The sequence below is a fragment of the Schistocerca serialis genome, chromosome 4 (genome assembly GCF_023864345.2).
Source record: "Schistocerca serialis cubense isolate TAMUIC-IGC-003099 chromosome 4, iqSchSeri2.2, whole genome shotgun sequence".
NCBI classification, from domain to species: Eukaryota; Metazoa; Arthropoda; class Insecta; order Orthoptera; family Acrididae; genus Schistocerca; species Schistocerca serialis.
In genome coordinates this window covers 434,777,208-434,921,386 of record NC_064641.1, presented here as the reverse complement: position 1 = coordinate 434,921,386, position 144,179 = coordinate 434,777,208, and the positions used below count along the sequence as shown (strand labels likewise).

General features: G+C 41.9%; 1 protein-coding gene across 1 annotated transcript; it reads left to right on the top strand.

Annotated features, from left to right (window-relative positions):
• Window positions 1–40,127: 40,127 nt before the first annotated feature.
• On the top strand, window positions 40,128–128,501 carry LOC126474523 (cholinesterase-like). The gene is made up of 10 exons (XM_050101994.1): window positions 40,128–40,212; window positions 42,036–42,170; window positions 50,458–50,734; window positions 76,634–76,819; window positions 102,055–102,260; window positions 105,231–105,372; window positions 107,208–107,389; window positions 116,188–116,317; window positions 120,071–120,203; window positions 128,333–128,501. Exons 1-10 carry the CDS (start codon window positions 40,150–40,152, stop codon window positions 128,499–128,501), a joined length of 1,623 nt encoding a protein of 540 aa, XP_049957951.1. The 5' UTR covers window positions 40,128–40,149.
• Window positions 128,502–144,179: the final 15,678 nt, after the last annotated feature.

Below are 144,179 nucleotides of genomic sequence, written 5' to 3'. Positions count from 1 at the left end.
GGACGCAGCATGTCATTCTCAATGGAGAGAAGTCTTCCGAAGTAAGAGTGATTTCAGGTGTGCCGCAGGGGAGTGTCATAGGACCGTTGCTATTCACAATATACATAAATGACCTTGTGGATGACATCGGAAGTTCACTGAGGCTTTTTGCGGATGATGCTGTGGTGTATCGAGAGGTTGTAACAATGAAAAATTGTACTGAAATGCAGGAGGATCTGCAGCGAATTGACGCATGGTGCAGGGAATGGCAACTGAATCTCAATGTAGACAAGTGTAATGTGCTGCGAATACACAGAAAGATAGATCCTTTATCATTTAGCTACAAAATAGCAGGTCAGCAACTGGAAGCAGTTAATACCACAAATTATCTGGGAGTACGCATTAGGAGTGATTTAAAATGGAATGATAATATAATGTTGATCGTCGGTAAAGCAGATGCCAGACTGAGATTCATTGGAAGAATCCTAAGGAAATGCAATCCGAAAACAAAGGAAGTAGGTTACAGTACACTTGTTCGCCCACTGCTTGAATACTGCTCAGCAGTGTGGGATACATACCAGATAGGGTTGATAGAAGAGAGAGAAGATCCAACGGAGAGCAGCGCGCTTCGTTACAGGATCATTTAGTAATCGCGAAAGCGTTACGGAGATGATAGATAAACTCCAGTGGAGGACTCTGCAGGAGAGACGCTCAGTAGCTCGGTACGGGCTTTTGTCAAAGTTTCGAGAACATACCTTCACCGAAGAGTCAAGCAGTATATTGGTCCCTCCTACGTATATCCCGCGAAGAGACCATAAGGATAAAATCAGAGAGATTAGAGCCCACCCAGAGGCATACCGACAATCCTTCTTTCCACGAACAATACGAGACTGGAATAGAAGGGAGAACCGATAGAGGTACCCAAGGTACCCTCCGCCACACACCGTCAGGTGGCTTGCGGAGTATGGATGTAGATGTAGATGTAGATACTCATGACACCTTACGAATGACTACAGATTTTTTAAAAAAATGGAGTAATGATTAACGTGCAGTTGCCATGTCTCATTGTAAGTTGGGAAATAGTTTTCGTTGTCTGCTACGTAGTATTCCTCCATCGACTGACAGGAATTTTAGGATTTTGATAAATCAACACTGAATATTAACTGCTATAAATTTTCCGAAAGGACTTGCTTGAATAGGGGCTATTCACTTATGTCAATTGTGATTCTGTGACTGACTCTAGAGAACCATGACTGCCTCCAAAGGGTGTTCATACACGCAGGAAATTTAGTCTAGCAAACGTTAGTTCAACTGAACACTCTCATCCAAGATAGATAATTTAGTACAAAAATCGGGTAAGGTGACTTCCACGATCTAGTAAAAGTTGTGCCCTCATTATAACATTATATTGGTCTACCTCGAGTCGTCCTGATCGCTCAACTACCTATTAATGCTTCCATAATGTGAGGTTCAACGGCGGTAATGTATTTAATAAAATGCATTTTAACCACCGGCTCTTTATTTACCCCATTAGTCATCTATCTGTTTCTGTTATTAACCATCATCCAAGATGTAGGGTACAACAGATCAATGCTTTTAACTAATCTGTTGTACCCTAACTCCTGGATGATGGTTAACAGCCGAAACAGGTAGATGACTAATGGGACATATAAACAATTGATGGTTAAAATGCATTTTATTAAAAATACTGTGTATTAACTGTTGTACTTAAAGCACTGAAGCCCTTAAAGTCAACAGACTCGTGAAGTAATTATCGCCAGTTCCTAATTAAGATGGATACAGCAATGCTGAAGACAGATAAAAAGTAGTACAATGAGCAAAATACTAATAACAATTATCACATTCATCTACGGAACGTCGTAAAAAGCAAAAAGTCGGCTCAAGCTGAAAGTACCGACAGTTCCATCTGTACTGGTATCATAAATCCTTAAGTGTATTTGTCTGTTACCTTGTCACAAAAAAGCCGCTGAACAGGTTCCGATGACATTTGGTATGGAAATAGCTTGAACCCTATTAAAAAAATATAAGCTACGTAAGAAAGTGTGTAATGCAAAATATTTATTGATTTGAAGAATGTTACATGAATTATGGAAAATATTTACTCTTTCCAAAAGATATGTAGTCTTCGACAAATGAACTTCATGATATTTGAGAAATTGATTAATTGGTTGATATGTTCTGCACTATACAGTTTAACATAATGAATGCAAGAGTAGCCAATCCTCAAAGGGTTTAATCTATACATCCGCACTAATATCATTAAATGCAAAGGTAACTTTGTAATGTTTTCACGACTAAACTTCTGAACCGCCTACGAAATCTGTAATGGTGAACCATGGTCTTCAACTCTGAGGAATGGTACTTTAAAAAATGTAAGAAAAAGTCGACTATTAAGTACGTAAAGTAAGGAATGTAACATCTTTTTTACACCAGTGAACATAAACCATGTTAAAATATTATCAAATTGTTTGCATAATTACATATTGTATAACGTATAGGTACTTCAACACTATGATGCATACGTACGCAGTCCTAACGATGTCGTTCGGCATAGAGATGGTCGAAACTGTCCTTTTCAGAGATTAGATCAGAACTAATCACACACTGGAATAAACAAGTTCTTTTTCATTACTCAACACTCACTCACAAAATAATTAAAAAGAAGGCTACATTGCCCTTTTAATTCAGGTTACTAAACCTGTATATTTATGTGATTTGTTCCTCTATTGAAAGAACATATGAAGAAGAAGAAGAATATTTTCGTGTTACCTCCCTAGCAGTTTTGAGATATAAAAGTTTTAAATATCGCCTGCTATAAAAAATTTAAATATTACAACAAAATCCTAAATATTTTTTATCTATAGGAAAAATTTTAAGAATGGAGACTGACTTGTTACATTTTGATAATTTTATTGGAAAAAATATAGTGTAAGAATTATAACATAACTATAATAAAAGTATGGTCGTCATTTACAGTCGGTATTACCATACACGTACCCAAGAAGGAAAAATTAATCAATATTGCCATTTATAAATAAGATCTGACGCATTTTAGTCGATGTGCGTCCGTTTCTCTTCTTAGTGCACATTTGTCTTGCTTTTGAAGATATTCGTTCACAGGGCACTGATTTTGCTGTGATACATAACACTCTTAGAACCAATTGATATAGCGTTGGCCACAGCAATTTTCTTGTTTAAGGGATCGTTGTTTCTAGGCAAATATCCCTTCGCTAAATATTTCTCCAAGTCGACAAATGCTGAATTATCCAGGTCGTAACTTGCTTGAAGCTGACCAATAGTTTCGTCAAACTCCTCTCAGATTGAAGAAGTCTCATGAATTATGGTGGTAACTGGCTGAGAAATGAGCTGTGTTTTTCCTTGTTGAACAACCAACCTCCTTTATTTCTGCAGCAAACTTCATTTAGCAATCATGAAATATTTCGTCTGCTGAAAATCCTTGCCTTTTGAATCGGGGGTCTAGTATCATTGCCTGACCAATCCATTCACTCCTGGAGATAACCCCAAACCACTCTGATAACCCTTTAAGGAAATTACAGGTCAATGGCACTGTTTCTTGAGGACATTCTTAATTCTTGTCTTTAAAAGATTTGTGTTGCTGTTCCATTAATATTGGCAGGATTTGCATTTGTGAATGTGAGACTGCTTTCTCTGAGGACACATGTTATTTCATCGAAAACTTTCAAAACCTGTAAATTCTGTTGCACTATTTCCCAGTCTCTATCTTTTAAGTTCAAGGAGACTGATTTTCGACTTAAAATAGCGAAGCAAGAAATTTTGGGATCTTTATTTAAAGTAAATCTTCGAAACATTTCATAAGTAGAGTTCCATCTGGTTAGGATATCTTGTTTCAGTTTTAGTCGGTCATTTTTTAAGTTTTCTTACATTTCAGCTAGTTTGCTTAAAGCAAAGGGTCTCTCCTTAAAACATTATTCTTTGGACTTCGTCAACGGTTTTCTCAATGGACTTCTGAACTGCGTGTTGCACATGATGTTTAAAGAATGTGCAAAGCATGGGATATGTGGAAGTTAGAGAAGCACGGCAGTTAATTTCATATTTGACTCATTGTCAGTTATTATGGAGATGATTTTAAATCGATATTGTATTTGTCAATAACATTTCAAATGTTTTCTACATTGAGTCTGTCTTCGAATTGTGAGCTCTGTAAAAGGTATGACTTAAGTTCAACCTTTTCATCTAGAAATGTGCAGTGAGAACATAATGTTTTTTACACTCGTACACCCATCGACGTAAGGCAGACTAGCCTTGAGGTGGCCAAATCATTTTTAATTTTATCGAACAATTCATGTTACAAACTAGGAATTAGAGAGTCTGGCAACATTTTTCGGCTTGGTACATTAAAATTCGGGCAAATCATATATATTTTAAATTCTGTGTCTTCAAGTATAGACAAAGGAGGGTATTCCCTACAAATCATTTTTAAAGGCTGTCCATATAATGCCGTACCATTATTTATTGTGAGCTGCTTTATAACATTAAAACATTTACTTATTGGTTGTTGTAAATGAAAAGCTACTGGGGGAGCGCATCGCAAAAGAAAATAAATCAGAACTTGGTTCAAGACTCAATTTGCCTTTCTGAGAGGATGCATTCACCCGAGTGGAAGCAGATGTCAGTGAGGGCGGTACACGAGAAATGATTTCTCGAATGTGTGCATAGATTTATGGCGATATTGATCTGCTTCCTAACCCATCTCTTTCCTCAGGTACCGTAGGATACTTGGATTATAAATGTCCCTTCACGTTTGACGATGAGTCAGAAGCCATAGAAATTATCTGCTGACAGTGGTGGCATTTTCGTTTTTCTCCCATTTTGGTTAAATGATACCGTACATCGTTCGTAACTCTTCTAGGCTAAGGCATTGTGATTGACATATTGTTGTGCAGCACTGAAAAATACGCTGGAAAAATGCAGAAAATTCTGTGAGCAGAAGTTATAGAGCAGAATGTAGGACGTTATGATCTGCGAAATCTAGACCCACAATCGTGTAGTTCGTATCATATACGAAAAGATTTGGATCAGTCATGGTGATTAAGGGATATGCGAAAACAAGTCTGACAATACGCGAGAATTTCACTCCTGAAAGATAAAAGTTTTGAATAATGTGATATCCAAACTTAGGCTACATAGCGTATGAACAAGAGTCGGTAGGATAATGGTGAAAATAAAGGCTGAAAAAAAAGGGGTGTAAGTGAAATCTTAAGGCCTGTAATTTAGGAGCTAAGAACTTGTCTTCTCATACAACCACAGGTTCCTCCAGTGTGTCTGTATTGTTACTGTAGAAGATAGTTGGGCTTCACTTCCATTCGTTTCAAAGAATTCCTCCAAATATTTCAGTATATCGACATGCACGCCTTTCTTCTTACGAACCTGGACATCTGGCTCAAGCCAAGCATGTCCTAAGACACCACAGAAGTAACAAATGAGGGGGTGAAGTAGCTGCATACAAACACTTTTCTCTATTACCACCGGCACTACTCACGTCCAGTACTGATGAAGGCAAACAAGTCGAATATGAGTTCGAAAATATGAAATCCCTTAACAAAATTCGCCTAATCCTCGTCCACTGCAGACCTCCGAAAGTAGACGGGATTGCCTGTTTCAAAACTGACCTTTCAAAGTTCGGTTCTATTTAGGATGATACAAATAATGCTAGAAACACGTAAATATTCTGTCTCATCATTTCATCTGTGTAGTTTCTCCTTCAAATGTAACAGTACTTCGGCTTGCACCCACCCATAACGCCGCCAATAATCACATTCTCATACATACTTATATATTTGCCACGAAGTCTATAGCAAAGAAATTCGTACCTGGAATCAGCACATATCATGATATTCCTGACTTATTCTCTATAACATCCAAGGAATGAACTGTAATTGACAACACACAGAAACTTCAAGTGTATCAGTGTACCTCAACTTGCATTGGAGGTGCAAGAGATAATTTGGGAGACGATTTCCATTCCATTTCTGGATTTGAAAGAAAAGCTCCATGGTTTTACTACGGAACTAACTGGATTACACAATAAATACTCTCTCCTAAAGACCAGAACCTGAAAGGAAAACCTGCACCTTGGCTAAATGAAGAGCTAAAACAGTTCTCGAATAATCTCTGAGACACTGCTCATTGGGCTTAAGAGTCCACTCCTATAATTTAAAACAAAACTGATTACAAGCAAAAAGCAAACAGTTAATGCATCTTAGAGAAACGATAACTTAGGCATGGCAGTACATTAATCTATAACATAAAGACCAGATGCACTGTGGAAAAGCTTTTGTGATCTAGGGAAGTACTGGAAAAGTGGAAGCTGCAACTGATCCCTTTGTCCCAACCAAGGAACTTGGCCAATACTTTAACGACAACAATCATTGAACTGTAACCGAAACATAGATTACTGATTATTCCATGGAGGTAAATGAGGGTAGTCGCGAAAAATTCTGTGTTGAGGTGACAACGCCATCGAAAAATCCTTCAGATACGTATTTACTGTACAGTCCAAGTGATCAAGCTTATTGTTGACTGACTTCTGCTCCCTAGACGCTGAAGCTCTTGCCTGGACAAGACAGCAGAAACACTTGTTCCCATCAGAATACAAGCACTACAGATCCGATTGCTAAGAAAAGTATCTGGGTACATTCTTGATGATATTGTTACCCAGTGGACATAAAATATTCAGCAAGACCGAGGAAAATTAACAGTTTCAACTAAGAGGGTCCAACAACCAAATACAGAGAGAAGAAGGAGAGACATCATATTAAAAATGTTATGATTTTTTTTAGGTAACTGTGATTTTGATCAGTTTTGTAGTTATATAGAAGACTCTAGTCTGATTTAACACGGGACCTGAAGCATAAATCTGTCCAGGTTAAATAAATAGTTCAAAAAATGGTACCTAACATGCAGGTTGTCCCAGGACAAATAATCAGTATCCACTGATGACAGGAACGATCATATGAAGTGAAAAACTTCATGTGGACATATGCACTATTCTGAATAATTTCCGAGATAGAACAGACTTCATGTAAATTTTTATTTATTCTCTTTATTACTCGGTACATTTTCATTTTTTACAACGTACCACTGTCATATAGATGGAGTCGAGATGAATAATTAGATATAGAAACGTGGTTTATCAAGTCGGGAAACTACTTCAAATTGGCTTACAAAGCTTACAACATCTCAGCACATGCACGTCAGGCTAGATTTACTTTATTTTCCCGCTTTCTTTACATAAACTGTAAGTCCTAGAGAAAAAATGAATAGAACCTTTTTACAGGAAATTTAATTGGTTTAATTTTGTACTGCGAACCGTTTTCACTAAAGGTTGTGTATTTCGAGTTTTCCCCCTCAGACAACCTGTATATAAGGACTATCACATTTGTTAAAATAATTATGTGTTACACACACCATTATTTTCTATAAAAAGCTGAACTCAGGTGGAGAGAGGTGCTCAGTCAGGAAAGCGAGATGCAACCTGTATCACTGTGCTGAGAACACAGAGAACAGTGACGCCTCAAGTCACCATGTGATCTGCTCCGTGCGATCTCATCCGTGAGACTGGTGGGAAGCAGTGAGCTATCTTGGAATCTGATCCATAAGAATGGTGGGGAATAGTGAACTAGTGAGCTACCTTGTCGTCCGATCCCTGAGAACAGTGGCGAGCAGTGAGCTAGTGGACAGCGTACGGTCTGTTTGGTGTGGTGGGAGTGCTGAGCTATTTGGAAGGGAGTGATGCCTGGATCGCCTTGCTGAAGGCTACACGCAGCTTGTACGATCACTGACAACGCATTATGAGTCCGATGCTAAGTCAAAAGACAAGAAGTAACAACTCAATCAAAAGTATGTTAATGCTTACTGAACTTCAGAAATTTGAGGTTTTCTTTTCGAATGAATTGTAGAAACATGATGCTGGAAGTATTTTGTACAGTAAAATAGTTCTAAAGAGCCAATGCATCTTCAGCCTCTGTAATTGCGCTGTCAGAGTGGTGGGTTTCCAACTGCATGGATCCAGATTCGATTCTCAGCTGGGTCGAAATGCTTTTTAACATATATACAAGGGTTCAATGAAGAGTAATGTCTCCACCTTCGTTAATTGGGTTTGGATGGGAATATTTTGATAAATCAAACGCAGAAATAATCCTTAGATTGTGATCTTTAATTACCAATATTCACTTTTCCATATAATCACCAGCCAATTGGATACGTTTCTGCCAACGATGAACAAGTTTTCAGAAGCCGTCACGGAAGAAGTCGACACTCCGTTTCGGCAAGCACAGTCGCACATATCTCTCAACGTCTTCATCAGAAGCGTAATGATGTCCCCGCAGATCGTCTTTCATTATCGGGAACAGATGGAAGTCAGACGGTATTAAATCTGGACTGTATGGAGGATGCCGTACAGTGGTGAGCTTCAGATTCTGAAGTTCTGCTGTGGTGGCTAGTGAAGTGTGTGGTTTGGCATTGTCACGCTGCAGGAAAACATTTCCCTTTTCCCTTCGGACCCTTGTTAGCCGTCGTTTCAGAGTTCGCAGCGTTGTGATGTAACGCTTTGAATTTGTTGTTGTTCCACGATCAAGGAAATTAACATAGATAACACCATCTGCGTCCCAGAACACTGTGGCCATGATTTTTCCAGTTGAGAGCTGCGTCTTCAATTTCTTTTTCTGGGGCGAGTCTTCGTGTCGATTTTCCGCAGACTGAGGTTTCGTCTCCGGGTCGTAGTGGTGTACCTACGTTTCGTCTCAACTGAATGGAGAAAGGCGTCATCTTCATTCTCGTAAAGCGAGAGGCCTTCCTGGCAAATTTCAAGTCCGTGTGGTTTCATTTCAGGATTCAGCACCCGGGGTACCCAACGTGCACAGATCTTCCGATAGCTAAGCAAAGCAACGATGTGACCCACATGTCCTTGTAAAATGCCGATTGTGCGTGCAGTATCTCTGAGTGATACGACGACCGTCCGAAATCAATCTGTCAACGTTTTGCTTGTGAAACTCGGTAGCTGCTGTCAAAGCACGTCCAACTCTTTGTTTGTCATGTAGGTCAGATGTTCCCGCCTCAACATCTTTGAACTTACTCGCCTAACGACGCACAGTACTCATATCAAAACAATCTCCATAAACTGCTTTCATTTTCTGATGAATCTCCTTTGGGGTGACACCTTCGGCTGTCAAGAATTCAATGACTGCACGTTGCTTAAATAGAATTGACCGACCGTCTGCGCAGGGTTCCATACTTTACACTGTAACAACACAATCGCTTCCCGCCAATTAGAGCTGTACAGAAGAGTCTACGGAAGAAGCCAGTATCTGCCGCAGTAGCTAACGTTTTAGACCTCATAGCAACAAATAGACCGGAACTTTTCGACTCCGTGAATGTAGAAGAGGGTATCAGTGATCATAAGTCAGTGGTTGCATCAATGACTACAAGTGTAATAAGAAATGCCAAGAAAGGAAGGAAAATATATTTGCTTAACAAGAGTGATAGGGCACAAATCGCAGAATATCTGAGTGACCACCATCAAACGTTCATTTCTGAGGAAGAGGATGTGGAACAAAAATGGAAAAAATTCAGAAACATCGTCCAGTACGCCTTAGATAAGTTCGTACCGACTAAGGTCCAAAGCGAGGGGAAAGATCCACCGTGGTATAACAATCATGTACGAAAGGTACTACGGAAACAAAGAAAGCTTCATCATAGGTTTAAGAGTAGTCGAATCATAGCTGATAAGGAAAAGCTGAACGAAGTGAAAAAGAGCGTAAAGAGAGCAATGAGAGAAGCATTCAACGAATTCGAACATAAAACATTGGCAAACAATCTAAACAAGAACCCTAAAAAGTTTTGGTCATATGTAAAATCGGCAAGCGGATCTAAATCCCCTATTCAGTCACTCGTTGACCACGATGGCACCGATACAGAGGACGACCGAAGAAAGGCAGAAATACTGAATTCAGTGTTCCGAAACTGTTTCACTGCGGAAAATCGTAACACGGTCCCTGACTTCAGCCGTCGCACGGACGCCAAAATGGAAAATATTGAAATAAACGATATCGGAATTGAGAAACAACTGCTATCACTTAGTAGCGGAAAAGCATCCGGACCAGACGAGATACCCTTAAGATTCTACAGTGATTATGCTAAAGAACTTGCCCCCTTTCTATCAGCAATTTATCGTAGATCGCTGGAAGAACGTAAAGTACCTAGCGACTGGAAGAAAGCGCAGGTCGTTCCCATTTTCAAGAAGGGTCATAAATCAGATGCGAATAATTATAGGCCTATTTCGCTTACGTCAATCTGTTGTAGAATAATGGAACATGTTTTGTGTTCTCGTATTATGACGTTCTTAGATAATACAAATCTCCTTCATCATAACCAACATGGATTCCGCAAACAGAGATCATGTGAAACTCAGCTCGCCCTATTTGCCCAAGAAATTCACAGTGCCGTAGACACTGGCGAGCAGATTGATGCCGTATTCCTGGACTTCAGGAAGGCATTTGATACGGTTCCGCACTTACGTTTAGTGAAAAAAATACGAGCTTACGGAATATCGGACCAGGTTTGTGATTGGATTCAGGATTTCCTAGAAGAAAGAACACAACATGTCATTCTTAACGGTTCAAAATCTGCAGATGTAGAGGTAATTTCGGGAGTACCGCAGGGAAGCGTGATAGGACCTTTATTGTTTACAATATACATAAATGACTTAGTTGACAACATCGGTAGCTCCGTGAGGCTATTTGCAGATGACACGGTTGTCTACAAGAAAGTAGCAACATCAGAAGACTCGTACGTACTCCAGGAGGACCTGCAGAGGATTAATGCATGGTGCGACAGCTGGCAGCTTTCCCTAAACGTAGATAAATGTAATATAATGCGCATACATAGGGGCAGAAATCCATTCCAGTACGACTATGCCATAGGTGGTAAATCATTGGAAGCGGTAACGACCGTAAAATACTTAGGAGTTACTATCCGGAGCGATCTGAAGTGGAATGATCACATAAAACAAATAGTGGGAAAAGCAGGCGCCAGGTTGAGATTCATAGGAAGAATTCTAAGAAAATGTGACTCATCGACGAAAGAAGTAGCTTACAAAACGCTTGTTCGTCCGATTCTTGAGTATTGCTCATCAGTATGGGACCCTTACCAGGTTGGATTAATAGAAGAGATAGACATGATCCAGCGAAAAGCAGCGCGATTCGTCATGGGGACATTTAGTCAGCGCGAGAGCGTTACGGAGATGCTGAACAAGCTCCAGTGGCGGACACTTCAAGAAAGGCGTTACGCAATATGGAGAGGTTTATTATCGAAATTACGAGAGAGCACATTCCGGGAAGAGATGGGCAACATATTACTACCGCCCACATATATCTCGCGTAATGATCACAACGAAAAGATCCGAGAAATTAGAGCAAATACGGAGACTTACAAGCAGTCGTTCTTCCCACGCACAATTCGTGAATGGAACAGGGAAGGGGGGATCAGATAGTGGTACAATAAGTACCCTCCGCCACACACCGTAAGGTGGCTCGCGGAGTATAGATGTAGATGTAGATGTAGATATCAATTCTGCAGACTGTTGAAGCATTACGAAGGTGGAGGTACTGCTTTTCAGTCAAACCTCATAAATCCACATGTGTCCATGGACTATACCACATTTTTTGTAGCTTTGGAAACGCTTCCTTCATGATGCGACGTGGGGCGCCATTGCAACAGCCTACCGGAGAATTTTCGTTGTGCTCATTACAGCCATCAGAGATGCATTTTGAAATCAGATGAGCTACCAGCCATTTCTTCTGAATAACACATCACGCACTTCTTAGAAGGATCTGGCTCTTTGAATCAATTCAGGAGTGGACTGTCCAGTTCTAGTTCTGCAGACATCAATCGGCGGTCATGCGTGGCTCTACATCTTGAGCTGTAGCAGATAGGAGGTGGGCACACATTACGAGCTTTGCTTACCCGAGCAGGAGACATGAGGCGGCAGTTGGCACGACTACATAATTTGCTGAATTACCATCACCCATCATAACAAAAGCACTGATATGCGAGCAAAGCTGCGGATAACAGCCAGTTTGTTATATTGCCTTCCCACCCAAGACAAGATAAAAAAAAATGGCTCTGAGCACTATGGGACTTAACACCTGAGGTCATCAGTCCCCTAGTACTTAGAACTACTTAAACCTAACTAACCTAAGGGCATCACACACATCCATGCCCGAGGCAGGATTCGAACCTGCGCCCGTAGTGGTCGCGCGGTTCCAGACTGAAGCGCCTAGAACTGCTCGGCCACAACGGCCGGCGCCAAGCTCAACAACCAAAGGGTGACTCTGAGAAAAAAGCTATGGGACAAACAGAACTTTCGTGAAAGTAAGTTTGTTATACTCGTCTGCTGATAATGCCATGGTAACAAAGGGCGTGGAACCAATGACACTGGCAGCTAGCGAAATGGACAAGAGGGACACCGACAGGTCGCACCCGCACCCTGTGTGCTGGAGAGAGCAGCTGGTTTCTGGGGCGAGGCGTTAAGGCACCCGCCGACTCACGTCAGTTGGATTTTTTCTAGTTTAGAAGCCTGACCTGCGGATATTTTGCCGCAGCCGATCGCATGTTTAGGGGCTATTCCCCTCTTCGCATTCTCTCTTGCCGTATTACGTGTCCTGTTGACGCTCTAGCATGCGGTCTCTTTCGATTGGTTTAGTCTTCAGATGTTGAAATTCTCGCTGTTGATAACTTGACCCCGTATATGTGAGTGCATACCTCCTCTCTTCCTTTCTTCATAATTTTATGCAAAAAGCTTCTTCCGCATACCCACCGCGCTTCGTGGAAATCTGTTGAGTTTTGTAAGGTGTTGACTGCATATTTTCAGGGCGCCGTTAGTTAAATCAGTGACGAAAAATGCTCAACGAGTCGTACAAGGTATGTATAGCGGAGTTACGGTGCTTGTTTAGGGACTGTAAGTTTGATTGTAGTCAGTGCGGCGTATCCTATGCAGATTCTATTACGTTATTATTAGATTAGCTCTAGATAAGTCGTCTCAAGCCTTAGAATCGTGTGACCCATGTCCAGCTGCTGTGAGACAGTTGGCACGATGGTATGAGGTGTCTGCAGCGGCTCAGGAAGACTTTCTTGATGAGTGCCACGTCGCGCAAGCCACGTAGGAGGTTGTTAGACGACACAGCAGGGTTTCTTTGCCTCGAGTCCGAAAGGCCTTGTTCGCCCTTAGTTATTATAAAGCGGCAGATACCAGGAATTGGTTATCCCCTCCGCTGGGCCGGCCTTCAGCCAAAAGGCGAAGTGGTTCTCACAATTCCTGGTCCCGTATGCCGTCATCCCTAGGCATCGGGTAGTTCCTTAGATGGTAGGGCTTGTCCCGATTGCCACACGCAACATAAATGGTGAATATTTCCGCATTTAAATAATGTTTGTTTCAAGCGCAACCAATGGGGCACATATCTGCAGTCTGTGCTAGGCAGTATCCTATTCGCAACGTTGGACAATTTTCTACTAAAGCTTTCTCCGTGTAAAGCTTACATATCTGGCTATCGGCTCATAAACGAGTGTTGCAATTATCTATTTTGGTGCTCTACGTTTAGTTTCAGCCTGATACTGCGGTTACAGTCTCATTGATCAACTTGGCTACATATCAGTAGCACGGAAGCCCTCCGTTACATTCATTACCAAACAGTGGTTTCCTATAGTCACCAACGAATTCGGTTGCGGTGTCAACTGGTTGTGGCGGAAAAATATAAGAATGGGGTGCCAAGTAGCATTATGAGTGGAATTTTCTGCATTGGCATCGAATATTTTTAGGTTATACACTTTTACAGCATTTGGTTTCCAAGTTGTTGATAATGTTGATTTATGTTTCCAGTCATGCCTTCCGCGACGTTGTCTTTCTTTGGCAGTCCCAGCCGGTCGGGGTGGCCGAGCAGTTCTAGGCTCTACAGTCTGGAACCGCGCAACCGCTACGGTCGCAGGTTTGAATCCTGCCTCGAGCATGGGTGAGTGTGATGTCCTTAGGTTAGTTAGGTTTAAGTAGTTCTAAGTTCTAGGAGACTGATGACCTCAGCAGTTAAGTCCCATAGTGCTCAGAGTAATTTGAACCATTTGGCAGTCCCATAAACAGTCGTTTGATGCAGCGTTGGGTAAGTAGGGGATCTTCTGGCTCATGTTTAGCTTTAGCCGTATGCGACGCCTAAGTTTCAGCGTGCTAGCCCTTTTCCATTTGCTATGAGAGAAGTCATTAAAGCTGAATTAGATAGATGACAGGAACTGGGAGTTAATTCGCCTACAGCATCGAGTCAGTGTACAACGCTGTTGGTGGTGGTTAAAAAACCCAGTTAGAGTGTATAGCAGTTTTAAATCCCCAATTAACGCCCAGAGTGAAGAGGAAGTTAATTCAATCCCTCACACCGAGGAGTCACTGGCGACGTTGGTTGGTGGACTTTACTTTTGGAATATTGGTTCCATGAGACACTTGCCTGCAGTTGCCTCTCAATGCTCCGTCACAGCTGTTGCTCGTTATTGATACGTCGTTTGGCCTCTACAGGTTTACCAAGTTACCTTTTGGCATTCACCCAGTTCCAGCAATTTTTCAGCGTTTCATTGAGCAGAGAGTTCGCCATATCGCTAAGTGTGCGACTTAATTCGATTATTTAACTCTGACGGGGAAAAACATTTGCAAAATTTAGAGTCAATGTTTCACGTGCTGGTGGACAGTGGTCTGCTTTGTAAGTTGGAAAACTGTACGTTTTAGCACCCAGTGTCAAGTTCTTAGGATCTGTTAAGTAATTCGGGCATTTAACCACTCTAGGACCTGTTAAGTAATTCGGGCATTTAACCACTCTAGGACCTGTTAAGTAATTTAACCACTCAATATCCGCGTCGCAGAGGTTGATCAGTCACCTGACCCTCAGAACTTGAAAGAGCTGCAGCCGTTCGTTGGCCAGGTAAACTACCATAACAAATTCACTCCAAATACATCGGAGGTCTCACAACCTCTTACTTAGCTTCGTAAGTCTGGTCTGACGCTTGTCAGCAAGCCCTTTTGCAATTAAGACTTTGTTTGCTAACTACTTCTTGTCCTTCTACATTTGATCTGAAGGAATGCTTAATACTATTGAAATAGATAAGCAAATAGAAGTTATTGGAAATGTAAAAACAACAGACGTTTTCCTGTTACTGCGTGGACAGTACACTGTGATAAACAGAAACTACATGTTGTAATGCTATCCTACTTGAGATGAGCGTGCTAGCGTTCTGTAACGAAAAGGAAGACATGTCTGTGGTTAGTTTCTTCGCTATGGAGATGGTATACTGTATTATCAGGTATTTAATTTAAATAATATTTCTTTATGTCTTCTTCCAATACTTGTAGTACAAATGAAATGAACGATTGGCACAAGAAAGGCGTCCCTTAATTTCCAGTTATTTGTAAGTGCATATCAAATGGTTCAAATGGCTCCGTGCACTATGGGACTTAACTGCTGAGGCCATCAGTCCCCTAGAACTTAGAACTACTTAAAACTAACTAACCTAAGGACATCACACACATCCATGCCAGCGGCAGGATTCGAACCTGCGACCATTGTGGTCGCGTGGTTCCAGACTGAAGCGCCTAGAACCACTCAGCCACACCGGCCGGCAAGTGCATATCATTTATGTTGCTGTATGGTACGGATGGAACGTTCATTTAGTGTGAACAAAATGCAGATTTTTGCATGTTTTGGGTTAGTACTCTTACACGAAATGTTGATATTGTCCTGCGAATAGACAATGTTGTCCTGGCCTACATAAACTTTGGTACATTCAGCATGCCAAGGTATTACAAAATCAAGCCAGGTAAAAGGTAACTATTCTGACATTTTTGATTTATTCCTGTAAAATAATATCCATCTAATTCCTGCAGAACGATATATATAATTTCTTCTGTAAACATTTTACCTGTATTTAGATTTATTAAAAACATTGAGATCCTTGTGGGTGACACAAAAGCATGTAATCTAAGTAATATATACTGACAACCTGTGATTTAATGAACTCGGTTACTAGAAGGTTATTGTATTAGTAAGTATACGATGAAGATATGGAGCTCTCATGAAACCCGTATGGTCAAAAGTTAAGCCACAGACAAACTTGAACTTTGTTAGGACACGATGAAATGTATAACAAAAACTAAAACTCAGGCGGAAGGTCTATGAGTAAACCTTCACTTACCTGGGATGAACTCAGCAATCTGCTATCCACTTGCGGCATAGTGCGCGATGATGTTTTCTTCTGTGATGTGGGACGACGCTACGCTCGCTCTCGTATATGGTAAGGCCGGTATTAGGCTATCACATTTCTTTGACAAGTAAATATGGCCTGCCGGCGGCTGTGGCCGAGCGGTCATAGGCGCCTAGTCCGGAACGGTGTTGCTGCTGCGGTCGCAGGTTTTAATCCTGCCTCGGGCATGGTTGTGTGTGATGTCCTTAGGTTAGTTGGGTTTAAGTAGTTCTAAGTCTAGGGGACTGATGACCTCATGTGTAAGTCCCATAGTATTTAGAGCCATTTGAACCGTTTGAATTATGACCAAATATTCGTCAAATTTCTTTGATAAAGATCTTTGGCGTGATGCTAAAAAGGGTTGTTAAACTGTCGTCATTTTTTCGTCAGATTTCAAGGTGGCAGTCAAGATAACCTGTTAATATGCAACGCTGTTGAGTATGTTACAATTTCATTGTGAATGCATTTGGAATATAAGCGGCGCAAAAAAAGGAAGCCATGGGTATTACGTCGAGATAATAAAAGCATTTAGCGAAATTTTGTTGCGAGAGCTACAAGTGGAGGATGTCGAGTCTTATATAAATTACCTCTGAAAGGATGACAGTGCATTTCAGTATTTTCTGAGTAAAGTGGCCTCTCGTATTACAAAACGGAATACTCACTTGAGAAACGTTATATGTAGACTCACTGTGACCCTACGATTTCTTGATAATGAAGTAGCTACTCCAGTTTACTATACAGCACTCCAACACCACAGTGCACATTAACCCAAATAATTCTAGAAACGCGTGAAAAGCTTTATAAAGCACTGAAGGTGGAATATCTGAAGGCAAATGACTATTTCCACTTTTGCATAATTTAATTAATAGAATTAGTGCTCTAACAACTACAAAAATGATGAAAAGTACTAGACAGATGAAGTGCTTTTTAACTTGTAGCATCCAGAGTTCAAATATAGACAAAGTAGAATGGAAAATTAAGAAAATAAATTATTTTAGAGTGTGGCCACCTCCTCTATTCCGGCTTGCTGAAAAGTTGCCTGTATGATTCTAGATATTGAGGTGGATGGCTGTAGCTGTGATTGTGGATATAAAGTCGTCTGCAGCATATTCCACCTGCCCATCAGCACACGATTATCAGCATGCATTGAGCTCCTTGCTCACTCCCCAACCAGTCGAAGCAAAGACATTAAACAAAGAAAGGGTTGAAGAAACACACCAACTATGAAGCAATGTTTGCAAACACACTACAAAGACGTCAAATAGCTGTAGCGATGCCAGTGTTCCAAGCGGTTACATTTCACATTGCAGTGAACAGAAGAGGAACTATTTTTATGATCAAATCTACGGCGAGGCCCTAGATCTAATAATATTTCTTTGAGGAAAGACGAGATTTGACGAAGTTCCTTATTAGACTGTCAAATTTCTTTGACGATCCTGTGGAGACCTGGGGTGCAAATTTCTCGACCTCTGCTATCGGGTGGAGAAATGTAGGGTCCCCCTGAATAGGTCAGGCGTGCATTACATGCAGGAAGCGGCTACAAGGGTAGCGGAGTACGTGTGGAGTGCACATGTGGGTTTTTGAGGTTAGAGAATTCCTTTCCTAGGCCCGAAAAGACGCCTCCTGAGACGCGACAAGGAAGCAGTAGGCAAAACGCAACATGGAACGACAATGTTATTGTGGTAATAGTAAACAGCAGGAGCGTCTATAGAAAGGTTCCAGAACTCCTCTCATTAATAAACGGTCACAATGCCCACATAGCACTAGGGACGGAAAGTTGGCTGAAACCAGATGTAAACAGTAATGAAATTCTAAACTCAGATAGGAATGTATACCGCAGAGACAGGCTGGATAGTGAAGGGGGAGGCGTGTTTATAGCGATAAAAAGTGCAATAGTATCGAAGGAAATTGACGGAGATCCGAAATGTGAAATAATTTGGGTGAAGGTCACGGTCAAAGCAGGCTCAAACATGGTAATTGGATGTCTCTATAGGTCCCCTGGCTCAGCAGCTGTTGTGGCAGGGCACCTGAGGGAAAATTTTGGAAAATATTTCGAGTAGATTTCCCGACCATGTTATGGTTCTGGGTGGGGATTTTAATTTACCAGATATAGACTGGGAGCCTCAAACGTTTATAACGGATGGCAGGGACAAAGAATCCAGTGAAAGTTTTTAATTGCATTATCTGAAAACTACCTTGAGCAGTTAAACAGAGAACCGACTCGTGGTGATAACATTAGACCTTCTGGTGACACACCCGAACTATTTGAAACAGTTAACGCAGAACAGGGAATCAGCGATCATAAAGCGGTTGCTTCATCGATGATTTCAGACGTAAATAGAAATATTATAAAAAGGTAGGATGTGACAAAAAGCAGATTTCAGAGTACATGACAGCCAAACACAAAAGTTTTATCTCAAGTACAGATAGTGTTGAGGACAAAGTTCAAAACCATCGTACAATATGCATTAGATGAGTATGTGCCAAGCAAGGTAGTAAGAGATGGAAAAGAGCCACCGTGGTAAAAAAACCGAGTTAGAAAATTGCTACGGAAGCAAAGGGAAATTCACAGCAAACATTAACACAGCCAAAACCTTGCAGACAAACAAAAATTACTTGAAGCGAAATGTAGTGTGAGGAGGACTATGCGAGAGGCATTCAATGAATTCGAAAGTAAAGTTCTATGTACTGACTTGGCAGAAAATCCTAAGAAATTTTGGACTTATATCAAAGCGGTAGGTGGATCAAAACAAAATGTCCAGACACTCTGTGACCAAAATGGTACTGAAACAGAGGATGACAGACTAAAGGCCGAATTACTAAATGTCTTTTTTCGCAGCTGTTTCACAGAGGACGACTGCACCGTAGCTCCTTTTCTAGATTGTTGCACAGATGACAAAATCGTAGATATCGAAATAGATGACAGAGGGATAGAAAAACAATTAAAATCGCTCAAAAGAGGAAAGGCCGCTGGACCTGATGGGATACCAGTTAGATTTTACACAGAGTACGCGAAGGAACTTGCTCCCCTTCTTGCAGCGGTGTATCGTAGGTCTCTAGAAGAGCGTAGCGTTCCAAAAGATTGGAAAAGGGCACAGGTCATCCCCGTTTTCAAGAAGGGACGTCGAACAGATGTGCAGAACTATAGATCTATATCTCTAACGTTGATCAGTTGTAGACTTTTGGAGCACGTATTATGTACGGTATAATGACTTTTCTGGAGACTAGTAATCTACTCTGTAGGAATCAGCATGGATTTCGAAAAAGACGAGCGTGTGAAACCCAGCTCGCGCTATTCGTCCACGAGACTCAGAGAGCCATAGACACGGGTTCCCAGGTAGATGCCGTGTTTCTTGACATCCGCAAGGCGTTTGATACAGTTCCCCACAGTCGTTTAACGAACAAAGTAACAGCATGTGGACTATCATACCAACTGAGTGATTGGATTGAAGAGTTCCTAGATAACAGAACGCAGCATTTCATTCTCAATGGAGAGAAGTCTTCCGAAGTAAGAGTGATTTCAGGGATGCCGCAAGGGAGTGTCGTAGGACCGTTGCTATTCACTTTATATATAAATCACCTTGTGGATAACATTGAATGACCAGTGAGGTTTTTTGCGGATGATGAAATAGTATATCGAGAGGTTGTAACAATGGAAAATTATACTGAAATGCAGGAGGATGTGCAACGAATTGACGCATGGTGCAGGGAATGGCAATTGAATCTCAATGTAGACAAGTGTAATGGGCTACGTGTACACAGAAATAAAGATCCTTTATCATTTAGCTACAATATAGCAGGTCAGCAACCAGAAGCAGTTAATTTCATAAATTATCTGGGAGTAGGCATTAGGAGTGATTTAAAATGGATTGACCATGTAAAATTAATCGTCAGTAAAGCAGTGGCCAGACTGAGATTCATTGGAAGAATCCTAAGGAAATGCAGTCCGAAAACAAAGGAAGTAGATTACAGTACACTTGTTCGCCCACTTGTTGAATACTGCTCACTGGTGTGGGATTCATAACAGATAGGGTTGATAGAAGAGAGAGAAGATCCAACGGAGAGCAGCGCGCTTCGTTACAGGATCATTTAGTAATCGCGAAAGCGTTACGGAGATGACAGATAAACTCCAGTGGAAGACTCTGCAAGAGAGACGCTCAGTAGCTCGGTACGGGCTTTTGTTGAAGATTCGAGAACATACCTTCACCGAGGAGTCAAGTACTATATTACTCCCTGCTACGTATATCTCGCGAAGAGACCATGAGGATAAAATCAGAGAGATTAGAGCGCACACAGAGGCATACCGGCAATCTTTCTTTCCACGAACAATATGAGACTGGAATAGAAGGGAGAACCGATAGAGGTACTGAAGGTACACTCCGCCACATACCGTCAGGGAGCTTGCGGAGTATGGATGTAGTTGTAGATGTAGATATGACTCAAGCAATGTCTTGTTTGTCAATCAGTAATTTTCGTGGAGGAACGTATTGATAGTAGAATGTAGCTGAAAAGAATTGCATGGTTAGTGATTACCTGTTTCGTTAATGTGGAAACGTCAAGTACCTATGGTGTGAATGTGGAAGAAAGCATTACTGTTAACACTGCACTGGATGAGTTTAGTAATTGTAAGGGGAATGTATTAAGGGAAGTTAGACCGGAAAATTTTTATCGCATTTTCGGATTTTTATCTCGTTATAAAATTAGCAATTTTCTGAATAAACCACTTGGAAGTATTTTATTTAATTTTTTAAATATAATCTACCCCCATATGAAGATGGCATCTGTTCTTTTGGGTACCATTGGTGATCTTGCAGCTCTCGAAGAATGAAATTACAATGAAATCAAGACCTTTAACTGCTTCCGGGGACAGTTGAAAATGTGTATACCTACCGGGACTAGAACCAGGGATCTCCTGTTTACACTGCAGACACGGTATCCGTCTGAGCTACCAACGATACAGAGAATAGTGCGACTGCAGGGACATCTCTGGGACGCTCCCCTTGAGAACCACACTTCCAACTTACTGTCCACACACTACATTTGTAGTACCCCTGCCCACTATTTCCATTACTCTTCGCAGTAAACCTACCGATTCCCGTAAGAGTTCGGGCAATGTGAGAGCATCCGCAATGAAGATCATTGGCCGGTAAGCCTTGTCTGTATGAAGATTGTATCTGTTCTTTCGGACATGTCCAGGAACAGTAAGTTGGAAGTGTGGGTCTCACGAGCAGAGTGCCAAAGATAAGTCCCTACAGTCGCACCATCCCATGTGTCCTCGATGGCTCAGACGGATAGAGCGTTTGCCATGAAAGCAGAAGATCCCGGTGTCGAGCCCCCAGTCAGGGCACACATTTTCAACTGTCCTCTATAAGGAGTTAAAGGTCTGGACTTCATTATAATTCCATAATCTACACCTGTTGAGAATGTTAAAATTTTTACATGCATTACTTCAATATCTAATACAATCGGTAATTTTTTTTATATAGATGGCTGTGGATTGCTGTATTATACAGGTATGTGTTAATCATGCTCAGAAGAGGATGGGCACCAGGTTAGGAAGTTGAAACAAAGTTTGAGAGACAAGAAACTATTATGGTGAAACCATAAGAGGCAGGCTGAGAGACAAAACGATTGATGAACTACAGCAGTATTATTGGATAACCATTAGAAATAATACTGAGGATTTCTTGAAATGAAGCAGGAAGTATGGACTACCTTTTTCCTCAGACTGTCAACTGATGAAAAACAAGTACACCACTTTTGCCCTCCTGGACCTTATTCATGGTGCAGTTACCGCAGTGGTCTGTATTCAAACAGTTCATACAGCCATAAACATTCCATCCCAGCAGCAATCATGGATATCATGAAACCTATTTACACATATTTGGCAAATCCTGAAGTGTCTGCATGGCCAGTCTCAGAATCCTAATGAGTCCTTCAATAATCTCATATGGACTCGCTTACAAAAAAATGTTTTTGTTGGAATGAAGACGCTAAAGTGGGAGGTCAGTGATCTGTTATTGCATTTAATTATGGCAACATTGTAGAGTGAAAGTGCTACAGCGTATGGGAATTAATCCTGGAGCAACTTGCATCAGAGAGCTTGAACGTATGGACAAGGTCCGCATTGAGAAATCAGTGTATGCACCACAGTTGCCAACTAAGGAGTCCAGAAACAAGAAAATAAGAAAAAACTTGAAAAAAGATCAAGAGTATGATATACAGTATCGTCCAAGGTGCTTCCGAGTGACTAAAAATAAACAATTAAACATATATTAAGTGATGTACAGTCTTTTGAAACTTTAGAAGCCGTATCTGAAAATTTACATTTTCTGTAGCCTTTTTCCCTAAATCTCAGAAACCATTTCGAGTAGAGTAGTCAATTTCTCAGGGAGTAATAACATACATATCCTGAATATACTGAGCTAAAAGAAAATAATGTTATGTATAATTAAATTATTTAAGATAACAAGAAGAACAGTACACAAAATATTAACCGTGTAGTTAAGAAATTGTACTTCCGAAAGCAATGGCTGAAATGCAATTATTGTAGTTCAGTAGACTCAGAACATACAGTTTAAAGTCCTGTAAAAGTTTCATGTCAATGGTTACAGTGATTCCTGAAATACAGGGAAGCCAAGTCACTTAATTTAACATTGTCGGGATAGGGCGTTCCAACTCTTCTTAACGTGCCAGTGAGACAATGAAACAGAGTAATTCTGCTTGTGCTATTATTGTTTCTAAGCACTATTTTCCATTTTTTAACTGAATAATATTTTGAAAAGTATCAGAGGCTATATGTAAAGCTCCCATACTCCGAGTCCGATCGAGTGATAGCCGCAAAAATTATTCTAAATTAAATTGAAACAAGCATTTTGGAGCCTTACAGCTACCTCAAGTTTCCCCTGCTCCCTTAATGTCCGGCTGATTGCATCTTTCTCTATATCTCCCTTAACTGCTCTCATAACTCACAGACCATCCGAATTTTCCGTCGATCAGATATTGCACTTCCATCCAATGACTGATCAACGTCTCGTGGCCACGACAACGTGCAGGTGGACAGTTTCAGATTTTGGTGTAGATGGTATGAGACTCGGGAACTCCCACTTGTTCTCAAATGTTCTATGCCCTGGGGTTATCAGCACTCGCTACCATCTCCCCAGCATTTTGTTTCGAGTGTTCGGCTGCAATACTGAGAGAGCTCCCACTTAACAAATAAATTAATCGTTTTCAATGGGAAAGCCTGGTCTTCGTGAAAGCGTCGGAAGGTGCCCGTAGCTTATCGGTATTTTTCTGGTGTCCGTTGGACTTTACGCAGGGCAGCTCTTCGCGAGTGAAGCAAGCACTTCACAATCGCGATCCGTCCAAGGGTCTGCAGCCGTCCGTTACTTACCCGCATGTTGCTTGCCGTCAGCCAGGCTTTCAGAGGGGCAACAGTTTTCAAACGAGTCAAAAGGCCCTGTGCGCTCTTCCAAACGCACATGCCCCAGCCGCGGCGTCTTGTCTGCAGCGCATGGCAGCAAACTGTTGTTGTACAAAATTCCATTATGAAAATTGCTCTAGATTCGTCGTGGCAATAAACCACCTGCGCACCTGGCGCTGGTTTTTTACTATTACGGTTCCAAAAGTGTGTTTTCAATTTTTCACAGACTATATTAATAAAATAAGTTATTTGCAGTTCTAATCCAAATCCCTGATTGTAACCAATGCACGACAGCCATTTTCACATAATTTACGTAGTTCTTTATTCTAATCCAGTTGTCTTGACTCATTTTCCTGGTTTCTGGGTCATAATGTATTTCGGTGGTTGGGTCTGCGTTCATTTGTGTGCATAGAAGTGTGAACTATTTCAGATGGTTAAATTACCGCGACGAATGCGTTTATGGTGAGCTAGTATGTCCCTATTGTTAGTTACATAATTTTAGTCAAATCATTTGAAAGACGTGTAACGAGTCAGATTAAAGGATATGTATAAATGATCAGTGTTAACATTAATGAACACATTCTCAATTCTCATTCTAGTTCGTCGTGCAACTATACTTAAAAGCAAGGCTTTTCTTTACTACCAGTTTTTAAGTATAAATTCATCAATGCAATAGAAAGAGTTCAACAGGGGAAATGATTTTAAGTTACCTTAAACGCTTGCTTTGTTACCTGTCGGACATTATGTTTTAGAGCAAATGTTCGAAGATTTTTGCTGCTGCGTACTGAACTCCTTCTGTGCCACTGACAGCTTTAATAGTGGGTAATGTTGGTCATTTTCCCTCTAGTATTCTAGGTGCGCACATCACTGTTCTCAAAAAGTGATGTATTAAAAATATATATATTGTGACAGAGCAGTTAAATTGCCTAGCTCCTTGAAAACTTACCTACATGATGTCCATCGGTGAATACCACATCTTTCTGCAAGCAATACATTCTTTCGAAGTGATGAGTTACTCCAGAAAATGACCCCATGGGACATTACTGGGTGGAAACATGCAAAGTATATCAGGCGGCTGATTCGTTTGTTTCCAAGATTAGCAATTTATAGCGAGAAAAAGTAACTGAACGTAATTGTCTGAAACTCTCAGTAGTATGCTTCCGGCAGTTTAAGTTTTATAAATATGTACACCTACAAACATGAAGCATCCTACTCTATTTATTGACTACTTCTTATGCTCTAGATCCATAATACTTGACTTTTCTAAGAGAGTAGCGTGATCTACACAGTCAAAAGCCTTGGAAAGATCACAAAACTAGCAACTGGCGGTATTTTATTATTTAAGGCCTGTACTATTTGATGAGTGAATGTATAAGTGCCATGACTAAGAACTGTGAGCGATACAAAATCTGTTTTTAAGAAACTCATCACCATGCTGGTGTACTTAACTCTGCATCTGAAGAATGGAACACTCTCAACCATGTCATATGCTCACATGAAATTGATGGGAAAGTAGTCATCCATACAGCTTAGTGATCAGCAGTTATACATTGCTACTTCCAAGCCATCATATACCAGTAGCAAAACTTTAATTTCCTACATACAGGTTGAGTATTAAGTCACAAATGCGTTAGTGATATCAGATACAATCCGACAGAAATGACAATACTGAAGTCAGTACTTACTTTCTCAAATACAATATAATACAATACAACTGTACTTTATATTCCAAATATGATTTCCAGAGCTGTCTTCTTTTCAGTACAGAACGATGTGATACAGTGGTAACACTATGAACAAGCATTCTGGAGTATGGCAGTGCGGCCTACAGGACATAGATAGGGAGTTGCAGACAACCTTTGTATCAGATCAGACTTGAACGCAAGGGTTCCTGGTTGTATAGCATCCGAGCACCACGATGCAATATTTGTTTCAGAAACGTTTCATTTACACTGTGCACTGGGGTGGGTTAAAAAATTGTTCTCCGTTTGTCGTACTGTTCGAAGAAAAAGTTCCACCTACCTCAGTACAGCGTCAGTTCACCATCCCGTTTCTCTGCAAACGTAGGTACTATTTAGTACTTCGAAAAAGCAACGCTGATAAAACGACGCCTATATTTAATTTGCAAAGTCCACGTAATTCTAGTAGCCAGCTATCCTGCAAATATTTTATAGTAATTTTCGGGCGAAAGGTGGTTGTTTCATTCCTTTAGTAAAATATCAACATTCTAATACAAGTCATTTCATTTCCTTTAGCTTAAATGAAAAAAAAACATGCCATCAAGTCCAAATGTACTTAACTAACAAGTCCACTGTTCTCAGTTAACAGTTCATGCAATCCAGATCACACGCAAAGCAGCCAGAAATAAACATAAGTCCGACCCGAGTAATTACACGAGTTTACAGTTATAGTTCCGCTACTAATAGTGAGTTTCACTCTCGATCCTTTTCAGTGGATTTCTTTAACAGAAACTGCTCGCCAAATATTCCATATATGAAAGCGAAACATGCCGTGCGGAATTTACACACAGGCCGAAAGTTCACACGCAGCTAACATTCCAACAAAACAATTCCAAAACTTCCAACTTTCAAAAAACTGCCCGTAAATGCAACTGCTTTCACAGCAACACAATCTGGACGTGAGAAAACAATTACTTCTTCATTTTACACATAATGAAGACTGAAACGTTCACCATGACTTGCACGTCCAACAGCTGACTAGGGACTCCTTAGGTGTAGCTTCTGTCACAGCATATCTATCTAGCAGTGCGCGGGAACTGCTTATTTCCGAGTGGCCGATCATTTTGGCTGGCCAATCAGAAGAATTGTTCGAGATCATTCTCGCGCCAAAACCGGCCTGCGCCAATCATTATTCACAGATGCATTTACATCATTCCAACATGCAAATACTAATAGATTTAATAAAACCAACGAAACAAAAATCAGTCTTGAAATAAATTTAGAAATCGATTTTACTTTTTGCCGATATTTTGGCTGCCTCCTTACAAAAGCAAGTACACTTAGACATACGTCATCAGTAAAGTGGGCACAATCATCTTCCACGCACAAAGACGGCGTAATGCATTATATAAAATTAATCTTGAAATTTAACGTATGCTTCTCATACACTCTCACATTCACTCTCATTCATTCCCACAACAACATAAGACACAAATAATAATTTTATCTGATTTTTGTATTACAAAATATAAAAATAGTTAAAGTTTTTGAATTAAAATATTAATTAAATAATTCTGCCCATTGAGAGTTGTTATGTTTTCAAATGATACCAAAAGATAAACTGTTGTGGTTCCTAACTGAATTTAATTCCCTAAGTGTCGGTTTTGGACTTTTTAAGTAAGTTTTTCTATATCCGAAACTGATAGTTAAAAGGATGAGATTTTTATAGAATCCTCTCCTGAATAACAAGAAGTAGTGCACGGAATTGAAAATGATTGAATAATATTTAATATAGTTTATTTAGGTTTACAGGTGGCATGAATATACAGGCGTTCGAAGCAACACGAATGCCGTATCTCACGGCTGGCATTAGCGACAGGTGCTAGTGACTCATTGCTAGGACACGACTTGTTGTCTACTTCACAGCCAACGGCTCCAATACTGCAGGCTGTACTGCAATGTAGTTTACTGAATTAACTGTTATCGCATAATAACTCGCGACTCACAACAGGTACGTCTTGGTACAAATGCGGACAAATGTAATACGAGATTCAGTTAGCCGCTTTAGGGAACATTATTAAATCTTGAATTATTCTACGGAAGTTTGCATTAGGCGACATTATAATTCTAATTTTAGTCTTGACATAGACATCAGCCACTGCCCCTTCTTAAGAAAACACCTTGTACAATCAAATACACAATAGGTGCACGAGAGAAAAGTAGGATTTACATTTCACCTACTTTAGCATTTAAGAAATATTACTTGAGGTTGGATTACTCCACTTATTGACCCAGTATGGTTCCAAATTCAATCTTGACGCAGACCTCAAACACTGCCCCTTCTTAAGAAAATCATATGTACAGTTAAAATACACGAGAGGGACACAAGACGATGATAAGATTTGCACTGAATAAGGGCCGACGACCTTTTAGCATCATGCTATTAAATTTCAAGTATTCCACAAAACGACTCTCCCTCTTTCTGTGTCTCTCTCTCGCAGTGAGATTCCTGACATACTAGCATTACAAAAATGTCTGTCACAAAATTTTGTGCTGTGCTTATTTCCGGCAGTAAATGGATGTTAAATGTCGGCCGTATGACAACACTGTAAGCAAATGTATAGTAAGTATCTCTGTCAGCAAACAAGTGTAGTGATGTGCAGGAGTTGCAGTGGATAGCGTTTTGGGTTACTGTGCAGGAGGTCAACGGTTCGATTCTGGATTGAGGATTATTTTTCTTTATTTGCTAAATGTAGTCTGCGTGATATGGTGTCTGGATCTTATTGGTCATACGGCGATTACAGTGGATCTTCTACAAAGCATTTGCACCTACATACTACGAACACAGAAATGGAAGTGTAATTTTTTTCACTGCTTATCTTTTAAAGAAGTCTTTTGCATATCGTGGAAGCGAATTATTTCACACTACTGCATCTACTAGATTGCGAACCTGGTGTTTGTGTAGCCTCCCACAGTGGTCTCACTAATAGTACCAACTACTATTCTGGTCACGTTCACGTCCATTACATTGCATTATGGTCCTACATCCCTAGTAGGGCTACCTACTGCACCAACTGCACAGCAGTACTGCTGTTTGCTAACAGAGGTATTTACAGTTAATGTTATTACAGTGTTGCCAGATTGCCAATTTTAGAAATTCACTTACAAGAGAGTGCACTGAGTTAATGGGTCTTATTTTTTTATCGTGAAACAATCTAACGATCAAAACTTCCAACATTAAATCACTGTATAATTATCAACTCAGGGGGGTCGCCCTTTCAGGAACACACAGTAAGTACTAAGCTAGACAGTGGCACTTCTTAGGAAAATAATTGGAGCAATCAGAACACAGAAGATATGATAAGCTACCATCAGTTAAATTGAGGAAATAGTTCACAGGCGAAAAACCAGTTGGAGAAATTTTACGGTCATAGCCCTGCAGGAAACTTACTTACGTCTAGACAAGAATTCAGCAAACAGTTTAGTACTATATAAATCAAGCAATGAAAGCTTACTGTGGTAGACACGCAAGATTATTAGAGAATGTTAAAGTCGCTTTGCCACACGTACAGGTTTCAGGACTATTTTTTGCAGGAACATTCTTATGTCGAAACACGCTCTGCTTCAGAAGGTTTACTATTACTCTTTGTGCAGTTGTAAGAATTATTTATTGTGGAACTGAGACGAACAACTGCACTTCCCTGCGGTACGTATACTTCATTGTGAGCTGTACTGAAGCTGGCCAACGACTTCAAGCAGCTTTAGTAAATTTCCGTGGCACGCAGCCGGCTACCAGGGACTCACAGGGTACGTAAGACCACAGGACTTCAGAATAGCTCGTAGCTTCATAATCTTGCACCAGGTTTACCCTTAGTACCAACCAAATTTGCACAGCTTTCTACAACAGAGGAAACGCAAACACCATACAACTTTAATGTTGCCCTAGAGCCCCACAACACAGTCACATTCAGCCACACAAACCACTGCTCATAATCACTCCGCACTATACAAAAGGCCATAAGGCGATCGTGCCTTTTTAAAACAACACAAGCTAGGACAAGCTCTATCAGTATCACAAGAAAGGAGAGAAATTCGTCGGTTTCACAATAAATTCTTAAAACTGCCCACGGAGCAATCTTAAACAATTTGAAGCAGAGGTTACATCAACGAAGGAATCTCCCTGAAAAAAAAAAGAAAGAAAAAGAAATAGTCCGACAGCCTCAGCCTTCCTTTTTTTTGGGGTCATCAGTCATCTGACTGGTTTCATGTGGCCATCCACGAGTTCCACTCCTGTGCCAACCTCTCTATCTCGAACTGTTATTTTCTGATTTCTTTCTCCATATCACTCAAAATGCTGATGAATTCTTCTCGGGTTATCAGCCGAGTGGTGGTGGCGTCGTCTTGTCACAACCTTACAATGAGTTTGGTACCCATCATCTTCAGGCGAAGTAGACACCTCGCCAGAAGATGATGGGTACGAAACTCATTGCAACGTTGCGACAAGACGACGCCACCACTCGGCTGATAACCCGAGAAGAATTCATCAGTGAAATACGTCGAGAAAGACAAATCAGTCTAAGTGCTACTCGTGCTTATTGCGTACCCAGCGTAACAAGCCTAGTCTTGAATTACGTCGAGACAAGGTGGTGGTAGTACTGTCACTGACTTCCCTCATTTGAAGCTCCTCAGAGCTAGAATTACAAAATCTAATTAAGAGAACAGTTATAAACATAAGATTTATGAGTGTGGATTTTTATTTAAGAGAAAATGGTGTCAAATACATCGTGACTGTGTCTGGTTGTTCATATTACATTGCTGGTTAGGGATTTTGCTATTATCTTTTTTCTCTGCTTAAACCAAAGAAGGCATTGATCACGAACAATTCCAATGAAAACCACTGCAGGCGAAACCTTTCTCACCCTTGGAATAAAAGCAAAACATATTCCAGTGCGTAGCTGAACAAACTATTCCAATTAGCATCAAATTTTAAATGAATTAAGTTTAATCACTGGAAGTATTTTAACGTGTTTCAACATGTGTCTCCTACGAAATGAAAAACGACATTTTTTAGCATTTCTCATCCGTCTGCGATTCAGTGGGAGATTGGAACAAGGAAACTTGATTGGGCCACCGAAAGCTTATAGCAAATGGAGTTTCGCTGTAGAAAGGAGTTGGATTAGCACATCCACCTCCAGGTAATATACCTTATGCGCAATCGGAAACAAAGTCTCCAGATTATCCATTTCTACGATAAAGTGATACCAAAATCTGACTGCTAACTAATGTAGTGCGGCCCTACTGTTAGGAACAAGCATTATGCTAACGTTTGTGAAAACGACAAATTTGAGAGTCTTGCTATAGTTGAGGTACATCACAATACACAAAAATAACATGTTTCGATACACACATGTGACAAAAGCGCTCAACGAAGTTGCTCTCCGCGGTCAGCTGAGCTCTAAAATGTTTCTTACTTCTCTTCACAGAGTGAGAAAGGTATCGGTTGCAATGGTTTTCATTGGACATTGTGTTGTCCATCAGCCGGATCCCTTCCACTCGTCTAGTTACAGCGCCTGCACGATAACATCCAGCAAGCTTAGATGTTCCTATGTTCTAACGTTTGTCATAAATTTCACAGGCTGAAATAGTGGCCAGATATTAACTTTACAATGTAATCTTTCCGTGACAATTGTTCATAGTGCTTTTGACTATTAAAATACTGGCAATGAAAGTTAAGAATAACGTGTCTTCTCTTGGCCTCTTCTGGTTGTCATCTTTAAAGTGTTAGTTTCTACATCTACATCTACATTTACATTTATACTCCGCAAGCCACCCAACGGTGTGTGGCGGAGGGCACTTTACGTGCCACTGTCATTACCTCCCTTTCCTGTTCCAGTCGCGTATGGTTCGCGGGAAGAACGACTGTCTGAAAGCCTCCGTGCGCGCTCTAATCTCTCTAATTTTACATTCGTGATCTCCTCGGGAGGTATAAGTAGGGGGAAGCAATATATTCGATACCTCATCGAGAAACGCACCCTCTCGAAACCTGGCGAGCAAGCTACACCGCGATGCAGAGCGCCTCTCTTGCAGAGTCTGCCACTTGAGTTTATTAAACATCTCCGTAACGCTATCACGGTTACCAAATAACCCTGTGACGAAACGTGCCGCTCTTCTTTGGATCTTCTCTATCTCCTCCGTCAGACCGATCTGGTACGGATCCCACACTGATGAGCAGTACTCAAGTATAGGTCGAACGAGTGTTTTGTAAGCCACCTCCTTTGTTGATGGACTACATTTTCTAAGCACTCTCCCAATGAATCTCAACCTGGTACCCGCCTTACCAACAATTAATTTTATATGATCATTCCACTTCAAATCGTTCCGCACGCATACTCCCAGATATTTTACAGAAGTAACTGCTACCAGTGTTTGTTCCGCTATCATATAATCATACAATAAAGGATCCTTCTTTCTATGTATTCGCAATACATTACATTTGTCTATGTTAAGGGTCAGTTGCCACTCCCTGCACCAAGTGCCTATCCGCTGCAGATCTTCCTGCATTTCGCTACAATTTTCTAATGCTGCAACTTCTCTGTATACTACAGCATCATCCGCGAAAAGCCGCATGGAACTTCCGACACTATCTACTAGGTCATTTATATATATTGTGAAAAGCAATGGTCCCATAACACTCCCCTGTGGCACGCCAGAGGTTACTTTAACGTCTGTAGACGTCTCTCCATTGATAACAAGATGCTGTGTTCTGTTTGCTAAAAACTCTTCAATCCAGCCACACAGCTGGTCTGATATTCCGTAGGCTCTTACTTTGTTTATCAGGCGACAGTGCGGAACTGTATCGAACGCCTTCCGGAAGTCAAGAAAAATAGCATCTACCTGGGAGCCTGTATCTAATATTTTCTGAGTCTCATGAACAAATAAAGCGAGTTGGGTCTCACACGATCGCTGTTTCCGAAATCCATGTTGATTCCTACATAGTAGATTCTGGGTTTCCAGACACTCGAGCAAAAAACATGTTCTAAAATTCTACAACAGATCGACGTCAGAGATATAGGTCTATAGTTTTGCGCATCTGCTCGACGACCCTTCTTGAAGACTGGGACTATCTGTGCTCTTTTCCAATCATTTGGAACCCTCCGTTCCTCTACAGACTTGCGGTACACGGCTGTTAGAAGGGGGGCAAGTTCTTTCGCGTACTCTGTGTACAATCGAATTGGTATCCCGTCAGGTCCAGTGGACTTTCCTCTATTGAGTGATTCCAGTTGCTTTTCTATTCCTTGGACACTTATTTCGATGTCAGCCATTTTTTCGTTTGTGCGAGGATTTAGAGAAGGAACTGCAGTGCGGTCTTCCTCTGTGAAACAGCTTTGGAAAAAGGTGTTTAGTATTTCAGCTTTACGCGTGTCATCCTCTGTTTCAATGCCATCATTATCCCGTAGTGTCTGGATATGCTGTTTCGAGCCACTTACTGATTTAACGTAAGACCAGAACTTCCTAGGATTTTCTGTCAAGTCGGTACATAGAATTTTACTTTCGAATTCACTGAACGCTTCAAGCATAGCCCTCCTTACGCTAACTTTGACATCTTCTAGCTTCTGTTTGTCTGAGAGGTTTTGGCTGCGTTTAAACTTGGAGTGGTGCTCTCTTTGCTTTCGCAGTAGTTTCCTAACTTTGTTGTTGTACCACGGTGGGTTTTTCCCGTCCCTCACAGTTTTACTCGGCACGTACCTGTCTAAAACGCATTTTACGATTGCCTTGAACTTTTTCCATAAACACTCAACATTGTCAGTGTCGGAACAGAAATTTTCGTTTTGATCTGTTAGGTAGTCTGAAATCTGCCTTCTATTACTGTTGCTAAACAGATAAACCTTCCTCCCTTTTTTTATATTCCTATTAACTTCCATATTCAGGTATGCTGCAACGGCCTTATGATCACTGATTCCCTGTTCTGTACATACAGAGTCGAAAAGTTCGGGTCTGTTTGTTATCAGTAGGTCCAAGATGTTATCTCCACGAGTCGGTTCTCTGTTTAATTGCTCGAGGTAATTTTCGGATAGTGCATTCAGTATAATGTCACTCGATGCTCTGTCCCTACCACCCGTCCTAAACATCTGAGTGTCCTAGTCTATATCTGGTAAATTGAAATCTCCACCTAAGACTATAACATGCTGAGAAAATTTATGTGAAATGTATTCCAAATTTTCTCTCATTTGTTCTGCCACTAATGCTGCTGAGTCGGGAGGTCGGTAAAAGGAGCCAATTATTAACCTAGTTCGGTTGTTGAGTGTAGCCTCCACCCATAATAATTCACAGGAACTATCGACTTCTACTTCACTACAGGATAAACTACTACTAACAGCGACGAACACTCCACCACCGGTTGCATGCACTCTATCCTTTCTAAACACCGTCTGTACCTTTGTAAAAATTTCGGCAGAATTTATCTCTGGCTTAAGCCAGCTATCTGTACCTATAACGATTTCAGCTTCGGTGCTTTCTATCAGCGCTTGAAGTTCTGGTACTTTACCAACGCAGCTTCGACAGTTGACAATTACAATACCGATTGCTGCTTGGTCCCCGCCTGTCCTGACTTTACCCCGCACCCGTTGAGGCTGTTGCCCTTCTGTACTTGCCCAAGGCCATCTAACCTAAAAAACCGCCCAGCCCACGCCACACAACCCCTGCTACCCGTGTAGCCGCTTGTTGCGTGTAGTGGACTCCTGACCTATCCAGCGGAACCCGAAACCCCACCACCCCATGGCGCAAGTCGAGGAATCTGCAGCCCACACGGTCGCAGAACCGTCTCAGCCTCTGATTCAGACCCTCCACGCGGCTCTGTACCAAAGGTCCGCAGTCAGTCCTGTCGACGATGCTGCAGATTGTGAGCTCTGCTTTCATCCCGCTAGCGAGACTGGCAGTCTTCACCAAACCAGATAGCCGCCGGAAGCCAGATAGGATTTCCTCCGATCCATAGCGACACACATCACTGGTGCCGACATGAGCGACCACCTGCAGATGGGTGCACCCTGTACCCTTCATGGCATCCGGAAGGACCCTTTCCACATCTGGAATGACTCCCCCCGGTATGCACACGGAGTGCACATTGGTTTTCTTCCCCTCTCTTGCTGCCATTTCCCTAAGGGACCCCATTACGCGCCTGACGTTGGAGCTCCCAACTACCAGTAAGCCCACCCTCTGCGGCTGCCCGGATCTTGCAGACTGAGGGGCAACCTCTGGAACACGACAAGCAGCCATGTCAGGCCGAAGATCAGTATCAGCCTGAGACAGAGCCTGAAACCGGTTCGTCAGACAAACTGGAGAGGCTTTCCGTTCAGCCCTCCGGAATGTCTTTCGCCCCCTGCCACACCTTGAGACGACCTCCCACTCTACCACAGGTGAGGGATCAGCCTCAATGCGGGCAGTATCCCGGGCAACCACAGTCGTAGTCCGATCAGGGGATGCGTGGGACGAGCTGGCCGTCCCCGACAAACCCCCATCCGGACCCCCACAGTGATGCCCATTGGCAACAGCCTCAAGCTGTGTTACTGAAGCCAACACTGCCTGAAGCTGGGAGCGAAGGGATGCCAACTCAGCCTGCATCCGAACACAGCAGTTGCAGTCCCTATCCATGCTAAAAACTGTTTTGCAAAGAATGTCTGAACTAATCTACAGAGAGCGCAAACAAATCGACAAAATTTAAACGGTTATTAAAATACAAGATTGCCTAGTAAATGCAGTAATGCTGCTACTTGCGCACTGCTGACACTGCTCGGCGGCGGAAGGAGACTACGCGAATGTACACTATTCAGGTACTAAAACGCGATGCTACACTCTCAAATACTATAATACGCCCGAAATTTATGAATTAAACAATGCAAGTACCAAAAACACGCAAAGAAATTAAGAATTAAACTATGTAACAAATGAGTGAGCTAGGAGTATACGACTTGCTGCTCAGCTGCTTACCCAACGGCGGCAGGGAGCAGTCTAAGTGTGTATTATCGCAATAGATTCTTGTATCTGTTCATCTGATGTTATCTGACTGCTGTAAAGTGTTAGTGAGAATCAGCGACATGGAAACTCTAATCACCATCAATGAAAATCCCGAGTCTTTATCTTGAAACCATCTTCCGATGTATCTTCTACATTGGGGAAGTTTTTTGTTACTCACTCGTGTTATCTCTTCTGCGTTATCTTCAAGGTAACAGTTAGCTCCAATTGAGACCAGAGCTTACTTTGAATTGATTCATAGGGAGATGATTAGGTCTATATGAAGTAACGAAATTCCTTTTGATTTAAAACTTATTATTAGCATTTTCTCTCATGGCGCCAACTGTTATTATACACTATTACCAATGATGGCGCCACCTTATTCCATTGAACACAACACTTCGCTAAAATAAAACGTGTTCGATAAAGTTGTTATCCTGTGGTAATGTCCATCTTGTGTTCCTAGTAACCTGTCTCACATACACTGTCAGAAGAAAAGATCGCAATACCGAACAGTAATTAATGTAAAGTAATTTAAGGAATACACTTTTCTAGGTAACATATTTAGACGATTTACGTTGCAAGATAACAGGATAATGTAAGCGAGTGAGAAGCCGTTGCAAATACGAAATGCTGGTACATTAATAATCGGTGTACCCGCCAGAATGTTGAATGAAAGCACGCAAACGTGCATGCATTGAGTTGTACAGGTATCGGATGTCAATTTGTGGGATGGAGTTCCACGCCTGTTGCACTTGGTCGGTCAATATAAGGACGATTAATGCTGTTCGTGGATGACGCTGGAGTTGTCGACCAGTGATGTCCCATATATGTTCGAGTGGAGACAGGTCTGGTGATCGAGTAGATCAAGGTAACATGTCGACACTCTGTAGACCATGTTGGGTTACAACAGCAGTAAGTGGGCGAGAGTTAGCCTGGTGTAAGACACCCCCTGGAATGCTGTTCATGAATGACAGTATAGCAGATCGAATCACCAGATTGACGAACAGATTGAAAGTCAGCATGCGTGGGATAACGATGAGTGTTCTCCTGCTGTCATTCGATATCTCACCCCAGACCATAATTCCAGGTCTACGTCTAGCATGTCTAGCACGCAGAAGGTTGGTTGCAGGGCCTCAGTTGGTCCTTCTAATCAACACACGGGTATCACTCGCACCGGGGCAGGACCAGCTTTCATCATAAAACACAACAGACCTCCACTCTGCCCTCCAATGAGCTCTCCCTGGACGCCACCGAAACCGCAAATGGTGGTAGTTTTGGGATAGAGAAATGCACGCTAGAGAGCGTTTGGCTCGGAGGTGGCCTTGAAGTAACCGATTTGTAACAGCTCGTTACTGTCATGCCAACTCTTCGTTGTGCCACTGCTGCCCAAATTGTTGAAGCAGGTGCAGTACGATCCAGCAGAGCCATACGCCGAACACAATGGGCTTTCCTGTCGGTGGTACCACGTGGCTGCCCAGAGCCCAGTCTTCTTGCGACAGTCTGTTCCATTGACCACTGCTGCCAGCGATCATATGCTGTGGCTACATTCCTGTTATCTTTCTGCAGTATCGCGGTCACAACATCCAGCTTCTCGTAACCTGTTACCCAAACTCGTTCGAAGTCAGTGAGGTGTTGATAGTGGCACCTTTGTCGCCTTAAAGGCTTTTTTCAGCAACAACTCACGACGTCCAGTCACAAAGGAAACTAAAGCTCACTACCGTTATAGTGTGTATTTAAAGCAAACCTCATTTGTATTCTCACAGTGGCCCTACTAGCGCCACTCATACGACTGGCGTCAATTTGAACAGATATCACCTTTTAAATGTAGAAGCACGCCTATCAACTGAAGTTTATGTCCCGTGGTTTCCTGCTTTCTTTTTCTTTCTTTTTTTCCGTCAGTGTATTTGTTCAAAATATTTCCAAAGCACTTCCACACCACTCACGTTCTTCGCTCTTCCACTCATTACCCTGGACGTCCATGGCCGTTATGCTCCTTTGCTGTTACGCTGTTACGTGCTCTAACACTACTTGGGGGGTACGTGCCTCCAATTTTGCGCCACTGCGTCGCATGCCTGGTCCCCCACCAATTACATCGCATAGCCTCACGTAATTTGCCGATGAGTACAGTATTCTGCCAAATATTTTCCTTGTTACTGGTCTTTTCTTGTTAGCGAGCTTCTACATACAATTGGGGCTCAGTTCAGGACGAATCGACACATTCATTTGCCAATACAAAAATTTTTATGTTTTTTCAATTAATAAAAGTGTTAGGTGGCATCGAAGATTTCCGAAGATGCGGTAGCCTAAGAACTTGCACGGTTTATGTTATTGATGAGAGATTGATGGTGCAGAGAGGCGCCACATCCATAGGAATAGTAGGGGATCCTTTATAAGTCAGCCGAAACCACAGTGTAAACGTCAGAAAAGAGCACTCAAAAGACGCTGATTTCTGAATGTGATTTTGATTGATTGAGGCAGAATATTCCAAATCCAAGAAAGGATATGGCAATATTTCAGGTCGCAAGGGCATGGAGCCCGAACAGTATGCCTATGGACTTAATAAATAAACGATGTTCGTATGTAACAGTGGCAGTTTATTATACCACGTTTTGGAATGGCTGACGTATCGTCCTTATAGCTTTAGCTTACTATTTTCTTGATGTTACTTCACGCATTGTGAACCTTTCTGTGTCGACGATTCGACTCATTCTGCAGTCAGCTACATTGGCAGCATGCACGCTGTTTTGCCAAGTTTCTGTTACTAGAAAAATATGTAAATAATGCAACAGACATGTGAACGTCGTCTCTGGTACGGTGGGTTGCACTTTGCAGAGTTTCCAGTGGATTTTAGTGTCAACTTGAGTCTACAGCTATAATCATATTTGTCTTCCACGCCGACACAATGACTACAGTCTGTCAGCTTATTACGAGCGTAATGGTTCAAGGAACCAATGTGTCGAAGAAAATCAGAGCAGCAACAGCTAAATCAAAACATAATACAGCCACATACCCTGCAGCCCTGGGCGGTGTACAGTCATTTATGGTGAAAATTGTGTAAGAAATCTGTATAAGACTGAAGAGTACCGCTGTTCTCATGATCTGCATATTCGCTTGACTTGTCGCTGATCGACATGTGTAGAGCATAGTCCACCGGCAGACCTTTTTCTGAACCCAAATTAGAGCCACTCTTTCATTTCAATCCACGACGCCTAGAGGGTCTGGTTAGAGCATGAATCAGTCACAATTGTCTGCATAAATACACTGAACGGTCACATTAATGGGACCACCTGCAAAAACCTTAAATGATCGTCAAGGATAGATGCGTTCATGTGTTGATACACGGTTGCAGCTCATTTCGGCCTTAGACATCTCCGCAGCAGTCGATCACAATGGTCATATATGGGCGTTGTGCTTCACAGTTGCTTCGCGCTGGTTCTGGATAGCACAATTTTGCCATGCACAGTATACTTAAACCACGGCGGCACGCGAACTGTTTACAAAGCCTTAGGACATGCATGAAATGATCGTATTTATTCGCCGAAACCGGGCAAGCTACAGCCAATTAAAAATGTCTCCCCCCTACGAAAATATACATAATAGTAGATAAATTGTTGATGAAATATGAGAGTTTTAGTGTGGTGTGAGTCGCACTCGGATAGCCTAATGGTAAGGCATCCGCTCTCGATAAGCAGGAAATCCGGGTTTCGAGTACAGGTCCGGCACAAATTTTCATTATCTTCATTCCTTTATATAGCTGAAGGTTGTTGTCCATATCCATTTCATGTTTCCAGAATTTGCCGCTTAGGAAATCCTTCCACCCTTGTCCCAAAAACCAATGATCATGTTCTTTTGGACGTCAGATAAACCGCTGTTTTTGCAGAAAAGCGATAAGCTTTACATACCCTGCACTTTTAGAATTGCCACCCGCTAACTTGTGACGGCAAAAACAGAAACATCGTCAGCTAGCTGAGACACGTACACTGGCAACACATGCAACATATATTGTTTTTGCAGTATAACGGTATGGGAAACATTCATTTTATTCTTCTTTTTCTATGTATGAAGGATATGATTACTATTGTCTTGTACCAAATATGCAGAATGGTCGCTGCATCACAATTTGCAATCGTGTCTGTACTCTTTTAGGGAGGAATAAATTCAGTTACTATTTTTAAAACACTATGTCATAAGTATTTCGCTCATCAGACCAAACTGAATAAAGCCTCTTGTCTACAATGAAACCTTTGAATGAATTATATAATGTTTCTGATATTCTGCACGATGATATTAATGTTAATGCCATGACCCCACCCCAAAAGAATGGATAGAACTCCTCGTGATTTAAACGATGTTACAGGACAACTGTATTTAAAGCGAAATAGGAAGCAAACTAATTCCAAATTCCTTCGGTGAACAGTTCTTCAGTCAGTCGAACCAAGTGTGAATCGAAAAAACAGTTAAGTTTGCGAATTCTTATTCGTCAAAATACGTGCCTATATCGTGCTTATTTTGAGACTTCAATCAAGAAATAAAGTTTTTTAAAAACACTGTTATCGTACCCGAACTGTCGTCCCTCTGTTCAGAAGTGTCTCCCTTATCAGTTGAGTAACATTTTATCTAATCTGGTTATAGTCGCTACAGACTGACCTCCATATAAGAGCCTCCGCTCCGGAGTCGACTTCAGTGTTCGCCCATTAACGCCGTGATCCGTCGGCATCACTAACAGATATGGAGTTGAGACTTTCATTGTGTGGATTGTTAATACTCCTCACCATAGCATGTTTCGCCAAGGTGAATACCACATATATTGTTTCAGTTAAAATACCTGTCAGTTTACAGAAAAGTCAAATGGCTCTGAGCACTATGGGACTTAACATCTGAGGTTATCAGTCCCCTAGAACTTATAACTACTTAAACCTAATTAACATAAGGACAGCACTCACATCCATGCCCAAGGCAGGATTCGAACCTGCGACCGTAGCAGTCGCGCGGCTCCGGACTGAAGCGCTTAGAACAGCTCGGCCACCGCGGCCGGCGTCAGTTTACAAAGTGATCATAAGAGTGCATTAGTGTCGTATGGACTAACAAGATATTTAATTGCAGGATATTTACTCGTACGTCACCCGGAGTCGATTTATGTTACAGAGGAAATGCGTATATCCTTACACAGTATTACGTAGCTTTTCTAAAGCACTTTTCCGTACTGGTTTAGACTTTCCAAGCAAGAAGGATACTGAAAATTAGTTTCATTTTGCAAAGAACGTGTACACCAACAGTTCTGAGAAAAATTCCATGTATTTCGACAATTTCGTGACTTGTCATATTAGCTTTAAGCAGTTTCTACGGGTTATGCGTTACGCTGTACAAAGACCTATTTCAGGTATCGTTAATTGTACCCTATGGACGCTGAGACCTGGCCATACATGCGTATACTGTTTTGACCTCAGAATCTTTCTCCAGGTTATACAATGACCTGTTTGTAATGTCATGAATGTCAACAGTATGGAAAACTGTAACCATTCATTATTTCTACGTCTTCCGTTTCCAAGCCATTTTCGTGCGTGACGTGATATTCAGTCGGTGAGCGGACAGAATATCTCCATTGAAATTAATGGATTTATGGGATAGAAGAAGTGCGACCAACAGAAGCTGGACCGTTGAAGATACACAATGTAGGTTATTACGGAGGCTCAAATGCGGCAAGAACCGTAGGGTCCGCGCCGTAGTGTGTACAGGAATTCTCCCCTAATAGTCATCAGGCGCATTCTCTCAGGTATTTCAGCAGATACTTGCAATTTCGTTTCTGCATCGTGCAGCTGGAGTCAGCCCAAACAAATGCTAGCCGTCACGTATTTCACGCTACACCCAGTGTCGTCGGAAAGCGTCAATTTGTTTCCCATTACAAACAAAATGGTTTTTAAGTGGAAGTTTACGTGGCCATTCGATAGAGCGGTCCCAGATTAGTCTAGTGTGATATTTGTTTCATCGAAGTGCGTTAACAGGAACAGTGAAACTGAGAACGTCCAGTATTCCAGCAGTGACAGCACAACCCTGGCCCTCGTTGACTGCTAGCGGTAGACGCTATAGCGTCTCTGCTGGATTGCTGGTTATTTTTCTAGTTTTACTGCCCCTGTTACTATATGTCCACGAAACGATTATCACACAAGACTCATTTTGGAATGTGAACTTCAATTGCGGAAACAAACCCTCTTGAGGACTTGGGGAAAATGTTAGGTTTCAGTTATTTATTTATGTATTTCTTTTGTCGAATTCCTTTGGCGGTTCCGAGTTTTGTCCGGTCAGTTTACAAGGAGAAAAAATTTCATCTACTAACATCTAACACATCGCTCCTGTCGATCTTCACCTCTTTCCCAGCCGCCGAACCAGGTAGCGCAGTGGTAGCAGATTGGACTCCCATTCTGGAACACGACGGTTCATATCTGCACCCGACTATGCTCATTTAAGTGTTCCGTGTTCTTAAACCGATGAAGGAAATCCTGAGATGGTTACTTTCAAAAGCCACGGTCGAATCTTAATCCGGGTTTGTACTAATCTACCATGGCGTCATAGGCGACGAGGCGTTAAACATTGCTCTTTCTTGTTTTTTCTTCCAGGGAGATGATGTGCTCGTGACTGTCAAGCAAGGAGTGTTAAGGGGAACCACAGCCACGAGCGTCTACAACGTGTCTTACACGTCCTTTGTGGGCATCCCGTATGCTACGCCGCCATTAGGGAAACTTCGGTTCCAGGTAAGTGTTCACCTGACGGAGAGTTAATCTGCACACTTGTGTCGTAGCACAGTCTTTAAGCTACGTTTGTCCCAGTGGAACGAGAACCGTTAAAAAAACTACGAAAATAATTAATTTTGAAACTTGTAAAGTATCTGAAATTGACAAATCTGATGTGCCAGTTTACGATAGTGCAACTAACTTCCATACGAAGTGTGATTATGCTGCAAAGCAGTTTGCTCCTTATACGAGACACGATACTGATACAGGCTGTGTGCAGGGCCTATAAAAATTAAATTCTGAGCCCAAATAAAATATGGGTATCATCGATAACACTGATTATTTAAAGTGGCTGCAGCCAATCCAGGAAATTGCGCCCAGAGTTTAAGTGTGCTAAATGTGTTGTGTGCATATGTCAAGTAATAAGTCAAAACATGTATTCAAAGTACGTGGTTTACTAGTGAACATAGTTCTCTGACTTCCCAGTTCACAACAACGACCATCGACCATGTTTCTTTCCTTGTTTCTAACTTAATGTTAGCAGGTCTTCTCAAAAAACTGGGTATTGGACATCTTAACGCCCATCTCATCATCAGCTCGGAACTGAATGTGTCATCGCTTAAAAACCTATATGTACACATACCTCTCTGCTCCACATTAAGGATTGTGAGGTCACAAGAGAAAAGTATCAATATATACTTCATAGAAGAATTAACCTGTCGGAAAGAAAGCACTAAGTTAATTTGCAATACTTTGAACATTAAAGAGATTAAATGTTAAATTAATTAGGCTGTTTAAAACAATGTCACAGCAAAAATGTTTGAGTCTGTCATTCCCTCCAAGAATCTTCTGCCATCTCAGAAAATTAAAATAGATGTAATATTTACGAAGTTTACAGTGACTGAAATGATGTTCAAAATGTTTCCTCTTAACGGATTTGTTGTACTGATTCCAAATCGGGTCTTAGATTTTGCAAGTCAGTAATATTTTCTAAACTTGTGAAGAATTTGAGATTGTGAATAACATTTTATCAATATTAATTCTCCTGATGGAGGAGGGGACGAGGGAAAACCCATGACGTCATCAGTGCGACATTGCAACATCTACACTGGGAGCCATAGGAGATGGGCTGAGGGAGGGACATAATCGAATAAATTAAAGGAGCGTCATCCTCTCTGTATTCCCCTACTAGCGTGATGCGAAATGTGTCTCCCGTAGTAAATGCCACTAAAGTTGGATGAACATCTCCGCGACCATTTCGCGCGCACTAAATGAACCTGTAACGAAATGTACCACTCTTCTTTGAATCTTATTATTTCCTCTATCAATCCCATCTGGTATGGATCACAAACTGACGATCAGTATTCAAGTATTGTACAAAAGAATGTTTTGTGAGGTACGTTTTCTGTTTCCTGAGGGTTCTTCCAATGAATCTCAATTTGATATGTGGCATGTGTGGTGAATTTTATGTGGTAGTTTCGCTTCAGATCGTTCTCCATGCGTACTCCTGTATATTTTAGGGAAGTAACTGCTTCCTGTAATTGTTCTGAAATCTAGTAGCCAAACAATAACGGTTACGTATGTCTATATATACACAATACATTTGTTCACCTTGTGGCTCAACTGCCACTCCATGCTCCAAGCGTCAATCTTTTTTTGGTCTTTTTGTATTTCGCCACAGTCCTCTGGCACTGCGACTCCTATTTAAACAAAAGCATCACCCTTGAAAAGTTTCTTATATGTACTGTGATCTTATAACTCTCCGTTGATGGAACGCCCGTAGTTACTTATACGTCTGAAGGCTTCTCTTCATTGAGAATGACATGCTGTGTTCTGTTTGTTAGAAAGTTTGCGCTTCAATCACACAATTGGTCCTACGTCCCAAACGTTTGAATTTTGTTCATTAAGAGACGGGGCAGAACTGTACCGAGCAACTTGCGGAAGGCAAGGAACAACACAATAGAAACAACATTCTGAGGTACTAGTCTGAAAGTAAAGTGTCCAGAGCAATAAAAAAATCCAACCGGAGCGCATATCGCAGATAAACCAAATCCGTTGTGAAGTCTGTTGTAAGGACGACTCGTAGTTGTGAGCTGGATATGTCATGCATATAAGGAATCGAGTTGTCTCGTAGTTTCTGCTTCGTTTATATTTCTCTACGGGAGAGTCAACTCGTGATATGATCTGACAGCTGGAGGTGTCTCCTTCGCTTGGAGCATCACCCTTGTGCAACATTCCACTTTTGATGCGCCACCCATATGGTACCTGGTACATGGACAGATCGTGTCCTCCTCAAGGGCTACCATTTCGCTGTCTGTTACTGCAAGAATGGTAATAGGTTCTGGCTAGTCAGCTTGCCGAGACAAGCTAGGTGTCACACTAGAAGTTACACAGTGACCAATCCTAATGAGGGAAGTCTTTCATTGACCCTCAGTGTGGTTTCATTGTTGGCTTGCCCATACATGGATCACATCCGGTGCAGAGTGATAAACAGTAGTCAGTGACTATTGGTCTAGCACACATATTGCGGTGGTAAAGCCTTTTGAGTTACGAGAATGTTATTACAGCTGCAAGAAAAAGACAATGAAGCAATCTATTGAGTTAAGGTAAAGAAATTACTGTAATTATTTCATGTGCTAATGAAACTTTTATACTGATTCCGGTCAATGTGCTCGTTTCTGATGCGAATCCATGCGAAGTTAAACTAGTAAATGGTAAGGATACAAGAAGCTGACACCCAAAACTCGAGTGGGAGTTACAGAGTGCTGTATCAGAATGTAAAGGACAATGAGCTTGTATGTTTTGCATATTTTGCTAAGATCCTGTATCGTATACATCCAACAGAACTAAAAATATTAACGACAATAATGGCGATAACAATAAACATCTCTCTCTCTCTCTCCCCCTCTCTGCATCAGGCATATCGTTTCTCTTAGTAGCGTTCGGTTATCGTATTAAAAATAGCAAAGCACGTACAATAGGGAATGTCATTTTGGTAAACCCTGGGTGTTCTGAATTTTTATTGCACATATCAGCTGAATTTTAGATGATGTTTTGGCTTCAGAATCAGTTACTCAGGACTAGAATATGTGAAAAAGATGAAAACACGTAATGTAATACGCTAAGTATGATTATATTTGGAGGGGGGGGGGGGGAAGACGTACTGAGATTAATTATATTAAGTACACGTGAGATGAAAACTATGAATACAGCCTACAGTTAATTAGTCATACATACTTTCTGTAAGGCTTTTGTTCTTTTGCTTACATATGAACTTAAACAGAAATAAAGTATACGAAGATTTACGTTCCTTCGATATTTAACTTATTGTTGCTGCTGTAAAACTGTTTCTTACTTTCAGTGATAAGATCTGACTACTTAAACATTCACATAAAATAGCTTGTCTATGATATTAGTTGTATACTGCTGCTTGTACTGAAAAATTACCGCCTCTTTCTCCATTTAAAGATCGTGAGTGCTTGCTTACTGACAAATGTGCATCTTGTCTTACTGCGCAGTATATACCGTGATTTAGAACTGAACTTCAGTTATTTCAGTGAATAGTCCTGAGAATCTATTTAGTGTATGGGTCAATGTAAACCCTTCTCTAAATTATTATGGTGATTAACGCAACGGATAAAAGTAGAATAGCGATTTACTGTGGGACAGTACGTAAAGCACAGGAGCTTGTTACACTTTGTTATTGCCATAGATTGCTTTTCTATAGGATAACAACTTCGATTCCCTAATCAGCAAACTCTGCCATTACCAATGGCGAGAATAGTGATTATGGGACTGAATAATTTTGTTTGAGTTTATATGAGGGGGAGTAGCAATGAAAAAGGTTTACCTTTGCTGAGATTCACGTGTAATTTATAATATCGCACGAAAACACGAAAGTGACACTTTGCCTCGATATTCAAGCTCACATAGTGCTGTAATGCCTTCAACGACCTTTAATTTTGAATTTTGATCTCTGTAGGACTATGGCTAACAGTCACACGTGCTCTGTCGATGGGCGAGGTGTGGAATGTGAAAATGGCACTCACCAACACATAAGCCTGCCACTTCACATCCACGCGTGTGCTATTAGTGCAATACGGAGCGTGTACCAAAAGCTACGTAATGTAATGAGCAACATCAGCAAAGCTACGATGTCCACTCGGCTACATAAGACCGATAAACACTTGTTACCTAACTCTTTAGCTGATCACAGTCTTTCATGAAACAACTACTGGAGCAACATCTATCTCTCTCTTTCTATCGGAACAGGCCTCGGAAGGTCGAACGGAACAGACCGACCGCCATGTCATCCTCAGCCGATGGGCATCACTGCATGCGGATATGGAGTTGCCTGTGGTTAGCACCTGCTTTTCCGGCCATTGTCAATTTTCGTGGCCATAGCCGCCACTTCTGAATCAAGCAGCTCCACAACTGGCTTCACAAGGGATGAGTGCACCCTATTTGCCAACAGCGCTCGTGAGACCTAGACGCCACCCATTCAAGTGCTAGTCAAGCCCATCAGCACTTAACTTCGGTGATATGACGGGAACAGATGTTATCAATACGACAAGAGTGTTAGAATTGGAACAACGTGCCACTGGTGAAGTTTCTTCTGTATAATCCGCTTAATATCAAATCCGTTTAATATCAAAATGAAAATACACAGTGAAATCTATGAACGTCGCCCCAAACTTGATACAGGCACACAAACACAAGGAGGAGGCCAGATCGTAAAAAAAAAAAAAAAAAAAAAAAAAAAAAAAAAAAAAAAAAAAAAAAAAAAAAAAACTTAAGCTTGGAAATAACTTGAGTTTCGAGTGCATACAAGAGGATTAACGATGGTTGCGTGGTCAACATTAAATACGGGGTGGACGCTAAAGGCGGGAACGTTTGGTCAAAACTTCCTGTACGATACGTGTCAGTGACAGTAAATAACACTCAAATAGGCTCGGGCGAATACTAAATTTTTAAATTCGGTCACTAGGAGACCTTGATCTGGCACATAATACGTAACATATAGACATGGGTGGACACCAATCACAAGGAAAACACCCTAAGTGCGAAAAAATGTCCCCCGAAATTGGTGTCGGTGTACCACATTTCACTTCTTAAGCTTGCAAAGCAAGTAGATTGTGACAAAATGGAATCTACGTTAACGTACCAATGATATCATGACAACGTGGTCGGATATCATTCACAAAGGAACACGATAAAAATTAATATAATTCTCACACAGACTGTATTAATTAACTTTACAGTGGGCAAACATCTCGTGGAAACAGAAACTACACAGGTCTAACATGTGGCCACTGGCGTACCAATGTGGTCGGATACAACTCACAAAGAAAACGGCACAAATTAAATAAAATTTATGCACAAATGATTGTTGCCTCAAAGGTACTGAACTGGATTAACTTCTACTGGAATCAATTATTTGCAAACGCAATCTAAGCCAAGTTACGTTAGGACGAGACAAATAGCTGGAACATGTTGTCGAACACAAGTCACAAAAGAACCATCCAAAATTCGATAAATTTCCCTACTAACATGGTGTATTTGCAATCATATTTACTCAGTTAATTTTAGAGCAGAATCGGAAACACACTACACTGAGATTTCAGCACAGTTAGCAAGTTCGCGGCAAATAACGCCAATACGTGGCCAAGAAATGTATACGATAAAAAACCTGGTACTGTTAAAGTAATGAACCAAAAGTGCACCGATCCAGCAGCAAAATGAAATTTTACAGCCAAGGAAACACTGAGAAAACACCCAGCAAATGAAGTAAGAGAGTGAACTGACGGTTCACACTACACACTAACTTGCAGCTAAATGCCCGTATTTTGCCATCTAATCCACAAAAATAATAATTAAAACATCATTTACAGTTTCTCTGACTAAACTGATCCTGAAAGGAACATTTCTTGCTTTCTGCACGAACAAACAATACGTTCTAATACTTCCTTTTTACCACAATGTGCGGAGCCGCATACAGCTACGTCTGCACAGTTCGCCAGGCAGCCCGTCTGCCCGCCAGCCAGCCGATGTCTGCCCAAGAGGGCGGAAGTAGAGGGCAATGGCTCTCTATTCGAATTCAATAGAGGGTGTTAGTCCTCCTCGGCAGAGACCAATCGGACACCCCCTCTTCTCTGCTAACACCATTTATCTTTGATGATAGCTGTTGAATTGTTGAATTTGCTCAGAAGGTTAAGTTGGTACAAACTGTACTCTACCGCCATTCTCTCTGGCCAGACCTGATCCGCTATATTTACCCTAAACTCACTCTCATCCACTCACACGCATCAGGATGGAAATGAGGGGAGGAAAAAAGGAGTGCTACACATAAGTCAAATTCCATTCCAGCCACCAGGCGTAGTACGACTATAAAAAGGAGAATGGTTTTGATACCCCTACCAACGACAGCAAATTACCATTTAATGAAAATAACAAATGTAGCGAAACAACAGTGACGATTAAGTACAAGCTGACATTTAAAACTAAGTAACACGTTTTTATGGTGTGCCAAGTAACTGTTGACGAATACTGCACTAATCTTCAAAGTGACACGTATTCATGACACTATTTTTCAGCATAGTCACCAAGCCCCTTTAAAATCGTCGAAACATTCTACCTGTCGTTTACTTCCTGGATTATAGATATCCGCCCATTTCTAAAGGAGCCATTCGAGAACCTCTGCTTGTACATGCTTATCGTTGGGAAATCTCTTTCCTGTGTCGTTGTTGAGAATCAGTTCCTCGATAGCCTGGACACAGTCGTCTATGGGCGTTTTTGATGGCCTTCCTCCCCGGTCAGCGTCATCGACTTGTGTGCGAGCTTGTTCAAGTTGTTGGCATTATTTCTGAATCTGGATGAAATTTAGATGTTTTGCACACTAGAATCCTTCTGAGCAACTAACTCCAACTTTGGAGTACGTTTACAGTTGCCGCGTCACGCAACTCGCACACTGTGCTGCACACGTTATCCGTACCGCAGCAGAACCGCGTCTGCTAGAAACTAAGAGGCTGATATCCACGTCTGGAAACGCGTCACTCTTGTTGCTCAGTAACTTTAAGCGTGGGATGACATTGTAACTTACTTCTAAGGTCCCTGCGTAACTATTATAGTTCCACTTCCCTGACACGTTTCGTTAACGCCTTTATGATGCTCTGTTGTTGTTGCTGTTGTGGTTGTCGTCGTCGTCTTCAGTCCAAAAACTGGTTTGTCACAACTCTCCATCCTATTATAGCCTGTGCAAGCCTGTTCATCTCGTAATAACTACTACAATCTACATTCCTCTGAATCTGCTCACTGTATTCATCTCTTGGTCTCCCTCTACAATTTTTACAGTCCACACTTCCCTGCAATACTAAATTGGTGATCCCTTGATGTCTCAGAATGTGTCCTATCAACTGATCCCTTATTTTAGTCAAGTTTTACCACAAATTTCTTGTCTCCCCAATTCTATCCAGTACCTCCACATTAATTACGTGATTCGACTATATAACCTCCAGCGTTCCTCTGTAGCATCGCATTTCAAAAGCTTCTATCCTCTTCTTGTTCAAACAGTTTTCTGTCCATGTTTCACTTCCACAAGTGGCTACACTCGAGACAAATACCTTCAGAAAAGACATCTAACACTTGACTCTGTATTCTATGTTAAGGAACTTCTTCAGAAACGATTTTCTTGCCATTGGAAGTCTTTATATCCTATCTACTTCGCCCATCATCAGTTATTTTGTGGCTCAAATAGCAAATAGCAATATCTACTGCTTTGTCTCGTTTCCTAATCTAATGCTCTCAGCATCACATACGCCTACATTCTATCATCATTGTTTTACTCTATTAATGTTCATCTGATATTTCCCCATCAAGGTACTCTCCATTCCTTTCAACTGCTCTTCCAAGTGTTTTGTTGTCTCTCAAAGAATCACAATGTCTTCGTCAAACATCAAAATTTTCATTTTTTCTCCTTGCACTTTAATACCTATTCCAAATATTTCTTTCGTTTCCTTTACTGCTTGCTCAATACAATGGGTCGTAGGATCAATACTGCCTCGCATGTTACTATATTTCTTCGAAATCCAAACTAATCTTCCCCAAGGTTGGCTTCCAACGGTCTTCCCAATCTTCTGTAAAGAATTCGTGTTAATATTTTGCAACCATCACTTACTAAACTGATAGTTCGATAACTTTCAAAGCCGTCACTTATTGCTTTCTTTGTAACTGGAATTATTACATTTTTTCTAGAAGTCTGAGGGTATTTCACTCTATGGAATTTGAAATTACTCCGACAAATTCATTACAGGCTCCGCAACCGGCAGCAAACTGGGAAGGAATACTCAACGCCACCGAGTACGGCAGTGACTGCATCCAAGAACGCGGCGGGGGCTCCGAGGACTGCCTCTACCTGAACGTGTACGTGCCGGGTGTGCCGGAGGAGGGCGCCCAACTGCCCGTCATGTTCTGGATTTACGGCGGAGGGTACAGAGTCGGCAGTGGCTCTGGAGACCAGTTCAGCCCAGACTTTCTCGTCTCCTATGGCGTTATATTCGTCGCTTTTAACTACCGCCTGGGACCCCTTGGTAAGTATTGCTTTCGATAGTCCTATCTACGTGTAGAGGCTTTGATTAACGGTCAAATAGTCCTGAGTCCCGAGTTAGATATCAGCAGTACCGATCAAAGACTTTCAGTTTCAGTAACCACAGCCATTCTGTCAACGATCTGCTCAAGGAGGTTGTAGAAGCATACAGATTTTCAGATTTATTACCCCTACAGCGAGAAACTGCCCTAAATTCTGCAGAATAGGCAGATACCAATAGCGTTAGGAAGGTAATGGAAATCATGGCAATGAACCACAAAATAAGGATCCACAAGAAATGTCCCCTCCAGCTGAAAAAGTGTCACGATGATCTCGACTTTGCCGCGCGGGGTAGCCGAGCAGTCTACGGCGCCTTGTCACGGTCCGTGCGGCTCCCCCCGTTGGAGGTTCGAATCCTTCCTCGGGCATGGATGTGTGTGTTGTCCATAGCGTAAGTTAGTTTAAGTTACATTAAGTAGGGTTTAGGCTTAGGGAAAGATGACCTCAGCAGTTTGGTCCCATATGACCTTACCACAAATTTCCAATTTTATTGATCTCGCCCTTGACAAAAGATTAAGGATTAAATCACCACTTGGATATCTGGATGGGACTGCCAAAGGAAACAAGATTAAGAGACCAACGAACAAATACACTCCACGATTCGAAGCACGGAGTGTAAGGAGTCTGAACTTCGTAGGTAAAACTTCGAAAATCTGTAAAGGGAAATAAAAAATTCAAACTAGTTGCACTGGGGACCATTGAAATGAGTTGCTAGAAAGATAGAGGTTTCCAGTGACAAGAATATAGGATAATATCAACAGCAGCAGAAATAGGAAGGTAGATCAAGCTCAGAGAGGGAACTTTCATAATGTAGAGAAGAGTTTCGGAAAGCAGTTAACAAGGATGGTTATTTAGCTGCTGCTTTTAGATAATTAGCTGTTCTAGTAGTACTCTAGCTGAAAACCGTTTCGGCCTTCGTGGCCACTTGTTGACAAACTGCCTCTTGGCTTGTGTTTCGGGTACTTCGGCCGACGTTTGTATGATGATTTTCCTGATATTTTGCCAGCAAGAGTGGCTGGCATTGTCAAAGCTTCACCCTGAATCGCTAATGATGGACTGGAGTCGAGCTAGCGGCCGCAGATTATACATACCTAGCGCGCCAACGTCTAAGAGTATTTCCGTGGTCATTTTCGGTACCGTTCTCCTCTTACCGCCTGCAGCGGTCGTTCGCTACACCACGGGAACACTAGATCCGTTCGCCTAGAGGTTTTATTCTTTCTCGTTGAAGCTGTTGCCATGTTTGCGTATTTCTATAGCTTCACGATAGTTCAGGTATATATGCCGAAGTCTCAAGCAGAAGATGAAGAGATAGAGAAAGTATGAGGATATTTAAAGGGTAACACAATACATAATGGAAGATGAAGATCTTGTAGTCGCTGGGGACTGGAATGCAATTGTAGGGGAAGGAGTAGAACAAAAGTTTTCAGGAGAATGTGGGCTTAGAACAATGAATGAGAGAGGAGAAACACTACTTGAGTTCTGTAATACATGTTAGATAGTAATAGCGAGTACTCTATTCAAGACTCATAAGAAGAGGAGGTATACTTGGAAAACGTCAGGTAATACAGGAAGATTTCTGTTAGATAACTTCATGGTCAGACAGAGATACCGAAATCAAATATTAGATTTTAAGGCGTACCAAGGAGCAGATATAGACTGAGATCACAAGATACTAGTGATGAACAGTAGGCTGAAGTTTAAGACATTAGTCAGGATCAACATGCTCCCATATTGAGATACGCTTGAAGCTCTCTAAGGCTGTAGATAGAACAAAAGGGAATAGCTCAGTATGCAGAACAGTTGAAGAGGAATGGACATCTCTAAAAATTGCAATCACAGAATTTGGGAAGAAAAACATACGTTCAAAGAAAGTAATTTTGAAGAAACAATGGGTAACAGAAGAAATACATCAGTTGATCGATGAAAGGAGGAAGTACAAAAATGTTCCCGGAAACTCACAATAAAGAAATACTACTTGCTGAGGAATGAAATAAATAAGAAGCGCAGGGAAGCTAAGACGAAATGGCTGCATGAAAAATGAGAAGAAATCGAAAAGAAAATGATTGTCGGAAGGGTAGACTCAGTATACAGTAAAATCGAAACAGCCTTCGGTGACATTAAAGACAAGGGTGCTAACATTAAGATTGTAACGGTAATTCCACTGTCAAAGGCAGAGGAGAGAGCGGATAGGTGGAAAGAATTCATTGAAAGCCTCTATGAGGGGGAACATTTATCTGATGTGATAGAAGAAGAAACAGGAGTCGATTTAGAGGACATAGGGGATCCAGTATTAGTATCGGAATTTAAAAGAGCTTTGGAGAGCTTAAGATCAAATAAGGCAGAAAGGATAGATAACATTCCATTAGAGCTTCTAAAATTATTGGGGAAAGTGTGAACAAAACGACAATTCACGCTGGTGTGTAGAATGTATGAGTCTGGAGATATACCATCTGACTTTCGGAAAAATATCATTCACACCATTCGGAGGACTGAGAGAGCCGACGAGTCCGAGAATTATCGTACAATCAGCTTAACAGTTCATGCATCCAGGTTGCTGACAAGAATAGTATACAGAGGAAATGGAAATGAAAATTGAGGACTTGCCAGATGACGATAAGTTTGGCTTTCGGAAAGGTATAGGCACCAAAGAGGCAATTCTAACGTTGTGGTTGATAATGGAAGCAAGAATAAAGAAAAATCAAGACACGTTCATATGATTTGTCGACCTGGAAAAAGCGTTCGACAACGTAAAATAGTGCAAGATGTTCGAAATTCTGAGAAAGCGGTAAGCTATAGGGAGAGACGGGTAATATACAATATGCACAAGAACCAAAAGGGAATAATAAGAATGGATAACCAAGAACGAAAAGATCGAATTAAAAAGGTTGTAAGACAGGGACGTAGTCTTTCGCCCCTACTGTTAAATCCGTACATCGAAGAAGCAATGTCTTCTGAATTAAAGAAGAATTCAGTAATTCCGATTCCAAAAAAAGGAGGAGCTTACAGGAGTGAGTATTACAAAACTATCAGTATAATAAGTCATGATTGCAAACTAGTAACACGAATTCTTTACAGAAGAAAGGAAAATTTGATAGAAGCCAACTTCGAGGCGGATCAGTTTGGATTCCGGAGGAATGTATGAAATCGCGAAGCTATGCTGACCTTGGAACATACCTTAGAAGATAGGTTAAGAAAAAGCAAAGCTATTTTTATAGACTTTTGTAGAATTAGAGAAAGCTTTCGACGCTGTTGACCTGACTTACTCTCATTGAAATTCTGAAGGTAGCAAGTGTAAAATGTAGGGAGCGAAACGCTGTTGGCAAGATGTTCAGAGATAAGACGGCAGTCACAAGAGTCAAGGAACATGACAGGGAAGCCGTAGTTGAGAAGGAGTGAGATATGGTTGCAGCCTATTACCGATACTATTGAATCAGTACATTGAGGAAGCAGTAAAGGAAACCAAAGAAAAATTTAGAGTAGGAATTCGAGTTCAGGGCGAAGAAATAAAAATTTAGATGTTTACCAATGACATTATAATTGTCAGAGACAGAATCTTATAACCTCCTTTCAAATTACTGTCCATTGAAAGGACGATATAAGATGAATATCAACAAAAGCAAAACAAGGATAATGAAAATGTAGACGAGTTAAATCAGGTGATGCTGAGAGAATTAGATTAATAAACGGGTCATTTAGGGTAGTACACAAATTTTGCTGTTTGAACATCATGATAAATGATGATGCCCAAAGCAATGTTTAGAGCCTATGGGCGCTCAACTTCTTGATTATAAACGCCTTTACGCACGTTAAAAGAAACGACTGTGGATAAAACTACGAAAACATCATCATACGGTGAGAAGAAAAGTTATAAAATTCATGCACTCCCTCCTCACTGGCGTTGAATGTAGACTGACAATGCGAAGAAAAGCGTTTCTGAAGAAGAGACATTTGTTAACATGGAGTATGGACTTGAACGTCCGGAAGTCTTTTCTGAAATTATTCGTCTAGTGTATAGCCATGTATGGAAGTGAAAAATGGCCGACAAACAGTTTCAACAAGAACAGAATAGAGGCATTCGAAGTGTAATGCCACAGAAAAATGCTGAAGTTTAGACGCGCAGGTCATGTAACTAATTAGGAGGTACTGAAAAGAATTGGAGAGAAAAGAAATTTGTGGCACAACCTGATTAAAAGAATGGATCGATTCGCAGGACACTTGCTGATACATCAACGGATCACCAATTTAGTATTGGAGAGAAGTGTTTGGGCTAAAAATTGTAAAGGGAGACCAACAGATGCGGTTAAAGGCGCTGCAGTCTGGAACCGCAAGACCGCTACGGTCGCAGGTTCGAATTCTGCCTCGGGCATGGATGTTTGTGATGTCCTTAGGTTAGTTAGGTTTAAGTAGTTCTAAGTTCTAGGGGACTAATGACCTCAGCAGTTGAGTCCCATAGTGCTCAGAGCCATTTGAACCATTTTTTTGAGACCAACAGATGAATACCGTAAGCAGATTCAGAAGGATGTAGACTGCAGTATTTATTCGGAGATGAAGAGGCTTATACAGATTAGAGTGGATAGCTGCATCAAACCTGTCCTCGGACTGAAGATCACAAGAGAAGCTGCAGAATCTCCTAAATAGGCAACACAACTGCTGGAGGACTCATATGGACAGACTTCACCAGAAATAACTGCTAGTTCATTCATAATCACACCACTAACTTCTTGAGTCACAAAAATAGCACTGTTAACTCAATTATTATCGTCTAACTAACTGACATGTTGACTGAATCCCAAGAAGGTACAAATTTATCATGTAGGGGAACAGTGGACAGAACAACATTAAAATCAGACTACATTTCTACCGCAGAGTTCTCAATTTTACCCAATCTGCTGCTTCACTCTTTGACTTACTGTAGCCTCGTGCGTTATAAAATTAATAACAAAAGTTCCAATGAATGAACAACTACCTCAGAGCAGCTCACCAAATCGGTAAACTTACAACTAGTTGATGAGCAAAAAATTCCTCGAATGAATATCCCAAAATTCTCTAAAAAGCCCCATGCTAATATTAAATATGACAACACTCGAAATCTCTCCCCAGTAATTTACGGAATCTCAGAAATAAAAACTGAAGCAAAAGCAACGCTGCACAGGAAATATGCAGGTTTAGCTACAGAATTGTATTCAGCGTTTAGTAGTGGATCCACAAACATTAAATATTCGCGGGAAAGATTATCTGAATGAATAGAGAACCACAAAAAATCTCTACTACATGCCTGGTGTCCTCACTTCTACCTCAGCCCAGCTCCGAACACAAAATATTCCAACTCTGGAAACACATTAATGTCGGTTAAAAATTAGTCATATCACACTATGTACTCAGCATCTTCTAACAATGTGAAGACGGCTCCATACAAAACGTATGTCACTGTCTCACTCTGTTCAAACGTCTGTGTTGAAGGAGGAGGGGGAGGGGGTGGTTAAAGACCCTCCAAGGTTCACACAATGAATTATTACACGAAATCATTCCACTTTTCTCACTACAATGTAATCATTTGTTGAAGAATACGATATAAAACGTAGGTATGTTTCCATTTAAATAGAGGGGGGTTATAATTAAACATTTGCACGTGAGCCATTGTAGACGAAAACTATCTACGGTATGTTTCTCTGCTTAGGCTCTCATTCAGATTTGGTCTAATGGTTTGAAGCGCCCCTGGTGTTTCGCCCTGCACACCAGAGCAACAATTGCGGTCTCACCACACTCCAGAAGGGTGCAGTCACGTGCAGTAGGCTTTCAGGGTCGAATCGTCCAGGGGCTGTCAGCAGTGTCGAAGGCTGTCGAGAAAGTCGTCGTGTTGCTCAAAGCACTCTAAACTGTCGTTTGTGACCGCGAAATGTGTGGGAATCAACGACCCAAAGGAAAGGTTGGTTTCGTTGACGCTCTTTTTTGCCACCGAGGCATTTTAGTATAAATACTAAGCGGTGGCATGTCTGAAATCTTTTCCTCGGCCACCCGTAGAAAATAGAGTGCTTTCAACGCTTGGCTTAGCGGTTCTGACCTCCATCGTAGAGGCTTTACGAGAGGAGTGTAATTATGTGTATGAAAGGTATGACGACCTTCCCAACGTTTGAAACGTCCATGGTGGCATTGGGCAGAATTGTGGTGAAATTTGGTGTTACTGTGACATTACTAATCAGCCTTAAACCTCACATGAACTTCTAAGCTCCGACCTTGTTTCTCTCATGTATCGACGACTTTGGAGTGTATCCGTGTAGCCGTGCTCGAGAGTGACGTCGTATGGTGCCGCGTTGTTGTACTACTACAGAGGAAGGTTTTAGGCACATTGGAGTCAAGTTTCAAACTTCTGTGTTGCTGTCGGAGTCAGTTACGGGGTTTCGAAAAGTGACCCTTTAATTATGTGGCATAGTGTATTTTCTGGTGCTTTAGATACTCTACATTCATCTGATCAACCATTTTTATCTTCCTTACACTTCACTGACCACTTTTCTATCTAGTTTGAGCCATTATATTTACATTTTCCTATTTTGTTTCTACCTACCTCATTCATACTTTTGACATTCCTCACTCTGACTAGTAGAAAGTTATTCTTATTTAGTTTTTCCCATTTTCATCTTATGCTCACCTCTCCCATGGTAGTCTCCTCCCAGACGTCCAAATCGGGTTTAATGTGAGAGAACTTCAAGATACTTCTTTCAGTTACAGAACATATTTTCTTTGTACTGACATTATGTGTCTTTAGTGCAGTGTTTCTCATTGCCTTCTGCACACTCGTCCCGTTGTTTATTGCTGATTCTTCTCCATACAGGAGCAGTTTTCTATGTGAAGGGAGAGTGCGTCCTCCGAACTTCTGAACTTCTCGACATATTTTGACAATGCGTGAGCAAATAGTAAGTGACTATTTTAATCGATAGTCTAGGGCCGCCTATACTGATGAAATGTATTGAAGGCATCTGCCCCTTGACTGAGGTAAACATACTAAAATTTTAGAGAAAACAAGGAATGGACAACATTTTTAACTTACTCCTTAGACAACACTGCCAGATGGCAAAATATGTAACTGTAATATATTTTCTTTTTTTCGATAATGCGCATGAGGTATTTTTGATATCTAGTCTTTTATGCTTGTAGAGGTCCGTTTATTTCACTATAGTCACACCCCGCTGGTTGTAAGGCTGAGGGGTTCCCAGTTGAAAATACTTGAGATGCGATTATCGATTTTTCTATTCGACTTTGTTCCAAATTTCAAAATTCTTGCATTCTTCAAACCGTAGATACAAATATTACCCAAAAAAATGGCATTTTCCATCAAACACATGAAACTTCTGTAGCCAGTGTTACACTGTTTCATTGTCGTTACAGGACAGCATCACGAAATCACCAAAAGATGTTTTAATGTGTATTTGTCGAAAACTGCCAACGATCTTCAAGTCACAGATACCATTACAGCGGGATAAAGGGAGGATCCGTTTGCGTCAGTTCTATAGTTATTGTCAGCACTTGTGACAGATAACGAAACTGATAATAAGTACGTATTTGATGTAGTGGTGTCCTTGACTAGGAGATGGTTTCTGGATGTCGGTAAATGCAGACAGATGAGGGCAGGTTTTGTTAGCCTCGCGAAGCCGATCATTAAATAAGTGAAGCTTAATTGTAAGTCCAAACATCAGTTGAAGTCACAACCAGTACAAGAGCTATACAGAGTTATTCATAAGACCTCCAGCACTTGGGAAGATGACAGGGCGAAAACTACTAGACATACTGAAAAAGACACATGTTAGTGGATAAATCATTTCTTCAAGTTTCGATTCGTAATACGCGCTGCGGCTTGCCGGTAGTTGTAGAACACAGTCGTCAGCACTGTGGACTTAGATTTGTGTGGGCGGCCGTCCAAATATGCGTCAAGCCATCAACACTGAGTGCTTCCATTATTTTTCTAAACCGCCTCAAACAAATGTCGAGAAGGTTCCTATGAAAGAACGCAGCTGACTTCCATCCCTATATTTACTCAACCCGAGCTTCTGCTCCCTCCTAACAGCCTCGTCAAAGGTGAGATACTCGCTGTTACGTGAAGATCCGTTTACACCTACCGAAAATTGATGCGTGACGAGAACTAAAAAATAATGACGAAGATATCGCAGCTACTAAAGCGGCTTTCGCTGCAAACAGGTATTGTGAAGAATTCCCTCTCACAGGTGTCCATTTCACAAAAAGGAGACACTCCTACGTTATATGGTTAGCACCACTGGATCTCTGACATACGTAAATAGGCAACAGATCTTTCACGTTTACGAACTTCGAAAGTGAGCTAGTGCGCTTATAACAAGAAGCATTCGGCCAGTTTTGATGCATGAAGTATCTCCGTCTTCGTATTCGAGATGGTGTGCTTATTCTTAGCTGCAAAGATGCTCATCCACTTCTTTGATAGAGGAATATCTATTTAGACACACTCTGATGTTTTATGTTTTAAGTGGTAAAGAGTATTTTGTACGAGGTGGACCGTGTTGCGATGAGATGCAGCAAGCTGCAACCATAGTTAACCCGTTCATGAAGAACCTTTAGATATTGTCTAGGGAGCTACTTCAGCAAAGACAAGTCGTTTTCATAGCTTCATCAACGACAGATTTGATGTCTTACCTCGGTAGCATTAATAACCGGAAGTTGACAGTAGGGGCGGAAACAGACGGTTCTTTTGCCTTCCATGACCTCATCGTCCGCGAAAACGAGTTACAGTGGGTATAGGAAACCCACTCACTGTATTCGCACGCATTTATTCACCGCCACCAGGCCAATAAGGATACGTTTATAAGAACCTTTATTCTTCCAGCGGACGCCGTAAGCTTCCCACCGCCAGCTGCAAAGATATTTCAGTGAAAATGACTGTAATGACCAACAACATCGCGAGCTGTGTTTGGATGTATCCGGAAGCGGAGTACTGCTCACGAGGCGACTAAAATGCTTCCGGTTTTGTCATTATATGGAACAATAACTGTCTCCTTAAGAGACATAGTACCAAGTACTCTAGCCCTCACCTAAGGCATTCCAGAGAAATCCTCTAACGCATAACATATGCCTCAGATCTGACGGCATGGTGAAACATTTGTGCCCAGCGACTGTTTTTATTTCAAGTACTAAAGAGTATAGAGGTAAATCGCATGTATTGTTTATTGCATATCCAGATTTTGGACACTGTGTGGCCATCTTCAGGGCAATAAATATACGTTAAAAAAGTGAGACCACTTACATATAAGTACCGACTCATCTACTCGTGTCAAAAGTTTTAACTTACATTTGCTGCTCTGAAGATGATCTCATAGCAAACCGATAGACAGTAAAAAATATTTGTGATTGATTGCTGTTGCCTTTACTACTTGATATGCCTCAGCGACGCTGCCATTTACAAAACACTGTGTGAGTGAGGGTGAACACTTGTACTGCGGGTATAGTGTGTGCACGACAGAACGACGCCATATTGAATAAGAAAGGTAAGTGCCACTACTTTTTTCAGAGGAAAGGCGGGAGCTGAACGTCGTTTGCAAAATGGACATGAGCTTATGTCCAACGACTCCTGTATCACCATGAGGGATGATTTCTGGTATACAAAATAGTATAGATTATAAGACATAAAAATCTCTAATGAGACTCTCCCTAAAAATGGAGTCTGCTACTTAGTACAGCGTGGACCCTGTCCTTCAGAAGGATAATGCGGGGAGAGTGGAGATGGGACGAACATAGCATAATGCGGGGATAGTGGAGATGGAACGAACATACTGCGATATATCGCGATTGACTAAGCAACAGTGACGTTACATCCAGTACCATGGTTATACATATTCATAAACGACTCCGGAATTTCAGAAGATTACAAGACATACTAAAAAATGGGACATCTAGTTTAGAAGTGTAATAGGCGCTGTGTAGTATAGCACACCACTAAAGGGTAGACATGTCAGAACACTTAGACAAATCATCTGCTTCGTGTTGTTCGTGATTGCATTTAGGCGACCCAATGAAGATTTTTCATACGAGCCACTGTCATTATAGCTTCATGGCCTACAGCAACAGAGTCTTCAGTACATTACTGTAACAGCAATTAGAACAAAACACCGAAATGATAGAACTCTGACTCACATGTGAGATGTACATTGCATCCACATATTAATGGTTACCATGACACAAGTATGTCCATCTTGAGACTCTGTAATCTGAATTAAAGGCTTGGAGATATGCGCTGTCCGCTAATATGTGGCCATTCTTAGTAAGTCTTGTACTTTTCACTCAATCATTTTATGAAACCCCAGAGAGCTTACGAACAATCCTGTGTGAGGCCAGCAACTACATGGCAGTCATTTACCACATTACAAAGTCTTAAAACATTTATAATTTACACTTGGACAGACTTCGTCTCTAAATAACACAAATACACTGCTCTATCGACTGAATACTGCTCTTTCATTAACACAGATATGAAGGAATGACTGATGAACAACACTAGAAATACTACCTCTACACTCGCTACCATTTGGTAAAATACATTAAATCTGAGCAAACTGTCTTGCTGTTCTTGTATGTGGCTTTCCCTCATTTCTGCCCCTACAAATTAAGTTCACACACATACACACAAGACACATGTAAGTATAGATACAAATATAGTGTTACAATAATATTTGTGCAACTAATCCTGTAGTTAAAATATGTCACGTTTCGGTTTGGCGGATTTGTGCGTTTTATTGATGATGGTGTTAATCTTTGTATGTAAAATAACGAGTCCTTGAACTGTTATGAATTCACTGAGCCTCCTGAGCGATCTGTGCGTGAACAGTGAGGGCTGAATAGAGGCTGTAATATCAACTGGCTAACGCAAAACTGCTGCTGTTGCGTTGTCGTTCTATAGCCAGGGGCTGTTTGCGTATGTCGGCAGGGCGTTGCAATTGGATTAATCGCCAAAGCAAAATTAAAGTGCGAAGATGCAGTAGGTAGCCACCAGCGCGAAGGAGTCACTAGCTAATGCAAAATTGCTGCTGTTGTATTGTCGCTCTACAGTCAGTTGCTGTTTGTATATATCGGTTGAGCATTGCTATTGCATGAATCGCCAAACAAAATTAAAATACGAAGTTACAGTAAGTAGCTATCGGCGCAAAAGGATTCAGTTTGTCTCTTTGAAGGCCAGGCCACCGGCGATGACAACACTGCCTGGAACTTACGTCGCCGTGGCACGCGAACGGCCGACTGCTTCCTCAGCCCCTGAATTATGTGCAAATGCAAATTCTCCAGACACTGAAATTCCGATGGATGTCAGTGCCGTCATAGCTGACGACCTACAAGAGTCCCACCAACCTACGAAAACAGTTGAAGTTCCACCGAAAGAGGCACCTGCAACTGTTAAGGCAGCAGATCCGCCGGAAGTTGAAGACCGACACACCTTGCAGGAAAGCGAAACTAACTTGGATACTGAGAAAAGTCCGTCGAGAGGCAATTCTCCCAAAAAAAAAAAAAAAAAGAAACGCCAGCTGGCGCGCAAAGGGGCAGAGGAGACAGCTCCTACACTCCGACAAAAAGCAAAGGAAATAGGTAGTAGCTTAAGCCAACAGATGGCTGGCAACACGAAAGCGACACCAGTTTCTGAGGAGCGTTCCCCTTCTGCGCTGGAAAAACGGGACGTCCAAGGAAAGCTAACAAAGAAAGCATCCACCCACCCCCCAGAAACGAGTCACTCTCCTGAAGATTCACTCGTCCAACCCACGACGACAACGTCATCCAACTGGGCAGACGAAAGCGATCGTAACAATGCGGATGAAGAAATGACAGAAGTTTCAGAAACTAAAACAGATTGTACTCCATCCCCAAAGGTGGCTGATTTCTTCAAAGAAGACGTCTCCGTGAACGAACTTTCTAAAGACCAAGGACACACCACTGAAACATTTGCTACCGGTGAATATTATTAAAATGAGTTTTAAAGCTGACGATTGCGAGACAAAACGGAAGAACGTTGTTTAAAGTTTGATCAAGTAGAACGAACAATGTCTGACATACAAGAGTACAAGATCGGTACAGTAAACCTTAATAAGATTCATAGTTCCTTTAAATTACAGAACTTAAAAGATTTTATATATGCTTCTGACAGTGACATTATCCTTTTAGAAGAAGTAACAGACATTGAGCTCGGTAACGTACCTGGCTTCAACGCCATTATAAACCCAGGGCATGGAATGGAAATGGGCACAGCTCTGCTCGCAAAGTAGGGCATAGTACTCCAAGATGTGTTAAAACTACCAAACAGTAAAGGAATAGCGGCCACAATAAACAAAATACGAGTCATTAACGTATATGCCCCTTCAGGATCCAGCAACAGGCACCGCAGAGCGGAGTTCTTTAAAGAAGAAATTGTCTCACTACTTGGAACTCTATATGAACACCTTATCCTGGGAGGAGATTTTAACTGAGTTTTGAATGCCAAAGACCAAACTCCCAATTTCAACAAGTGTAGTGAACTAGAACGTATAGTTAATGACCTAAGACTAATAGACTCATGGGAGCATATGCACGGTGCCACCCCTGGCTTCATCCACACCACAAGTCACTCGGCGAGCCGTCTAGACAGGATATATGTAACTCATAATTTGAAACATCACATTTTGCAGTCAGAAATATGGCCTACCGTTTTCTCGGATCATGCTGCGTACATATGCAAATCAATCTGACGAAACAAGGGACCTACCGAGGTAGAGTCACATGGAAGCTCAACGTGTCACATCTGGAAGACCAAGCTTGTCAGGAGGCATTTTACAAGTTATGGAGAGAGTGTGAAAGCAAATTTAGCTCGTACAACTCTGGCACTGACTGGTCGCTGAAACATGCCAACCCTAAAATACGGAGGTTTTTCATAAATTACTCAAAAGACAAAAACTTTTGGTACAAATCAACTATAGAATTCTACTTTCAGTGTCTAAGGGATTTGTACAAGTCCGATGCAACAGTTGTGGACAACTACGAAAGAATTAACAAAATTAAAGCAAAAATTTTGGCTCTTCGGCGTAAACAGCTGGAAGGCTACCAAATACTCTCGCATTCCCAGAACATAGCACAGCACGAGGCCACTTCCATTTATCAGGTCATTCGTGAAAGCAAAAGGCCGTCTCGCAAGATATTCTCTGAAATAACAACTGATGATGGAAGGAAACTGACGAAGCAAAGAGAGATTAAAGAGGCAATCGTACAGTATTTTGAATCCTTAATGTCTAGTCAACCAGTTGACGAACAGCTTCAAGACGAGTTAATGATCAACCTCCAGGGCAAAGTATGCCACGCGGAAGCACAAACTCTCATCTCGGAAGTGACTGAAGATGATGTCGAAGAAGCTATATATGGAAGCATGAAAAATAAGGCTCCAGGGGCAGACGGAATTCCGGCAGAATTTTATCGCAAATTTAGTGACCTCGTAAAAGCCAAGTTAACTCTCATCTACAACGAACTACTAAACCCTGAAAATGACATCCCGAAAGAATTTCGTGAGGGACTCGTAGTGTTAGTGCCAAAAACCACCAACACGAAAACTGTAAGCGCTCTGAGGCCAATTACGCTTTTAAACAGCACATAGTATTAGGAAACTCGATGAAGTTCAGAAAGTAATAGTGGCAAATGTATATATCACATCCAAAGTTAATTACGTAGCACAAGTTCTGCCACCACCTGCGCCTTTGTCGAAAAGTATCGCATCTGCACTAGGACATTTTGTCAGCCGCGGTCATATTTTCAAAGTCAAATATGACATTCTGATGCTCCCTACGAAATGCGGTGGGTTAAATCTCACCGATATCAGCAAAAAAGCGCAAGCCTTATACCTTTCAACCACACACAAACAATGGAAGGAACCACGTGGCACCCTTGCTGCACATTTGTTAAATGAAATAGCTCCTGCTGATATCAGTGTACCTATAAATGTCCAACACATACCCAACGGACTATACCCCTTGAAATACTTTTTAGCGCAATACAGCTACATACAGGCAAGGATCCCTGAAAAAGACATCATGAAAGTGAAAGAACTTTACAATAACTTGATGAAAGACAAACCCAGAATCGACGTAGAACAAAAGTATCCGTTTTATAACTAGGGAACAATATGGCAAAATATTCACTGCCGGAACCTGCCAACGTATGTTATGTCGACCTGGTACTATGCTGTAAACAGGAAAATTACGACGAACTCTAAACTGCACTCTATTCGATTGGCCGAGTCACCGCTATGTACATTATGTAATATACCAGATACCGAATAGCATAGATTGTTGTGTGACAAGGTAAAAGGCAAATGGCTCTACATAAGACAAAAGACAGCGAGCGTCAGCAGAGCTACACCCAACGCCGAAGCATTTCGTATATTAGACGAATGCTTTATGGTACAAGGTTGTACTTCACGTAGCAAGAGGAGGATATCCAACAGCAAGTAATCAGAGAAGATCATAAATATAAACCAGTTAAGCCAATATGTACATATTACTTTGTTTTGAGGGAAGCATACGACACAGTGATGAAACTGGTATCTACCCTTTATTTAGTTTCTTTCTTTCACTCCTTCTTTTCACAGGAAGACATATTTAAGTTATTTATGTGTAAAACCAAGCAGCAGAAGCCTACTTTAATTCATTACCTTTCTGAAAAAGAGAATTTTACGTTTCCATAACAATTACGTGAATGCCTTAACAATGGAATTTACATTTATTTTTATTCAAGCCATGTTGCAAACAAAGGCAGCAGAAGCGGCATACTTAGTTTGTCGGTCAGAAGAAGCGCGTTTCTACATCATCAAGTTACATTCTCTCTCAAAGGCGGAGAAGCCGGGCCGAGAAGGCAAAAACTGGCGAGCGTAAAGGACGGGTTGAAGGGGAGGAAGAAGACCCAAAAAAAGAGTTGGTAGAGCACTTGCCCGCGAAAGACAAAGGTCCCGAGTTCGAGTCTCGGCCCGGCACACAGTTTTAATCTGCCAGGAAGTTTCGTATCAGCGCACACTCCACTGCAGATTGGAAATCTCATTCTGGAAACATCCCCAAGGCTGTGGCTAATCCATGTCTCCACAATATCCTTTCTTTCAGGAGCGCTAAATCGGCAAGGTTCGCAGGAGAACTTCTGTAAAGTTTGGAAGGTACGAGACGAGGTACTGGCAGAAGTAGAGCTGTGAGGACGGGGTGTGAGTCGTGTTTGGGTTGCTCACTTGGTAGAGCACTTGCCCTCGAAAGGCAAAAGTCCCGAGTTCGAGTCTCAGCCCGGCACACAGTTTTAATCTGCCAGGAAGTTTCATACTTATGTGTGATCCGCACCCCTCTCCCCTTGTCTCCCACGTGTGTACCAATCAAAATTTGCTAAAATGGAATGGTGACATAGTTCTACCTGCCCATTGGGGATAAACTTAGGAATAATTGTAGGGTGTGCCATTATTTCCATATATAAAATTTTTATATTTTTGGAAACATTGGTACTGGAATGTGCTGCATCACGTAGGTGTGTACTGAGCGCGATTTTCGAGTTCTTGCTACCAGAGTCTTCTTTAAATCTAAAATTAAAACATTTCCCCGTCTGACCAACATATCTTACTGGACAACAGTAGCAAGAAATTCCATACGCACCTGTACCATTCAAGAAGTCAATCCCTGACCTCCTTTTGTGCCTCGAGCAGCCAACAAGTATCTTAAGTATCAAACCAGCGTGGGTAACCTTCTCTGCATGCTATCCTTTGTGAACTCCTTCAAAAATTCTACCAAGACCTAGTTAGCGTTAATCAGAGTTGGTGTTATTCATTATTTTTCAGATTTGTTTTAACAATTCCTCTAATAATGTTGTTAAAAACTCAGCATTATATCCGTTGAAATGGTATTAGTATTGGTATGTATTTTCAGTTCCATTTCAAAGGCTTCATGGCTAAGTGGAACACTATGCAACCTGTGAAATAACGAACTGAAGTCAGTAATCTTATAAGAAAACGGATGGTTCGAATCAAGTCAATAGTGATCTCTTTGCCACTAGGGGCTTTCAATAAGTAATCCAACACATTTTCTTCTGAAGGCCGTTGGTTTCATTCAGCGTTACAATACACAACATTATTCCTCACTGTTCTGGATACAAAACTTATTTTTCAACATAGTCCCCGTTCAATGGGAAGGGCAACTTACTGGGAGGACCTGCATGCTCTCATGGTACCACTCTATTGATGTCGGTGCCAAAGCCTTGCTGCATCAGCAACTTCCCAATCATCCAAATACTACTTCCGGTGGATTCCATCCTTAATTGAGCCAAACGGATGGAATTTGCATGGTACGAGATCTGAAAGGTAGTGTGCATGGGGAAGGGCATTCCAGTGTAGCTTTGTCAGCCCCTGTAGGCTGCGAGTCTTCTGTCAGGCTTTGCGCTGCCATGTAGAAGGAGAAGCTGGTTTGTATTTTTGTGGCGACGAGCACGTTGAAGCCCCTTCTTCAATTTTCTGGGAGTAGCACAATACACTTTTCAGTTGATCATTGCATCATGATGGGGGACATCACACAGCAATCCCTTCAGTCACAGAAGACCGTCTCTATGATATTCCCGGCTGAGAGTGCGGGTTTGAACTTATTCTTCGGAAGAAAGATGGTGAGGCGCCACTCCATGAATTGTCGTTTTGTTTCCCGTTCGAATTGGTGAACCAATGCTTCATCGCCTGTGACGGTGAGCCTCGTAACGAGCAAGCAATTGCGCACAGATGGTCCTTCGTTGCTCGTTATGATATTCTGTTACGTGGTGAGGAACTTAGCGGGTACACACCTTTGAGTACTCCAACTCGTGGACGAGTTTGGCAGCATATCAGAGATGTCAAGTTGTGCAGCGAGGTGTTTACTTGTAGCCGACGATTACGTCGAATGAGAGCGTCCGCACATTCCAATATTGTAGTGGTCACAATTGTGGACGGCTGGCCGGCACGCGGGAGAAAGACAGATCTGCGCGACTTTGTTGCGATGGTGACAGACGCCTCGCCCAACGACTCACCGAGCTTTTGTTCGCCGTCAAGTCTCCGTAGGTATGCAGGCGGGAGAACAGTTTTGCTCGATCTTGTTGTGACAGACACCTGGCCAAATACTACCTGTGCTTTTGTTCAGTGCCAGACCTTCGTAGACACTCTGCAAGCGCCTATGAATATCTGTGATGCTCTGGTTTCCCGCCAAAATAATCTCCTTGACAGCTCTCTGCTTGAGACGCTCGTCCATTACAAGACGCTATTTTGAAGGCGACGTGTAGTGCCACCACAAATCAGAACTTCATGAAACTATATGGGCTAAAGAGGGAATGTTCCACAAGAAATTCCCCATTTTCTTCAAACAAATTAGGCTTGCAGCTAGTATAGAAACCACATTCAAATTATATGACTGAAAGGCCAGTAGTTGAGAAAGAAGTTGGCGTGGAGAGTAACACATCTACTCTGTCATTCGGTCTCTACATTGAGCTAAACTTGCCTTGTAGTCCATGGGTACGTCTGCAAGTAGTGATCAAAACATTGTGGGTGTCGAGTTGTATCCCAGTCATTGTTGAAAGTTTAACAAAAATCATCAGCAATGCTGGTCGAAGACATCTGTTATAAGGAATCGTCTTCGGTCTTCCATCACCCTTGTCAAAGAGGACCGAAGAGCTGACAGAGTTTAAGGGCCACTTCTTGGTACTGGAAACTGATGTTACCAAGAGGAGATATGATAAGATTCAAGCTGGATTACATTGTGGTCAGACGTAGACTCCGAAATCAGACAGTGCATTGTAAGACGTATCCAGGAGCAGAAGTAGACTCTAACCGCAATTTGTAACGTAGAAGACTAAATTCAAGTTCAAGAGAATCGTTTAGAAGAAGTAAAGCGAAAATAATAGGGATACTAAAATATTGAAAAATCACGAGAAGCGTCTGAAGTACTCTATAGCCGTAGATACTGCGGTAATAAATACCGAAATAGGCAGTTCACTTGAAGACGAATGGACATTAGAAAAAGAGATATCACGGAAGTTGGACGTATAAGTGATAGGAAGGTAACTGAGAGGAAAGCTCGGGTAACAGAAGAAATACACCAACTCATCGACGGAAGTAGGATATACTGAAATATAGGCAGGAATGCAGCAGTATAACTCAGTTAAGACTGCAACAAATAGTAAGTAAAGGAAACCAATGGTGAAATGGCTACAGGTAAAACGAAAAGTTCGAAAAAGGAATGATCGCCGGAAGAACACATTCGAAATATAGAAAATAAGGAACCAGTCATCAATGAAATTAAAAGCAAGTGCGTCAACATTAAGAGTGCAATGAGAACTCTATTTTTTAATGCAAAGAAGAGAGCAGATAGTGGAAACTAGAATGGAAAAGATGTCAGTTTGACATTAGGAAAGGTAAAGATAGGAGAGCGGCAATTCCTACGTTGCGTTTGTTAACAGAAGCAGTGGTTAAACAAATCGTGACACAGTCATAAAATTTGTTGACTTAGAATACGAGGTGAAAGGATATCAATGCTAATATTCGCTGATGAGAATGCAGTTCTCAGTGAAAGGGAGGAAGTTTTAAAGGATGTCTTGAATAAACAGTGTAATGAGCATACACTATAGATAGATAGTAAATCCATGAAGACAAAAGTAAAATAAGGAGCACTAGAAAGGAGATTAGCGACAAACTCTACATCAAATTTGATGGCAACGAAGTAGAAAAAGTGAAAGACTTTCGGTATTTTGGATGCAAAATAACAAGTGATGCGCGAAGCAAGGAGGACAGCCTAGCAAAGGCATTCCTGGTCAGGGGATGTCTACTAGTAATCAAAGATAGTCCTCAATTTAAGGAAGAAATTTTTAGGATGTACTTATCGAGCTGCCGGCCGCGGTGGCCGAGCGGTTCTAGGCGCTACAGTCTGAAACCGCGTGACCGCTACGGTCGCAGATTCGAATCCCGCCTCGGGCATGGATGTGTGTGATGTCCTTAGGTTAGTTAGGTTGAAGTAGTTCTAGGTTCTAGGGGACTGATGACCTCAGAAGTTAAGTCCCATAGTGCTCAGAGTCATTTGAACCATTTTTGAACTTATCGAGCACAGCATTGTATGAAAGTGAAACATGAATTGTGGGAGAACAAAAACAAAATAGAATTGAAGGTTTTCAAATGTGGTGCTACGGAGGGATTTTAAGAATTAGGTGGATTAATAAGATCAGGAACGAGCAGATTTTCCACGTAACTGGCGAAGAAAGGTACACATGGAAAAGACTGGAAGAAGGGACCAGATGAACGAACTTGTATCAATACACTAAAGAACAACTGTCGCGGTACTAGAGGGAGTGGTAGAGGAAGAAAACTCCATGTAAAGACAGAAACTGGGATCCATCAGGCACACTATTGAGAATGAAAAGTGGAGATGTTACTGTGACATGCAGAAGTTGACAAAATAGAGGTATCGTGGCAGACCACATCAAGCTCGTAAAAATACTTATGACTAATAAAAAGAAAAAGGGTTCAGCAAGCAGTGAGACAAATTAGGGAGAAATTTGGAAAGAAGAATTAAAGCTCAGGATGGAGAGATAATAACTTTAAATTTTTTCCATGCTATTACATGGCAAAGGACTGATAATATCAGTGATGGAACGAATATTTTATTGAAAAATGTTACAAGATGCATAAAACAAAAACGAATGAATGATAACGCAATATAGGAAACACAAATCTTGCGATGCTGAGGAGATTACACACTAATAGTAGTACATGGGTTCACTCGGGACACAAAACTAACTAACGAAAGCGAAGCAACCAAGATATAATATACAGACTAGCAACAGCATGAGAAAGATTTTTCTTAAAAGAAAATATTGTAATATCACATATAAATTTACCTATTGGAATGTTCACTGTCTGCCAATCCGCCAAAAAAAAAAAAAAAAAAAAAAAAAAATTGAAGCAACTAGAAGGCATGGTATGATGATAAACTAACTTCCTACTCATGCACAGATGGGCAAAAGATAAATGATCAGAGTTGCAATTTGTCGTAACAACTTGAACAGCCACCAAGTGTGTTAGTTTTGTTCGTATTTATTATTGTTTCCAGGTTCCGTGTATGCACAAGCGTGAACAGCGTAGCATGTTGAGTCATTACTGTGAAAGACACGTAGAGGCTGCATACGCTTGTAAGACAGTTTAGTCAGCGGGTAACAGAGTTTGAAAATAGGTGCCATTGGTGGGCTCCATTTAGTCGGCTGGTCCAATCGTAGAATACCTTGATTTGAGGGAGATTTGGATGTAATCGTGTGCTGACGTAGGACTGTATCACAACGTGAGGTCACTGTCTGCCAATCCGCCAAAAAAAAAAAAAAAAAAAAAAAAAAATTGAAGCAACTAGAAGGCATGGTATGATGATAAACTAACTTCCTACTCATGCACAGATGGGCAAAAGATAAATGATCAGAGTTGCAATTTGTCGTAACAACTTGAACAGCCACCAAGTGTGTTAGTTTTGTTCGTATTTATTATTGTTTCCAGGTTCCGTGTATGCACAAGCGTGAACAGCGTAGCATGTTGAGTCATTACTGTGAAAGACACGTAGAGGCTGCATACGCTTGTAAGACAGTTTAGTCAGCGGGTAACAGAGTTTGAAAATAGGTGCCATTGGTGGGCTCCATTTAGTCGGCTGGTCCAATCGTAGAATACCTTGATTTGAGGGAGATTTGGATGTAATCGTGTGCTGACGTAGGACTGTATCACAACGTGAGGTCAGACTGACTCATCATCAACATTTCATTCCACCACATGTGACCACCACATGAGTGGGAGCGGGATCGCTTCATAGTGGACCAAGCACACTGAAACAGAAGTGGTGTCAGTAGATTTGTTTTCTGGTTTCATATTCCTTTATTGTGGCTGAGGCATCGACTTGTCTTCCTCATGGGTAGGCGTGGCATCCCACAATGCTGACAAAGCGTAGCATGCCCGAGCATTGGCGTAACACCACTGCTTCCGTCAGCGAATTCGTCCGAGCTCAGGAGTGGCGTATGTCTCCAGTGCTGTGACTCTAAGAGCACTGTGGCCAGTGCGTTATGACCTAGGACTCGGCAGGCCCCGTGGCGGCGGTAGCTCTGTGCCTTATGTTCAGGGCTCTAATATGACGTCGAATTGAAGATTCTTTACAGCATTCCAGACGGCATCTCAAGTGTCACAGCCATGTGACGATAGTGCTGCAATATTACTCAAGAACATTTCAATACAAAAGTAACTAGGTATTTACAATTCACGGGCCTCACTATTTTTGGCTTTGCTATGCCTTGCAGCATGTATATTGAACACTTCTGCAGTTGCTGGTATCTAAAGGCTTCTGCCTTGTTCCGCTTAGATGTTGCTGTGTCAACTATTTTCATATCTCGCCTGGATGGCCCCCTCGCAACATTCAGTGGCTGTGTTGTATTTTATAAGGCGTAACATCTGCGCTCTCATGTGGCTATCTCAGCTGTGATATACTTCGTACTTTGCACGTTTCTAACGGAATACAGTCGGGGTAACGCCTTCACATCTGTGTGTGGCATCCAAGATCAAGTAATGGACGCGCTGCCTCATTCAGTGTCATCCTACACCAATGGTTGGCAGCCGGATTAGAGAATTATCATGCCATGCCGGCCTTGTGGCCGAGCGGTTCTAGGCGCTTCAGTACGGAACCGCGCTGCTGCTACGGTCGCAGGTTCGAATCCTGCCTTGGGCATGAATGTGTGTTAGTTAGGTTTAAGTAGTTCTATGTTCTAGGGGACTGATGACCTCAGAAGTTAAGTCCCATAGGGCTCAGAGCCATTTGAACCAATTATCATGCCATGCATAGACTACCATTAACACCACAACACAAATGGCTGAGATTGGAGTGGTGTTATGGACTACTGATAACTGCTATCACATCGTGTTCAGTGATGAATTGAGGTTGTGCACTACCTAGAATGATCGTCTTCTTGTGTAGCGAGAGAGAGGTCCCATTCTTCCAGAGACACAGTACTCTTGGTATAATGGTGTGGGGAGCTATCGAGTATGATTTTAGGTCGCAGCTGGTACTGACGGCATAGCGGTACATCATGGACACCTTGAATTATCTTGTTTTACCTCTCCTATGTCACTATCGTGGTGTCATTTTACAATTAATAATGCTCGTCCGTATGTAACACATGTCTCTATGAACTGTCTTCGTGATGCTGAGGTACACCTGTGGCCAGCAAGATCCATTGATTTTGTCTCCAGTAGAACACACCTGGGAACAGCTTGGACGTCAACTCCATATCAGTCCCAGGATATCAACGACCACTTAGAACAGTTTTGGGCCAGCTTACCTCAGATGACTACACAACAGCTCTGTAATGCCCATCCCTACTGAATCAGTGTATCAGTGCAGGTCAGTGACAGTGCAACGTGATAGTGATTTGTGTGCTCAAACTGCCCAAGATCTTCATAAATTTCATTATGTTTTATAATCACAATAACATCATGTACCCCTTCAACGGGTGAATTTTCATTTCCTTTCATCCTCCTTTCTGGCTACTTAACTTTTTTTGTCAGGAAATGTGTTTTATGTATGTGTATGGAGCATTCGTTGTATGGAAGTCAAACGTGGGCGGAAATATTGCTATACAAGAACTGAATACCAGGTTTTGAAATGTGGTGTTAGAGAAGATTATTGAAGATTAGAGAGGTAGATCGAGTAACTAATGAAGAGATACTGAACCGAACTGGGAAGAAAAGACCTTTATTAAACAACTTAGGCTAAATATGATACCATTCATACAGATGCATCAAGGAACAGTAAATTTGCTAACGGACGGAAGTTTGTTCTGGGGTTAAAGATCTTTGTTGGTGACCAAGAACTGAATAAGGTGAACACGTTTACACCTCCAAAACTAACTGTAGATGATGATGATATTTGGTTTGTGAGGTGCTTAACTGAGCGGTCATCAGCACCCGTAAAAAGACCCAATTTTTACACAGTCCAATCTTTTTACATAATTCAATCTAGCCACTGTCACGAATGATGACGACAATGAAATGATGGGGACAACACAAACACCCAATACCTGGGCAGAAAAAATCCCCAACCTGGCCGGTAATCGAACCCGGGACCCTGTGGTCCTGAGACAGCAACACTAGTTACTAGAACACGAGCTGTGGACTTAGTAGATATGGGGTAATATGGAGAATGGCATCACATTTGTATTCATACTAAAGAATACAAGAAAATAGGAAGATTTTGACGATGCTTTGTACAGAATGACTTGCTGAAAGATCAATCGTGTCTGCTTATAAGTAAAGCCACCACATCTAGTCTTGTCTCTATGTGCTTTGGGGCGAGCTACTTTGTTTTCATAACCTCAACTAATGCCTTAGATTTACGTTTATTATCGTTGTAGGGATTGATATTTGGTATTAGTAGCATGGGAAGGTATTTTTCCAACCTGTAGATAGGACACACAATTGATTCGCCGCACTTTTGAAAGCAGTTTGGAGATTGGCAAAGTAAATTAGTAACGACGTGCATACGGGGAAGAATGCTGAGTGACAAGATAAGCGGAAGCTCATCGTACCCTTGGGATACTATAAGGTCTGAGCAAAAACTCTTCAGTGTTGGTCACCAAGAGCCTGCACTGTGACAATAATGGTAAAGCAAAATTATTTGAAATTACACTTATACTAGTGTCACGAGAGTAAGCAAATATTAAAATTGCAAGCAACTACCATTGTTTGGAACTAAGAATTGCGTAGGAATATCTTGCTAGCAACCTTTTTATATTCACATTGATGATGCTTTCCGGAAACTTGGATCCGCGGTGTCATTATATGTAGACACCAACTGTATGTACAAGTTGTATGTTAAAACGTTCATGATAACTTCTCCTACATCTAGAGGATGTTCAGTTTTCCTTAGACACCGCACGGCACTGCTGGTCAGTTAGCCTTTCATATCGTGTAAATTTCTTGAGTTTCTTATCATCATATAAGGGCTAGGACACGTCCATGAATTTTACGTTGGAAAATTTGGTACTGTGTTGTTCTTGTTGTGGTCTTTAGTCCGAAGACAGGATTGATGCCTCTTCATCTCTCAATAACTGCAATCTACTTCCTTCTGAATTTGTTTATTGTATTCATCTCTTGATCTCCCTCTATGATTTTTGCCTCCCACACTTTCCTCCAGTACTAAACTGATGATCCACTGATGTCTCAGAATGTGTCCTATCAACCGATCCTCTCTTTTAGTCAAGTTGTGCCATAAATTTGTCTCGCTAATTCTATTCAGTTTCTCCTCATTACTCATCTTAATGTACAGGGTGACAGAATAACGGGAATGTTTGAAATGAGTAGTGGCAGACATGGGCAGGTGGCAGCACTGCGGGTTCGATTACAGCGAGTAAACAGTCCGCCATTTCAGTAATGATGGATCAGTGTAACGGACAACAGCTTGTGGTAGCCACAAAAATGTTTTATAAAAACAATGATAGTTTGGTAGCGGTGAAGAGAGGGTTTTGACGATTTTATAATTTAGGACGTCATGATGCCGTTATGTTGAAACACGCGATAAAATGATGGATTAATAAGTTGTAGAGATTGGATCTGCCTTCAAGAAGAAACCAACAGGACGATCAAGAAGTGTGCGTTCTCCAGCAAACATTGATGTTGTACGCGAGTCTGTCTTACGGAGCCCACGCCATTCAATTCGTAAGCAAGCAGCAGTGGATGGAATGTCCCGGGAGTGTGTTCGTAGAATTATTCATCTTGATTTGAAATTTCATCCACACAAACTACAGATGGTGCAACTATTGAAGGACAACGATTTCCTATTACGATTAGGATTCTGTGAACAAATGATAACAAAAATAAACAATGACAAAATTTCTAAACAAATTGTGGGTGTCAAATGAGGCACATTTTCATCTCACAGGTTATATGAATAAATAGAACTACCGTTACTGGGCAAACACAAACCCCAATGACGTTCATGAGCGCTCTTCACACGCTCATAAAGTGACAGTATGGTGTGGGATTATCAGACCGTATTTTTTGGTTAATGAACAGGGAAAAACAATAACTGTCAATGCCGATCGTACGTGGAGATATTACGAACTTAAGTTACAATTTCATTGAACAACTTTCCAAACGTTCAAGAAGATTCGTTTCATCAGGACGGAGCGACATCACACAGTGCACGGCAATCAATGGCACATGGGCGAGAATTATTTGGCAACCTTGTGGTTTCACGATTCGGTAACGTTCCATGGCCCCCTAAATCGCCAGATTTATTCGTTTTAGATTTTTTCTTGTGGGACTACCTCAAGAAAAAAGTCTACATGACACATCCAAGAACCTTGTGTGAGTTAAAACAGAGAATTCAGGATACTGTTCACAGTATCCCAGCTGAGATTTGCAGCGGTCAATGAGGAATCTCATCAGCAGATTTCACGCTATCTAAGGGACGTAATTTTTGAAAAATGATAAATGCCATCAATGTTTTGTAAATGACAAAGTTGTACTGTTTTAATTACTATGAATGCAATTTCTTTCCTTCACCACTTCTAGTTTTATTGGATTGTGGAAATGTTTTTCTGTGTCACCCTCTATATGTAAACGTTTCTCGCTTTTGTTTTGTGCTCGTGCACTACAAATTCAGGTACTTTTGAACCAAAAATTAAAGATATTTTTTAAATGGATCATGAATACTGCATTCACACAACTGCGATCAGCACATTTCGCCTTAACATTCGGTGTCTACCTCTACAGTAGTCGTTTGGCTCTGTTGAGAATAACTTCCTTTGTCATGGATGTCGTGTTCAATTCCAGGTTTTCTGGGAACGGGAGACGCCGTCGCACCTGGCAACGCGGGACTCAAGGACCAACAGCTGGCGCTGACCTGGGTGCAGAACAACATCGCCAGCTTCGGCGGCGATCCGCAGCGAGTCACGTTATTCGGACAAAGCGCCGGTTCGATGTCTACTTCGGTGCATTTCGTCTCACCGCTCTCCTCAGGTGAGAAGTTGTGGCATTGTTTAGCTCCACATTTACTTTACAGGGTGATCCAGAGAGAACGCCCCTTTTTCAACAGTTCACAAAAACTTTATGAACACAGGTCATCATAATTTACAAATGCAGACGCGTGAGGCTTTTGAGTTCCATGCGGTATATAGGACTCACTTCTTAAAGATCACACCACTCAGATGGGCACCACGGTTAGCGGAGCACTCATATACAGGGTGAAAAGTATTTAAAGCGATAAACTCTGGGAGGTTGTAGGGGACATCAAAATAAATATTTTTCCCTAATGTCATTTTTTCCTATGAGGAGTTTTTAAACAGGTAGAGGAAGATTTCTCTGGTCGCAAATTAATTAAACCAACAAACACTTTTAAATTTCTTATGCCCAAGAGACAACACATTTCAGTTACATTAGATTTTCGAAAATGCCTCCATTGACACGTAAACAAATGTTACACCGTTGGATCGTGTTCTGTCTGACACGGGCAAAAACCCCAGGAGTATCCTGAATTGTTCCTGCTGCTGCTACTATCCGGGCAACCAGATCCTCTTCTGATGCAACAGGAGTTGCGTAAACAGGGTTGCGCATCTAGCCCCATACGAAAAAGTCCAGAGGGGACATATCTGGGGATCGAGCAGGCCATAGTACAGGACCACCTCTGCCAATCCACGTTTCTGGGAACCGTCGGTCCAGGAAACGACGCATACGATGACCGAAATGTGCCGGGTGGAACCACATGCGTTGTCTTGTAGGGAGCGGGACGTCTTCCAGCAATTCTGGCAATGCTCTGCTGAGAAAATTATAATAGTGCCTGCCATTTAATGGCCTAGGTAGCAGATACGGCCCAATTAAACAGTCCCCATCAACACCGACCCACACATTAACGAAGAACCGCACTGATTGAAGGATCCCGCTCCACATGCTGCAAGACAAATTCCTCAAATTGCAGTGATCTTACCGTGCGACGCCGTCCCTGTCCAGGTAATCTGCTAAATGACCCGGTCTTACGCAGACGTTGGTACACAGCAGCAAAGGTCGTATGATGCGGGATCGGCGATTAGGATATTGTTGTTGATAAACCCGCTGTGCAGCTCGTCCGTACTACGTAGCGCACCAACCATATCAGTGTACTCACTCCAGGTGTATCGCTCCATTAGTAAACAGAGACAATGCACTACTACACTGGTGGACAGCAGTTGCCTACAACTGAAGAGCGTAATACGGCGTCTAACATCTGATGAGCGTAATACGGCCTCCACCGGTTTAAATAATCCTCATAGGAAAAAATGACATTAGGGGAAAATATTTGTCTTGATGTCCCCGACAACCTCCCAGACTTTGTCGGTTTAAATACTTTTCATCCTGTAGAGGAACTATCAAGCTACTAAGCGAAGTGTTCTCCAGTACAGTAATAGGAATACCGACGACTTCTTTACGGGTATTTCCCTCCAGCGCCTAGAGGTTTGAACGCCGATTTTAGAACACTCTGGACTTAAAGAACTCCCAGAGGAAGAAATATGGAGTATGGATGGTGTTTATCGTTTTTTTCAATGCCAGTTTAACTTGGACTCTGAAACCGTGACAAAGCCGGTTTCGGAAATAACCGATTTTCAGTTTTTTATTCATATTATCTGCTATAATAAGCGTAGACGTGGGACAAAGATTGAAAAACTATGACTTCCTTCGTTTCGATATACATGTAATCCAAATATTAAATGAAAGAGGGAAATAAAAGAAGAAAAAATAATCTGTCCACCGCTCATTGCTTTCCTTGAAGAGTGTTAAAAGGTGAAATACTACAGAAAATCATTAGTATTCTTCTACTGATTCTAATTGTTTCAAACTACGGTGAAGAATCTTTTTGTAATTGAGAATCATACCACTATCTGCGTATTACGAATAGGCACTGATAAAGGATGAAAACTGAGGTTGAAAAACTCTATCTTTCGCTTTAGTATTCCAGTTTTTAAGGGCTACAAGCTGATAGATGCGTGTTATGTACACACAGGTAGCCGATGAGATACTTTGTATTTTTATTGTAAACTGTGAATTTATTGTTAAGTTTTAAGTTTTCTTCTTATTTGGTGTAGCAAGTTGGTTGTGGCTCCTTCCGTTTTCAGTATTTTAAAGCAAATGAAACATTATACTTCGCTGATACAGCACTTCTTAAAATACTATAAGTCTCGGCCTCGAGCTACTCTGTAGTACAACTCACCGACGACGAGAAACTACCATTTTCTCGTCCATCAGACGGGGCTAGTTTCGCACACTGTACGTACACACATAGCATCAAACAGGCCACACCACATGGTAACAGGTACATTATCGAAAAATGTAAACTTTCACGACCGGAAATGTCACAGTTAATAAAATGTTCTGGGCTATCCGATGGTCGAATAAATTTCACATTACAACGCAATGTTTCGTCCCCATCAGCTGAGGCCATCTTCAAGGGGATCATAGCTTTGTTGACTGTCCGATTCACATCCTGGCTACAGTAAAATTCCGTTTCCGAGAGCTTCCGTACAGTGGCGTGAAGTCACTTGTTTTGAACACGCGAGCACAATTGGCCGTTGACGACTACCGTCGTCCGCTGTTGCTATCATCCCACGGTGGAATACACATCTTCCTCACCACCGGAATCCAAATTTAATTCCGTTTCACGCCCTCCTTCTTCTGCTCAAATTTCTAGGGTGTTTCGCAATTACTATGGCCTCTCTGACTAGCCTTTCATGGTAGCCGCTTGTGGCTATCAAAACGAACGTGGTGGTCTCCTGCTGCAGTTCATGTTCAGCAACAGCTAATCTGTCAGTCTCCCCTCTTTTATTATTTTCCTTGTCCTCTTTGAGTCGTTTTTTGACAGTTCTTTTTGTAGTGCTCACGTATACCTCCAACTGTAAGGAATCCATAAATTCCAGCTTTCTCCATCGGTTTGCGAGCATCCTTGGCCGATTTTAGGTGATCTAGTATCTCCTGTGTAGGTGTTTAGATTACTGCGGTATTCTGCTTTTTTTTAGGATTTTTCCTACGCAGTCAGTCATGTCCTTAATGAATGGCAGGAAAACTTTCAATTTCACCTGCGCTAGAGCACCGCTATAATCTCTACGCAGTGTTCCTAACGCTCATTTCGCATTAGTGAACGAATAATCACTCTTGCAATGCATTGGTGAGATGTTTTAATTCTGCGTCAAGCAGATTTTCCTTGCTCTGTCCGCCAATTTTTTATGATACATCGCTTTTGCTGTGGGTGGTGGTTAGAATCTCGGCGTATGTAACCATCTGTGCGCGTGGGTTTTCGGAAACCGTGTGGCACAAGCTATCATCTTCTTTCTTCAAAACTAATACATCAAGGAAATGTAATATTCCGCCTGCCTCCTCCTCCCAGGTAAACAGAATCTTCGGATTGATCCTATCAAAACGCTCCAGTTCCTCCCTGACATACGACCACAGAACAAAAGCAAAATGCGATCCATGCAGATTACAATCCATGAACTAATTGCAACAACTACAGCCATGTTTTTTTAGACATAAACATCGAATGATGAGGAGGTGTTTGGTCAACTAACTTTCAGCGATGTAAGAAAAAGTGATAGAAACCAATAAAGTGTACAGTCTATTACACTTGTAATATATTTTTCAAACACTGACAAGCTTTACACAGATCTATAATTATTCCTGAACCGTGAATTTACTTTCACCCATTTAATCACACTATGTGAGCGTGGAAGTAGTTGCCAGTGGGTAAATGATGAAAACAAATCAAATGTCTTTCAAGAAATAGAAATTTTATTCCTAAAAGCCTTTTTTTCCTTTTTTTTAGAAACAGATTTAAAATTATAATCAGAAAGCACCCTCTAAATATCAAGTTACAATTTATTCCGAGGCAGAAAGAACAATTTTTGACTGTATGTGCTTTCGGGCTGAGAACCTTGCCGCTCCCTTTTGACGCGGCCATAGTCACGACCGCTCACAACAGCCTCTGAAAGACTACACTGGTGCAAATCTACAACACACCAGATTACTTTGAACTAAAAATTTCAACAACTCACACAAGCACATAAACTATGCACCCCGTAGGAGGGATGGAAATGGTAAAAAACACTAACATTAAAAGATTAACTTGCCACCGAAGGTGCAACTCGATTTTACAAAAAACTCTTACGCTGGAAGGATGGCAACTTTATATACTAAAATGACCATTTAAATAAAACCCCATGAAACGCAGTCTTACATAAAATATACAAGGTTGTCAAACATGCTCTACATTACACACATACCGCCTCTCAAGATCATAGGCAAGATCAAAACATATTTCAGGATTTCGGCGGTTACACTTCAAGCAATAAATTCTTTAACACAGAATCCGACAAACATGACAGAGGCAGCTATTAACGTATGGCAAATTGACAGGAAGATTACCGAACAACCCGAACCGCAGTTTGCTCTAACCCGCCCCTACTCCACAAGGGAAAAACGGACCACCCAATTCATAAATAACCACCTTCCCGTGGGTGGGCAAACGGAGAAGAATAGTGGGACGACCCCATAGCAAAGCGGCTGGTGACCTCGCCAAGAAAACAAGTACAATTTAACAAGTAAATGAAACAGCATATCTCCAATCACTTAACTTCTAATAAACTGCGATTTCTGGCGAAGACCTGGCGTAGCACCCCGAAAACGCTCTCCCGAACCGTCCGCTGCCCGCCGCTTCAACGGACGCAGGAAGCCGCGCCGATCTCCCGTCTCACGGCGTCGCAGCTCGCACCAGCCAGACCGATGTCGTGGGTTGACTCCTGTTGCTCTCGTGTCGGCCGCGAAGCTACTACCCCTCGCTATACGGCGCGGCCCACTGGACTCACGTGGCGACTTCACATGCGCCGACGCTCAAGGCGGACAAGTCATCTTGTGTCTCAGTGCGCGACCCACCAACCGATCGATCCAACCACCAATGACCGTTGCCCGAGCAACTCGAGCAGACTGGCGCCCCAATGCGCAGACTCAGATGCAGGAACTCAGCCCTGACCGGGTGACCACTAGCGGAGTTCTGCTACTGGCGGAGTGGCAAGAGTCTCATTTTGCCAACGTTAAAGTTTGATCCGATCGACAGACATGATGATGATGATGTCCTCCTCGCCGTGTCCAGCGACAGCGACTCCGTCAGTCTTCTCTGTCCTTGTTGTGGTAGGCTCGGATGTGGCTCGCGAATCCGAATTTCGCTTTGAATATCCTGTTGCATGAAGCACAGTGAAGGTGACCAGCAGAGTTGTAAGTATACGTGTAGACAGGCTTCAGCTGAGATTTTCGGAGCTCTCTTTTAGCATCCAGGTTCATTAGATGCTTTTGCTCGAATTGTTCGATGCTCTTATGTACAACTGATCGCCACTCCGATCGGCGCAATGCTAGCTCCTGCCAACGGTTGCTCGGAATGCCACAGGCTGCAAGGTGGCGTTTAATGGTGTCTTTATATCGCAGGTGTTGACCATCTTTCCTCCTCTTCCCGCACGAGAGCTGCGAGTAGAACACCGCTTTAGGTAGCCTACTGTCATCCATGCGTACTATGTGACCACTCCATCTCAGTTGATGTTTCATTATTAAAGCTTCAATACCAGCCAGTTTCACGCGGCGCAAAATCTCCGTGTTTGGGACACGGTCTTCCCATTTGATGCGCAGAATTGATATCAGACATCGAAGATGAAATTTATCTAGCTTCTTAATGTCAGCTTTGTAACAGCACCAGGTTTCCGAGGCATAGAGTAAGGTGAATAATGCTACTGCTTTGTAGACTGCAGTTTTTGTTTGTAGTTTGAGATCATGTGATTTCCATACTCGGTCATTAAGCTTACCGAAGGCTGAGGCTGCGCTGGCTATACGCGCTGCGATTTCCGTTGTCAGGCTGTTATCACTTCTAATTTGGCTTCCCAGGTATTTGAAATTTGACACATTTTGCAAGGATTTGTTATTTATCTCAATACTGGAGTCATCTGCATTAAGACCTCTAAGTGGCTGTTTGAGAACTTGCGTCTTAGTGATGCTAATGGCTAAGCCAAATCTTCTGCAGGAGGCATTTGGCAGATTTATGTAAGTCTGAAGAGTTTCGCAAGAATTAGTCATCATGCATACATCATCCGTGTAGAGAATCTCTAAGATGGATAGTTTGGTTACGCGACTTTTTGTTCTGAGGCGAGAGATGTTGAAGACAGTTTTGTCTGTCCTTGTGTCGAGACTAATTTGATTACTACAGGCTTTAGTCGCGTCTCTCATAACAACTGCGAAGTAAAGTGAGAAGAGTGTGGGAGCCAGAACACAGCCTTGTTTTGCACCACATGTCACGGGAAACTGTTCTGAGAGCTTGTCCTCATGGCGGATTTTTGCCGTCATGTTTTCATGAAACTGCCGAATCAAACTGACAATTTTGTCAGGGCACCCAGTTTTCTTTAGTATGATCCAGAGAGCTTCCCGTGGGACACGATCAAAAGCTTTCTCCAGGTCTACAAAGCACATGAACAAAGGCCGATGTTGCTCTAAGCTTTTCTCTTGCATTTATTTGACAACAAATATGGCATCCACTGTGCCTCTGTTTGGGCGAAAGCCACACTGGGTCTCTGGTAGCAGTTTTTCTGCAAAGTGTGTTAACCGGGTGTTAATTATGTGGGCAAGGACTTTTCCCGCTGCTGAGAGAAGAGAAATGCCCCTGTGGGAGCTGCAGTCTGATATGTCACCTTTGCCTTTATAGATCTTGGAAATACAAGCATCTTTCCAGTCTTGTGGAATCATTTCATACTCCCAAATCCTTAAGATCAGAGCAAACAATGGTTTCTTGATGTTTGGCCCCCCATATTTATATAGCTCTGATGGCAAGTTATCTAATCCTGCTGTTTTGTCATTTTTCAGCTTAGCCAGTGCTGAAATGAATTCATTGTAGGAAGGGGCATCCGCAAGTTGTTCCTCAACTGGCAGGTCTTCAAGTGCTTCTATGTATGGAATATCGGTTGTCTGATGGTCGGGATTAAGAACGTCATTAAAATGTTCCGCCCACTGAGACAGGATGTCACTCTGTTGCGTCAGCCGATAACTTTTATCTTTGTTATAGACTGGTGCTACCTTCCCAACTCTTGGACCAAAGATAGTTTTCAGGGACTCAAAGATTCTGCCCGTTTGGTGTGCGTCGGCATATAACTGTATTTCATTTGCTTTATTTGCCCACCAACTGTCTTTGAGAGCACGTACCTTCACTTTCAGATTGTAATGCGCTGCTCTACGCTTGTTATCGAACGACAGACAGACACTAACTGCCGCACAAATGCGAACGAGAGACAGTCCACGAACTGGTGACGAGTGACTGATCCAGACTCGCTCCGACTGACCAACTGACCGACTGGCGAGCGTATAGCGCCCCTTAAATGCACGTGAACAGGCAACCTTTACCCTTTTCCACCGGAGGCGCCACCGCCATAAACGGAGGGCGACTGCTTCACACAACGCCCTGCGGCGCGCTCTTAGCAATTTTTTCCACGGCTCAATTCCACAATGTCTAAACACGTTTCTGGGTACAAAAAAGACACGAATATTACTCTGATTGTATGTTAACAGAAATCTGACAAAATCCCTCTACTGCGCACTCTCCGGCACTACTACACTGAAGAGCCAAAGATATTGGTACACCTGCCTAATATCGCGTAGGGCCCCCGCGAGCACGCAGAAGTGCCGCAACACGAAGTGGCATGGACTCGACTAATGTCTGAAGTAGTGTTGGAGGGAACTGACACCATGAATCCTGAAGGGCTGTCCACAAATCCGTAAGAGTACAAGGGGGTGGAGTTCTCTTCTGAACAGCACGTTGCAAGGCATCGCAGATATGCTCAATAATGTTCATGTCTGGAGATTTTGTGGCCAGCGGAAGTGTTTTAAATCAGAAGAATGTTCCTGGAACCACTCTGTAGCATTTCTGGACGTGCGGGGTGTCGCGTTGTCGTGCTGGAATTGCCTCAGCCCGTCGAAAATGCATGATGAATGCATGCAGGTGATCAGACAGGATGCGTGCGTACGCGTCACCTTTCAGAGTCGTATCTAGACGTATCAGGGGTCCCACATCACTCCAACTGCACACACCCCACATCATTACAGAGCGTCCACCAGCTAGAACAGTCCCTTGTTGACATGCAGAGTCCATAGATTCACGAGGTCGTGTCCATACCAGTACACGTCCATCCGCTCGATACAGTTAGAAACGAAACTCGTCCGATCAGGCTACATGATTCCAGTCATCAACAGTCTATTGTCGGTGTTCACGGTCCCAGGCGAGGCGTAAGGCTTTGTGTCGTGCAATCATCAAGGGTGCACAAGGAGGTGTTCGGCTCCGAAAGCCAATATCGATGATGTTCCGTTGAATGGTTCACACGCTAACACTTGTTGGTTGCGCAGCATTGAAATCTGCAGCAATTTATTGAAGAGTTATATTTCTGTCACACTGAACGATCTCTTCAGTCTTGACTGGTTCCGTTCTTGAAGGATCTTTTTCCGGTCGCAGCGAGGTCGGAGATTTAATGTTTTACCGGATTCCTGATATTCACAGAACGCTCATGAAATGGTCGTACGGGAAAATTCCCACTTCATCGCTACCTTGGACAAGGTGTATCTCATCGCTCGTGCGCCGACTATACCACCACATTCAAAGGCACTTAAATCTTGTTAACCTGCCATTGCAGCAGCAGTAACCGATCTGACAACTCCGTCAGACACTTGTTGTCTTACATAGGCGTTGACAAGAGCAGCGCCGTATTATGCATGTTTAAAGCTTTCTGTATTTGAATAAGCATACTTATACCAGTTTCTTTGGCGCTTCTGTGTTGTACGATCACGGCAGGCTGCGATCTCTCAAGTTGCGCAGCTTCTCTGTAAGCACTGATCTCCGGCTAACATTGATAGTACTTAATTTGACAGAATACCAAAATGTTATTTATAGTTCACCAAGATTGTAAAAAAAAGTTGGGTTTCAGTTGTATAGATACAAATACTATATAGAACTGCAAACCTACATCTACATCTACATCCATACTCCGCAAGCCACCTGACGGTGTGTGGCGGAGGGTACCCTGAGTACACAAATAGTGCAAAGAGATGGTTCAAATGGCTCTGAGCACTATGGGACAACTACTGAGGTCAACAGTCCCCTAGAACTTAGAACTACTTAAACCTAACTAACCTAAGGACATCACACACATCCATGCCCGAGGCAGGATTCGAACCTGCGACCGTAGCGGTCACGCGGTTCCAAACTGACGCGCTTAGAACCGCACGACCACACCGGCCGGCAGTGCAAAGAGAAGTAAAATATATGTACAAGTACGGGTTGGTGAGCACTCAAATCTGCGTGACATGGCAAGAAGTCAAAATGTTATTTATAGTTGTTTAACACAGTAAAAATCATCTACCAATAGAAGAAACACATGTTTTAGGTGCAGCAGACTCAGAGACAACTCACACTTTGTCCACTGACAACCACACCAAAATGTTTTAATGTGGCACTCCTTTTGATATTCAGATAAAGATACGGTACAGAATCTGTAATAATAGTATAAGGCACAAGTATAACTTGTCGAGTGCCTCATAATTCATGAAAATCATAAAAGCATTGTCATTGCATCCCTTTGAGAAAACAGGATGTCGTAACTGACATAGGAGATCAAAAGTCTCATATATGATAGAGTAACAGAAACAAACCGTAGTGAATAAATGAATAATAAGTTATATCCACTTGAACTTAAAAGTCAGCATTATGTGAATAGACACATAGGCTCAGTGCTCAATAAATGACAAAAATACATATGACCACAGGTAATTACATAAGTGTGGAAAGTTCCTTGAAATACAGATGTAAATTTGAAGTTTAGCGCATTCGCATAGTGTCAAACTCGTTCTACAGCTTGGTTCATCTGAAGTTTCGGATGAAAAATGGTTCAAATGGCTCTGAGCACTATGGGACTTAACATATGAGGTCATCAGTCCCCTAGAACTTAGAACTACTTAAACCTAACTAACCTAAGGACAACACACACATCCAGGATTCGAACCTGCCACCGTAGCAGTCGCGCGGTTCCAGACTGAAGCGCCTAGAACCGCTCGGCCCCACCGGCCGGCGTTTCGGATGAGATTATCTCGAAAACTATACATCGGATAAAAATAGTGGGTAAGACAAGTTCGTAAGCTCAAAGGGGGACATCAAATGATACTACACCTGAACCCCCGTCCCCGACCCCTTGGATGGGGCGGGGGGCAACTCTTAAATCTTAAATGGAAACGCCCATTTTTTTATTGCAAATTGCGATTCTCCATAAAAAAGTTATCAAGTTTTGTCTTTTTTTTTTTTAAACCTTTGAGAGATGGCGCTGAAATCGAGATAAATTAAAATTGGGGAAGAACTCCGATTTATTTAGAATGGCCCGAAAAGGACGCATCAAATTGATAAATCGAAAATTAACAAGCCAGGCTTCAAATCAGCTTTAAATATCCACCTACAGGAAACTGTGTAGTCATTTACGAATCTCCCCTCTAACTGTCAGATATTGGTTCGAGAATGCAAGGAAAATAAACTTAATGGGAAATTTAGCACTCACGAAAAGAATTTCACTATGAAACATGTAAACATAGGCAGATTTACGCCATAATAACATTTTGGCTAACTTTTATTTTATAAATTATTGGTTTATTGTTTCTTAGAAGCATATTCTTGAAGCATTGTCTTTAGATGTCAGTATATTCACACCATTGAAGCTCTTGCTCTTGAATAAATTCTCCAATTTTTCTGAAACTGTAATCATTTTTTTGTCTGTGCATGTACATCATATCTACTGACGTCAGTCCTATGCCAATAATTCTTTCGTGGTGCGTCCTTTTATTTGTGTATCTACAATTACATGACAACTCGACGCACCTAGTCATTTGAAAAGAAGCAAAATCGTTACCCTTTGGACCTCACTCCATTTCTCCAGTTACTGTCCAGTTTGCAAGTTATTTGGTCAACTTAAGATGTAAACTTTATGTTCTGCTGTGAACAATGGCCTTTTGTGGGATGGCCAACTTCAAATACGGATGCAATTCTCTTCGCTGTGTTCGCTCGGAATAGCAGCAGACGTGAACTGCAATAGCAGCAGTTCACGTCTGGTTTGAATGATGAACGTCTTGCCGCAGTGGTAACACTGGTTCCCATTAGGTAACCGAAGTTAAGCGCTGTGGGGCTGGGCTAGCACTTGGATAAGTGACTATCCAGCCAGCCGAGCGCTGTTGGCAAGGGGAGTCTACTCAGCCCGTGTGAGCCAAACTGAGGAGCTACTTGATTGAGAAGTAGTGGCTCCGGTCTCGTAAACTGACATACGGCTGGGAGAGAGGTGTGCCTACTACATGCCCGTCCATAACCACATCCAGTGATCATTCCATGTAGGCTTTCACGGCCGGCGTCTTTAACAGTAAACTCTTCCGGGCTAAGTTGCCGTGGTCGATCTGTAGAATTTCTTCTCCCTGACGTTTCGTTCTCAACTACGGAGAACATCTTCCGAGGTGAGTCGACGACTCACCTCGGAAGATGTTCTCCGTAGTTGAGAACGAAACGTCAGGGAGAAGAAATTCTACAGATCGACCACGGCAACTTAGCCCGGAAGAGTTTACTGATAAACATCCAGTGATGTCTGAAGGCTAAGAATGACACGGCGGCTGGTCGGTACCGTTGGGCCTTCGAAGGCTTGTTTGGACGGAGTTTTAGTCTGGTGTGAAAGTTACTGTCGGTGACGTGACGCTACACCTCAGGACCGCTTCGGGCAGGACATTTTAGCGGCTAATGATCTTATGCTGCATTAATTGACTGCGATTGGTGCACCTTTCCCTGTAGACATGTTGGACAGTCTGCGCTGATATTCCAAGAGATGAAGCAACTTCAGTCACGGTGTGGTCATGGACTAATCACGGTAGCTCCTTTATCCAATTCTGTGACGTCTTCACGTCAGGTCATCTTGCAGTGCTGACTGCATACAACCAACAGGTAAATACACACTCCACTTGAGTGCCAAGGCTCACATCAGCAATTTAAGGTCACATGACCGCCTGGTATCCGTTCTACACTATCTGCAGCAACCCAACACGAAAATTGGAAATTTGTGATAAGGTCTTATAGGACCAAACCGCTGAGGTCATAGGTCCCTAAGTTTACGCACTACTTAATCTAACTTAAATTAACTTACACTAAGGACAACACACGCATTCATGCCCGAGGGAGGACTCGAACCTACGACGGGGGAAGCGACCCAACACGACCAGTCCGCTCTTTTATGGAGTAAGTAATAATCTGTAGTGTCCTGGACTGAGATCCCAACTGTTATTGGGATGACAGCGCCGAGTGCAGTTGAGAAAATTGGTTAGCATACTTGGCAGCACATCGAGAAGTTTAAAGTTTAAATCATGTGTTCTTCTCTTTGGCGGCTCTCAGACCAGTTTAAATCGTGTATTCTTCTCTTTGGTGACTCTCAGGCCAGTGGAATTACGGCGCATTCCTTCTTAATGTGCTGACGCTGTGTCAGCAGTCTTCGGAGTATATCACCGCCCATTCACATAAAGACGATTTGTAGCAGGTGGCAGGTCTCGCTATCAGCAGGCGTAGCCACTTCTGCACCACTTGTTAGCAGCAGACACAATGGCTGCACCTAAGATTGAGATGGTGTGGAGTTTTACCATTATTTATTGAACTTTCTTTGCAATTTCTCCCTCGTCGTTGCTGCCCAACCCTGCGGATCCCTCCGCGTGGCTGCTGCAGTGTAAATTCTCCGACAGAGCGCGCAATGCACGCCGCTGATTGCACTCGGGAGCCTCAGGCCACCAGTGCTCCGCTGAAGCCAGGATGCCCTGTGGTTGAGATGAACTCGTCGCTGTGAGGTCAGCTGCCGATGCCTGCTGCACCGGCAGCTGGGAAGCCGTCAGTCGCGATGTCCACGAGGTCCTCTCATGGGCGGACCGCGCGCCGTGTGGCCGGGTTGCCGTGAAGTCCAGGCGTCAGTCCCCGGCGGCGCCTGTGACCAAGACCGCGCTGCGGCCAGTCCTACTCGAAGTTCTCGCTGTAGTTAGTCAGCCATGGTGCCGACTAAACTCGGGCCGACCTCCAGAGCTGAAGTTGACATCTGGCAGCGAACAGATGACTCCTGCAAGCTGGAACAGACTCCCAGAATCGTCACCTACAAAGATTGAGCATTCGGACATGGACCACATCGGTCCTCAGATCCGAACTGCTTCCTAATGGCTTCTGTCTGCTGCTCTCTGTGCTCCACTATTTATATCTGGCAGATGGACGTTTTTACCCATGGTGGTAACTTTTTGTTGTTACTCCCACAGTATATTGCAGCGTAACTTAGCGTGCTGGCCTCACTTCCCCTTACTCAGCACTCTCCAGGCTTCTCTCGGAGCTGTCTGTGTGCGTCCTTGCGTGAGTCTGTTGGTAGACTGCTGCTGTTAGCGAGGCTATCTGTGCTCGCTTACTTCGCAACGCCTCGGACGCTGGTGTGCTTCTGTTTTGCTATTCCCCACTGTGTGAAGCAACGTTTACTACAAGTGGCCGCAACACTGCCTCCTCTTAAATTTAAATTCGTCCCCGAATTTACCCTATATGTTAACTCTACTTCTATATTCTACTTCTTCCCTATATACATCCAGGGTGCTCTGACTCATGCCCTAGTGGTAATCCATTCTACAGGAATCTCATGGAGTGGTCTTGCATTAACATCCTGTATCCTCCATTTTAATAAGACATATACCACACCGATAAATACAATCAACACGGTAATAGTTCTGGTTGAAATACCAATGGTCACTATGCTACGTTTTCAGCTGGTATCGTACTCCTCCACATGCCTTAATAATTACTGCATTGAAATTTGACCTTTCTCCGAACCTACTAGTTTATCTATCGTTTGCAATACTTTAGCATCGAAGGTGTTGTTAATATATGTCAAATTTTCTCCTGGAGCGATGGTGAATGACGCATGTAGTCAGTACAACGTCATATGAGTACCTGTAACCTTGGTGACCACCGTGACTGTGGCTGGTAAGCTGAAACGATCCCCTAATATTTCACAATTTGTCCCGTTGGTTAGCAAACCACTGTCCTGTAATTCCATCTCCGTGGTTGCTGTCCAATTCCCATTGTCATAACACTTGGCTGATATCCTCTCCGTAGCGAATACTGAATACAACCAATGCCTCCCAACTTGCTGAAAATGTGGCATAGGCTTCACTATTATTCTTCGACACTCCGAAGCTTCTGCTTCTGCCCTAAATAACTGGATCTCACACGACACCTTGCCCGTGAAAACATCCCGTGATGGACAAATGGAAAGTGACTCCGTTAGACATCTACTCCCCTCTAAACTCGACATAGTAGTATGAGTATCCCCCTCCTTAGAAATTAATAAAATCTCCTGAACTGTACGCCCTTGCCCATGCGCTCCCATCTGAGCGGATAAGGATGTACTGTGTAACAGTGATACTTTCTCCCTGCACTAGTTACTGGAAATCTAATCTCTATATACATCATTACTAGATCAGTTGTTACCTTAATGCCAAACATATGATAAAAAAGTGACATACTCGCTTCAATTATCGGCACTACATGCTCTACCCCCTCTGAAACTCTCCCTCTGCCTGCTTCAGACTCCGCCCGAATTTTTCTGGTGACATCAACGTCACACTCACCTGCCCTTCTAATGCGTGATGTACTGCCTCCTACAATTCATCCATCCTCACTCGTGCATCACCAATACTGTTAACCAGTTCCCGCAGCAATTTAGCCATTTACAGCTTCCTTTCCACTATATCCAATCGCATTTGTACCTGTTCCAGATCCGTATTCACTAATTTCCGTGTTTGTTCTATATATGCTCGTAACCCTGTAGCCGTCCCACGCACCACGTGTGTCACATTCAACAACTCTGTACCTAATCCCAGTACCTCTGTTGTGCGTATATCCACAAACTTCCCTATGCTTTCCTCCCTGTCGCGAATAACTGTTAAAGAATTGCTCAAACCCTCAATATCGTCTCTATCCGCTATTCCAAAAATTGTTTTCAGCAACTTCCCACCTGCATTCAACCAACCCCTCTTTACTCTCTGTCTCCTCCCTGGAATCATGCTCACGACTTGGTGCAGTTGTCCCCTTATTTTCTTACATGACCTATCCAAAGCCTCGTACTCTTCTTGCAAGTCCCGTAATATTTCGTTCTTACATGCAACCGTTTCCACATTTGATGCCACCTCCTGTAGCTGCCGCAGGTCGTTCCTTACCTGCAGGATATTGAGTGCCAGCCGAAGCGTCCACTCGTGACTCGTGAGGAACACATCCGGTTGTTTCCCGAACAACACCCCACTTCGCAACGGCATATCCTGTACCTGGCCAGCTAGCGTCAGCTGCCAGAGAACTACGCCCCATACTATCCACTTAAACCCCATCCTGCGTCACATACAGAATGGAGAGAGAAGGAAAAAACTCCCATCATTACCCACTGGAACGGCTTAACTCTACTAACGTGAACCACCGTTGTCTTGGTAGGAAATTGTAATTATACATTGACAGGTGATGTCTTTCAACTACCTGGTAGGGTCCCTGGAACTTGTTTGTGAACTTCTTGGTTTTCCCTATTGGAACATACGGATTAGCTAGTAGAACCCATTGGCCTACTCTATACTGTGGCAACTTCCTCATTGTACCTCCCATCCGTTCTTGTCGTTCCAACGCTTTCGTGTTAGCTCGTCTAACTCTCTGCCATACTTCCTTAATGGTTTTCGCAGCTTGCCTTACATGTCCGCTCTCCGCTCCCAGCCTTGAACGAAGCATGTCAAAAGGTGATGGCATCTTTCGCCCACATACCACTTCGTACAGCGACAATCCTGTCGACGTATGTGCCTTACTATTATATGCACTCGTTACGAATTGCAAGTACACATCCCATTCGGTGTGTTGACTATTTACATAGTTACTCAACATCTTAACGATCGTGCGATGCACTCTCTCCGTTCGTCCGTTTGCTTGTTGATGGAATGGACTAGTCCGTAGTTTCTTTACCTTGAGTAACTTACACAGTTGCTTCATTAGTACCTTGATCCGAGATTAAAGACTGAGGTATCCCATACTTGAGTAACCAAGCTTGTGCCACCGTACTTGCCTTCTGATCTGGTAATGCGACCATGACTAAATACCTAGAAAAGTGGTCAATCACTGTTAACACATACTTATTCCCTGCTGCACTCCTATTACATGGGCCTAATACATCAATTCCGATTTGTTGGAAAGGTCTGTCTGCCTTTGGTTATCTTTGAAGCTGAATCATTTGATGTCTCAAGTCCGCATGCTGTGCGCATGGCACACAATTCCTGACGTACTCGTCTACGTCTTGACGTCGTGTCCTCCACCAAAACTTCTCCGCTATCCGCCTATCCGAAGCTCTTCTCCCGCCATGTCCTGAAAGAAAATGGACATGCGCCTGTTGAAAAACTTTAGATCTTAACGCTGCTGGTACGACGACGCGCAGGCCGCATTTCGTCGATCTGCAATATAACCCGTCCTGTGCTAGGACTGCGGTTGCTTTCTGAACAATTGGCAGTCACTAGCAACGGCTCGTGCCGTTTTCTACTCATCTTAAGTCACCCCTGTTACTTGCAGTACTGCCACTTTCCTGCTCAATGCGTCAGCATTGGCATGTTTCACACCTGGCTTGTGTATTACTTCATAATCGAACTCACTGAGTTTCAGCGCCCGTCTCACTAGCCTACTCTCTGGGCCTTTCAGACCTAATAACCATTTCAGAGCTGAATGATCCGTGACAACCTAAAACCTTCTACCGTACAGATAACATCGAAAGAACGAAATCCCGTATATTACCGCTAACAATTCCTTCTCCGTCGTGGAGTAATTTTGTTCCGTCTTGTTAAGTTGACGAGACGCGAATGCAATTGGATGTTCTTTGCCATCAATTTCTTGCCAAAGTACAACCCCAAGAGCGTGATTAGATGCGTCACATTGTAGTATAAACTCCTTCAGAAAGTCTGGAAACTTCAAAACTGGATCTGATGTCAGTATCCGTTTCAACTCTTGAAATGCTTTCTTGCACTGGAAGGTAACACCTTTTCATAGCAACTTAGTAAGTGGCCTCGCTTTTCTGCGAACCCCTGTACGAATTTTCGATAATAGCTCGCAAGACCAAAATACGATTGCAGCTGTTGAACCGTTTGCAAAACCGGAAAATCTCGTACTGCAGAAGTGAGACGAGGATCTGTCCGTACCCCGTCTTGACTGACAACATGCCCGAGATAATATACTTGTGCTTGCGCAAAATGGCATTTGTGGAAACTTAAAGTTAGCCGTGCTGCCCCTAATCTTTTAAACTCCTCCTCTAACCGTTCCACATGCTGCTCTATATCTCTTGAAAAAACTATAATGTCATCCAGATACACCATGCACTTTTTCGGTTTCAACCCGCGAAGGACTCCATCCAACCACCTCTGAAATGTTGCTCGAGCGTTTTTTAGTCCAAACGGCATTCTTTTATACTCGAAGTGACCATAATACGTCGTAAATGCTGTTTTTGGCCTGCCCTCCGGACATAGTTCAATCTGGTAATAACCGCTTTGCAAATCCATAGTGGAGAAAAATTTACACTGCCCTAGGTTGTGTAACGTTTCTGTGCTATTCGGAATCGGATATACGTCCGCCACTGTCCGTTCATTCAAATGTCTGTAATCACAACAAAAGCGAAATTTTTTCTACCCGTCCGGTGTCTTCTTCGGAACAAGGACCACGTTACTAGACCAAGGACTATTATTGTGCTGGATTATTCCATCTTCCTGTTGTTGCTCTATTAATTGCTCTACTACTGGTTGTAATTGTTTCGGTAGTCTGTATGGCTTACGATACATCGGAGCGTGATTCCCTGCCGGAATACGATGCTGTGTTATCGGTGTAGCAGGTAACGTACCCTGTGCTTCAAACAATGCTTTATACTTTAGTAATAATGCTTCCATACCCGAACGATCATTTCCTCTCAAATGATTTACCTTGTCACGAAGTGCAGACGTGCTGACGTTTTACATTACATGATAGTCTAGCCTCGAACTGTCAATGTCCTCTTTATCCATTAACTCTACTGTGGCTATTACTAATCCCTTCGGCAGATCGACATCATCCGCCCGAAATTATCTGAACTCACCGGAACCACAAACTGCCCGTTTATGTCCGTTACCCGTGAGACACTCCTACGAATAAAGCAATGCTTCTCGTCTAAAACCTCATTGATCAGTAGTGGCTCTACCAAGTATAACCCCTGCTGTGGCACGTCAACATCCACCGGTACCCATATCAACTTCCCTGTACCTGTTCTTACTTCGTCTCATGAAATCGCCTTTAATATACATGTACACAGTTTAATTGGTATCACCTTAGCTACCGGTGCACCTTGCAACTCTGAAACATTTGTAACGGCTGTATCCATTGAGAAAAAGTTCCCATCGAGTTCCAGCGTATGTTGCGAAATGTCAATTTTGGCGAGATGTTTAATCAGAAAGTCCAACCCAAGTATCGCTGAAAATCCCTGTCCCACAGTTGACAACACCTCCATTTGCTCCCGGAACCATACGTTCCCTATCTTAAACTTGAGCTGTGCTGTCCCTAGTGCATCTAATTTTTTATCACCTACTACGCGCAATCTGTATCTCGGAGCTTCCAATCCTTTTTTGCCCTCGAGATGCACACTGACAACTGATATACGCGCTCCAGTATCCACTAAAGCTCTTCGCCACTTATCTTTTATCCAAACCATCAAACTACAATCCGCCTCTTCATGCACTCACTCTCTGATTACCTCTTTTTACTGGGAATGCCTCCCTACGGCAGGAACACTTCCTTTTTCGTTTAACGGTTTTTTACTTGCTGTATCATTAACCTGTTGCTTGGCTTTACACTGCTGTGCCTTATGCCCTATTTTCTGACAATTGAAATACTGCGGTTCCCGACGTTGTCCCTTAAAATGACCTTGCTTCCCCGCAGTAACACTCTTTGGAAGACGAAAAAATTTTCTTGTCATTGCCAATTCTAGTGGCGCTATCCACTTCCTGCAAATGTGTAGCTACACGCAATGCTGCTGCTAAGTCACTTGGACTTTCCATCCGTATCCGGCGTGAAAAATCCAGTGAGACTCCTCACAAAAATGCGTCTAAAGCTCTATTTCCTGCTTCTTTCAACAGAACTTCATTTGCACTCGCATCTTGCGTTAACTCATATGTGTGCGCATTCGTTGTCCTAAATCTGTCTGAAAATTCTTCTATCGTATCACCCGTTTTTTGCATCAGCCTCCCAATTTTTCTCTAAAAATTCTTACACTGTTTTGTTTCCTAAACCTTTGCAATAATCCCTCAGCCAACTCTGTGAACGTAGTAGCATCCTTTAACCCTTCGTGGTATGCCACATAAGTCTTTGCATCACCTACTAACCTTAACTTCGCCACTTGCAAACACATTTCATCCGACAAGCCACACAGTCTATCCGTACTACGTACGTCACCAATGAAAACATTCACATCCTCTAATGTTTTACCCGAGAAGGAAAGTATCAAATTAGCCGCTGAACAATCTGCCACACCGGAAAAGACAGTACCCTTGCATTCTACGCTATCGCTTTCTGAGCTTGATTGAGTATTTTGCAACAGTTGTTGCTCCATCCTCTGCATGTGCTGCTTTTGCAACTTATTTTCTTCAATCAGTTTCTTAACTTGCTCTGTCAATGCGACTACGGCGTCACTTGTCCTGGTTGCACGTGTCTCTGGCATTTTCCGTGTGTTACACCTCACCCACAAAAATAAATTTGTATTACCCAGAAGCAAGTTAATTCCTAGCACGTCTAATGGCAGGACATCTAGACTTACCACATTTCCCCATTACATTAACATAGAAGCCACACACATCACAAGTGCTTGGTACAAATTCATCGCAAGGAGAGACGTGACTTGATAATCCACACACTACACATTTAGATGGAATTAAGTAAACGAGACTATCATTCCCACGAAACTGCGATACGTCTACAGGGCTGCTAGGCCTTTCAAATGACACTCTCACATGCCTTAACGTTACCCTCGACATGTCTAGCTACACAGGAAACATAGAGAGAAGGCAGTTGCTGGACTCACCCTATTCGGTGTTTCTCGGTTGCTCCGCACAGTGCTAGTCAAAGATGTGGCGTGGGCGCGCCTGACACCACTTGTTATGACTTCTGCACCACTTGTTAGCAGCAGACACAGTGGCTGTGCCAAAGACAGAGACATCGTGAAGTTTTACAATTATTTATTGAACTTTCTTTACAATTTCTCCCTCGTCGTTGCTGCCCAACCCTGCGGATCCCTCCGCCTGGCTGCTGCAGTGTAAATTCTCCGACAGAGCGAGCAACGCACGCCGCTGATTGCACTCGGGAGCCTCAGGCCACCAGTGCTCCGCTGAAGCCATGATGCCCTGTGGTTGAGATGAACTCATCGCCGTGAGGTCAGCTGCAAACGCCAGCTGCACCGGCGGCTGGGAAGCCGCCAGTCGCGATGTCCATGAGGTCCCGTCATGGGCGGACCACGCGCTGTGGGGCCGGGTTGCCGTGAAGTCCAGGCGTCAGTCCCCGGCGGCGCCTGTGACCAGGACCGCGCTTCGGCCAGTCCTGCTCGAAGTTCTCGCTGTAGTTAGTCAGCCATGGTGCCGACCGAACTTGGGCCGACCTCCAGAGCTGAAGTTGACATCTGGCAGCGAACAGATGACTCCTGTGAGCTGGAACAGACTTCCAGAATCGTGATCTACGAAGATTGAACATTTGGACATAGACCACGTCCGTCCCCAGATCCGAACCGCTTCCTAAAAGCTTCTGTCTGTTGCTGTCTGTGCTCCACTATTTATATCTGGCAGGAGGACGTTTTTTACCCTCGGTGGTAGCTTTTTGTTATTACTTCCACAGTATATTGCAGCGTAACTTAGCGTGCTGACCTCGCTTCGTCTTATTCAGCACTCTCCAGGCTACTCTCGGCGCTCAGCCTGTGTGCGTCCTTGTGTCAGTCTGTTGGTAGACTGCTGTTGTCAGCAAAGCTATCTGTGCATGCTTATTTTGCAACGCCTCGGTCTCAGGCTTGCCTCTGTTTCGCCATTCTCCACTGTGTGAAGCAACGCTTACTACATGTGGCCGCAACACTTTGGTGACTCTCAGGCCAGCGGCATTGCAGTGCATTGCTTCTTACCGTGCTGACGCTGTCTCAGCTGTCTTCGGAGTATATCGCCGCCCATTCACGTAAAGACGATTTGTGGCGGGTGGCAGGTCTCGCTATCGGGAGACGTAGCCCCTACAGGAGGTGCTGCTGTCCAGGATAGCGACTGTGTATTTCCACAGCACTCTCGTAGACATCAAAAGGTTGTGCCCTGGTAATCTCTCAGCGATTCTGCACAGTGTGGAGATGGACAATGGGCAGCCCTATCACCAAGGAAGGTAGGGGTTGTTGATGACATTACCACAGGTTACAGGTAGTAGGCGGGGGCATCGGCTGTTAGCGCGCTTCCTGAACCCTTCGACAAGTGGACGGTGCGACAAACTTCATCAGTTCTGTTCGGCAAACAGCTGTTAGAAATTTGTTTTCTCATCAATAGGTGCGAAGTCGGCAGCTGACTTTCGTCGGCGGAAGGAAGCTTGGCGAAGCGTAGCAGTCCACCACACATTGTGTCTCGTAGCTCGTGTACTGCAACGTAATTCATTGTGAAGCTCTGGAGCCTGAGTATTTATTACTGTTCGTCTGATGCAATGGCGCTATGCCTCCCCGACGATGACTGTATGTGGCCTACTATGGGCTTCAGGCGTTCTTGTGACTCTATTAATCTCTCTTGTTTTGCAGTTAACTCTTTTAATCTCTCTTGGCGTGCTGCTAGAGTAAGGTTACGTCTTCTTCTCGCCGAAGTCATGTTGCTGGATTACGTCACTCATCATGCTGGGTGAGACAGTATGTACATGGCTCTGAGCACTATGGGACTTAACATCTGAGGTCATCAGTCCCCTAGAACTTAGAACTACTTAAACCTATCTAACCTAAGGACATCACACACATCCATGCCCGAGGCAGGATTCGAATCTGCGACCGTAGCGGTCCCGCGGTTCCGGACTGAGGCGCCTAGAACAGCTTGGCCACCGCAGCCGGCTCGGCTTTCTATCTGTCTGACTGCGACACTGGGCGTTGAACGCACTTGACTTGGCTTACTGCTGGCTGGAGAGGGCTTTGAGAAAATTATTATATCATTTATTTATGTTTGTTGTTTTGATCCATAATTTATGATCATAAGATTAAGTTACCTTAGGGATAACAGCCTAATTGTTTTTGAGAGCTCATATCGACAAAGTTGCCCGTTTTACATTTCTGCTACGAAATAAATTTGTCCAATGAAATTACTTGCAGGAACAGTTCAGTATCTTACGGCTCACCTTTATTTGATACGTGAAAGATAGATCTTCAGAAAAAGGCAGTAGTAAAACTGACTGGTAACCTTTGTTGAGATATTGAATCTTCATGTTTTTCAAAGGCTTTCTCGTCGTTATAAATGCAACCATAGAGGTACTCTCTTGGAGAAAGTTCCTGTACAGTAATATTAGTTAGCGCAAGTTACGAAAGGTGCAATGATATATCCAGCGCATCCTCTTAGAGAGAGTGTAGATCAGCCCCACCTGTAATGTCTGCTTCGTGCTACTTTTTACCATTAGCTCGAAGTTTTTCTTACACAGATCAGAGCAACGCACTATAATTCGTGGAAGTAATATCATTTAGTTTGAGAGCGATGTCATTAAGGCGCCTCCACGAACTGGAATATTATGTACGATGCATCCTTGGCTGACTATCATTTTACTAGAGTACCTTTCATATGTCATGTTATACATTACCTGAGCGACAGCTGTATTGTAGATCTGTCTTGAGTTACGGAAAAAGACAACTAGAATTGATTTTGAATGTGGTTACATATTTCTTGATGGCTAGAACTGCTTTTTCTTTTTTTCTTTTTGTGGTTAGATTAAAATCTGTGAAGGGTTTTCGTTGTCCAGAATCTCTATGATTGCTACTACTGCTGGTACAAATTTCACGAACTGTCCCGATATATTTGAACATTAACTGAGTCGCGAAGAGTATGGCACAATCTAATTCTACGATCTCTGATTACTCAAAGCAGTAAAGCTTCTTCAGCGCCGAAACTGTGAAATGAAGAAAATGGTTCAAATGGCTCTGAGCACTATGGGACTTAACATCTATGGTCAGCAGTCCCCTAGAACTTAGAACTACTTAAACCTAACTAACCTAAGGACATCACACAACACCCAGTCATCACGAAGCAGAGAAAATCCATGACCCCGCCGGGAATCGAACCCGGGAACCCGGGCGCGGGAACGCTACCGCACGACCACGAGCTGCGGACGAAATTGTGAAATGACTTTCTTTCATGCCTCCTGCAATAGGCGTGCAAGAAAAAGTAATGGTTTATGGCATATGGAAACGAAAATTAAACCATACAAGTGTGAGGAGCCTCATAGGGCGGACAAACAGTAAAAGTACTAATTTTTCTTTAACATAATAAGTAATTTAATGAGGCATAAAAGTTGTTGAGATGGAAGGGGCGATTGGATAGAGAATTTGCCGTTGCATTTTCTTTTCTTTCTTTTTCCACCTTCACATTCTTTTGGCAATAGAAAATATAATTCAGCCTCTTTCAAGACATAATTATTGTGAAGCCCCTGTAAAGAAACGGGACGAAGATTGTAAGAATTGGTCTTGTAGAAAACAGAGGGCTTCACTTAGATTTATTTATGTATAATGAGATACAGATAGTAACACAAACTCAGACAGTTATCAGCTTTAAAAGTGCTGCTTTTTAGCTGTTGCTACAATACCGAGAGGTTCGAATTTTGCTTTACGTCATATTCTCCGTTGTCTTCCATGAAACTCACTGCATTTTAAAATAAAGATGTTCGTAATTCCTTAACGTAATGTACTTCATTCTGAAAGAATGTTTAGTGCAGTTATTTGATCATAGTATAGATTGGTTCAAATGGCTCTGAGCACTATGGGACTTAACATCTGAGGTCACCAGTCCCCTAGAACTTAGAACTAGTTAAACCTAAGAACATCACACACATCTATACCCGAGGCAGGATTCGAACCTGCGACCGTAGCAGTCACGAGGTTCCAGACTGTAGCGCCTAGAACCGCTCGGCTACTCCGGCCGGCCACAGTATAGAGAATGTCTTTGCAAAGCATATTCGATTCAGGCACCATTGTAGTTCTTTATTTTATATGATCTCTTCTTCTTCTACAGTATTTCGTCCTCTATAGGTTGTAAGAACGTAATTTTGACACGGACAACTCTACAGATCCCTTCATGGGAAGATCATTTCGATGTGAATTTGAAATATCTCTCAGTACGTCTATTAGATTCTTTACAAGGGGCCGTGTTATAGACACTGAAAGAGTATCCGAATCATTTTATGTAACAGATTGAAGCCTACCTTAAATTTCCAGTTAAATGCTTTATTTTTTTCAAAATCTTCTTACTCACTTATCTTTGTTTTCCCTTCAGTCCCACCGTTCTTAGATACCGTACACATTTTAGACTAACTAAAGGAACCTAGGTTTCAGTTTCTTCTGTTATTATTCTACTAAACACGAGGTCTCGGTTTCTTTCTGTCCTAAAAGCTGATCTTCCCTTTATTAATTTTCTATTTTTTTTCTTCCTTGCGTATATTTTCCTCGTAAAGTAATTGAGTTACGAATCAGGTTGTGTGATACTACTCACAAAAATGTCTGTTATTGATAGTGCAATACTTGCTATACAATTTATGGTCTACACAGTTTCAGAATCCTGATGGTTCACCTTTTCTCTAATCAATTTTTGGTATCAGATTGGCTAATTCTAGATAACACTTAGAAGTTATTGAACATTAAGTGAAAAGAGAGATTCTTACATTTCTTCCTTATTTGCTTAATTTAGCCGGAACTGCTTTCTCATTATTTAATAATGTTCTACAGACAGCGCCACTAGATGTTTACCTTGGGTTATTCAGAAACAAGGTGAATAAGTCGCGCCTGAGTACAATACCTATCATACGTTTCTCAGCGCCAGCAGTAAATTAAACTATATAACACTTCGTTTTGCAGGTCTTTTCTCACAAGTCCTCCTTCAGAGTGGGACCGTTATCACCGAACATCCTCTCACAATCGCAGAAGCCCGGAACCATTCGTTTGGACTGGGTGCCGCACTGGGCTACGAAACGGACGATTCGCAGCAGCTGATCGACTTCCTACAGTCTGTGAGCGCTGAAGACCTCTTGCAGGTAGACGACTCACTCATCATGCCACAGAAGGTACGTAGGAGCGCAGCCTCCTTGTCCTGTACCGCGGCTTCACTGCATGGCTCCCTGGTCAAGAGCACGCCCGTGGTCCCACGATCTTAGCTTATAATTTGGTGTGCAGATCACAATGTCATATGAGTTAAGAAGCATAGCTGATTATTGATTTGGTACAGTTTACGATTGTAATCTATGTTTAGAAACCGAATGTACATTTCTGTAGCTTTCATGTTTTGATACATATAGAGGTCTTTGGGGAACTATTACAAAAAATAAATTGCGAATATGAATTGCAACTCCTCGACTGAATATTTATGTAGGGTATGCAACTTAGTTCACGAGCAAAAACTTTAAACTTCACCAAAAACTAATCTGTGGCCTTTTTCTTTAAAACGAATACAAACTAAGTCATAGAAAAAGAAACACATTGTTTTCTGTTTTCAGTGTACATTTTCTGACGTCTTCATAATTCATTGTTGCATCTGAAAACTGACTACTATTTGTTACATATCAGGCAACAATATCTAGTGTGGAATAATTTTCTTAGGTAACAGCACCTATTATTCGACACCCTACAATGAAAGTGTTTCTTTGACTTCATTAACATGATCAGTCGACTAATGCATTCTTTTAATATTTTCTGCTCTATGAAACGACTATGCGAATGTGTTCCCAAGCAGCTGAGAAAGCAAAACCAAAGTGAAAATTCGTTTCTTTTTTCATTTTATTTATTTTCTCGATTTAACATGTTCTGATTAGGGGCCTTCAGGCCTCCTATGCGTCGGACCACGGTTTCACAGATACAGTACTTCTTTTTATATCACAGTTACCTAAAAATAGCTATAATTCGAATATAAACTAATAAAATGACTTGAATGTGTAGAGACGAAGTAAGCTAGTTCTGGGGAACGGAGATTTAAGAAGACTGCACCATCTAAGTATACTGGGAAATAAGGCACATCTGGCTGGAAGGAAGAATTTAAAAGTGTAACGTGTTCCGACAGAGACAATGGTAGTCATTATTCCTGTTTCAGTATATATGTCGTTAACTGTCTTTTGAAACTGGAGATGTTATTGAATTCTCTAACACATTGAGGGAGGTCATTCCAGAGTTAATTTCCTGCTGTTGACTGACAAAGTGTTTGGGTGACAGAGTGGGACAGAAAGGATTTTTGTTCTGATGTGAATGGGTGTTCCTTCCATGTTTTTCAGATAAAAATATTAAGCTCGAGGAAAGATATGACGGATACTGTACGTTGATAATAAATTAGACGAGACAGAGCGTATGACAATCTCTGCATTTCCCTGCTCGCAGCCAATGCAGCTGTGCATATGATGAAGTATGATCAAAGGGTCATACATTACAGATGTATCGAACATAGGCGTTCACGACGTGTTCCAGGTGCAGTGAGCTTTCCTGAGAAAGACCTCACACAATAACATCGCTGTTATCAATAAATGAAGGTACAAGAAGGAAGAGCATTTTATATTTTTCTAGGGCATCGAGAGATGCTGTCGCCTGTTTACGCATTGTCGTTACATGCTCAGACTAATTTAAATTTACATTTGTTATTACTCTTAGACTCTATGGTGAGAGATATTGGTACTTGTACCATTTAGGATTACAGCTTTAACCACATACCTTGAGTGCATTATCGTAGTGCACACGTGCCAGTGTTGAAATTTTCACAAGCAGTCTTCAAATTTGTTGGTTTCGCACTTAGATGCCACTAGAGATTAACAGCATACATTGGTATTTGCAGTAGGACATAACTGACGACACATCATTGACACATCAGTGAAGCAATAGCGAGCCCTCGGGGAGTCCTGATACAGCCTGTCTCCACTGTAACTTTATGGTACTGCGTTTGGCGAGAAATTTAGGCTTGGCTACTAAAGTATAGAAGTCGACAGAGTGAAAAGGCTTTGCTGAAATCTGAGAAGCATATGCAGTCACCTGTTGTCCGTCATGACGAACTTCAGATCATCTATTACATTTATTAATGCAGGTGTACTGTGATGTGTATGGAAACCTGTTTGGAATTCGTCTGGTTAGTTTTTTGTAGTTGAGAAGTTTATTAGAAGGTGTGCACTATATATTCTCACACCCTGCACAGTTGCGGAAGAATACAAACGTGTCGGTAACCAGAAGGTGCTGTGTCAGCTTTCTTTTTTTAGAGTAGTGGCTTACCTAGTCCCACTTTCCAGCCCTCATGGAGAACAGCTATGATTAAGTGGAATTCAAAATACCTGTTATAGTAGGCAGAAGTGGGTCAATAATAAGCTTCATCATTTGGAATGCGATGCCGTTGTGTCCGCTAGATGCTGATCTGAAAAGCATGATGACTTTATTTATGATGATACTGCAAATAGTATGCTTTATATATAATTTTTTGTGGCTACAGTGGTTTACCTCAATTAAGCAATAAATCATTCTCTGTTCCGTTTTCGCTTCAATTCCGATAGCAGGTAAGGTGAAACACCGGTTCAGTTCACCAGCTGGCGCAATGGAATCAACTAAATCAGCTACGGATTTAATTTTGCGTATACCAAGACCACGCAGACAATGCTTGAGTTGAGCGTTTGTCATAGCTTGACTGACTGTTCCGTTTCTGCTTGTAACACGATTTTCAGATGTAGGGCGTAGTTTTTACGCCAGACGTGCAGCGTCTCTGAGATTCATGAGCTATTTTAGTTCGTCGTTAGCCAACGCGCTGACTTCTTGCTTCATTTTCCATTCTTTGAGGAAAGGAGAAAACTCATCGATCGTAAGATTTCTCAAAATTCTGATATGTAGCTGGATTCATGAAACATTTCTCTCATTAAATTTGTGTTTACTAGAGATTTTTTCTAAAAGATAAAAATGACGGAGTAATATTGTGAACAAATATAATTAATACTTGAGGCTAAGCGAGGATTTGATACCTCACATATATCTTTTGCCACATTACATGTGTGAACTACAAATTGCGTTCCCCATTTCAGCCAATAATAGGACTCTTATGGGGACCAAACATCGAGCCAGACGTGGAGGGTGCTATCCTGTCTGAATCCTATATTCAGAGACTTATCGACGGCCGTTTCAACAAGGTACCTGTCATGGCGGGCACTGTTTCTGAAGAATCCGGTACGTATTCCGGGTCTGCTTTATCGGATAGATTCAGCTGACAACACTTCTGCTTGAATTTATAATAATTAGAAACTTAGTAGCATAAAAGTGTCAGAATAAAGTGCATTTACTACCATTCTTTGAGTTACACATAACAATCGGCACCAATCCATCTACTTCACCGAGCGAGGTGGTGCAGTGGTTATCATACTGGACTCGCATTCGAGAGGACGACGGTTTAAAGCAGCTTCCGGCCTTCCTGATTTTGGCTCTCTCGTGATTTCCCTAAATCTCTTAGGCAAATGCCGGGATGGTTCTTTTTAAAGGGCTGGTCGGTTTCCTTCCCCATCCCATCCTTCCCTAACCCGATGGGACCGATGACCTCGCTGTTCTGTTTGGTCGTCCGCCCTCCCGCCCCCCTCCCCCCCCCTCCGAAATCAAACAACCATATACTTCCCTCAGTTGTATAGAGTCAGTCTTCTCCTCTTCATCTAAAATTTCCTTTCCCGGGATTTTTTCTAACGTATCCACGAAGGAATTTTAGTATTTTTCATTACATTCCAGTTGTGATTAATGTCTGCAAAAAGCTTCATAAAACCCATCATATGTACATAGTACTCAGCCTAATGTTATTCATATCTGAAACGCAAATACACAGCTGGGACACACCTCACCGAGTATATAACGAGGCCGGTAGCTCGGCCTAATTTGCTTCTATAGAAGGAACGTAAGCAGTGATCTGTGTTTGATTCTTAGTGTCAGAACGTTGACCTGAATTTAAGTTCATTATATATTACACAAAACAATCAATTTGGTAAAAAGAACCTTCTGGGGAGGACAAGACAGATAAAACACTTATAAATAACAATAGCAACACTGAACACCTGTAACCATTCAAGTTATCATAAAAACTACAACAATTAAAAAGTCAATAATAATGAGGTGTTTTTTTCCAAAAGCTGCATAGCTGTATGAAGGTGCTTTATTCGCAACTACCGGTTTCACGTCCGTTTAGACGCATCTTCATGTTTATAATGATGAAAATTCCATACATGAGTCCCACCTTTAGGGAAATTGTCTACGTTAAGAGCGAAACCACACTAGTGGGTTGTCATAATGAAATTGTGTACAGGCAAAAGATATTTTTCAAAATGTAAAAGTATGACTGTTGAATGAGTAAGGCCGGATAACTCCTGAAGGATATATGCGGCTTTTGGAAACACATCGTCACTATTGACTTTTTGTTATAATATTTATTACATTTTAAAGAGTTATTGATTGTTGAGTGTTGTTATTGTTATTCGCGACAGTCAATTTGTCCATAATATCAAAATTTTCTGAGTAAATAACAGATTTCCACCCAATGAATCACAAATGTTCTCTACATAGATACATTTAAGATACTAAACACGTTCAGCTGGAATAGACAAACTGAAGGATAAAACGTTATATTACCGAATATCTCTATTCCAAAAGAATATTATCTTACCTGTTTTTCCGCATCACGCAACTATGTAAGGTCTATTCACAGTCATTGCGGTCAAATTACTAATAAGAACTGACAATTAATTGAGAAAGGGAGTAATTAATTTCCCGCAATATTTTTCTTGTCTTTTTCTCAGTACAATCAGGCAGAGGTAAAAAACGTTGTTAACTGGCTGTATTACAAATTTTTTACGTAATTGTTTACTTGTTTTTAGTAAATCAATGGTGTGTAATAACATACATTTGTATTTGGTAATGGATGTCGAAATTTATTTACCTTTTCATCAGTTTCATACACTGATGCCCTGTGTTGCGGTACACAATATTTCGTTATTTCGTTCTAAGTGATTGCTTGTATTTTCTCACAGGAGACGAAATTATTCGGAATACGGCAGCGATCGCCAGTATGAACGAAGACTTTCTGGCGGCAATAGGTCCCTTACTACATCTGCCTACCGTGGAACAGCAAACCGAGGCCGCCTACAAATTGAGAGACTTCTACTTCGGCAACGACACCATTTCATTAGACAATCCAGACCCTCTGGTTTACGTGAGTGACTGCTTATTGCTGAACTAGTTCTTAGTGATCTTCGTAATATTTTCAGCGCAGATAAAAGTATCCGGACACCCAACCTGAGGGAGCCATTTCGAAGCCGCTCATTTATGAACACTTGTTCTCTGTCAGACTGAATCAGATGAGAAGCCTGTGTAAGCAAAGGGAATTTCATCATTAATGTATAGAAATTCAAAGCACTGTATACAAATAAGAGCGCAAAGCAATCAACTGACCTTAAGGAGTTCAACGCTAAATCGTCCACCGAACTAAAATGTAAAACGTAAGGAACAACGTGGCAAATAATCTTAGAACGTTTTCATCTTACGTAAAACCAGAAAACAAATCAAAATCCTTTATAGATCACTGAGTGGTAGTACTAGCGTAGAAATGAAATGCATTGCTAACGTTGAAATAAATTCAGGTATCATGTTTCATTGTGGAAAAACCTAACATTGTGCCTGTCGTCAGTTGTCGCATGAACGACCACATCTACAGTGTCAGTACGGAAACGGGAATTAGTGATGATGATGTCATTATGTCGAAAATGATTACTAAGGTTGCAAATCCATGAAGAAGCCCAGGCAAGGGTTTATGCTAAAAAAAGTAGATAAGCAGTTGCTAGCATTCCTTACAAAATGAATGGACATTATTAAGCTCCAGTGTGATGGGCGTAAAGAGATTAAGAGCAAAGTTTAAAATGACCCTAAATTTTGCTCTGGAGAAGTATGTGCCAAGGAAGTGGATTAAGAACGGAACTGACCATCCGTAGTTTAATAATCAGATTCGGAAAATACTGAGGAAACATAGATTATTCCACTTTCGCTTCAAAAAAGAGTACGTAAACGTTGTCAGACTATAGCTAGCAGAAATTCGTGCGTCAGTAAGAAGAGCAATGCTCCAAGCATACAACTCCCACCGTCATAGCCCAGCGAAATATCTTGGTGACAATCCGAGAAAGTTCCGTTAATATCTAAAATCAGTATGCGGGTCGAAGGCTTCTGTCCAGTCACTCATCGGCCACTCTGGGCTGGCAATAAAACATGGTGAAAAGAAAGCTGAAGTTTGAAATTTCACGTTTAAGAAATCATTCACGCAAGAGGATCGTACAAACATACTGTCGGGGCTAACTGTCGTACAGACTCCCGTAAGGTGGACATAGAAACTGGCGTCCGTGGCGTCAAGAAACAGATGAAAGATTCGAAAACAAATAAGTCACAAGGTCCAGATGGAATCCCAATTCGGTTTTACAGAGAGTATTCCGAGGCGTTGCTCCTTACTTGACCTGTATTTATCGCGAATCCCTTGCCTAACGAAAAGTTCCAAGCGAATGGAAGAAAGTGGGAGTGACTCCTATGTAAAAGAAAGGTAAAAGAACTGACCCGCACAGTTACAGACCAGTATCCTTTACATCGGTTTGCTCCCGGTTTCTTGCATACATTCTGAGTTCGAATATGAAAATTTCCTTGAGACAGAAAAGTTTATGTCCATAAATAATCACGGATTTATAAAGCACCGCTTGTGTGAAACTAAGCAAGCCCTTTTCTCACATGACATCCTGCAAACCGTGGAGGAAGGGCAATAGACAGATTCCATGTTCCTAGATTTTCGAAAGGCGTTTGACACGGTGCCACATTGTAGATTACTGGTGGACGTCCGACAATACCGTTTAAAGTTCCCAGATATAGGACCCAGTATGTAGTCCCCGATGCCTACTATACATCAGGGGATCGTCGGTGGTGCCCCAGAGAACTATCATACTGTGCATCCTCTACATACATAAATGACCTGACGGATAGGGTGAGCAGCATTTTACGGCTGTTCACTGTTGACGCCCTGGTGTACGGGAAGGTTTCCTCGTTGAGTGACTGTAGGTGTATACAAGTCGACTTACACGAAATTTCTAGTTGGTTTGATGAGCGGCGCTTGCTCTAACTGTAGAAGAACGTCAGTTACTGCGGATGAGAAGGGAAAACAGTCCTATAAAGTGCGAATACAGACTACTGCCATTAGATATCCATGTGTAGCGTTGCAAGGTGATATGAAATGGAAGTAGCATTTCAGGTTAGCAGAAAGGAAGGCGAATGTTCGTCTTCGATTATTGTGAGTTTTGTGCGAAAGCGTAGCTCATTCAAAAAACACGGTCTCTTCTTGAGTTCTGTTAGACTGTTTGGAATCCCAATGACGTCGGACTAAAGGAAAACATCGAAGGAATTCCTAGGCATGCCGCTACATTTTTTATCAGTAGGCCCGATAAGCATTAAATATCACGAAGATGCTTCGTGGACTCAACTGGGTATCCCTGGAGGGAAGGCGATGCTCTTTCCCCATGGCACTATTGCTCATATTTAGAGAAACGACATTTGAGGCTGACTGCAGAACGATTCTAATCACTCCAACATATATTTGGGGCAAGGATCATGAAGGTAAGATGCGAGAAATTACGGCTCGTACGAAGGGCTTTAGACAGTCGTTTCTCCCCCGCTCTATTTGCGAGTGGAACAGGAGAGGAAAGAACAAGTAGTGGTACAGGGAACCTTCCGCCGCGCACCGTACGGCGGTTTCCGAAGTATATATGCAGATGTCGACAATATAATAGACATTAAAGTAAGTGATGGCGGAAAATAAAATCAAACAGAGTAACTTAACTGACGGAAGGGAAGCTTCTACGTCTTCACATTGGTGCTGTTATTTTATACGTAACATGCCAGTTTGAGTGTTTTACTTCTGATGAAGGCACTCATAGTAGTGAGAAAACCAGGTCAAAAGACTTACGTCTTGCGACCGAGGTCTGTTATTGGTTTAATTTTACTTTTTAAACAGTCGCTGACCACGCAGCCATGTTTAAAACTTTAAAATACGAAACTAACTTTCGCTTGACGTGTCACTGTCAATGTTATTGTTACCCTACACTCCGCCCCCTTGTGCATCTTTTCACAACTTCATTCAGCCTCGCTCATTTTTGGATGACAATTTGATACCACATAGAACAGCGCAGGAGGACGATCTCTTGGAACGAGAGGACATTCGGCGAATGGACAGATTTGCCAGTTCCTCTGACTTAAATCCCATCGAGCTCTCGTCGTATGCGTTGGGGAGACGTATTGAATAAACGTACACATCACCAAGGGTCCTCTATGTTGTCAGCTACGCTGGTGGAGGAATCGAATGCCCCGTCACAAAAATTCCCTACCAACCTTGGGTGCACACTGAAGAGCATACAATGCTTGACGTTTCTGCTTTTTAGGCCACCTACTGAACCGCCACTTGCTAAAGGCAAAATTAAAATAACCCAACAAGTATTACAAAGGCGACAATGAACTCTGAAGTTGCATTGTCTCCTGCTTTTAACACATAAAAGGTTCTTGTCAAATAAAATAGATTGTTTTTGTCAGAAATTATTTTTACGAAGTTTCTTTTTTAGACCCATCATATTTTTGAGCTGCAACAACTCAGGACGAGGGTGGTTTCTGCCACATCTAATTAGAACTAAATGTGAGTCTTGGATATGACTAAAAGATTGTGCTGAAGTAGTGAAAACGAAAAAAGACGTCAAAGATTGTTCTTATTAAGAAGTCTTTAATTAAGGGACGACAGACAGAATCTACTTAAATTACAGCATCCTTCACTGTATTGCTAGACGGGCAGGTGTAGCGGTGTTCCGCGGAACGCCACTTCTGCCACCTCAAGCGCTGTTCACTCGTGAAGTACGAGACCCACCAGTTGATTACCTTCCCGGCGCGTGCAATTTTGTCAATGGTATCTACACAAAATTGTAGACATCCATGACTTCCAACTGTATGGTTTGTTCACTGATGCGGCTGCCGTCACAATGGAAGGAGTATTTAACAACCATAATAGCTATGTGTGGGGGTTGTTATTACTGCACTGGTGTGTTCTACCATCAACAAAGATTTACTGTAAGTGAGTAGGCTGGCGTCGTTCATGACTGACCGGACTCTACCTTCTGGCTACCACACTTGGTGGACGAAATTACCGAACTTCCTCTATAAAAATAGTGCAGGAAATGTTGGAGAACGTTCCGGTCGGAAAACGATTTTTGATTCAGCATGATGGGAGAGCCCACCGCACGTTGCCATTGATATTAGAGAACATTTAGATAATGTTTCACCCCAATTATTGGACTTGGAGTGACAAGCCAGTGACGAGACCACCGCGTTTTCGTGACCTCATTCTGGCAGATTTCTTTTTGTTGAAGGAGATGAAGAGATGAAGCTTTTGCCGAACACGACTCCAACAGACATACCAGGACAGCCAGTGGACCATATAGTCGAAGCCTTACCTATTATTCGTGAAAGTCCTTGTTGCTTCGACTGTATTAGATAACCATTAGCACGCAGATGCCAGCTGTGTATTAATGTAAACAGCGGCATTTTCAGCAACTTCTTTAACACAAAGTACATCACAGGCTGTCTGAACAACGTCTCTCTGAACATCACTACCGTTAAAAATTTCATGGACCCCAAGAGGGTAAACGGAGCAACTGTTTTGTCTCATAAAAGGTGTTTATTTTTATGTCCTGTAAACCCTATAAAACTTCTTGTAGGTAGATTTTTATACGATATACGTAAGTGACAGTGGCTGTGGTGGTCTACCGTGCAGAGCACCCGACTCCGGTCCTATTGGTCTCAGATCGAGCCCCAGAGAGGTGCGGCGAATTTTCCTCGTTCCAGTACCTCCAGCACGGGGCAGGTCGACTCATCCTGCTGTCAGATGTGTACCAGAGATCTTCCTCGGAGGTTAAAGTCGGCCGGAGTGCTGCTCTCGCCACCCTCCCCCTCCTAGAGCCGCAGTGAAGAAAGACTGTACTATGCGTGTACAATCAGGCAAATAGATCACGTGTTTGTGCCATTCGTTAAACATTATCTCACCCTATACATATATTATGTATTCAATATTTCATCTATAGACATGTCATAAGGAAATGATTTCAATTCGTTTTTCAAAATTCATTGTTCAAGAACAATCGGAGAAATCGGAGATAGTTACCAGACTTCAGTGTCAGCCGCTACAAGAAAGACGCTGTGCGTCATGGTGAGGTTTACTGGTAAATTACGAGGCAGTACTGTCCAATAGAAGTCCGGTAACTTTCAAATGTTCCCACATACATCACTTGAAATGATCCAGGTGGAAAAATTTGAGACTGTCAACCTAGTCCAGAAACTGACCTCGCGAAAGGAAGAATTTATAGCACCACCTGAAATAGCCTCAGCCATACACGTAAATGCGACTTCAGAAGTATGACTATAGGTAAGAGTTAATTACGACGGGATAAGTCTTTAGTACTTCACAACTTTGTGAAAGCACCGCACCTCGTAGGAGTAGGGAGTTAACTGAGAAGTATCGCCGAAATGGAAAGTTCACCATGTGAGTGAACTATCACACGTAAGTGGGAACTCATTTGTCATAGTTGTGCTGCATCTTAAGTCCTCGATAAATGACAGAATAATGTGTCAACATGTGGTAGCTGTCAATTTCTTTGATTGTGAATCTGTTGATAAGCTATTGACCAAATTACATAGAGAGATGTAAGAAATGCTATCTTTAGTATGTAGAGCTACTGAATAACGTGTTCGTGTGTGGACCTATTGACTACCTTGGAAAGTATACTTACCTGAACGTGTTGTGGCGATAGTTATTCAGTCAAGGTGGCATTAGGGCCTACAGCAAACACCTTGGTTTGTTCGTGGATGTTCCTTTTAAACAATGATAAAGTAATGAAGACACTTTTCTCTCATTTCTATGTCAAAATAAGAAAGATTAACTGACTTTCATCGCAGACTCTGTTACGTCCCTGGAGAGTCAGATAAGTCCACTATAAAATTGTTGTGCAATGATTCACGGAAGTTCGGTAAGATAATAACAAACTCTGTATTCAATGTATTGAAAGGCAGCATAAAACTTTCTTGCCAAACTAATTACTGCAACAGTACGAAAGGAGGTCATACACCTGTTGTATATTAGTCATTTCTCTGGGTTGTCTGAGAGGGAACAGTAACAGGTGTCTGGAGACATCAGTTTACGTAGTGTACTTGCTGCAGACGACGTTCTGGGTTTAGGAAGTAGTCTCCTAAGAGGCTGATAAACAGTATCTTATAAATATATAATAATCTTCTGCAAAATCCATCACAAAATGTTTGCGAAATCTAACTCCACGGAAAGAAAAATTATCTACAACCCCATTTCGTATATATGAAACATTGTCGTTAGAGGTAAGCGTGTAATTACTAAGATTATTGTAATATAAACATTTTCACACTATTCTTAAATCAGAATGTCTGGAAACGTTATCCAATCCCCTGAAGAGTGGAAGACTAGCTCTAGAATTAATGTACGTCATATTTTAGCTTGTTCCTGAATTTAGTGTCGTTCAAACTGTCCGAAACTAGTCAAAGGCTGGCTATTAGCTCGAAGAAAGTCGACCACCACCAGCAAATCTTCCTTCGAAAAATGGTAGAAGCTTCGTACGTAAATAAATCTGTACACTTCTGACGACGCACTGATAGGACGTTACGGTTCAGTTGCTAATTTCCTCTGTGCTGATACTTCAAGAATGTATTTATTTAACTACGTCGACAGAATCCTTGCTAAATAGGCGATGTTGGAAGCGATCCAGACCTGGAACACCATCAAAGGAATTCTCTCCAGACATCATGTTTTCTTTGTGCATATTTCACTGTCTACTAACAAGAAGTTATATAACAACAAATAACTACCTCATGAAATATGACTTCCCACATCAAGAGCCTTAAGAGCATGACTGTGAATTACGTGTGACACATTCCAGTCTCGATCCTGTCGAAACATGCAACACCGCATATGGTTGCTGACTTCGTCATTACGTTCAGGTGTGAAATAAAACTACGCACAAGGTCTGTGACATGAGGTAAACTTGACGAGATCTATGCCACTGGTGAATAGGTCGCTAAAACAACTGGTCGCTTTACTGTTAAAAAATTTTTTGTTATTGACGCGTTTCGACATAGCCCATCATCAAAGCACCAAAAATAAAAGTCTTCATATAAAGTATGGAGTCACACGTGTCAGCAGTCAACGTCAGTAGTCAACTTACTACGGTACATTGTATGAACACTTCTTGTTTTGAAGTTCTGATGACGGGTTCTGCCCGAAACGCGTCGATTAGTGGGAAACTTTGAGAAGCAAGTGGCCAGTTATTTTAGCGAATTATTCAGTAGTGACATAAATCTTCTCATGTTCACTGTTACGAGTGTGTACGACTTATACTTTCATTTTTGAAATAGCATCATCAACGACAAACGTCGGCTGTCCAGGATGGTTATAATTAAACTTTTACTACTTTTGCTGTCCCCTACTAAAAAATACAGTGACCACAGGACAACTAAACTCTGTAGAAACATTTGTAAGGACCTGCAGAAGAGAAATAACGAATAAACGATTGAATGAAGCACATACTGATTTCCATAAGAGACGGTAACATTTATTAATTGCGTGCCGTGTTTACGTTCCAGGTTGCAGACGTTGCTCAAAGTTACGACCATCTGCATCCACGACAGCCTGCACCCGCACTGGAGATACCGCTTCACAATCGCTCGCAACGCTTTTCGAACAATGGACCATGGAATGTTCAGCAGTCATGACACAGCTCGCGCATTGCTTGAAGATCGCACATTGCGTCCACCATTCACAGCTACGGCAGCAGTAACTTCTTCAGCAGTTTGTGGCACAATTGACTGTCAGTCTGTCCCAGGACCAACTCCCAAATCGCCACCTAATTCCAAATTCGGAATCATTTTCTTCAACTGCCGTGCGGGAGGAGGACCTTTCCGTATTCCTTTAATGCTTCGATACTCGCGAAGAGCGGTGGCACTATTGCTGTTGTTTTGACAAAATAGCTTTACCAGTAAAGCCTTGCTCATCTTGCTCAGACCCCTGTCGACTGTCTGTAACTGTTCTGTACACTGATGTTTGTGTTTCAACGTGCGTTGCCGTAACATTACCGGCACCTAACGGCAAGTCATGACACTAACACTACGAATAACGCAAAGCACGCAGCGCACAATCTGAACATCATTCCTATAAAGTTGGGTACCCATACGGTAAATAGTTTTCCCTTTCCACTGACTCAAGTAGCGAAAGTAGTATTAAACAACCCTGTACTACATATTGTAATTCATCAGTCACATTTCTCAGATGAAGCATTGTTAACAGAATTCCCACGACCGTTGCTGAAGAACTGATACGCACGGATATGGTATCTTTAATGAATATTATGACGTTTCCTATTAATATTCGATCATTCATTATTGTCTTTATATGGGTTTTTTCTTGTTAATCAACGTTTCCTCATCTCCTCATAATCAATGTTTCCTCATCTCCTATTAATTTTCGATCATTCATTATTGTCTTTATATAGCTTTTTTGAGGTTAATTAATGGTTCATATCCACGCTAATCTCCTTTACCCAGTCAAACCTTTGCTTGTAATAGCAAAGGTTTCTATTAAGTATCTTCGTTGTTTCCGATAGCTTATAATAACTTACACAAATTGTCAAGCTATGTTTTGACTTCTTCTTTAAACACCACATACCACTAAATTTCAATTTCTTACTCTGTTACTCTGTTTCGTGCCTACAGAACATTACAATAAGAATACAAAGTTACAAGAAAGGCAATATTTGATTTTAATAAACATATTTCATTGCTTGTTGCATCAGTTTAATCTTGTTTTGTAAGATTTTGTGAATCGGTGTTTCTGTTTTGATGTTAATATAAAGTAGTCTCTTACTTTCACAGTTCTTCGACGACCTCAAATGGTTCGACCCTAATGACGGCTTCATTAGAACCGTTGCCGAGCTCTCCAACCAAACCGTCTATTTCTATGTATTCGACTACAGAGGAGATATCATTCACACAAATCAGTGGGGTAAGTACAATAATCACAATATTACCTATAACTGTCACTGATGTTGATAACGTCAGTGTTGCTCCTCTTCTTGCTTTACAGATCTTACCAAATAACTAAAGACAATTTTACCCAGTCCTCTGATATTCCACTCCCGGAAGTCTACTATTAGCGTTGCTGTTCATGTATCGATTGCAATAATCTTGTTCACCTCTTTTAATGCTATGTGCTTCCTAGCGTACACTAAAAACAGGACAGTTTCCCTGTTCATTCAATCGTTTCAAACATTTCCTTTCCTCACTAGTTATTTTATTAGATTACACAAGCTGACGAGCCACTTTCTTAATCGCCCATTTCACAACAGTTCTTTTGCCACACTGGACTCGCATTTGAAAGGATGGCAGTTCAGATCCCCATCCGGTCATACAGATTTATGTTTCCCACAGTTCCTCTAAATCACTTCCAGCATAGTTCCTATGAAAAGAGCATGACCCCCCTCCCTCCCTCCCCTCCCCCCGTAATTTTCTCAAATTACAACTTCGTTAAATAGAAGTATAATAAATACACTTAAGACAGAAAAATGACCGCATCATGAAGGAATTAACCGAATGGATGAAAGTCGGTAAGTACGGCGGACATGTATAGACAAACGAGACCAGCAGAGAACGAGTACTTCATTTGTCGGTCACTCCGGCTGCTTCTGCCGTACTGCTTCTGTCGAATGTGTGGATGCTGCCGATGCTACCTCTGATGAACGAAGTCGCCACCAGTGGTCCGCGCAGCCGGTGCCGCCGTCTGTCTGCGCTGCAGACTCGAAATCAGCGCTCCTCTGGGTAGCCTTCTTCTTCCTAGTAGAAGTTCCGCGCCTAACTTCCCACACCTACCTTTTGCTACTGGTTCTCAAGCACATGGCTGACGAAGAAACATATGCTTGGAGCCCCCATGAAAACTGCCTATCATGTAATAAATCTGAGACCGACTATGGTAACAGTTTGGAATTACAGTTGTAACTCGAACAGGATTAGATTCATATGCTCGACGAGAAAACCCCAACTGCCGCGGTTGCTAACAGTTGCTGCTAATGTAATTGCTCTTCCAAACAGCATCGAATTTGAGCAAAACCAGTTGCATCCTAACCTGTGGTTACTCGTGCTTTAGGTACGTGGGCTATGCACGACTCCTTTAATAAAATACATAGGAATACAAAATAAAAGTTAAACGAATTATTTAATAACAAGGGTTCCATTGTAACTGATACAGACGACATAGAATTAGGCTCAATAATGTTTATTCAAGAAACGACATCTCATATAAACGGGAAGTGGTCCTACGATATTCAATTAAAATACAGATAGAAAATATCCTTAGCAAATGCAGTAAAATTACATTAAGAGCGTTACTAGAATGATAGCAGAAGCCGAAAAATTAATATTCATCAAAGACTCATGAAAAATAAATCCATTTCATGATCACAATACACTAAACATTCATTAGCACAAAACTGTTCAGAGTTTAACATGATGATTCAAAAACTGAAACACTCGATACCATGAACAGTAACTCATACTCCGCCTATCTTAGTTTCATAGCACAAACGGGAAAGTTACAGTCCTACATAGGAGCATGTTCAAACCTCTCTTCAGAACTTAAAGTATGTTAGTGGCTGTTCATCACTCGTAATCAATTGCCAAACGAAAGAATACCACTTGTTATCAAAGGCAGGTCTGTCCCCACGAATCACATTTGTAAAAAGTGTCCAGTATCTCTCCCTTGAGGTCCTCATTCGAAAAGCCCCAGGTTTCACTTGACTCCCATAGTTTTCCCTACTGTCTGTATTTCCATTGGGTGAAACTGTTTCCCGCCAAAAATACATGTTCCTATGTTCTGCAGACATGATTTAATTCAAGTTGAACATTGGACTAAACCAGTATATTACAACAATATTTAAATAAAGAAATGTTATAAACATTTCGGTATACTCATATCATTTACAACGAATATAAATAAAGGTTTATCCATATTGGTTCAAATGGCTCTGAGCACTATGGGACTTAACTTCTGAGGTCATCAGTCCCCTAGAATTTAGAACTACTTAAATCTAACTAACCTAAGGACATCACACACATCCATGCCCGAGGCAGTTATCCATATTGAAGAAGTCAGTATTCTTGCACAAGTGTACTCATGACAATGATGAAAAATTATCTTTAAATATTGCTTAAACAACTGTATATACAGGCTTGTCAGAAACATCTTTTAAGACTCTTTTACAACGATGATGTCATGTGAGACACGCAGCTGACCACTTGTTAAATTACCATGGTTTTATATTATCAACTGCAATAGACATTTAAATGAAGCTACGGATAAAACAGTAAACTGTTCATTAAATGAATACACAAGTAAAACAAAATTTGAGGTATTTATGCTCTATTCATTTACTGTATGATTATGGAGACTGTGATGTTCTGCGGAAAATTTGCGTAATGAAAAGATATAAAAACATAATAAGTCAGGAAATAAAGTATATACAAATACATAGCTCTCATAGATGATAGCTAAGTGCAGTGCTATCATCTGAGATATCATATATCGAAATTGCATGAAATATTTAAAAGTTGATAATTCAAAGGTTCATTGTGAAAATATTTATTCACCGTGAAATATTAAATCTGTAGTTTTAGACACGTTGAAAATATTGTCGTGTCACTAGATACACCTCATTTTTCTGAGATCGCAGATGTATTCAGGTTTGCTTTAGTACTTGACCGTGAAATATTATATGCTCTCAGAGAGCTGTAAGAAACCATAATTCAGCTTGTCTGACACTCCACCATTTCTAGGCGCATAATCTCTCCTCTTAAGCAATCGTCCCTCGTCAAAATCCCCCATGCAGCCATGCCCCATTTCAACAGGACAACTCTCGTCCTCCTACTGCTGCCACTTCCCGAACATGCCTTGCAGCTGTTGGTACTCTGATGTAACCAGCCTCATTTTCCAATCTCTCCCCTATCGCATATGTGTGGGACGCTATAGAGAATGTCATCAGGACTCCAACTCCACCCAGAAATTTGTAGGATCCATGCCCTCAGGTGTAAGCAGAATGCGATTGAGTATCCCAGTACTGTATCCGAGATTTGTACAACTACATGCTGCACGTCTTGATTCTTGTATTCGCAACCTTATGGGCTCAACACTTTACCAGCACATACGTTTGTGTCCATGTAACACGATACGTACTGGTCCTTCCAAGTTTAAAGTGTAATCATTTCTTAAATGTGCCAGCAATGATCGCAATCCGCCTTGTCCTTCTGCGAGCAGCTCTATTTACGATGATGAGTGCATTTACGTTTCGTAATATATGGTCACAACCGTCACACCACCATCCTAGTAGGGATGGAACCAAAGTGTCAATCTATTTAAGACATCTTTCAATGGGAAAGCATGTGCCTTGATATAATTAGATGATAATAATCTAAAAATGGGTCAAAATGATGTGGGAAGAGAGCACATATTCTGCCAGGACATACTGCTAGAGTTTTTACGTTTTTCTAGCAGAGAAGACGAAAATGTGGAAGCCTAGTGTGTGTGTGTGTGTGTGTGTGTGTGTGTGTGCGTGTGTGTGTGTGTGTGTGTGTGTGTATGTGTGTGTGTACATTTCACTGGACGTCTGGGCAAAAGAACAAAGTCATGACTTTCTTGATATGTGCAGTATATTAGTTTGGATGTGAACAAAACCAAATACTTTCTATCTGTCATTTTTATTTTTTCCAGGAGTTTCACATGCGGGAGAGTTACCATTGCTTTTCTACGGAAAAAATCAAGAGTATAACTTCGATCCTGAATCAGAAGAAGACAAAGTGCGCAGAAATATGCTGCGGCTCTGGACGAATTTCGCAAAATATGGGTACGTTTTTTTTCTGCTTGAAGCTTGGATCACTGAAGATGCTCGTTTTCGGGAAGAGATTGCACATTTACTGAATTTCAGTCACTGCATACTGCCAGAGTACGAGAAGGCGGCTGCAGCTGAAACTAAGAGCATTAACAAATTTTTTAGAAACCAGGTGATTCGAGAGTATCCGAGAATTCTAATGTTAAATAACAGCTTCAGACTTTACTGGGAATAGAGAACATTTTATCCTACATAATACATTGCACTGCTGCAGACTCGACTACACTCCGACTACATTCTGTCACTACGTTAAAATACCTCAAGGCAAAATGATAGATACTCATTTTATACAAGAATAGAGGACCCAGACAAACATATCAGTAGGAATATCAATCAACATAAAGTAATATGGGCGGAATGTACTGCTGTACCGGTATGACGGGAGTTAGATCCACTGACTGAACATGGCAGCCAGTGTCACATACCAAAAAGCAAAGAAGACATAGAATACATAGCGATTTGATTCATAATCTCTATACCCCAGTACATAACTGTTACATTTATCTCTCTTTCTGTTGCCTGAATATACTATCTCCTCTTTAGTTTACACTCAAGTTACGTGAAAGATAATGAATGTGAGTCTTGTGATGTGCATAGTAACATCGATTTAACTACAGATTTGATTCGATAGTGTAAAATACGTACTAGGCAGTGTGAACGCATTTATTTTTTATTCATTGAGTGTCAGTGGTAGACCGTGACTCGTACCAAAACGATGCATTTACTTGGACTGGTACGTCGCTACCCGACTTACTCTGCCAGTTGCTTTTGTGCTGGCTGGTAATGAATCTAAATTGCCCCTCAGTCATGCCAAAACTGTTGCCTGATTTCAACGTATTAATGGTGCGACGACTCTGGTACACCTAAAACTGGCGTAGTTCCACTACCAGCGAATTATGGTGCACTTTGATCTTGAGCTCGGTCATTGATCTTCAAAGTCATTATGTAATCGTCCTTACAAAGGTCTTGCATGATATCAGGGATGATATTGAACTTTAACACCATCATCCTGACAGTGACACACCTCTTAAACCTATCCCCTTTTATCCCCAGCCAGTCATTGCACAGTCTTAAAATGAAACAACCAACTAAAAACTGAAGATGGTTGAAACTGTTAAATTATGTTAATGGGCAATTAGAAACCCTCTCCATCTTCCCTTCTGCCCCCCTAAGTTCAGCCACTCATAGTGCTGTATTAAAATGAAGAAAAAAAAACAAGTTTGGGCAAGGAGCCCAATTTTGCTAGCGGTAAATTTAATATCCCTCCTCTTTCCAACCAATCATAGCATAGTATTAAAATGATGTTTAAAATGGAGTCAAATTACATTATTTCTGGCCTACACATGAAATCACATACATAACTTAACCTCTCTCCCACCTGTTATTTCCGGTCAATCGTGGCAAAGTGTTTATACCCCAAAATGTATTATAGCCCCTTCCTCTCCTCTTTCCAACTAATCAGAGCGTAGTATTAGAAAATATGAAAATTGTGGTAGTGGGAAACTGCAAACCGTCTCTCTCTTACGTGCATTACACCCCCGTCTCCTCCTGCCTTTCTTCTACCTGTCAGAGTGTACTGTTTAAATGATAACGTAAAAACGGCGTCAGATTACGATATTTACAACGTATACTTCACCTCCCCGTCTCTCATCTCCAACCAACCAGAGCACAGAATTAAAATTATGTGCCATAAAAGCTCTGAAAGAATTACGTACCCTCAGCAAAAAAGTCGAGGATAAGCATTATTTCAGTGAAATATAATATTTCCGAAACGTATATACATGCGTCTGGTATAATATTATTGTTATGATGCATAAAAATGTTTAGTTACAACATTTTCTTTGAAAGTCAAAGACGATTCTGGACATAATCATACATCGCCGTGATATTAAGAGAATTAAGTTCAAAAATATGCACGCACACACACACACACACACACACACACACACACACACACATACACACACACACACTCACACACACACCTCTCTATTATACACGTCAAATTCTGTAATCGTTACATACATGTGATCTCTCTCTCTGTTTCATACCCCAAATTCTATACTGCTTACAAATAAGAGATTTCTCTCATGCAAAGTGATCGTTCTCTCTCTCTGTCCTTATACCCCGCCCCCCCCCTCTCTTTCACACATACACACACACACACACACACACACACACACATACACATAAACACAGTGGTAAAAAGTGAATGGTAAATATTGAATAATAACACTAACTTTTGTCGATAAATGCTAATTGTAAACACTATTTACTAAATGGTAAATGATTAACAGAAAATGCTTAACGCTAAAAAGTGTTAAACACACAATGGTATATGGTATTTCCTAAATAGCATACCCTAAACTGTGAATGGTACACGCTTTCGTAACATGCCAAAATAATTACAGACCTCAATGAATATTTAACTTGCATAAAAGTGATTTAAAATGACTTCTGTGAAAGTCGGATATGATTGTTATAACAAATACAAAACCACTATCTAAATCACAACTTTTTATTGGCAACTACCAGTTTCAGTATGCTTTGCATATCATCTTCACATCTGATGCTGGAAAGTGCAGTTTGTCAACAGTTGTGTAAAACACAACAATTCACTGTGTTTTACACAAATGTTGAGGAAACTGTACTTTGTGGTACCACACCCAGAGATGATCTGCAATGTAAATTGAACCAGGTAGACAGTAATAAAAAGTTGAGATCCACACGGTGATAGTTCATTTATTATAACAAAGGTACCTTGATTCCTAAGACATGGTGTAAGTTATAAAAGTGATTACGTACATAAACATGGTGTTGTTGTTGTGGTCTTCAGTCCTGAGACTGGTTTGATGCAGCTCTCCATGCTACTCTATCCTGTGCAAGCTTTTTCATCTCCCAGTACCTACTGCAACCTACATCCTTCTGAATCTGCTTAGTGTATTCATCTCTTGGTCTCCCTCTACGATTTTTACCCTCCACGCTGCCCTCCAATACTAAATTGGTGATCCCTTGATGCCTCAGAACATGTCCTACCAACCGATCCCTTCTTCTGGTCAAGTTGTGCCACAAACTTCTCTTCTCCCCAATCCTATTCAATACTTCCTCATTAGTTATGTGATCTACCCATCTAATCTTCAACATTCTTCTGTAGCACCACATTTCGAAAGCTTCTATTCTCTTCTTGTCCAAACTATTTATCGTCCATGTTTCACTTCCATACATGGCTACACTCCATACGAATACTTTCAGAAATGACTTCCTGACACTTAAATCAATACTGGATGTTAACACATTTCTCTTCTTCAGAAACGCTTTCCTTGCCATTGCCAGCCTACATTTTATATCCTCTCTACTTCGACCATCATCAGTTATTTTGCTCCCCAAATAGCAAAACTCCTTTACTACTTTAAGTGCCTCATTTCCTAATCTAATTCCCTCAGCATCACCCGACTTAATTAGACTACATTCCATTATCCTTGTTTTGCTTTTGTTGATGTTCATCTTATATCCTCCTTTCAAGACACTGTCCATTCCATTCAACTGCTCTTCCAAGTCCTTTGCTGTCTCTGACAGAATTACAATGTCATCGGCTAACCTCAAAGTTTTTATTTCTTCGCCATGAATTTTAATACCTACTCCGAATTTTTCTTTTGTTTCCTTTACTGCTTGCTCAATATACAGATTGAACAACATCGGGGAGAGGCTACAACCCTGTCTTACTCCCTTCCCAACCACTGCTTCCCTTTCATGTCCCTCGACTCTTATAACTGCCATCTGGTTTCTGTACAAATTGTAAATAGCCTTTCGCTCCCTGTATTTTACCCCTGCCACCTTTAGAATTTGAAAGAGAGTATTCCAGTCAACATTGTCAAAAGCTTTCTCTAAGTCTACAAATGCTAGAAACGTAGGTTTGCCTTTCCTTAATCTTTCTTCTAAGATAAGTCGTAAGGTCAGTATTGCCTCACGTGTTCCAGTGTTTCTACGGAATCCAAACTGATCTTCCCCGAGGTTGGCTTCTACTAGTTTTTCCATTCGTCTGTAAAGAATTCGTGTTAGTATTTTGCAGCTGTGACTTATTAAGCTGATAGTTCGGTAATTTTCACATCTGTCAACACCTGCTTTCTTTGGGATTGGAATTATTATATTCTTCTTGAAGTCTGAGGGTATTTCGCCTCTTTCATACATCTTGCTCACCAGATGGTAGAGTTTTGTCAGGACTGGCTCTCCCAAGGCCGTCAGTAGTTCCAATGGAATATTGTCTACTCCGGGGGCCTTGTTTCGACTCAGGTCTTTCAGTGCTCTGTCAAACTCTTCACGCAGTATCATATCTCCCATTTCATCTTCATCTACATCCTCTTCCATTTCCATAATATTGTCCTCAAGTACATCGCCCTTGTATAGACCCTCTATATACTCCTTCCACCTTTCTGCTTTCCCTTCTTTGCTTAGAACTGGGTTTCAATCTGAGCTCTTGATATTCATACAAGTGGTTCTCTTATCTCCAAAGGTCTCTTTAATTTTCCTGTAGGCGGTATCTATCTTACCCCCAGTGAGATAGGCCTCTACATCCTTACATTTGTCCTCTAGCCATCCCTGCTTAGCCATTTTGCACTTCCTGTCGATCTCATTTTTGAGACGTTTGTATTCCTTTTTGCCTGTTTCACTTACTGCATTTTTATATTTTCTCCTTTCATCAATTAAATTCAATTGGCATACCCCTCACATAATATTAAAAGATTTCAAATTCAGTCATGAACATACCAAATATCTCCGTATTTTATTCTTTCGTTCCCGTCTTCCTGCTTTTATACCTCAATCTTCGTGCTTTCCAGCAGGAAAATCTGTTTAGAAGTCAGCAGGCAGAATGGTTTTTCTTATGTGTACAATGCCCATTTTACGGAAGAAGGATCTCTCCACGAGATGTTCCCGGAAACACGCTGTCTCTTTACACATGTGCATATTGGAGAAGAAGCGATTAAGCAGACTCGTCCTCCATCTTCACTTCCATACTTTGCGTTAACATTTAATTTCTAATAAAAAAATTTTTTAATGTGCGTGAACAGTATTTAAAGCGATGGTGCACTTGCGTTAGGCGCAACGTTAACATAAAGCCTCTCAGTAGCGTCCGTGACCTTGTGACGGATATGTAGCAAGCAGCACCATCTCTTGCACATCGTCACATGCGCTAGCTCACCTGACTCGCAGAGTTCACTGTACAGCTGAAACTGACTTTGTTATTTGACAAATATTTTCGATTGTTTTGCGGGAGCCGATAATCCAATGCACACTGCTCAGTCCATATAAAAAATTGCGTGCACTACTTCCGAATGATCGTTTTTTACTGATTTTCCTCAACAGATGGAATGTCACCTGTCACTCAATTAATTTCGTGAGACATCCTAAACATTTCGGCAATAATCGAATCTCCTCCCGTCAATGTATACTGCTGTCTGTCGCGTTAGATTTGTTCTTCTTACAGCAAACATTCCTAGCAAATATCGTAACACTTTAAAAATTAGTGCGAGAGATGTGCCTACCCTTTGCCTCTAGGGTGGTTTGAATTCTGCTGGGAGGACTTTCAAAGGGAGATCTGAATCTCTGTGGAAAATGACAGCCCATTCGTCCACGACAGCCGAAACCAGAGGTCCAGTCTGGAGCGAATTCCACGTTCTAACCAATCCTAACGGTGGTCCGTTAGGTTGAGAGCAAAGCGCTGAATAGGCCAGTCTATTTCAGGAATGTTGTGGTCCATAAACCATTCTCTCACCATTTGTGGTAGGGTACATTATCATTTTTCTACTCACGTAGTTCGAGCGAAATTGGTGAGACGCGTTGCACACCCTTCTATTGTTCTGTTTACATTTGGAGGAGATCTACATAACTCTTTAAATATCATTTTCTTCTCCAAAAGTCTACAGAAGAAGAGAATCTTTAGCAGATCATCTGCATAAAACATTTTTATACATTATATCTTTCTATACTTTTTTTACCATCAGTAGCCTTTCGTCTTAAACAGATAGCAATTGTAACTGAATGTATTAATATTACATAGAGAAAATGAACTGTTTAAAGACATTTAAATTTCATAATTGATTGTTTAAGATTATAAGGATTTAAAGTCAGTCACTGTACATGACCATTTGGCTACGGCGCCATACCATCAACTGCTCTTCAAGAATCTCAAATATTGTGTGCTTCAACAAGACGTTACACACACTTTCAAAGAAAAATCAGACAGCGACGTCCATTCTCATAATTCTTCGTGGTGCAGCTGCCCAACATTTCAGCATTCGACACTGGTTTCTAGTTATCGTGGAGAGAGAGCTACAAAACATGATTTCGTCCGTTTTATTTGAATTCCAAAATGCATTCGAAGAAAAATGGCGCAAATTCAGTGTCATTTCCGGCTAACATTCAAAGAGATATGGCACAATTTAAGTGCAGTTTTTATATTCGACATTTGCAGTGCACTGTAGCCCATTAGCACGTGATAAGCTGCTGATACTCGAAAACTCCAAACGAGCAGGCCTGTGAAGGCCCACCGGTACCGACTGACCGCCACGCCATCCTCAGGAGCAGCAGGCGGTGTACACGTGCTTGTGAGACTCTTTTGTGAGGAAACTTGAACCAACAGTTTAATACAAAGCCATAGGTAAATTTTTATAAGTATCTCCCAAAATTATTGGTAACAAGGCAAATTAGGGAAAATACTAGAACTTCATTCAAATAAAATGTATAATAGTTACTAATGGAAAAGATTATGAAAATCACAGACGGGCTCTGAACCCCAATGGCAGTTGAGGGGTTAGTCTCATACAAAATGTCTCAGATTATTTGGAACATCTGGTGAAACGTAGCAGTCTCTACACGATCTGATCATCAGTGGGTGGTCCCTACCAGATCATCACTAAATTGACACCTTTGTCAGGAAAACAGGCATCGCTACACGATATTAGTGTAACACGCTCTGAATGTTATCAATTTCCTATGCAGTGTTCTTGTAATACTGAATGTTAGTGAAATGCACGTGCTTGACTACTTCCTTTACTTGTACAAAGGGCGTTCAAAAAGTTTTGCACAGTCGTCTCTAATTTTTTTTATTTTTTGTAGGGGGAGAAAGAAATTTTTTATGAACATACTTGGGAAGATTTAGCTATACATTGAGCCTACTCAATGTAGCCTCCATCAGCTGTGACGCATCTGGCCCAACATTCTTTCCCTGATGTAAATGCACTTTGCTAAAAATCTGAGGATTGACTTTTACACCATCACTTGACACAGGAAATAAGGTCTTTCTCACTATCAAATCTTTTACCGCGCAGGTGGGCCTTCAGATGACCAAAGAGGCAAAAATCAGAGCCAAGTCCGGACCGTAGGGAGGATGAGGAACAATTTTCCAACTCATTGTGCTGATTTACTCCTGCGTCGTATGGGCTGTATGGGGTTTGGCATTGTTATGGTGTAGTCTGATAAACTGACCCTGAAGCTGTGATCTGTAGGTCTTGATGGGACGTCGCGGCTTGTCCAGTGACTAACAGTAACGGTCCCAGTTAATTGTGGAGCCAGGTCTCCTTTTTCACATCACTCACTGACCGCATTGCGGACTGTTAAGTAGAGAGAAATCACCTTCTTAAAACCTCTGCAACCACCGCTGGATACTGCTGTGATCCACTGTATCCTCCCCATGAACAGGGAGTAATATCCTGTGAATCGATGTGGCAGAGTCTTCGTCGATCTTGAAGAGGAACTCCATCACCGACCGTTATCGCAAACTGACACCTACTTCACGGTCTATTATGGCTCACTTGCAAATAAAAGAAAATACTTTTATATACCAACTTACAGCTAAATGTTCCAAGTACGTCCACAAAAAATTTCAATCTCCTCCTGGAAAAAATAAAAAAAATTAGAGACGACTGTGCAAAACTTTTTGAATGCTCTTTGTGCATGGTTCAATTTGTTATTAGTAAATATCTTGTGATGAAAACTTTTAGCAAGAAATTTAGTGCTGCTCTTTACATTTATTTCCTAATATCTCTAGAAAATATAAAGGATTACGCGTGTATTATGTGTCTCAACAGGAACCCAACCCCTGAGGCTGATCCTGTGATTTGGGAACCATACGACCAGAGCAGCCGCAGCTACCTGCTGATGCAGGCCAACTTTACACTCGCACACGACAGGCTTGGGGAGCGCATGGCATTCTGGAGAGAGAACGTGCCACTGCTGCCATTTCCCGACGCCCAGTGATACACCATAAGAGGTACAAGCACAGCATGGGCAAAAAACATTTTTGTGAAACTTCTGATAATTATATTGGAATATTCTTGGTAGAGTATTTGAACACTGGTAGACTACCGTCTCCAGAAGAATTATAACAAAATTTCGAAAATATCGAAAGAATGAAAGAAGTTCAATATTGACGATGTATTATCACTTATGTCTACATTAATCCTAGATACACTTGCCTTTCAAGAGGTAAGTAAATACGATTTCTGTTTCCTGTTACAGATATGCACAGCAAAGGAGGAAAGGAAAAACATCAGACTACAGCTGAGTACTGAGTGTCAGCAAGGAAATCAACTAAGAATCTACTGAACCACTGTGAAACCCATCACGTAAAATTGATCGCCAATGCGGTTTCAGGCGTCAATTCATATAATTCAGACACATTCACCACATAAATATCAAGAAATTTATGTGGGCATTGGAAGTGCAGCGGATAGTTACAAACTGCAGTAATGCGTGGCATACATTAATTATATTGTACAAAGGATTTTTTTCAGTAATCCTTTCCTTCAGTACAGAGAACTTTGAATACAAATATTATGCACTAATTCACTGTGTCACTTATTATCTACTCATACACGATAATCCTGAGAAAAAGTGATTTCTTGACAGATGTGAAAGCCGATGACGTAAGTTAATTGAGAAGTAATTTAAAATACTACCTGCGTAGTAATTTTGGAAGTGACACGCACTGTCTCTGTACCTGCAGGCGATGGACCACCCCTCAGCAATCCTCACTGGAATTCTTAGGAAGCGGCTTGAAGCTGCTCAGCAGAGTCACTTTTCAAAACCGTAGTGTGTAATGCAAATTATAGTGTAAAATGTATTACAAAAATCATTTAATTTCCACTTAGCGTTCAGTAGCTACTAATCTCAATTAACAGTGGCACTTGTAGATCGTGAACGTCCGATATGGTGAATATAAATATATAATTGGTGGAGAAAAAGTGTGTTAAATTTAGTTTATAATTCTGAAACATCCATTGTGGAGTACAAGGCAGATTAAAATAATCATACGTGCCAGTCACTTATATAGCCTCCCGCGACGTGTTTCCAGGACGACTTAAACCCTCGTCAGTGGCTTGCAACCGCATTTCTTTTCCTCTGTGTGGCATCTAGTCTATCTCATTTTTCAGTTTCGGCGTGTTACAGATAAAGGCACACTGTAGGTCGTTATAGTGGTTTTGTTTGTTAAATCGGTACCAATTGTAGCAAATTATCTCTGAGAGCCTAAGGAGCAAGAAAGGTCATACGTATTTAAAGCCGGAAATGCATCTCCAGTTAAAGATGGAGAGGTGGACGTTAAACGTCTTGACAGTTTAGGTTTCAGTGACTGAAAATACCCTTCACAAAACGACTGGTAAATGAGGATGTTAAGTCTTTACTAGTATTTTAGCTCCACAGTCAAGGGGACAGTAATGTTTTCGACAACTTCCACTACCAGTATCACTTACAACACATGTAGGACTTATTACCTGTGTACCTGACTCTGCAGCAAACGGTAGCATACACGTCATGCATGTCCTCTTCATTGTGGTGCTAAAACTCTAGTTCATTGAGAACATTGCTGTTTGACTGAAGTGAGTAGACAGCTATGTTCTTTCTGCACACTTTAATTAATGGGACATTTACACAAATTGGCTGCAAGGTTTCCCTCTAAGGTCAAGGTGAAGATATTATTTCCAAGGTGAAGATGAATGTTGCCAACAAGTTTACACAGTATGAATTACAAGATGGTGGTGGAAAAGATGGTGGAGTATGGCAGCGTGCAACAGAACGTGACAGGCTATGACCTCACAACATGGCAGACTGTGACAGCCTGTGGCATCACAAGACTACTAACAAGATGACATACTATGATGTCAGATAGTTCCTGGTGCTGTAGCCGCTTGCCAACTAAGTCACTTTTGTTCTATTTGCTCTAAAGGAAGAACCATGAAATGTAAACAGAGATCAGCTACCACCACTGGCAGAATGATAAGAAGAATACTCTCATATTCGATTGCAATTATTGTTATTACCAACCAATTCCTCTCACTGTTCATTGTGTACAAGTACTTATGGATTTTCTTCTTTTCAACAGCAGAACAGCGTTCTGATACAGCACTAGCTACCATGCTGGAGCAGGGCACACATCTATTCCAGCATCTACTGGCTGCCCCACCCATCGAGCCACAGCAGTTATTATAAAGGTTACGAGATATATCTGATCAAGACACATGAACTGCAGTTAATTGGTGTTACTCTGTGCCACAACATATAATTTGACTGTCTGCAGCCGTCCGAAGTGGCCGTGCGGTTAAAGGCGCTGCAGTCTGGAACCGCAAGACCGCTACGGTCGCAGTTTCGAATCCTGCCTCGGGCATGGATGTTTGTGATGTCCTTAGGTTAGTTAGGTTTAACTAGTTCTAAGTTCTAGGGGACTAATGACCTCAGACGTTGGCTCCCATAATGCTCAGAGCCATTTGAACCATTTTTTTTGACTGTCTGCAGATCAAAGCATGTAAATATAGGCATAAGGACAGAGAGTGATTGCCAGGTAATAATGGAAATTGAGAATCGCAAACACAGTGTTAAAGTGCAGTTTAATCAAAGAGTTGGAGTAAGCTACGTTGTGTAATGTCCAACATCAGTGCTCCAATTACTACAGAGTATATCTCATCTCTTCTAGACATAAAGCGCTTGGGTTTGAAGCTATCATAGAGATGTATAGTTATGAAACACTCGAGGTAGCAGCTGGAGACTTTTCTATGTATCCGAGTCATTCAAGCATTATGAACTTATATGACGGATGGTGTGCACTATGGGCTGCCTACAACACACTGAGAGAGTGACAGCCATATGTTAAAGCCGTATTCAGTGATTTTCTGTGTAATCTGCATGAGCACAGTGGACATGTGAATAACTAAGAGTAGTGAATTATTTCATGTGTCTACACAGTAACAAAGTTAGATACTGCCCACTACAACAGATATCTTCAACCACTCCTTAACCACAAGCGTTTTCCCTGAGGCCAGAAAAACGGGATTAGTAAAGCCACTTCCTAAAAACGACGTCCCTGCAGCACCATCCGATTCCTGACCTATTTGCATTCTTCCCGCACGGTTTGGGGCCTTAGAATATATTTATAGTCCGTGACTGGCTAACAAATTACCTAACTACAAAGAACCTACTAGGTTCTACAGCACAACATGGGCCTTGATGAAGGCAACAGATGATCTTAAACTTGCACAAGAGGCAACTATCATTTACTCCTTAGACTTCAGTTAGGAATTTAACCATGTTGACTTTGGCATTTTACTCACCAGTGTTAACAGTCAATATCTCACCAAGTGCATTGAATGGTTTCGCTAATACCTGACGTCTCGTCAGCAGCGCGTCATATCTGGAACCACAAAGTCATAATGGAGGAAAGTAATATCAGATGCCCAAGGATTCAATATTAGGTCCAGTACCCTTTTCATTGTGTGCAAATTCTGTGTCATCAGTTTTGTTCTTCTGCAAATACGGCAAGTACTCTGATTTCCGTCAGTTGTATCCAAGTGAAAACCCAATAAACGTGAAGATAGCAGTAGAGAATCTCAGTACCGATCTGAGTGCACTGTCAAAATGAATACAGAATATAGGATTAAATCCCAGCTCATCCATAATCACTACTCTACATGGTATTGGGATAGAATGTATAGGATTAAGTCCCAGCTCATCCATAATCACTACTCTACATGGTATTGGGATAGAATGTGCTGCAAATACTGTTTCTTAGTGTGGTTAATACCTAGCAGTGGCAAGAGGAAGTGGCAAATATAGGCGTAAACAACGTTTCTTAGCCGAGTCACTTTCTAAATTAAGTGGTGATGGTGCTTTTATTAAGAGTTTACACTACTACCGGAGTGAACTCATACTTTCAGTCTCTTGATACACACCCCGTGATCACTGTTCACATTCAATGTTGCAGTATTTGTGTGGAAGACCACTTCACTTGGAAGCAATACCAAACTTTGATTTATATACAATGTATAGCTTTTAACAGGTATATCATTAGCGATTCTTGTGAGTGTGTGTGTGTGTGTGTGTGTGTGTGTGTGTGTGTGTGTGTGAGAGAGAGAGAGAGAGAGAGAGAGAGAGAGAGAGAGGAGAGAGTGGAACCATGACCATATTTGATGAGGAATGACAATAATGAGGTCGTTGAGATGGTGTTTTTAACATCTGGTCTCTTATACGATGATTACATCTCTCTTTATAAGGCACACTGGTACCACTTACAAGAAAAACAATTGAAGCATGTCCATCCAACGTGTTGGGGTGTATGGTTTGTGTGGTCTACCTTCCAACATGTGCAAAAAAATTAACTACGTCTGGTCATGAGGGAGGTATGGTTTTGTCGTGGGAGATTGAGTGCACCGATAGCTGTAAAGGAATGAAGGATTTTGCGTGTAAAATTATATCTATTCATAAGAGGGATACAGATATTGATATTTCCAGAGGCACAGCCACCAGGGAAAAGTATTTCTGATACTTTGCTCGTTGTCGAATGTCATCAGACTGCAACTGCAATCGTAATATTTAATTGTAATTACAGTGATAAATATGTTGTTGCTTTCCTTGCACGGAACCATTTTCCGTGTGGGGAGCGAGGCGGAAGTAGCCTATGTTTGGAACGAGTGGACATTTCCAGCTTAAGGCTCTTGCGAATGGCAGGTACAAAAAAAGTTCCAGCCATATGGATAGTCGATTCCTTCACCGCAGATGCAGGGGCAAGTCCCAGGGGTGCCCTCTGGATACCTAAATAGCAAACTAATACTCAGTATGCATTGGGCTGTCTGCGCATCACCTCTGTTGCATGTATTCTCCATGGATAATTGAGAATTTCACTATCGATCACTGCCAAGGGTTGGCGCTGGACTTATGGGGTGATAACACTCGAATTTCCGCCACTTCGGTCATCCCTGGATGTCCTCCATCACAGGGGATGATGGTGCACTATGGTATACACACTCGCCCACGAAAGAGTCTGTGGTTGTAACGTGTGTTTTCTTTGACCTCTGAGCGTTGGAGATGGTAGTGTATGAGTGGATTGGCGTACTGGGTGTGAACATTGGGCAGGGGCGTGCGGGATATGAGAGTGTCTCAGCAATCTCCAACATCTAGCCATGATCACCACTGCTACAGATTGGATCGTTTAAGTGTGTTATGTTTAGTGCTTCTCCATACAATGAATTGAACTCTCCCTGCAGAGGTATTTGTAGTGGTCTCTAGCCTATCATGTAGTAGGCCCTTCCTCCTCCTTGTGAAAGTCGTGATGAGAAGAAATTTAGAAATATTGTCCTTTAAATAGTGTATCGGAACGTCAAATTAGCGATTGATCAATATCTTGTTTCTGATGGTAGCTGTTGCGAGCGCGCATCTGTCCCATCCCTTCCACAAATTTTTTGAGGACATATCACCGAAGTGAGTTGAAATCTGAAATTTTCAGCTATCTCAAACGTATAGACTTCCTACCAGATGACCTAACTGTGCTAGTGTCCACCAACACAAAGCAACAGGGAAAAAATCCAGTAGGATTTGGAAACAGGGCAGTTGCAGGATCGAATAATGCCAAATATACCAGTCCTAGTATCCACCAATAGGATGCAAGGAAAAACTGGGTTCACACAAAGGGTGTCGATGTAGGTAATTAGTCAATGAATCCGGTAGAGTGAGGGAATATTTCTGAAACAGCCACAGCTGGGGTTTTACCAGGTATCCACCAACTTACTTTTAGTGCGAAACACTAGTTAAGCGAAACAATTTATCCCACATGAATTAATCTAAAGTAAGATAAGCGTTCCACACAGAAAAAGTACTAATAGTTTTATCTTATGCATCACATTCTTTAAAAAAATGATACATAGAGTATTATGTACTTTGATATTCACAATACATAACTCTTTTTTACTAGCAAGCTATCTATAGCCATTGGCTGCTGCTAACGCTTCTACACTTGGCGAAAATGCGACACAACATTATCATTAAATAAATATAGTAAATATCATTAAATAAATATAATATAATGTAGCCACTGCTTTATTGGGATGATAATTTTCGATGTACAATGCAACCGATTCCAATGTTTTCATCATTTCTCTTATTATGCCAGAAGGTTGCTGTACTGCTGTTACCGCCGTGTCCTCAGCTGAAGAACTCCTGTCGACAACTTCCTGCTATGAAACACACTGCAACTCCATCAGCTCTTTGGTGTTCATTTTCTGGCTATGATCTTTCACAAGCTCATCGATATCATTGTTGTCCACTCCCGGTCCCATGCTCTTGGCCAAGGACACAATTTCGTTGACTACGTGTTCTACAGGTACTGGCTCAAATGCCTCAGAGTCACATTCGACAAGGCATTCTGGCGAAAGCTTTTTCCAGGCGGAAATGAGAAATCTCTCGGTAACACCTTCCCACGTCTTTTCGGCCATCCTGATGTAGGCTATGATGTTGAAGTGATATTCCCAAAACTCTCTGAGAGTGACACTCAAAGCAATTCTCGAAGAGTGCTTTGGTGTAGAGCTTCTTAATGTCAGAAATAATCTGCTGTTCCATAGCCTGGAGTAACGCAATGTTGCTGGGAAGCAGAAACTGGATCTTGATAAATTAAAATTCCTCGAGGAATTGGTCTTGTTGGAATGGAGAAGGGGCAGGAGCATTGTCCATAACGAACAAGACAGGGAGTGGCAGATTCATCTCAAGCAAATATTTTTTCACAGAAAGACCAAACATTTCATTGATCCAATCACAAAAATTTCAGGTGTCACCCATGCCTGGTTGTTACACCACTACATCACATTTAACCTGTTGTTCTGGACTCGTGGAATTGCTGAATGGTAAACAAGCAACGGTTTAACTTTCAAACTGCCGCTTGCATTGGCACAGAATAGCAATGGGAGGTAGTGTTTCATTGGCTTGTGACCGGGCAATGCATTCTCCTTTGCTGTTATATGGGTAGGCTTCGGCGTTTTCTTTTTTTTTTCAGAATAGACCTGTCTCGTCACAATTAAAACCCTGTTGCGGCAGATAACCCTAAGAATCGACAAGCATTTTAAAGTTCTCTGCTGCCTTTGGTTGGGAACTGGCTGCTTTTCTGTGCCTTATAACGCTGTGGTTGCCAGCCCTTCTCTTACACTTCTCGAACCACCCACTGCTTCCCTTAAACACTTCCCCAGTTGCTGATGATCCTGGCGTCTTCTTAACGAGTTCGGCGCAAATCTTTCTCGCGTTCTCACAAATGATGTTCTCGTCAATAGCGTTACCTTGCAATTGCTTTTCATTTATCCATGCAAGGAGTAACCTTTTGACATCGTTCAGAATACGAAATCGTTGTTTAGATTCTCTTGCCACTCCCTTTGATGCGTCTATCTTCTTAATCATGTCGTTGTTCTTGAGGATAGTGCAAACAGTTGATGTAGACCGATTTTATGTGCGTACTAAATCAGCAACGCTCACAACACATTCGAGTTTTCAAATATTTTATGTTGCATATCGAAGCTTATTATCTTACTCTTACAGTTGCCTTCATGTGGCTTTATCTTTGGTGACATTTAGACGAAGTTTATTAAAATCTGCACACAAAAAACACTATGTTAAAACAAGTTTAGAAAAATGTGTCACCGCATGCTGCATTAAGATGGTAGTAGAAGGAGCGCTAAACCCAGACTGCAGTACGTACTAAAGATATTGCTCATGTGCGCTGCCGACAGTGAAAGATGCTCGTTAAGCGAGGTCCCACCGTACTTTGTTGAGGACCAGGTTGGGGTTAGTGCGGCACATGAACATTTTCCCCCGTCACTGGCGAACAGCTGATGACATCACACTAAATCGTCATCACTCGTTACGCGCCGGTCGGTGTGGCCGAGCTGTTCTAGGCGCTTCAGTCTGGAACCGCGTGACCGCTACGGTCGCAGGTTCCAATCCTGCCTCTGGCATGGCTGTGTGTGATGTCCTTAGGTTACTTAGTTTTAAGTAGTTCTAAGTTATAGGGGACGGATGACCTCAGCAGTTAAGTCCCATAGTGCTCAGAGCCATTTGAATCATTTTTGAACTCGTTAAGCGAAACATCGCTCGTTAAGCGAGTCATTTTTTACAATTTGTTTTGCTCGTTATGCGACTTTCTCGTCGTGGGAGGTGCTCGTTAAGCAAGGTCCCACGGTACTTTGTTGAAGACAAGGGTGGGGTTAGTGCGGCACATGACAGAAAATAACTACTCCTTCTTGAATATCTTTGTCGCATCAGCTACAGGTTTCCATTGCAGTGGAAGTGTTAGAAAATATGTATGTAACGGGTATCAGGAACAAGTCTGCATGAGTGGCTTATGAGGGGGTGGGTGGGAGAGGGATGGAAAGGAGGAGGTGTCCGGGGACAGGGACGTCTTGGTGTGTGTGTGTGTTTGCATACGTTGATTCACACAAACATAAAGCATCCCCTTTAGAGTGTTTGAGAGAGAGAGAGATAGAGAGAGAGAGAGAGAGAGAGAGAGAGAGAGAGGGAAAGCACGTATTTTGGGAAGAATTCCTTAGCTATCAATATCAAAGGGCTGCCACAACCTGAAGATTTTCTTCTTGGTATTAGCGTAGCTTCTGGTCTGTGTGCCACATTATGTGGCTGCTGCACGATGCTGCTGACAGTAGTCACAGGTTGCAAGCAGGCGAAGTGTGGACTAAGCATGAGGGAGTACGTGAACTGGGCCAGGGAACCTGTTGGGACGTGGGCATACAATGCCGTGTCTGTCAATGCGAAAGCTTTTTAACATATGGTTATGTGTGGCCCGCCCGGTTGGCTGTGCGGTCTAACGCACGGCTTTCCGGACACGAAGGAGCCCCTGGTCCCCGGCACGAATCCGCCCGGCGGACTTGTGTCGAGGTCCGGTGAACCGGCCAGTCTGTGGAATATTTTTTAGGCGGTTTTCCATCTGCCTCGGCGAATGCGGTCTGGTTCCCCTTATTCCAGCTCAGTTACACTATGTCGGCGATTGCTGCGCGAACAAGTTCTCCACGTACGTGTACACCACCATTACTCTATCACGCAAACATAGGGGCTACACTCGTCTGGTGTGAGACGTTACCCTGGGGGGTCCACTGGGGGCCGAACCGTGCAATAACCCTGGGTTCGGGGTGGGGCTGCGGAAGGGTGAAGTGGACTGCGGTAGTCGACGTGGGTTTGTGGACCACTGCGGCTGCGGCGGTGACGGAACTCCTCCGTCGTTTCTAGGTCCCCGGATACCATACAATACAATACCATACAATAATTACGTGTGGCGAGTTATGTTTATGGTATTCCTTGCGTGAAACAAGCGGACGATTTAATTTCTTCTTCTCGACGTATTTTAGAAGACCTGCACCTACCAGTACACCAGAGAATGATGAGCAAGAGAGCTCCAACCCATGCAAACTGAATTTTATAAATAAACTATATATCCTTCCCTATGTAGTTGACATTTTTGTCGTGAGATCCTACCTCTCCAGCAGAGACCCTCAAATTTCCAGGTGATGGAGGAAAGGGAAGGGCTGGGGATGTACCAGGGAGGGAACGGTTAATTAATTGTTCAGTTTAATTAATTAGTCCAACTGCAGGATGGGGCTATTTGAATAACGTAGGCCTGAAGGAGTGCTTCTGTCGGCGTTGGGGGGGGGGGAGGGGGGTGGTTTGCTGAACCGTGGGGGAGAGTGGAGAGGGAGTGGGAGGGGTGGGGGGTTTCTCAGACGGCCGTATGATCCCCAAGGGCCAAATAAACTCCAGGGGCTCATGAACTACTTAGCAGAACAACATGTCAAGGGGAGGGGCTGGGGGAGTGTTTAATGAAAAACAACTTATTGGAACAATGGTTTAATGCCATAAATGAATCAAATGTCAGAATTTAAGTAACTTACATATCAATTTGATATAAAAATTGCACAAGCAGCCCCCTTGCCCTACTAGTATCAATACCTCTGCAGTTTACTTACTCAGGAGTCAGTCATTTGGTGAGGACTATTCCTAATGACATCTGTGCAGCAGCAACAGGAAACGTTATCTCAGGAATTGAGGAATCACCACCGGAGTGTTACTATTGTCCCCATGAAGCAATAGCACGCCATCGACAGATGACAGTTCGTTTCAGTGATACTACTAGGCTCACACTTTGCAGTTTCACTGTTGTTCGTGGTCAGCTGGCGAACCACACTCCACTAATCGAATTATATTTTCGATTATTGTGTTCTCTAATGGTAGGCGGGCAATGACTGTCAAATCCAAAGGAAAGCTTGCCACCATTTCTTATACATATGTATATGTGTGGAAACAGACATCTGATGTTATGTCTAACTCCCTGTGTTGCACTATGGATCTCTACTGTCAGTCATAGGTGTACCACAAAGTGTACAACACTGATTGATGAAGACGATGTGCCACTCAGGTTGGAATGTTGCAGTTGGCCTTGAACAGTGGCAAAACAGTCATATAATACGTTAAAAGAGTTAAATGCTTGCCATGTATATAATCGTGGAGTTTCGTCAGGATGAGGATAATAGCTGAGACTTCCTTCTCTATTCGGTTGTAATTATGTTGTGCTTGAGTTAGTGTCTTTGAGATGAACGCAACAGGGCATTCAACCCCATTAACCTTGTGACAAGGACCACCACAAGTCATAGTCCAATGCTCCTGATGCCATAATTAAGGGCTTGGACATCATGTAAGGCATGTGGATTTTATGGACCTTACATGAGCTTGATCCATAATGACAGGACAGTATAAGATCCTCAGAAAATAATATATTATATCAACAAAAGGAAATTTGCAGTTAAGCTCATGTACCGAAAACTAACAAAACAATATCTACCAATACGTGGATTGGCATGAACAAACAAGTTAAGGTGAAACGCATTTTGGAGATGAACCAAGCAGGTGGTTAATGATATCATAAAACACCCATTTAGCAAGAGAACGGCGAGCTTCGGCGCAGAAGGAGATAAGGCCAGAACAATACATTATTCCTCTTAACATAAATAAGGCCAGGACCGAGGGCAAGTGGCTAAACATCAATAATCCAGCAAGAAAAATAAAAATGTATTCACCGCTAGTGAGGCGGCGATTGGCTACAGCCATATTTGGCGATGCAGATGCGACACGGTGGGGAGATCATATAAAAGCATTTTGAGACCTTAAGGCTCTCTCTCTCTCTCTCTCGTCTCACGGCGGACTGCACAAGTGTGTGGAAATAAGTGAGGGCATTGTCAGCTTTGCTTTCTGTGAAGTGAGGATGATATGCTTCATGTGTCATTCCGACAGATAGCAAAGCGGTAGTTAATTATTCCCGCGGGAATTTTTGCGGGCAAAGAAATTGTGCACATCGCTCCAACCCATAGCGAGTGTGCAATAGCCATTATTGCGACTAGGGAAAGATTAACGTTCTATGGGACGCATGAAACTTGCGACTGAGTGAATTCAGTCAAGGCCAGAGTAGGGAAGTAGCGTTTCAGCTCCAGCACGGAGACAACGCCATTGCAGATGCTGCTTTTTCATTGGTTCAAAAAGTAAATCTATTCTCCACCAACTCAGTACATTGACTAGCTATGGCAATGTAGACTTAAATGAGCTGATAAAAATTTTTAATAATTATTCTTTCCTGTGATAAAAAATTTTGATGTGTAGACATAATGACTTTAATAATAGTCATTCTAATGTGTACAAGAATTAAATATTTTGTTATTGAGTGTCAAAAGTATTTGAACATGATAGTTGTTTATCACTTGACCCCTGAAAGCAACAGTTGATAAATTATATGTAGAATAAAAAAAAAGGGAATACCTGTTTCGTCTTTCTAGAATAGACACCAAACTTTCACTTTTATTCTTTCATGCATTATAGGTAAATGACAGCAGCATTTCTAATGATTTTTGTTATGATCTGTGCCTGATAGTAGCTGCCTTACATGGCCAGAGTCGTATTTGTTTAGAAGCCTGTTTGACACCCTGGGCTTGAGAAGACTGTTCAGATGTTCTGTCCACTTGCGAGCTAAGTCGTAAGCTAAGTTTGCACACATTAGTATACTCACTGTGCAGATACAAAGGCTTGATGTATGAAAAAATGGCGACACTGCCAGAATGCGAAATTACAGGAGTCTAATAGATTGAGGGTTTGCTTTTGATAGGTACAAAACACATAAACCTCCCAAACAATAAGCTGACGCAAACTGGAGCTAAAAAATGTAAGTGTGACTCAGCTGTGTAGTAAGTGTAGACAGAATGGTATTCATGTATTTCTTAATTGCTGGCGCACTACGTCGTTGAATTGGGTTGTGTTGAGCTCTGGCTCTCCAGTAAACAAAAGTCTACATAAAAGGCGAGGAAACGGGTTCAAATAATGAATATTTTACCGTGGATGATATTTTGTGTTAGAATCAATTCTTATGATCAGATGTCAACGTGTAGTCAAGTTAGGAAAATTCGCGAACGTTCAAAAATGACAGAAAATAATCGATTAAAACAAAGAAGAAGTCGTGGAAGAACTTGATAGGATCGAGTTGAACACGCTACAGATAGATTAGCGTGAACAACGCGAGACAGAACACTTAGGAATACCGAATGAGACCGAGAATGCAATACATGATGTTCAACATGGTACAAACAATGAACATGAGAACGGCGTCGCTGAGTCTGTAGATAGTGATTTATAGTATATTGAACCAAACGTAATCATACTGAATCAGTCAGGCTTGCAACTGCATCAAAGAACGAGTGTTAGTGCTCCTACACTAAGTTCGGAAGTGAAGGAAACAGTCCACGAAAAACGAGATAGGGAGCGGTTGCAAGAGATGGCAACTGGCGAAAATAGTGTAGATGAAAACGCCAACGTATGTGGAATATTGCAGTGTTTATTATAACAGTCTCAGGAATCAGAAAAAGTATAGATGGGCGCATAACACATCAAACAACACAGTTTCAAGAATCAGGACAGGTTATAGAAGGGCGCATAATATAAGGGCAAAAAGAATTAGAAGAGCGCATAACACTGAGGCTGAAAGAAAAAACAAGGAAATACAAACAATGCGTGATAATATTCAAGACCCATTAGATCAAATGCGAACTGAAGCTAAGGAAGCGCACATCACGCTTCACACGCTCGTTTAAGGGCACAAACAATTGAGAACAGATATTGACACTGTCCAAACAGACATGATTACGTTCATGAAGATAAGCTACCAAGTGTGAAAAAGGTTGAACAACACGTCGAAGCTTTTGCCATCAAAGCTACGACGAAGGCGAAAAATCTTATTGCTGAGACGACGTCTCATAAAAGAACGAGAAAAAGCAGCATTAAATAAATTCGATGCTCGTATTTTAAAAATACAAGAGAAAATCGAACACCAATTTCTACGGCTGAGATCGGAAGTTTTACGTTCGATTGAAAGTCGTGGTGACGTAGAAAGCGTTAGTGACGAGGGGCAGACGACGACAGAATTCACTTTAATGTCGGCAGACACTACTGTGAATATTGCAAAATCAACAGTTGCCGATTATACGACAGAAAGAGTATCCGAAATTACGTGTGACGTAAAAAGGAAGGGCACACGAGGATACCACTCCGAAACCGCAAACAGTGAACGGGAAATTAGTCCAAACCAGCGTATGCCAGAACGTCACGTAAACCGTAGGGAACAGTTTGGATTACGACCACTTGTTCAAGAAAGAATAACAGGTCAATCTGGAATACAAGTGCGTGGTTTGCAGCAAGGTTCAGTACGCCAGACACAAAGCGTGACACACACTGATCAAAACACAGAGACGCGTTATGCAACGTCACTACCTGTAGGATGAATACGACGGGTTACAGTACGGCGTCTAACGAGCCAGAGTTGCTTGTGCGTCAAGATACAGAGGCGGCAGCGGGCGTTATTCTCGCATATTGCACAGTGAGACCTGCAAGTGATTCTACGGCACAAATGTCACAGAATGAACCAAGTTACACACGTTTGTGTAGATTTGACGCAAATTAAGGACAGAATTCCAGTCTTCAAAACCTAGCAGGTAAATAACAGAGAGAAGCGAGAAGTTAAGATGATAACCACTTTCTTACAGTGCGGAAATACCAGCACTGTAAGGAAGATCCAAATATTGTCCACCCCCACACATTTATTGACTAATTTCAAGTAGGAATACAGACACATTGGTCATTGAAACATAAGTCAGATTTTGTTTGCGCACATATCGAGGAAAGTGTTGCTGAAACTATGCAGAAGACAGCAGAAACTTGCGATTCGTATGATTAGTTTAGAGCTGCCTTTATAGCAAGATATTAGTCTCCTAAGGGTTGAGATGAGAATAAAATATGTATTATTACAAAATGTCTCATTCGAAAATTCGCGTGAGAAAACAGGTCAGATTCTTTGAGAATATGGCTAAAAGGAACCAATATTTAGATAACCCATATATCGACAGAGAATTGATTCAAATGTGCAAAACGAAACTGCCAATGAAGTATCAACAAACCTTGATAGGACGTGGAGGCGATAATGTAGAAACTTTTAAAGGTGTTTTGAGGGAAGTAGGATTCATGTATGAATACGACACTCAAAGACGTCGCGATTCAGAACAGAGTAATTCATGTTTATTTAGAATGTCTGTTTGACACCCTGGGCTTGAGAAAACTGTTCAGATGTTTTTTTCTATTTGCGCGCTAAGTTTTAAGCTAAGTTTGCAAACACATTAATACACTCACTGTGCAGATACAAAGGTCGGATGTACGACAATGAGACATGGTGGAAAAAGAAGAGCTTGTTTGAGATCCCAGAAACCCTTTTGCATGCAGCCATTTTTCCGCAGTAGCTGGTGGAGCGGTTCAGCGGTATGTAGCAACATGAGGAATGAATTTTCTGTGGTAATGACTTGCCCAAGCAGGTATTTCACTCATTTAATGTCATTGTGAGTCAGGAGTTTCTAGGCAGACTGGATGCTGTGAGGTATAATATTCTACTTATGGTACGTAAAACACTATTTGTCTGTGTTGCCCTTGAGATTGGCTCCATAGAGAACAATAAATATGGAGTCGAGATTGAAGGCTAAACCTTGAACATGATGTGTAAGATGCTCTAAGTGAAGTTGAAAGATGGAAAGTTCACTGGTGATGCCAAAGAGAATCTCATTGTATTGGGGAAGTTCACATCGAGCGTTGATGACCAAGATGTTCTCGTGGGAGCTGGAAGTATGCTTCATGAAGATCAGTTCCTGTGAGGATTGGCCAGCGACAAAGCACGCCATAATGTCTTCTACTTTTAATGTAGGGTAGGCATCAATGAATCATTGAGAATTAATGTAGGGAATTAATCGTGGTTTTGAAGTCTACACAAATCATTAGTAAACCATTCAGTTTTTCCACGAGGACGATCGGAGTGGCCCACTGTCTGCTGTGGAATGGAATGAAGACGCCCTCACCCTATAGGCATTCGAACTCTCTCTGAAACTTAGCCCTGAGCACATTAAAGAAAAGGAGCATAGCGAAGTGGAGGAGTGGGATATGTGCCATAAATCCTGTGATGCTGGTAGTGGCGTGTGAATGAACAGATTCATATGTGGGGGAGAATATCCCGCAGGTGAGAACTGGCAACGAATTTGGATGCTGTTAGTAGTTTCG

Coding starts and splice junctions, on each gene's coding strand:
- LOC126474523 (XM_050101994.1), top strand. CDS start 40,150: ATGGAGTTGAGACTTTCATTGTGTGGATTGTTAATACTCCTCACCATA. Junction 42,171..50,457: donor TAGGGAAACTTCGGTTCCAG/GTAAGTGTTCAC, acceptor AATTCATTACAG/GCTCCGCAACCGGCAGCAAA. Junction 116,318..120,070: donor CATTCACACAAATCAGTGGG/GTAAGTACAATA, acceptor TATTTTTTCCAG/GAGTTTCACATGCGGGAGAG.